Here is a 135484-nt window from a genome sequence, read left to right as displayed (position 1 = left end):
ACCAGGATTAACTGAACTAAAACCTATTCACTGAGCTAAAACCAGGGCTAATGGAGCAAAAAACAGGATTAACTGAGCTAAAATCAGGGCTAGTGGAGCAAAAACCAAGATTCACTGAGCTAAAACCAGGGCTAATGGAGCTAAAACCTGGATTAACAAAGCTGAAACCAGGGTTTTCTGAGCTAATACCAGGGCTAATCGAGCAAAAACCAGGATTAATTGAGCCAAAACCGGGGCTAACTGAGCTGAAACCAGGTGAATTACAACCTGCCAATTAGCCAAAACCAGGGCTAATGGAGCAAAAACCACGATTAACTGAGCTAAAACCAGGGCTAATGGAGTTGAAACCAGGATTAGCAGATCTGAAACCAGGTATTAACGGAGCTAAAACCAGGGTTAACGGAGCTGAAACCAGGATTAACAGATCTGAAACTGGGGGTTTCTGAGCTAAAAACAGGGCTAACGGAGCTAAAAATAGGGCTAACGGAGCTAAAACCAGGGCTAACTGATCTGAAACTGAGGCCTTCTGAGCTAAAACTGGGCTAATGGAGCTAAAACCTGGATTCACTGAAATAAAACCAGGACTAATGGAGCAAAAACCAGGATTAACAGATCTGAAACCAGGATTAACAGAGCTAAAACCTGGATTCACTGAGCTAAAACCAGTGCTAACAGAGCTAAAACCAGGATTAGCGGAGTTGAAACCAGGATTAGTGGCCCATTGGTGGGTTACAACATAAACTTTCGTATGATATTTTGCCTCCCTGTGGTCAGAAGTGTATTGATAGATTGATTAAACTGGTTCCAGTGGCAGTGTGAGATACAAACATGACACAGTAACTCATGGCTCTTTTCCATATAATTTAATTTCAAAAATAAATCTTTGTAATATATCATCATCCATTAAAAACTACAGAAACATTACTGGATCTTCTATAAACAAACTTAAATACAATCTATCATTTGTTCTATAATCTCTGTAATAAAGTAAAAAAAAACCATCAACAAAAAAAAACAGTAAAATATCTCTGTGGACTTTTCTAAAGAACTAAATCCTTAACTTTTCCCTTAAATCTCCAACAGGTCTCTTCCAATAATAGTTCAAATGACTGATTTCTACAAAAGTCAATTGGGGATATATGCAGAAAATATTGTATTTATGGCTTAATTATCACAATTTTTCTTGCATTTTCAGGTTCAGTATTTTTGCTATAAATCATTGTCGGGGAAAAAAAAGGAAAGAAATAAAAACCATATGATGTTTTATGTTCATTATAAAAGGTATTTATATCCCTAAAATTTGTTTTAAGTCATGGAAAGTCAATTAAAAGCAACGCTGCAGAACTTTTATTCAACATCCTCCATTGAGTCATAGTCATAAATGCTGCTAACGGTGCTAGCATTGTGGCAACCGCATGCTAACAGATAACAGGCAAAAGTAAAAAAATGTCCTGAGTGACATCTTCCACTGAATTTTGTATTTCCTGTCAGCGATAGTGTCTCAAACAAATTTTTAGCTTAAGTTAAGTGAGCCAAGCTGAAGTAGCTAGCTGCATGAGCTGATCTCGCTGCTCTAAAGTTCAGTGTTCGAGATTATCACCCATTAAACTAACTACAGTTTAACGGGAGTCATAGTTAATAAGATGTCCAGGTCAATTACCACAATTTTGGTGTTTTTAAGGGACTAAAGAAAAGTATCCCCTTTAGTTAAGACCATAAAATGTCTTAATTACCAACAAAGGGTCAAACTTTTCATCTAAAATCCATTTAATTCATAAATCCAAACCCGTCAGTTACTGTACAACAAAACAAAAATAATCTGATAAATAACATCAGAAATATATTAATGTGATATAAAATAAAGGTGCCACTCTTCAAACAACTTAAATTAATAGATACGGTACATATGGGACAGAAAACATGTTGAAATCTGCTTCATCGGTTGATTCCTGGCTTCTGAAATCTGCAGTGATTTCAGGGTGAAAGGAGGCGGTTTCACCAGACGGGGATGTGGATCTGTGGACCGTTGGTTCTTCCTCGGCGGGAACTCATCCGTCCCCGGTTCCTGTTCCCAGTCCCTGTTTCTGGTTCCCAGTTCCCTGTTCCTGGTCCGTGTTCCCAGTTGCTGTTTCTGGACCCCAGTTCCCGATCCCCCGTTCCCCGTCTCAATTCCCAGTTCCCTGTTCCCGGTCCCTTTTTCTGGTTCCCAGTCTCCGGTTCCTGTTCCCCAATTCCCAGTCCATGTTCCCAGTCCCCTGTTCCCAGTTCCTAATTCCCAGTCCCCTGTTCCTAGTTCCCCAATTCCCGGTCCGTGTTCCCAGTTGCTGTTTTTGGACCCCCATTCCCAGTCCCAACGATAAGAATTTGTCATCTCGCGGTAAAAACGATAAATTCCCGTTGATGACGTTTTTGCTGATTTATGGTTCTAAGTTAAATCGACGCAAGGAAGGATGGATGGATGGATATGAGCCTGAAAGAAAGAAAGAAAGAAAGAAAGAAAGAAAGAAAGAAAGAAAGAAAGAAAGAAAGAAAGAAAGAAAGAAAGAAAGAAAGAAAGAAAGAAAGATAAATTCCCATTGATGACGTGTTTGTGTAACAAACATGGCGGATCTGAGTCATTACAGTTTAACAGTACAGGTGTAACTAATTTAATTGGTTTTTATTAATTCAATTTAATTGGTGTAGTTTAGTAGTATTTAGTATTCTTTTAGAGCAGTGTTTTGGCTCCAGAGACTGAATGTGGTGATAGATTTATAGTTACAAAGGTGGAGTTGAATTGGTATTTTTTTAAATAATTTTTATCGTTATCGGGATAAATGCCAGAAATTATCGTGATACATTTTCTAGTCCATATCGCCCATCACTAGTTCCCGGTCCCTGTTTCTGGTTCCCAGTCCCCTGTTGCTGGTTCCCCGTTCCAGTTCCCTGTTCCCGGTCCGTTTTCCCAGTTGCTGTTTCTGGACCCTAATTCCTGGTCCCCTGTTCCCAGTCCCTGGTCCCTCAGTCCATGTTTCTGGTTCCTGGTCCCCCGGTCTGTTCAGGTCCCCTGGTGTAGTTCCTGGGGGTGTGGTTTTGGGGGTTCAGGTGTAGTTCTGGGGGTTCAGGTGTGGTTCTGGGGGTCCCGGCCCCCCCTCATGTGTGGCCCTGGGCCACCCCCAGTGGGTGCAGGGTTCCCGGGTCCAGCAGCTTCCCCCCCAGCCAGTACAGCAGCCGTGAGTACCAGTGCATCCCCCCCCGGGGCCCCCGGGGCCCCCCGGTGCCGCCGGCCCAGCGGTGCAGCAGCCTGAGGGGGGCGAAGGCCCGGTGGGCCAGCCGGTGCTGCGGCACCACGCCGTAGCAGGACGCCAGCACGCCGTCCACCACCACCGTCCCCTCCAGGGTGAGCGGCGCGAACACGCCCCTCCCCACCCGGACCCCGACCCGGCTGATCCGGGACAGGCGGGGCCCCCCCCGGCCCCCCGCCAGCAGCAGGCACTGCCCCGGCCGGGCCTGGCTGGCGAACACGGCCCTGAGGGCGCCGCGGCCCGGCGCCGCCCCTTCGGAGCAGTTCCCCGCCACGAAGACCAGGTGGGCGGCGGTGAGGGAGAGCCGCCCCCCCGCCTCGGTCTGCAGGGAGTAGAAGAGAGCCGGCAGGGCCGGGTCCCGGTCCAGGAAGGTCAGGACTTCGCTGAACACCAGGTCCCCTTCGCCGCCGCCGCCGTGGCCCGACGAGGCCAGGACCCGCTCGCCGGGCTGCAGGTCGCTCAGGGGCCTGCGGGCCCCGCCCTCCAGCATCACCCAGGCGTCGCCGGGGAAACAGCCTCCGGACTTCGCTGCCACCGAGTGATCTGAGGACGAGCAGACGGGCGGAGACGGTGAGGGGGGAAGAGCAGCAGCAAAGAGCAGCAAAATCTGGAGTAATAAAGCCTGGATTTAGACAAAACCTGGATTTAGACAAAGCCTAGATTTAACAAAATCTGGATTAATAAAGCCTGGATTAAGACAGTCTGGATTAATAAAGTCTGGATTAAGACCGTCTGGATTAATAAAGTCTGGATTTAGACAAAGCCTGGATTTAGACAAAGCCTGGATTTAACAAAGTCTGGATTAATAAAGCCTGAATTTAGACAAAACCTGGATTTAACAAAGCAGCAATTTAAACAAAATCTGGATTTAACAAAGTCTGGATTAATAAAGCCTGGATTAAGACAAAACCTGGATTTAACAAAACCTGGATTAATAAAGCCTGGATTAAGACAAAACCTGGATTTAACAAAGTCTGGATTAATAAAGCCTGAATTTAGACAAAACCTGGATTTAACAAAGTCTGGATTAATAAAGCCTGGATTAAAACAGTCTGGATTAATAAAGCCTGGATTAAGACAGTCTGGATTAATAAAGCCTGAATTTAGACAAAGTCTGGATTAATAAAGCCTGGATTTAGACAAAACTTGGATTTAACAAAGCAGCAATTTAAACAAAACCTGGATTTAACAAAGTCTGGATTAGTAAAGCCTGGATTAGAACAGTCTGGATTAATAAAGTCTGGATTAAGACAGTCTGGATTAACAAAACCTGGATTAAAACAGTCTGGATTAATAAAGTCTGGATTAAGACAGTCTGGATTAACAAAACCTGGATTAAAACAGTCTGGATTAATAAAGCCTGAATTTAGACAAAGTCTGGATTAATAAAGCCTGGATTTAGACAAAACCTGGATTTAACAAAGCAGCAATTTAAACAAATTCTGGATTGAACAAAGTCTGGATTAATAAAGCCTGGATTAAGACAGTCTGGATTAACAAAACCTGGATTAGGCAGTCTGGATAAATAAAGCATTGATTTAGAAAAAGTCTGGATTAACAAAGCCTGGATTTAGACAAAACTTGGATTAAGACAAAGCAGCAATTTAAATAAAACCTGCATTAATAAAGCAGCAATTTAAATAAAGTCCGGATTTAGACAAAACCTGGATTAATAAAGCAGTGATTTAAATAAAACCTGCATTAATAAAGCAGCAATTTAAATAAAGTCCGGATTTAGACAAAACCTGGATTAATAAAGCAGTGATTTAAACAAAACCTGGATTTAACAAAGTCTGGATTAATAAAGCCTGGATTTAGACAAAACCTGGATTTAACAAAGCAGCAATTAAAACAAAGTCTGGATTTAACAAAGTCTTAATTAATAAAGCCTGGATTTAACCATTTAACAAAGCAGCAATTTAAACAAAACCTGGATTAATAAAGCAGCGATTTAAACAAAACCTGGATTTAACAAAGCAGCAATTTAAACAAAACCCAGATTTAGACAAAACCTGAATTAATAAAGCAGCAATTTAAACAAAATCTGGATTCAACAAAGCAGCGATTTATACAAAGTCTGGATTAATAAAGCAGCAATTTAAGTAAGGTCTGGATTTAACGAAGCCTGGATTTAGACAAAGCAGCAGTTTAAATAAAACCTGGATTAATAAAGCAGCAATTTAAAAAAGCCTGGATTTGAACAAAGCAGCAATTTAAATAAAGTCTGGATTTAATAAAACAGCGATTTAAATAAAGTCTGGACTTTACGAAGCCTGGATTTAGACAAAGCAGCAATTAAAACAAAACCTAGATTTAGACAATGTCTGGATTTAGACAAAGCAGCGATTTATTAAAAGTCTGGATTAATAAAGCAGCAATTTAAATAAAGTCTGGATTTAATAAAGCAGCAACTTAAACAAAACCTGGATTTAACGAAGCAGCAATTTAAATAAAGTCTGGATTTAGACAAAATGTGGAACTAACAAAACATGGATGGATTCAGTAGAGCCTGGATCTGAACTAAACCTCATTTTACACTAAATCCCATTTCAAAGCCTGGATTTAACCCAAAGTTTCAAAGGAAAGTGTGCAGAATCTCGGCTCCAGGTCCTGGACTGTGGCCGGGTTTACTTTCAAACGTTTCCTTGGAGAAATGTCCAAGAACAAAGAGTCTAAACATTTATCAGGAAACCTCCCCCCGAAGGGAAGTTAAATAATTACAAAAAACAGAAAAAGAAAGAACACGAGTTGCTCTGGGAATGAAATACCAGCAATTCAAACCCGACAAGAGCATAAAAGCCGACTACGGCATCGATGTCATAGAAGCACTACTGCTCCGAACCAGGCGGACCCGGGACCAGAACCTGCAGGGGGCGGTCCGGGGACCCAAGACCGGTGCCGACCCCGGCACAAAGCAGAAACTGAAAAACTATGAAACTGACTTTGATTTCATAGGAAGTCAAATTAATGTTATTTGCCATCCCATAATTCCAGCCTCATTGCAAAGTCATCAAACAAAAACCTCTATAAAAGTTTGTTTCTTCCCCAGCCAGCGGGAGGTCAGAGGTGATGGTCTCCTAGGTCCCGGTGCACCGTCGCCCCCCGGTGGCCAACCCCCCTCACTACACCCAGCTCCCCTCAGTTGGTCACAACTGTTGCTCAGCTGCCAATAAGCAAAGAACAAAACAAAAAAAAAACAAGAAGAAAACAAAAATACCAACTTGATTGGTTGCCCGTCTGATCAAGTCAAGGACTGGGCCCTCGCAACCCGATCTGGGAGGGAAGAAGACAGGGGGAGGAGGAGAGAAAAGAGGACGGGAAGAGGGAGAGGAAGCAAGAAAAAGAGACAGAAAAGGGAGATCTCAGTTACCACCATTAAAAAAAAACGTGTCAGGACTGTTTTAGTAATATTTCAGCTCCCAGGTCCGTTTGTCTGTTCCCCTTCACAACGGCTGAAGACTAAAGCCTGAATTATAGTTCTGCGTTAAACCTACGCCGTAGGGTACGCGGCTACGCAGGAGTCTCTCCGTAGCCTGACGTGCACCTCCCAAAAAATTTAACTACACGTCGAGGCGATGCGGACCCAACACAGACCGTGAGGGCTGTGATTGGTTCGCTTGGTAGCAACGCATTTCCGGTTCCGGTTCGTGAAGCAGTCGTGAACTTTCAACACTCTTTTCTTCGTGTGTGTGATTTTTTTGGGTTGTTTTGTTTTTTTGCACAATAGTTGTGCTTATCTCTTTGATTCACTGTGACCGGAAAAACCGCAAGCTAAACAAAAGTATCAACTAGCGCTCTAGGGGGTACTGCACCGCGGAGAAATGGAGAGACGAAGAAGTACGAAGGGTTCACGACGGCGTTACGGCAACGGCGTAGGCTCTGCGTTGGTTTAACGCGGAACCATAAATCAGGCTTAAGAGACTAAAGCCTGGGATATACTTGCAGTTCAGACCGCGTACGCATCATGGCCGCCACGCGTATCCTGCGTTCATTTGACGCGTCGACCTGCACGTTCTCAAAAAGACACTCGGTCTGATACCAGCTGGTCACAAGTGACGGACGCGGAAGTCGCCGTTTCCTTTGCCGAGATTGCAACCAAAGCAATGTTATAATCTCCTACATCATCCAATGGTGTCATGTTAACTTGTTCGTTGTTCTAATCTGCTACTACCGCTGCTACTATCTACTACTAAATATTTAATCACTTTTCCAACTGTTGCTCTGATTACTGCCCCCTATCGGCCACCGCCGGTACGACGCACTCTCCCCGCATACTACGCAAGCGATGTTGCAGTTGGTGGTGCACGAGAACGGACGCAAGCACCAACAGCAAGTATATCTAGGGCTTAAAGACTAAAAAAACTATTCCTACTTTCACATAAAGACACAGGCCAGGATTCCAGCTATTAAATACAGATAATAACATCCGGAGAAAAGGACGATGGAACAAACCAAACCCCAGAACGACCCCCGCCACAGAAAAGAGCTCATATCTGTTTGGATTCACGTATTTAAAACCTGGACACTCTACAGATCCATCGTACTACATCTCACCATCAGCTCCACCAAGACGGAGAGTTTTTAGAGGTTTTTGAAGACAAATGTTTCGACTTTTGCTACAATTATTCAAAACTAAACTATAAAACTGCTTTTATTTGATATAAATGTAACCAGATGTATTAAACCCTTTCAACTGGAACAGTTCTGGGTTGGTTTGGGAACTCCTCAGGGTGTCCTGGCGCCTCCATGTGGAGTTTTGTGCGAGGACGTAGCTCAGGAAGGATGATTGACAGCTCGCTGGAATCTTCACAGTGGACGGTTTGTAAATCTGGAGTCTGATTTATGATGGTGAAACACCAAAGCTGAGAGCTGGACGACAGGAAGTGGAGTTGTTGTTGTTGTGCTGTCCTCCGTCCGCTAGCTCAGTGGGTCGTGGTCCCGGTTCTGGAGGTGCTAATTAGCGACAGGCTAACACTGCTGAGCTTGGGCCAACCTAAACGTGAGGTTTCCACGGCTGCAGCTCCCGTGGAAGATCACTGAAGTCCAGAGTTGGAGGTTTCCAGACCACTTTCTTGTGGTCTAGGTCTTGTCTCGGTCTCTTCATGTCTCGGACTCGGATCATTGAGATGCCGTTGCACCAAAGTGACAGAATCTGGTGATCAGCAGTTCTTCCTCTTGTTAATGTACAGTTTTGTAAACTATTTGTATTTTGCATCTGATTTAATGTTTTGGTGCATCTGCATGTGTCTGTATTTAATTACAGTTTTGTATTTATAACGGCTTTGTTTGAATAAATATATGAATTTGCATATCGTTGTGATTGATTAAGCATCAGGTCCATTTCAATGATGCTGATATACGGTGTAATCTGATTACTATAATGGTAAACAATGTAATTTCAATCTTTAATATTTAAAATTCAGGTTTCTTCTCCAAATTAAGTCCAATTTAAATCAGTAACATTTCCTATTCAGTACTTTTCTGAGGTGGAGGGGGGTGCTGGAGCTGGTTATTCTGCTAGAGGACTTTGGGACTAGTTAGTAGTCGTGTCAATCCTTAAAAGCACTGGAGTCAATCCTCCAATAGTGTAGAAATAGCGGTAGTGCAGTCGCCACACAGATCTGATCTCAGCTGATGGATGGAAACATTTATAGTGAGTTCAACATCATCATCCACTTCTCTGTGTTATTGAGCTGCAGTTGAAAACAAGCTCATATGGAAACTAGCTGAACCAGGATGATGTTATACAATCACGCAGGATCAGGAAATAACTAGATTTACTTTAGGTCTTGAGCTGAACTAGTCTTGGTCTTGATTCTCTCTGTTCTTTAGACGGTCTTGTCTACTGAAGTCCTGGAAACGAGGGCCGACTTCTTCAAATGCTTCTTCGTCCCAAAGTCAGATTTCTGCAACGTAGACGGACGTAAAGCAGCTACCAGGGGATCCCTGGGAGCCTCCAGAAGAAACCGCCTCGATGAAACCCAAAAGTGGTTTCAAACCGTGAAGGCAGTATTTCTGCAGCCTGATCCGTGACGTTACCTCAGACATCAGCTCTGTGGAGTACCGATGAGGTTATCTCTGCAAGGAAACCCCAAACAACGGGCTGGGCCGACAGGAAGTGGCTAATGTGAGGGGAGAGGAACAGCTGAGCATCTACATGCAAACAGGGAGAGCTTTGACGAGCGGGAAAGAAACAGGCAAAAGATGCAGCAGGTTGTGAATCTTTAATAAAAACTGGTTCCTCCAACAGAATACAATAGAAAGAGCAGCATCTACTGACATCTAGTGGTCAGATTGGAGATGGCAACCGCCTCAAACGTCACGGATCATTCATTAAAAGCTGCTTCAAGAGACACAAAAGTCTTGTAATTCAGCAAAAGTTCATGAGTAGCTCCAGATGAATCAGCTTCAGCACCATAAACCGATAATATCCTGCATTTGAAGTCCGTTGTGTTTGAAAGTGTCTTGTTTCCTGAACGTCCAACATCACCATCGCCTCCTCCTTCTCCAGATTTCCTAGCAGAGATCCTGGTTTGATGTCCTAGATTAGCTCCGATTTCTCCTCGTCTGAAGTTTTATCTCGTTTCTTACCGAGCAAAGCATCGATTGTGGTTGTCATAGTTTTTTTTTTTTTTTAATAAAAGCCAAAGTCCATTTGGTTTTGTCTCGTTTTATAAATATTGCGCCACTTTTGTCCCAAAGATATTCTCCTTTAGTTGCTTGTGTAGGTAGATGCTTCCATTAGATCAGGGATCGGCAACCCGCGGCTCTAGAGCCGCATGCGGCTCTTTAGCGCCGCCCTAGTGGCTCCTGGAGCTTTTTCAAAAATGTTTCACCTTTTTTTTCCTTTTCTTTTTTTCTCTTTCTTCCCTTTTCCTTTCCTTTTTAATCTCGACATTTCCTTTTTTTTCCCCTTTTTCTCTTCCTTTTTTTCTCTTTCTTTTCTCTTTTTTTCCCTTTTTTTCTCTTTCTTTGTCTTTATTTTCTCTTTTTTCTCTTTTCTTCCTTTTTTTCTCTTTCTTTTCTCTTTTTTTCTCTTTATTTCTTCCTTTTTTCTCTTTCTTTGTCTTTATTTTCTCTTTTTTTCTCTTTTTTCTCTTTTTTTCCTTTTTTTCTTTCTTTTCTTGTTTTTTTTTCTTTTTTCTTCTTTCTTTCCTTTTTTTCCTCTTTTTTTTCTTCCTTTTTCCTTTCCTTTTTAATCTCGACATTTCGACTTTTTTCTCAACATTTCGACTTTTTTCTCAACATTTCGACTTTTTCTCAACATTTGAACTTTTTTCTCGAGATTGTAGTTCAACATTAATCTCAAAATTTTGACTTTTTTCTCTAAATTTTGACTTTTTTCTCCACATTTTGACTTTTTTTCCGACATTTCTCCTTTCACCATTTGTCTTCATTCTAAGGTTTATACAAGACCTTTCATTTTTTGCGGCTCCAGACATATTTGTTTTTTGTGTTTTTGGTCCAATATGGCTCTTTCAACATTTTGGGTTGCCGACCCCTGCATTAGATGGTTCCTTCAGCAGGAACTCTCAGTAGATGTTTCCTGTCTGACTTCTGGAGGAGTTCTGGTCCGTTCTTCTGTCCACCGTAGCTTCAGGTCATTGAGGTTTCTACACGTCTCCTCAGTTCTCTTAAAGTCCACCACAACATCTCGACCGGGTTCAGGTCTGGACTCTGACCAGGTCGTTCCAGAACCTGGATTCGTCTCCTGGGGTTCGGGTCTGGTTTTAAGGTTCAGTCTTCTTCTGATGGACTTCAACACCTGACATGTTCGGTGATGTCCTAGATTTGAGATGGAGCTCTTGGGTTTTTAGTTTCCCAGGGTCTGATCTTGGACTGGATCTCCTCAGACTCAGATTCAAAGTCTAAAAATGGTTTTATAACCTTTCCAGATCGATGTGCAGCAACAGTGACTGCGTTTCCATGCATCAATAACCCTTTTAAAACCCGAATATTGGCAATAACCCAAATTTGCACAGCCATGTAAACACCAATAACCCTTTCGAATAACCTGAATTTGCTCATATTCCTGTTTTTAAAAACCCAAATATTACCCCTGGGTTACTCCTTTTAAAACCTGAATATTCGGTCATATAAACGGAATATCCCCATCAAACGGAACAGGAATGTGTTTTCTACGCAGGCTCTGTTTGCAAGGAATCCTGGTCTTTTGAGTCCAGGAAGTTCTTATAAACACGGAGAAACAAGACCAGGAGGAGACTAATCACTTCATAAATGTAATGAAGGATATGAACATTTCTGCATTTGTAGACGGTAGAAAGTACCAGGATAGTGAGATTTACAAAAAGGTGAGCGAAAAGTTGCGCGAAGCAGCATTTATTTGAATTTGGATACAGGAAGAAGAAGCAGAAATGACGCTAATTGCGTCATGACGTTCTCCGCGCGTCGCTGGTTTGATCCAGATATCCCGAATGATTAATTACCATGTAAACGGGGATAACCCTGTTTGCTCACGCATGGAAACGGAATATTCCGAATGTTTCAGTAACCGGAATATTAGCAATAACCCGAATTTTGACTGCATGTAAACGTAGTCCGTAACTCTTCTCTAAGACCATTGCTGATGTCTTCCCCTCTTGGTGTGGGGTTACCACGCACCTGAAGGCTCCAGACCAGAATGTTTTACTTTTTTTATTTTTATTAAGATATGGCACTTTTGGGAAAAAAGTTGCCTGTTCCTCGTCTGAGGTGGATTACGTCTAAACCCGAGACCTTGATGCTGCTTATGTTCCTACTTTTCTGTTTTATTTTGATTTCTGTAAGAGCTGAAACCTTCGATGCTGCGATCGTTCGGACTTCACCCGCAGCTGTCGGCCGCGCCGCTCACCTGACTTGACGCTGCAGTGGATGTGGGCCTTGGACTCGTAGTAGACCCAGTCGAACCCGGCCTCCACGGCCAGCCGGGCCAGCATGGCGTACTTATTCCGGTCGCGGTCGGACGTGGTGATGTCCACGGCGCGGCCCTCGTAGTGCAGCGACTCCTCCGAGTGGTGGCCGTCCTCGTCCCAGCCCTCGGTGACCCGCAGCCGGACCCCGGGCCACACGTTCCTCACCGAGATGGCCAGAGAGTTCAGCTTGTCTTTGCAGCGCTGCAGCAGAGGAGAAACCACAAGAGCTGCAAGATCCACAAACCAATATCCATCTGGACCCAAAAACCGGGTCGGTTAGTCCTGAAAACCAGGATTAAAGGTTGTGTTTTATGCAGTTTTAGTGCCAGATCAGTGGAATCATACTTTTAACGGCCTGGTTCTGCTGTTTTCTGTGGGATGCTGTGAACTAGGAATGGGTGATATATTTTACCGTTCACGATATACCGTCAAAAAAATTCCCCACGGTAAAAATTTGTCATCTCGCGGTAAAAATGATAAATTCCCGTTGATGTCGTTTTGGTGTAAAGCGGATTTATAATTCTGCGTTAAATCGACGCACAACGTACGTGTGCAGGAAGAAAGGAAGGAAGGAAGGAAGGAAGGAAGGAAGGAAGGAAGGAAGGAAGGAAGGAAGGAAGGAAGGAAGGAAGGAAGGAAGGAAGGAAGGAAGGAAGGAAGGAAGGAAGGAAGGGAGGAAGGGAGAAAACAAGGAAAGGAGGAAGGGAAGAAGGAAGGAGAGAGCAGGAGGAAAGAAGGAAGGAAGGGAAAAAAGAAGGAAGGAAGGAAGGAAGGAAGGAAGGAAGGAAGGAAGGAAGGAAGGAAGGAAGGGGGAGAAGGAAGGGAGAAAACAAGGAAAGGAGGAAGGGAAGAAGGAAGGAGAGAGCAGGAGGAAAGAAGGAAGGAAGGAAGGAAGGAAGGAAATGAGTCTGGAAGGAAGGAAGGAAGGAAGGAAATGAGTGTTGAAGGAAGGAAGGAAGGAAGGAAGGAAGGAAGGAAATGAGTCTGGAAGGAAGGAAGGAAGGAAGGAAGGAAGGAAGGAAGGAAGGAAGGAAGGAAGGAAGGAAGGAAGGAAGGAAGGAAGGAAGGAAGGGAGAAAACAAGGAAAGGAGGAAGGAAGGAAATGAGCAAGAAAGAAAGAAAGAAAGAAAGAAAGAAAGAAAGAAAGAAAAATTCCCGTTGATAACGTTTTTGTATTGGTATTTTTTTTATCGTTATCGGGATAAATGCCAGAAATTATCGTGATACATTTTTTAGTCCATACCGCCCATCCCTACTGTGAACACCGTGTTTCCCCCTGAACCAATCACACACTCAGTGCCAGTCACGTGACCCCGGGGACAGAGACAATTGACCCTTTGTCAAGCCCCGCCCCCGTTGCTAGGCCGTTACTATCGCTCCCGTCCACTTCCATTGTAAAAACGGGGTTTTACATCACTTTATTTCTAATTATTGGACCAAAGAAAATCAACAGCAACTACATATGAATAAAAAAACTTGATCTACGGTGTAGTAAGTTGAAAAAAACTCACTACACCGTAGTTTTCGGCAAAAACAAGATCTTTTGATGAGTTTTTTTTTTTCAATTTATTTATTTTTTTTCCTTTTTTCCCTTATAAATATCAACAGTGACGTTCCATTACAGACCTAAATGTGTACTAGTCTGTGCATATCAATAAATATATGTGCAATGATGTGCGTGTCGTATGTTGTTCAATACAACTGATCAGACCAAGCGCAGACACAAGCTGCTCTGATCCAGACGGGTGGAGTTGGAAAAAACTGTCACACAATGTCGAGAGAACGAGACAGATTCAGGACATTTCCATCAGAAAAAAGAAAAAAACTAAAGAAAATGGAAGAGTTTAATGATTCTCTGAAAGGCTTGTTGATAAATTTGTTACAAAAATCACCGATCCGACCGGGTCTCAAGCAGCCGCGGGGCCCCGCGTCGAGGCAAGAGATGATGATGAGGCAGGGGAAGGTATCCAGTATTTTGCTAATTGGAGAGTTAAAATTGCGCATATAGACACCCGATCTGACCCGAAAAACCCAAAAATTTTGCGCGTGCTCGCTACGCTCACGCGTGAGGGTCAAAGGGTCAATTGGAGGATGTTACTTTTGCTAATCTGTGGGCGGAGTTTAGAGGACCTGACTGGTCTTCATTAATCATTCCTGCATCTCTACACTGGTGACCTGACAGTTTAAACCAGTTTTAACCCTTAAAAAGTGGCAGAATGTGAGGTTCAGATCTGCCCGTGTTACAGAGCAGCCGTTCCTCTTTACCGCCTCCTCCTCCGCGCTGCGGCTTCTGTACGTTCATTATTTATGCTTCCAAACTACTTCCTCAATACTTTCTTCTCTGAACCTCTTGAACTCGACCGCTGCTGGTTTTAAACCTTCATGAATTAAATGATCACGTGGTTAAAGGCCGTCGTCTTCTTCTGCTGCACAACTTTAAGCCCATTCAGGATGCGGCGGGCTCCTCACAGAGAGCCATTCTACCGGCGCCGGCGGGTCCCGTCACCCGGGTCGCCCGCCCCTTTGCTGCGGCTCCAGTCTTCCCACAATGCACCCCCGCCGCCGCGGTGTTTGCTCTCTGTGGCGGAGGGGAAGAAGGGGGACTGTGACAGGAACGGGACCTCGCGGCCCTCCAGACCTGGACTCTGGTCAGGGGGAGCAAACAGAAGGTGAGAGGGCCCATTCAGGGCCCGGCTCAACTCCCAGGGGCCCCGGCCGCCCCGGTAGCTCATCAGGCAGCATTGTTGGGGCGGCGGCTCCGAGTCTCTGTCCTGGGTGACCTGTCAGGTGACCCATCGGGCAACCTGTGGGGCGACCTGGGGGGTGACCTCCCAGGTACGCAGTAGTGTTGTTTTTGTCAGTCTGTTTCAGTTTTATTTTTAATTTAGTCTTTGGGTCAAGCTATCATTTTAGTTTTTATTAGTTTTAGTCACGTTCATTCTCCTTTTAGTCGTTTCAAGTTTCAGTCGACTAAAAGTCTGAGCATTTTATTCTTATTTTAGTCAGAATTGTCCAGGACTATTTTAGTCTAGTTTTAGTCAAAGATTGTATTTAGCCAAACCCATTTTACAATTCAAACAAGGTTATCTTATTATTATATTATTGTTACCTTATAGACTCAAGAATACATTCATTCCAGATACAGAAGACTCTAATTTGAGTTTACAACATATTTATTTTTCCGCGTTTCTCCCCATCTTTTTCTTTTTCGACGACACATCGGGTTTTCTTTTCCACGTCTATGTAGGAAAGTGTATCCAAAGATGGATCTTCTTCTTCTCCAGCCCCAGAGCAGATCCCCGTGTTTCTCTATGTAACTTTGTTTTTAATGGACGTTAACTAGAGCTCTGCGTTAACGGCATCATCCTCTAACTCTGCAGCTGCATCTTCTGGATCTGATCCCTGCTGCAGCGACTGGGATTGAGGACTAACGTCACCCAGCAGAACTAAACCAGAGAAACTACTGAAAACATGGACATTAAACCAGAGAAACTACTGAAAACATGGACATTAAACCAGAGAAACTACTGAAAACATGGACATTAAACCAGAGAAACTACTGAAAACATGGACATTAAACCAGAGAAACTACTGAAAACATGGACATTAAACCAGAGAAACTACTGAAAACATGGACATTAAACCAGAGAAACTACTGAAAACATGGACATTAAACCAGAGAAACTACTGAAAACATGGACATTAAACCAGAGAAACTACTGAAAACATGGACATTAAACCAGAGAAACTACTGAAAACATGGACATTAAGGATCTTTGGTAGAACATTTTGTTTCGTTTTGGTCAACAGAAATGAAGACACATTTTAGCAGAGTTTTTATTTTGTAATCTACATTTTAGTCTCGTTTTTATTCCTCTACGATATTGCATTACATATTTAATCATCGTTATCGTCACATGACCTGCATTTTCGTTGCGTCTCGTCTCGTTTTCCTCAGGTGATAAAGGTTCGTTGATGACGATATTTAGTTAGAATTTTCGTTGACGAAAGCAACTTTAGTACGCAGGCTGTTGTTGCGTTATCTTGTGTTCATCTCAGGTCTGTTTTAAAGGTATTGTGACATGAAAAACACATTTTTCTTGATTTTTTGTGTTTTGTTGGGTGTCTTGACATGAATTACACCCAAAAAACAACAAACTTTTAACATTCAGTGTATTGTGTGCTTTCTGGGATTTTCCGCATAACTGTGCAAAAACGGCGCATGTGGTTTGCTGGCGGGCCGTTACGTCAAGGCCCGCTAAATCACCGCCCCCTCCACCCAGCTCCCTGTCTCCTCTCCTCTCCAGTGCACCATAAAGGCTGATTTATGATTCCGCGTTACACCGACGCAGAGCCTACGGCGTAAGGTTACGCGGCGACGCGCACCGTACGCTGAACCCTACGGCGTAGGCTCTGCGTCGATTTAACGCGGAACCATAAATCAGGCTTAACACGGAGCTGTTTAGAGCCTCTTTTGTTCTAATCACCGGAGGAGAACTGCTAAAAAGACCCGCGGCCACTGACTGGACTTAAGATAAGGGGACAGTGCTGCTTGCATGCCTTTATTTTTATGATTGTTTGCTGTGGTTCGCCCTGCTGCTTTTCCGTGCATGCTTCGCCTGTCGCTCCCGGCTCTCTCCGACACCGCTGTGAGCGTATGGCTGGAGGAGGAGGAGGTTTGGAGGAGGAGCGGAGCAATGATTGACAGGAAAGGGGGGAAAGGAAGCATTTTTCACGGGGCAAAAAAACACTGTAATAAAAAGCCAGGAAAAGAGTACTAGAGTGAAGTTTTTCTTGTTACACTCTTTTAGACACATTTGAGGGATGTTGGCCAAGACTTTTAATAGTGTTAAAAGCATGTTAAAAATTATGTCACAATACCTTTAAAGCCCGTCGACGCACCACTGTTGCCTAGAAACGTCTGGTTTCTCCCTGATTTGTCACGTTTGGTTGAGGAAGAACTTTGTTGGTACAGAAATACTCTTAATGCTGGTAACCATGGCGATGGAGTAGGAAATCAGCTTGAACGGCATCCGACCTCTGAACGGTGCTCTTTATCTTTACAGAGATGACGGCGCTGATTATGGACACTGTTTTACTCCTACGGCACTAATATTTGTTTTTGAAATATTAAATGAGAGAGACTTGCAGAGGCCCTAAATATGCGATTATTTCAGGACTTAAAACACAAATTGTAATTTAACTGCGTTGTTTAAATCAGAGCAGATTAAGGCTTCAGATATCCCCACAGTTGATAAATCTGTTAAAAGGAAAGTGGCCACTAACACGCATTGGCCACACGAGGGTGCCGTTTCTCCTACTTTCTTTCCCCATCAAACCTGTTAAACGCATAAGAAGTTGCTGATAAAATGTATTGAAAAATGTAACACATATAAGTTCAGATAAACATAATTAAGAGAGAAGTAAATGTCTTTCTGACAGCAGCTGTTGGATGATTGGATGTTATTGAACCCACTGGTCAGCTGTATCAGTTGTTTGGTTGAAAATAGAACAACGTTTGAGAAAGTAATTTATGTCAAGATCGTAAAGAACAACTAGACACGCCCACTGTGACGTCATTTACTGGTTTCTGCAGAGATGAAGTTTTTCCTCCCAGGTCCCCTGACGTATTTGTGACTGTATAATTATGTAGTTTATGTTGTATACACAAATGTCTGATGTTGCTCTCAATTCTGTATATACCTATGTCTTTTGCTTCAATAAAGTTGAGAAAAAAAAAATAAATACGTTTTTCCTCCTACGAGGCAGCTGGCTGGCCACGCCCCCTTCACGTCAATCACAGTTAACAGTTTTTATCCCGGCTGGCTGATCAATCTCACTTTCTGAACATCTGAAACTTCTGGGGTGTTAAAAAAGAAACAAAACAAACCCGGAGTCGTCTTTGGAGGAATAAAGCGATTATGAGTCCGTACAACTGTAAGTAGATAAAACAAAGAAAAAGAAAATAAATCAAATCAAACAATGTTGTCATTTAAAAAGAAATCACCAGAACTCCGTTTGGCTTGAATGGATTAAGTTTTGATTGTGAAATATTGTAAATGACTATATTTGAAAGTGAGAATTTTCCCCTAAAACGTCTCAGGTTTGAAATGTTCTGTGATAATTTCTAAAACAATGACCTCCTTGTTTAAAATCAGAGAAGTGTTCTGGACCTAAACTTGGGATAAACTTGATATATTGTAATGTAAGTTTTCTTGGGAACCCCTTGAAAATGAGATGGCACATCTCAAGGGGCTATCCTTTAATACATTCTGAAATCACGGCTAAATTCTGACAATAATCCGATCAAAGTCTGATTTGATTCTATTCCGACTTGGATTTATTTAAGACGGAGATGTGAATGCGCGTCCCCGCGGGCTCGTTAAAGCGTTAACCCCCCCTGCCCCCCCCAGGCCTCTCAAAGCCCCCACTGATGCGGCTGCTCATGAATCCGGGCCCATTAAGGCTGCAGACTGGGATTAAACCCTATAAACGTCTTTTTCCATGTTGGCTGTGATAAGAATAGCTCGCGGCGCGGCGGCCACAGATGCCTTTTCACGGCGCTCGGACTGGATGTGGAGCGGCGGCTGTTTTCTCTCTGCGGTCGCGGCAACGAGCTGGACTCCATAAATCAGACCAATCCATTTAGTTGCTTTTCCTTTCAAGGTATCCAGGTCGACGGGGGTTTCTGGGGGAGCGGCTCAAGCCCCAAACCGCTGGCTGCACAAACAGCGGACGCGCGGGCGCCGGAGCGCCTGCATGTGCATGTGCGCACCTTGGAGTTTTCACTAAAAGAAGGAAAAACCTGCGCAGTCTCGATGTGTTATATATAATCCTCCAGCTACGGCTCCTTTTGCACGCAAAAAGAGCGGCCAGTTGCACGAAATGCGAAGTAAAGGTGACAGTGTAACTTCTTGCAGCGTTTTCATGCACAGTGCGTCTGTGCGGCAGGAGCGCCCAGGAAAAGCGCATAAAACTCGAGTGACGACGGTGGGAAAAGGGAAAAGTCCGTATAATTAAGGCCCACGCAGCTTCACGGCAAAAACACAGGTTTTATCCGACTGACGCGCATTTCTGAGCAGGACCCGGTGTTGTGCCAAAAAGAGATTGACTGCCAGAATCAAATTTCTCTCCTGAAAATCGGTCTTTTTACCTGCCAAAAATTGATTGAAGGCCAAATACAGTTAATGAAAGGTTGTTTCTACCTAAATATGATTTGATCTCATTATTGAGCTTCATAATATAGGCTAAACACTAGAGCTCACAGGATTGCTTTTAACTCTTTTAAAGGACCATTACAACACAGAATAGGCATTTTCACCTGCATGTGCGCACCTTGGCGCTGCAGAAAGCGTCGCCGGACGAGTTTTCACTAAAAGAAGAAAAGACCTGCGCAGTCTCGATGTGTTATAATCCTCAGTTACGGCTCCGTTTTTACGCGAAAAAGAGTCGCCAGTTGCACATGCGAAGTAAAGGTGACAGTGTAACTTCTTGCAGCGTTTTACATGAACGGGAGCGTCTGTGCGGCGCAGGAGCGCCCAGGAAGAGCGCATAAAACTGGAGTGACGACGGGGGGAAAAGGGAAAGGTCCGTATAATTAAGGCTTCAGCAGGAGTGAAGAGGGCTATTTTTACACGGCGCTGCGAAAACAAACAGAAAAGTAACAGGGAATAGTAAAAGACAAGAGGGAGGCTGTCTGCCGAGGCTCGGGGCTCATAAATTGTGAGCTGCAGCGGGGACGCGCGGCGCGCTCACGGCGCGCTGCAAGAAATGTCAGGCTGCCATAAAGATGCTCTGCTCTTCATCTACCTCACAAAAACAAACACAGTTTTAAAGTTTACACCCACAAACTATATGTCCAAGACAGAAATAATAATAATTTATCAGGAAATCGTGTTTTTGATGAAGGTGAAGATCCGATCATATTTACCGCAGATGCAGAACATCGGTTAATTAACTTTTGTGCTGCGTTATTTTAATACAAATTCAGCATTTCAGTTTGTTTCATAACATTACAAAGTGAGGCTTGTGCGCAAGTTCTGTTTTCAGTCTCTCAGGTCGACATCAGGCATCGGCCGACGCGTAAAAGTTGGGCGTGTTGGAACGGAAACCAAATCCACTGCGTTTCGTATTACTTAAGTTTAAGTTAATATTTCTGAAAGTTCTCCCAGATATTGATTCTTTTTTTTAAGTCTAGGACCGTCTTGTTTATAGTTTAGCAGATATGTCAGGAATCACCCAACTCCGCTAATAAATCGATGTTTAATCCAATATCCGCTGTTTATGTACAGCTTTATTTACACAACACTTCCAGCTGAGGTGATAACAACGAGCCGTCAATCACGGGGCGTGACGGGTCTGACCTCCATCACGTGACCCGGTCTCGTGCCAAAAAGTGATTGCCTGCTAGAATCTGATTTCTCCCCTGAAAATGGGTCTTTTTACCTGCCAAAAATTGATTGAAGGCCAAATACAGTTAATGAAAAGTTGTTTCTGCCTAAATATGACTTGATCTCATTCTTGAGCTTCATAATCTGAAAATCTGACGTTTTAGCGCTGTCACTCAACGGGCTGCTGTGCGCGCTCCCGCGGCCAGAAATGAGAAGAAATCAGATTCTGGCAGGCAATCACTTTTTGGCACGACACCGGATCCTGCAGAAACGCGCGTCAGTCGGATCAAACCCGTGTTTTTGCTGCGTGGGGTGAAAGAGCGACAAGTGGGCTGATGGTGGAGCCTCCAACCCTCTGAGATCGAGTTTACTCGAGGTTTGAAGGGACATTTCTTGCAGCGTGCACGCAGCCAGGTGACAGCCCGCGGGAGCGCGCCTCCTCACTCCCCACGTGGGTGTGTGGACACGGACTCACCCGCGGGGAGGAAGCCCGCGGTTTCCAGGCCTGGATATAAATACTTTATTCCTGGGGAAATAAGGGAGTCAAATAAATTCCACGGCGGCCACATCAACGAGCACGGACGGGAGCGGGAACGCGCCCGGCGGCGCTGAAAGCGGCTGAACTTGAGCCGAACCCCCGAAACCAAAACACGACGGCTCGGGACGTTTTTCCACCCCAAAAACACGACGGAACACAGAGGACGCAGTGTGTCGGACTGACCGCGACGCTTTTCGTTCACGCGTGAAGCCGTCACCTCCACGCACGGCCCTGCGCGCCCCCGCGGGTCTGGGGAGAATGCGCGCTTCTGTCATCCGCAGGAATAAAAAACTCCACGCACGAAACTCGAGCCGTGGCGTCAGCTAAAGTTTGAGAACTAAAGGTTTGAGGAGGCTGAGTGTGTCCACGCGTGTCGGTAGGATTGCCACCTTTCAGAAGCAGAAATAAGGGACGCCCCGATTTCAGCAGCGCAGGCGCCGAAAAAAAGGGATATCCCGAAAACTTCTAAACATAGAAATGTTTTTATTTTATATGAAAAAACTAAATGCATTGATTTAAAGTTTAAAGTGCTTTAATAGCATTGAACTTGCATGACTGTATAGACAACCATAACTGAAATGCCATGTTTCCACATCAGCCCAGATGTAGAATATGCAGGCGAATGTTTTTTTTGGCAAATGTAAATCAAGTTAGCAAGTTTTAAAGGATGAAATTATTTGTTTTGTTGTTGTTTTTTTTTAACTTCTCATGAAGTGTTATTTCTTTTTTTTTTTTTTATATGTAGCCTACACAAATAAAATAAATCAAATCAAAAGGTCGGGAAATTAGAATATGGTGTAAAAGTTCATTTATTTCAATAATACAGCTTAAAAGGCGAAACTGATTACATCGTCTCATTGCATGCAAAGCAAGATGTTAAACCTTTGTTATAATTTTGATAATTGAATTGTTTAGAGATTTTTTATTTGGGGTTTTCATAAGCTGTGAGCCATAATCACCAAAATTATAACAAATAATGAAATTGATTATTTTCTGTATAAAAATTGAATTTGCTTGAAATATCTAACTTTTCATAGTGGGAAATAATATATTTGTTTCACCTTTAGTTGAATTTACTGAAACACATGAAGTTTTGCAATATATTCAAATGTTCCGACCTTCACCTGAATATTATGACATCAATAAATAACAGCATATGTCCGTATTGGTTCAATACGGAACGCAACTTTTAATTCCCATAACAATTCCGTGTTTTAAGGGCCATGGCAACCCCGGGTTACCTGCGTCATCATGCGGTCTGCACCTGTGTTCTCCTCATCCTTGAAGATGATGTCGGGGTTGTAGTTGGCTGTCAGCTCCTTGAAGCGCTCGGAGCTGCGGGTGATCTTGCCCTCGTACCTCCCACTGGCTCCCAGCGTCTTCTCGGCCACGTTGGGGCTGAACTGCTTGTAGGCGAGCGGCGCCAGCTTGCGCGGTGCGCGGCGCCGGCCGTGTCCGCGGCCCGGCCCGCAGCCCTGCAGCCCCGGCGGCAGCAGCAGCAGCAGGCAGCCGGCCAGCAGCGCCGCCAGCCCGGGGAGCCGCATTCACCTGGCGTCGGTTCCCCCCGGTGGGTTGACTCAGGCTGGGGCAGCAGCAGGACTCGCCATTCCCGGCGCGTAAAAGCGGCCAACCCGTCCTCTGCGAGCGCACGCCGGCGCACTGGCATAAATAGGCATGCGGGGTTTGTCTTGGCTGGGGGGTTCAAAGCCCCTCCGGGTGGGAGCCGCGGGACGACGCGCTGCGTGGGCCGGTCGGAGGGAATGTCACCGACCCGAGCAGATGAGGCGCAAGCCGCGCCCCGCCGGCCCCGCCGGCCCCGCCGGCCGCGCCCCTCCCACCGCATCTGTTTGCTGTCTGCCTCGGGGACGCGCGCTGCTGCGGTCCTGTCGGACCCGGAGCAGGTGCGCGCCTCGGAGACCAGGGGGGGACATCCGGGTACCACAGCTGAGGAGAGGTGCAGTTCCCGGGACGGTCGCTAGGGGGCGGGGCGTGGCCCCCAAACCCTACATATGATTAAAGGGGCTTTAATATCCGTAACTCTGCAGAGTTACGGAGTCCCCAGAAACATCTGGGTCGAAGGACGAAACCCGGAAACATCTGGATCGAAGGAGGAAACGCAGAAACATCTGGGTCGAAGGAGGAAACGCAGAAACATCTGGGTCGAAGGAGGAAGGAGGAAACCCAGAAACATCTGGGTCGAAGGAGGAAGGAGGAAACCCAGAAACATCTGGGTCGAAGGAGGAAACCCGGAAACATCTGGGTCGAAGGAGGAAACCCGGAAACATCTGGATCGAAGGAGGAAACCCGGAAACATCTGGGTCAAAGGACGAAACCCAGAAACATCTGGGTCGATGGAGGAAACCCGGAAACATCTGGGTCGAAACCCAGAAACTTCTGGGTCAAAAGAGGAAACCCAAAAAACATCTGGGTCGAAGGAGGAAACCCAGAAACTTCTGGGTCAAAAGACGAAACCCAGAAACATCTGGGTCGATGGAGGAAACTCAAACATCTGGGTCGAAGGAGGAAATCCAGAAACATCTGGGTCGATGGAAGAATCTCAGAAACATCTGGGACGAAGGAAGAAACCCAGAAACATCTGGATCAAAAGAGGAAACCCAGAAACATCTGGGTCAAAGGAGGAAACCCGGAAACATCTGGATCAAAGGAGGAAACCCAGAAACATCTGGGTCGAAGGAGGAAACCCGGAAACATCTGGGTCGAAGGAGGAAACCCAGAAACACCTGGGTCAAAAGAGAAAATGCAGAAACATCTGGGTCGAAGGAGAAAACCCAGACACATCTGGGTCGAAGGAGGAAACCCGGAAACATCTGGGTCAAAGGAGGAAACTCAGAAACATCTGGGTCAAAGGAGGAAACCCAGAAACATCTGGGTCGAAGGAAGAAACCCGGAAACATCTGGGTCAAAAGAGGAAATCTGGAAACATCTGGATGGAAGGAGGAAACCCAGAAACTTCTGGGTCGAAGGAGGGAACCCAGAAAGATCTGGGTCGAAGGAGAAAAACCCAGAAACATCTGGGTCGAAGGAGGAAACGCAGAAACATCTGGGTTAAAGGACGAAACCCAGAAACATCTGGGTCGGAGAGAAAACCCAAAAACATCTGGGTCGAAGGAGAAAACCCAGAAACATCTGCATCGAAGGACGAAACCCAGACACATCTGGGTCGAAGGAGGAAACGCAGAAACATCTGGGTCGAAGGAGGAAACGCAGAAACATCTGGGTCAGAAAGAAAACAAAAAAAAAAACATCTGGGTCGAAACCCAGAAACTTCTGGGTCAAAAGAGAAAAACCCAGAAACATCTGGGTCGAAGGAGGAAACCCGGAAACATCTGGATCGAAGGAGGAAACCCGGAAACATCTGGATCGAAGGAGGAAACCCAGAAACATCTGGGTCAAAAGAGGAAACCCAGAAACATCTGGGTCGAAGGAGAAAACAGGAACTTCTGAGTCGAAGAACGAAAACCCAGAAACATCTGGGTGGAAGGAGGAAACCCAGAAACATCTGGGTCGAAGGACAAAAACCCAGAAACATCTGGGTCAAAGGAGGAAACCCAGAAACATCTGGGTCAAAGGACGATACCCACAAACATCTGGGTCGAAACCCAGAAACATCTGGGTCAATGGAGGAAACCCAGAAACATCTGGGTCGAAGAAGGAAACCCAGAAGCGATTCTGACGTGACCGGAACGGTTCTGAGGAGACCCGGTCGGCATGTTCGTCTCTGGTCCGCTGACGTTTGACCCGCTGAGGGAATGAGGAGCAGAAACAGCCCATGAAAGGATATTTAATCTTTATCTTTAATTCAAAGTTTAAAACAAAAAAACACCTCCATGATTTCCCTGATCAGCCACTAAAACACGTTTATAGTTTCGTTAAAAAGACACGTGTAAAAACATCTCAAATCAACAGTTGAATGAAACCGTCCAGTAAAATCAGCCCTTCAAAATAAAAGCTGAAAGTCCAGTAAAATCAGCACTTCAGAATAAAAGCGGAAAGTCCAGTAAAATCAGCACTTCACAATAAAAGCTGAAAGTCCAGTCAAATCAACCCTTCAGAATAAAAGCTTTGGTTTAAAACGGGGAGTTCTGTTGGACCGGATCATCTGAAAAGTCCCACTTTCTTCTTCTTGGGTTTGGAGGCGGGTCTCTGCGGCGAGGGGGGCGGGGCCGGCGTGACGGACGGGCGCTGCGGAGGACAGACACGCCTGATCAAACCAACAAAGCTTCAGTTGGACCTCAACAACAAGTGAGACGGGATTCTGGTACCTGCTGTGTCGCGGGTCCGTCCCGGGTTTCCGGGCCGTTGGGGGTCGGGTCTCCGTCCTGATCCGCTGGCTCGCTCTCAGATCGGTCATCTGGCGGCAGAGAGACTGGGTCAGATCTCCGGGACGGGGACGGTTGTGGACGCTGTCACAAACCCCCAGGATCTGTAGCGGAGCCAGAGGGGGCGGGCGCCCCGGGGCCCACAAGCTCATAGGGCCCAATGATAAGGCCCCGTTTTGTGTGATACGTTCATATATACCGTATTGTCCCGAATATAAGACGACCCCGATTATAAGACAACCCCCTCTTTTTCAAGACTCAAGTTTGAAGAAAGACTTTTTGAACACCAAATTCAATTTTTATACAGAAAATAATTACAGTACATCTGAAACAATATATTCGAGAGAAAAAGCATGTTATTTTGACTATTTGAAATCTTGAAGTTTGCATCATAACTTCTCCTCAGCTGCCGGTTAACCTGCCGAACTTCCACCCTCTTTTCTCCAGATTGTCGCTACGTTTCTCCATTTTCTGTTATCTCTTCTCTTATTTTCTTTTCTTTTCTTTCTTATACTATTTTTTATTTTTCTTCTTCGTGACAGGTTCGCTTTGGCCTGGGGAGTTTAGTTCCGCATTCGCTTTAAAGATATTTGGCACCATCTAGCGGTGTAAATGGGTATAACGTCTAGACCCCGAATGTAAGACGACCCCCACTTTTTTAGTCTTATTTCGATGCAAAAAACACCGTCTTATAGTCAGGCCAATACGGTAATTGTAAATTGTAGGCTATAATTACGATAAAATGTGTAATTTTAGACCAGTTATGTTGTTTTTTTGTATTTAAGCTGTATCAAAGATGGAACTGAGTCAGTCCGTGACTATCTGAGTTTTCAGGGCCATGTGATTGACAGCTGTCAGGCCTGTGTGTGTGTGTGTGTGTGTGTGTGTGTGTGTGTGTGTGTGTGTGTGTGTGTGTGTGTGTTCTTCTGAACAAGTTTGTGACTCTACTCTGCTTTCTGCAGCATAGTCCTATAGGCTTGGCTCAATAAAAGTGAGAATAAATGTAGTTTGATGGGTAGGATGAGGTGTTGTTGAACGTTAAAATGACTATCATAAGGGCCCATGGAGAATGCTCCGCCCCCTCTGTACTGAGACCCGCGCTCCGCCACTGCCCAGGACCCACCAGGTCCAGATCCAGACCCTAGTGGTCCATAGAGGACCTGCAGGTCTGGGATCGGACCAGGACCGAGCTCACCTGTGGCTGCGGTGTCGTCTGGTTCTGCGACCCGCTGCTCCTCCTCCCGTCTGCGTTTCCGGGGGGCAACGACGGCGGCGTACAGCTGCTGCAGCGGAGCATCAAAGCCCAGCGCGTCGCAGCGTTCCGGCTGCAGCCCGGGCAAAGCCTGATGGGAAAAAACCTGCAGGTCAGGTTTACACAGTCTCAATGGCTGCGTCTGAAATCCCATCCTTCCACCCTAATGAGTTTGCAAAAACAGTATGTGAGATTTTTTAGTGCATCCGAAACATTAGTACGTACTCAATAGTATGCGCCATCCATATTAATTCCGGTGAAATTTATTAGTGTGGATTGATGGACACTAGCTAAGCAGAAACTTCCCACAATGCAATGCAGCGGTGTTTGGTTGTGCTACGCAGATACGTATATGTCATTTAGGGCTGCAGCTATCGAATATTTTAGTAATCGAGTATTCTACTGAAAATTCCATCGATTAATCGAGTAATCGATATTATATAATACATTAGGTTCATGGCTGTGCATTTAAAAACCCTGAACTTACACCAGTCGACCAAATTCACTGCCTTCACTCAAAAAACTAAGGATCTTACCAAGAAATGTTCTTATTTCTAACCTAAAAATGCCATTACACCTGATAACACACATCACTTAAAAGGTTAGGTGTTTTTCCCACTTTCATTTGTGTCAAATTTTAAGTTCTAGTTAAGTTTTAAGTTAAAGTATAAGATTTTGAGTTTTGGCAGTGTTAAAAATAAAATTATTAGACCTGCTGTATTGGAGCACATTAGGCTTCAGTGCTGCTTGTTTTATCCATGAATGACTACAGAGCTAAAATTGAAAACTACCCAGTTAGCTTTATTACGTTTTTATTTTTCTGACATTTTCTGCCTTTTCTTTTAGTTAAAACTGTATCGGGAACAGATGTTTAGAGGAACCTATGTATGTACCGGGTTAGAGGGGGAACATACAGGAGAACGGACCAGAAGAATATAGCGTGGATTAAAAATAAAAGTTAAGCACTGAGCTACATGTGCCTGAGCACGGCATGTTACTAAAACCAAACATATCCGCTGACTCTTTCTTCTTCCTTTACGTGCGCGGCACAGTGCGCTGTACTGCATTAAATGTAGTCCGGGCGAAACACCTGCTTTGAGCTGCAAAACTAAATGATTCCTTGAGGCAGAGAAAAATCCTCAATCATTTTTTGTAATCGAATTATTCGAGGAATCGTTTCAGCCCTAATGTCATTAGTATAATATTAAAGGGGACCTATTATGGCATCTAATACCTATTTTAAACAGGCCTTGAATGTCTTAAAAACAGGCTTTTGATTGTTTTTGCTAAATAAATTAGAAATTCAGCCTCTGAGCCATGTCTTTATCTTCCCATTCTCTAACCTCATTATCTATGCAGGATTCTGAGTGGGCGGGGCTATGATAATGAGGCTCTGTGCTGATTGGCTGCCTGAATGACGCGATACACCGCTACGAAGAAATGGCGGAAGCTCCGGCCAGCGGAGTTAGTTGTGGGCGTGGTTTCACGCATCGGAGGCCAACCTATGTGTGGCAGGGTGGAGTAGCTGCAGCCAATCAGGCTGACGGGACACAGGTGTGTCCCGTCAGCCTCTCCACCCTGCCAGCCTTGATAAGGACTGGGAGACTGCAGCTGTGAAAGAGGTTCAGACTGAAGCTGAAGCTGCTGGCGTGAGGTGCTTGTACACTGTGTGTTGGTGAAACTGGGCTAATAAAAGGGTTCTTCACAAAGCTCCGTGTCTCTCCATCCTGTCGGTCGGGCCCTGTGGCACTCACCGTGCTACACTGGCGCCCAACGTGGGGCCCGATAGGATGGGGAAGGGGGGCACGGAGTGGGCCCTGGAGGCGCTCGCCCAGGCCATGGCGGACCTGACCGCCGTGTTCCGCGACCAGGGTGAGCGGCAGCTCGCCGCGATGGAGGCGCTCGTGGCCGCGGGGCGACCCACCCCTGCACCACGCCGGAGGGTCGCTGCAGTAGCGCAGGAGGGGCTGGAGGCGCCGCAGCTGAGAGGCCGGGAGGCAGAAGCTGCGGGCCGCCAAGCGACGGCTCCCGAGGAGGTGGAACCCGCGGAGCTGCCCACCCGTGCTCCACGCCTGAGGTTCACCGCGGCAGCGCTGGCGGCGCTGCAGCCGACCGGCCGTGAGGCAGTGGCTGCAGGTCGCCAGGCGACGGCTCCTGGGACGGAGTCGGAGGCAGCTGCGGAGGTGGAGTCAGAGGTGGAGTCAGAGGCGGAGTTGGCTGTGGAGGCGGAGTCGGAGGCGGCTGTGGAGGTGGAGTCAGAGGCGGAGTCAGAGGCGGACCAGCAGGGCTGCGCCGTGGAGGAGGCGGTCCCGGAGGCGGACCGGCAGCTGGCGCGGGGCCGCGGCACGGAGGAGGGGGTGGTCCTGGATGCACCGTTTGGCCCGAGGCCACAATGGGCCCGGCCCCGAGAGCGGCTTCCACGCAGGTCAGGCCGACGGCGGGGACGACCCCCCGACCAGGAAAGCCCGGGGGGTTCCGGGCTTCCTCTCCCGCTCCGAGGGGAGGGGGGAGGCTCGGCCGGACGGACCCCGACTCGAGGTTGGCGTTGGGGGTGTGTGGCAGGGTGGGGTAGCTGCAGCCACTCAGGCTGACGGGACACAGGTGTGTCCCATCAGCCTCTCCACCCTGCCAGCCTTGATAAGAAGGACGGAAGCAGACCAGAGGGGACGAGCAGCTCGGCTGACGAGGCCTCTGAGTGTGTGTGCACGTGCAAAGAACAATAAAGTCTTGCAACGATCCCGGTGTCCGCTGTCTCTGTGACCCCCGTAGCACACGCAGTGTTACACTATGTAAATCACATTTTGGTTATGTAACGACGGGAGCAGAATCTTATTGGCTCGTAGATCCACATCACACTGGATGGCTCATCCGGGCGGCTGTACAGACTCTGCAGAATTTGGTTGCTTTCCTCCTTCTCTGAGTTGGCAGGCTGAGGGGAAACCACTTTATATATGTTAAAGCAAGAAAAAACCTGTTTTTCATAATAGGTCCCCTTTAAGTATAATAATATTATTATATGATATTAATATTATTAATTATTATTATTATGAATTAATAATATTATATTATTCGTATATAATAATAATATATAATGTCATCTTGTTTCGGCCAAGATAAACGTGAAAGAGCGGTGCTGCTACTGCTGCTGTGACAGGAGTGGTTACCATGGTAACAACTCCCCCTCCCAACGGCAGGAAGTGCCGTGTGGCTCTGAGTAGTACGTCTACTGATATTTACTCAAAAGTGTGCCGAACTAAAGTATACTTTTTGAGTATATACTGTTTAGTATGGCATTTCGGACGCACCGAATGTGACGGATCTGTCCAGGTGTTTGGGGGCGGGGCCAGTGCAGGGGGCGGGGCCAGGGGCGGGGCCAGTGCAGGGGGCGGGGCCACCCGCAGATAAGAGGCGGCAGAAAAACAGCCGCCGGCCACTGAACCTCTTTTATTTCTTCCTCCGACGCAGGACAAACTCTCCGAATTAGCTCCTCAAATATTGACGGGGGGGTCGGCGGTCTCGGGGGGGGCCGGGGGTCCGGGGGGGGGGCCCTGAACACACTCTGGTCAGCCTCCAGCTGCCGCATTGATTTATTTCTGTTTTCTGTTTGTTTAAATCTGGTAAAAATAAATGTGAGGCTTGGCTCTGCTTCGGGGACAGAGGGACCAATGTGGGGGAGAGACGCCTGCCTCTCTCTCTCCCCCTCTTCCTCCTGCTCCCCCTTTTCCTCCTCTTGCTGCTCCCCCTCTTCCTCCTCTTCTCCTGCCTCCCCCTCCTCCTCTTGCTGCTCCCCCTCTTCATCCTCTTCCTCCTGCTGCTCCCCGTCTTCATCCTGCTGCTCCCCCTCTTCATCCTCTTCCTCCTGCTGCTCCCCGTCTTCATCCTCTTCCTCCTCCTGCTCCCCCTCTTCATCCTCTTCCTCCTCCTGCTCCCCCTCTTCATCCTCTTCCTCCTCCTGCTCCCCCTCTTCATCCTCTTCCTCCTCCCCCTCTTCCTCCTTTTCATCCTCCTGCTCCCCCTCTTCCTCCTGCTGCTCCCCCTCTTCATCCTCTTCCTCCTCCTGCTCCCCCTCTTCATCCTCTTCCTCCTCCTGCTCCCCCTCTTCATCCTCTTCCTCCTGCTGCTCCCCCTCTTCATCCTCTTCCTCCTGCTGCTCCCCCTCTTCATCCTCTTCCTCCTGCTGCTCCCCCTCTTCATCCTCTTCCTCCTCCTGCTCCCCCTCTTCATCCTCTTCCTCCTGCTGCTCCCCCTCTTCCTCCTCCTGCTCCCCCTCTTCCCCCTTTTCTTCCTCCTGCTCCCCCTCTTCCTCCTCTTGCTGCTCCCCCTCTTCCCCCTTTTCTTCCTCCTGCTCCCCCTCTTCCTCCTCTTGCTGCTCCCCCTCTTCCCCCTTTTCTTCCTCCTGCTCCCCCTCTTCCTCCTCTTGCTGCTCCCCCTCTTCCCCCTTTTCTTCCTCCTGCTCCCCCTCCTCCTCCTCCTGCTCCCCCTTTTCCTCCTACCGCTGCTCCTCTTCCTCTTCCTGCTCCCCCTCTTCTTCCCGGCACCCTGTTTCTCCTCCTCCACCTGATTCTCTTCCTCCTCATCTTCCTCCCCCTCCTCTCTTCCTCTTCATCCTTTTATTCATCCTCCTCCTCCTCCTCTTTTTCACCATCCTCCTCCCCCTCTTCCTTTTCCTACTAATCTTCCTCCTTCTTTTCCTCCTCCTGATTCTCCTCCTCCTCCTCTTTTTCTTCATCCTCCTTCTTCTCCTCCCATCTTAGTCCTTCTTCTCCACTTCCTTCTCCTCTTCCTCCTTCTGTTCTTCTTCCTCCTCCTTCTACCCCTCTTCCTCCCCTCCTCTTCTTCATCCTTCACCCCTCTTCCTCCCCTCCTCTTCTTCATCCTTCTCTGTATCCTTCTCCTCCTTCTCTCACCCTCTTCCACCTCTTCATCCTCCTCCTCCTCCTCCTCACCTCTTCATCCTCCTTCTCCTTCTCATCTTTTTCCTCCTCCTCCTCCTCCTCCTCTTCCTCTTCCTCCTCCTCCTCCTCCTCCTCCTCCTCCTCCTCCTCCTCCTCCTCCTCCTCCGTACATGTGATACCGCAGATCTCCACTAGGGGGCAGGATTCACAAGAACCCGTCCGGCGACATGACGTCGGTCGTTTCCTCCAGTTTTAACCAAACTCCACAAGCGGGTCGTTTGGTGCCCTGATGCCGTTTTCCGTTGCCGTGGCAACAGACCTCGGAGGAAACGCTTTACTTGGACGAGTCTGACGCCAACGAGGCGCCAGCCTGAACATCCGAGGTTCTGGGGGAGGAAGACGTTTCCACATGTCCAGAGGCATGCTGGGAAAGCCTCGTAGGGTGGCTCTTGAATCTGAAACTCAGTGCCGGTTTCTGTAGTTGCCACGGCTACCGGCACTGGCCTTGGACGCAGGGCTGAAGCACAGCAGAGAGGGAGGGGGCGGAGCCTGCAGCTTTTTTCTTTCAGGACCAGAAGGAAAGAGGCCTCAGGTGTGAACGCGGTGGCGAGACGCTCGTGAGCTGCTGCTGACGGGGAATGAAACGCCACACGGGGAGTAAAGCGGTGATGACCGCAGGTCGTGACCTCCAGCTAGGGATGGGCGGTATGGACTAAAAAATGTATCATGATAATTTCTGGCATTTATCCCGATAACGATAAAAATGACGATAAAAAAAATACCAATTCAACTCCACCTTTGTAACTATAAATCTATCACCACATTCAGTCTTTGGAGCCAAAACACTGCTCTAAAAGATACTAAATACTAATAAACTACAACAATTAAATTGAATTAATAAAAACCAATTAAATGATTATACCTGTACTGCAAAACTGGAATGACTCAGATCCGCCATGTTTGTTACACAAACACGTATCAACGGGAATTGATCTTTCTTTCTCTTTCTTTCTTGCTCATATCCTTCCTTCCGTCCGTCCGTCCGTCCGTCCGTCCTTCCTTCCTTCCTTCCTTCCTTCCTTCCTTCCTTCCTTCCTTCCTTCCTTCCTTCCTTCCTTCCTTCCTTCCTTCCTTCCTTCCTTCCTTCCTTCCTTCCTTCCTTCCTTCCTTCCTTCCTTCCTTCCTTTCTCATATCCTTCCTTCCTTCCTTCCTCATATCTTTCCTTCCTTCCTTTCTCATATCCTTCCGTCCGTCCGTCCGTCCGTCCGTCCGTCCGTCCGTCCGTCCGTCCGTCCGTCCGTCCGTCCGTCCGTCCGTCCGTCCGTCCGTCCGTCCGTCCGTCCGTCCGTCCGTCCGTCCGTCCGTCCGTCCGTCCGTCCGTCCGTCCGTCCGTCCGTCCGTCCGTCCGTCCGTCCGTCCGTCCGTCCGTCCGTCCGTCCGTCCGTCCGTCCGTCCGTCCGTCCGTCCGTCCGTCCGTCCGTCCTTCCTTCCTTCCTTCCTTCCTTCCTTCCTTCCTTCCTTCCTTCCTTCCTTCCTTCCTTCCTTCCTTCCTTCCTTCCTTCCTTCCTTCCTTCCTTCCTTCCTTCCTTCCTTCCTTCCTTCCTTCCTTCCTTCCTTCCTTCCTTCCTTCCTTCCTTCCTTCCTTCCTTCCTTCCTTCCTTCCTTCCTTCCTTCCTTCCTTCCTTCCTTCCTTCCTTCCTTCCTTCCTTCCTTCCTTCCTTCCTTCCTTCCTTCCTTCCTTCCTTCCTTCCTTCCTTCCTTCCTTCCTTCCTTCCTTCCTTCCTTCCTTTCTCATATCCTTCCTTCCTTCCTTCCTTCCTTTCTCATATCCTTCCTTCCTTCCTTCCTTCCTTCCTTCCTTCCTTCCTTCCTTCCTCATATCTTTCCTTCCTTCCTTTCTCATATCCTTCCTTCCTTCCTTCCTTCCTTCCTTCCTTCCTTCCTTCCTTCCTTCCTTCCTTCCTTCCTTCCTTCCTTCCTTCCTTCCTTCCTTCCTTCCTTCCTTCCTTCCTTCCTTCCTTCCTTCCTCATATCTTTCCTTCCTTCCTTCCTTCCTCATATCTTTCCTTCCTTCCTCATATCTTTCCTTCCTTCCTTCCTTCCTTCCTTCCTTCCTTCCTTCCTTCCTTCCTTTCTCATATCCTTCCTTCCTTCCTTCCTCATATCTTTCCTTCCTTCCTTTCTCATATCCTTCCTTCCTTCCTTCCTTCCTTCCTTCCTTCCTTCCTTCCTGGCTCATATCCTTCCTTCCTTCCTTCCTTCCTTTCTCATATATTTCCTTCCCTTCTCATATCTTTCCTTCCTTCCTTCCTTCCTTCCTTCCTTCCTTCCTTCCTTCCTTCCTTCCTTCCTTCCTTCCTTCCTTCCTTCCTTCCTTCCTTCCTTCCTCATATCTTTCCTTCCTTCCTTCCTTCCTTCCTTCCTTCTTTCCTTCCCTTCTCATATCCTTCCTTCCTTCCTTCCTTCCTTCCTTCCTTCCTTCCTTCCTTCCTTCCTTCCTTCCTTCCTTCCTTCCTTCCTTCCTTCCTTCCTTCCTTCCTTCCTTCCTTCCTTCCTTCCTTCCTTCCTTCCTTCCTTCCTTCCTTCCTTCCTTCCTTCCTTCCTTCCCGTACGTTGTGCGTTGATTTAACGCTGTCTTCGCTTTACACAAAAACATCATCAACGGGAATTATCGTTTTTACCGCGAGATGACAAATTCTTACCATGGGGAATTTTTTTGACGGTTTATCGTGAACGATAAAATATCGCCCATTCCTACCTCCAGCCCATTTTCTGAGCTGATCAAAACACCGGAAAGTTTCTCTCTGCTTCTATATCAGAACTAGAGGAGGAGGAGCCTCACCTGGTGGCCCCGCCCCCAACCCCTCCCCCCAGACCGCTGTAACTCATCACATGTGGTGAGAGGATGGTGAGAGGATGGGGAGCGGCGTCGGGGGCTAATATTAGCAGCTAAACAGCTCTGGGGGGGTCTGGTGCCAGGGAGTCTCATCCTCCTCTTCATCACTTCTGCCCTCATGTTTGCTCTCCTTCATTCCTTTAACTTCTCTCTTTGTGACCTCAACTTCCTGTGAGGAACGGAGAGTCGCCGCTTACGTTTCAACCCCCGTGGAGTCGCGGCGGCGTCCTCGCACGTGGTGGCAAACAGGAAACGGCCGTGACGAAGGAGCAGCGGCTCATGTCGTCCACAACCACCTCTTCCTGCACTGATGCCGCTACGAATGCTGATCCTGGGTCATCCTTTTTACGGGTTTCCATGGTTACTGAAGACCATTTACAACCATTTCCTCGCAGTCAATGGCTTTTATAGGCAGGAGATAACCAAAACAATCGTTCATTTTGTGATACAAGCATGAAATTTGGTACACACATAGCCAAAGGTTTCCCCAAAAGATATGGACATGGAGCCATCGTGAATTTTCAACATGGCACCCATGGCAGCCATTTTTCATAATGGATGCCAGAAACAAGTGTTTTCTAATGAGTGATTAGTTGAAAAAGAAAGAGGAAAAAAGAGAAGATGAAAAAAGAGAAAAAAGAGGAAAAAAAGAAAGAGGAAAAAAAGAGGAAAAAAGACAAAAAGAGGAAAAAACAGGAAAAAAAGAGAAGATGAAAAAAAGAGGGAAAAAAAGATAAAGGGTAAGAGGAAAAAAGAGGAAAAAAAGAAAAAAAAAATAAGAAAAAAGAGAAGATGAAAAAAGGGAAAAAAGAGGAAAAAGGAAAAAAAAGATGAAAAAAAGAGAAAAAAAGAGGAAGAGGAAGAGGAAAAAAAGAGAAAAAAGAGAGAAAAAGAGGAAAAAAAGAGGAAAAAAGGAGGAGAAAAAGATAAGATGAAAAAGAGAAAAAAATAGGAAAAAGAGAGAAAAAAAGAACCAGGGCAAACTGGCAACTCATTTTAACTAATCACTCATTAGAAAACACTTGTTTCTGGCATCCATTTTGAAAAATGGCTACCATGGTTGCCATGTTGAAAATTCACGATGGCTCCACGTCCATATCTTTTGGGGAAACCTTTGGCTATTTGTGTACCAAATTTCATGCTTGTATCACAAACTGAACGATTCCTATACATTTTATAGCTAAACAGCTGGACTAAGAGATTTATTAAAAGATTGCCCATTTACAGTTTTGCCACTTCTTGAAACGTGCTTTTCAAGGTTGACGACCATTTTCGTGGGATTAAAGCACTTTATACTAACTTTATGTCATATGAAACAGTATTGTCAGAGATCGGACCTCAGACAATACTGAGTATCCCAAGAGGCCTCAGTTTCCAGATGCTGCTGACCATCATCCTGCAGGTGTATGTTAAAACCATACCAAGACATGGGCAGTTATCCAAGAGAAGCAACTGATGCATCAGTCTGGAAAGAACATTTCTGAACAACCAGGAGGTCACTGTTCTACGGTGAGAAGTACTGACATGTGGAGAACATTCGAGACCGGCGACCTTCAGAGATTTGAGGAGACGTGGACGTCCACAAACCTCAAAGAACTGAAGTAACGTTGGAAAGAAGAACGGACCAGAACTGAGAGTTACTGCTGAAGGAAACATCTATTCAAATGTCAAAAATCGATTCGATTCCGATTCTTAAGATTCAGAATCGATTATCAAGATTTGATTCGATTCCGATTCTTAAGATTCAGAATCGATTATCAAGATTTGATTCGATTCGATTCCGATATTGATTTGGGTTAGTGTTATTAAAACTGTTTTTTGAGCTGTTGCATGAATTATATGACTATGTAGTTATGCAAAATATTACTACTAGCATTATATTGAGATTCAACAGCAAGTATTGGCAGCTAATGATGCTGTAAGGACCAATCAGCTCCCAGAATGCTGATAGAACTGCTTTCAGAAACATCATGTGGGTCAGAATTACCAAACAGATCCAGGGAGGAAACAGAGACGGATGAAATCAGTTTTATTTTTTCCCACATTCCGTTTTTATTTGTTCCATTTTCGGTCTATTTTGGTTTTTAATTTTTTGAGCATTTGGTTTTTAGCATGTTTTGCAAATATAACCCCAAGACAGTATATAAAGTAATGAAATATAGACAATTTATGCAATTATAACCTAACACTTTAATGTTTTCATACCTTTAAACATATTTAAAGGCAAAAACATGGCACCAGTTATTCTCGTGTCCAACAAAATATTCCTTTTTTTGGGGATAAACAAAAAAATAACCAAAAGTTGTAATGTAATGATGAAAAAAAATACATAAACAAATAAAATAAAAAAAATAAATAAATAAATAACCCCCCCCAAAAAAAATAAAAAATAAAAAAAATCGATAGAAATATGAATCGATTTTTAGGAATTAATATGAGAATCGATTTAGAATTGGGAAATCGATTTTTTCAACACAGGCCTAGTTCGAGCACAAATAATGTCAAAGTGAAAGGTTCTACCTTTGTAATTTCACTACGACTACGAGAGGATGATTTTTAAACCAGGAACCGGACCACCGAGGGGTTCAGACGTTCCTACGTCCCGGTGAAGGACGAGCAGCTCAGAGGAGACAGCTGGACCTCAGACGGAGATGCAGGATCACTGACCTCAGGCCGCAGTGACGACAGTGATTTAACGCCACGTTGGGAGACGCATGTGCGGCATGCAGTAAAACTGCCACCGGCGAGGGGGGGGCGTCGGTATATTATGGCTTTAAATAAATCCCAGGATCCTCTCTGCTCTGGCGTCATCCGCACCTCCTCTTCATTTACCTTTCACCTGCCGGCGGCTGTCGTCACGTCTGACCAGCCGATGATTGACGCGGAGCCCGGTGGCCTTTAACCGCCACCACCGCTTGTTCTGAGGTCCGGCTGCAACGGCCCGGGAGGCTGGTACCCAGTACTCGAGTTGTATAAAAAAATCAGGGGGGATGTTGGATTTTATCATATGGGGACAGATAATTTGTGCTGATTACAAATAATATAATATATTACAAATAATAGCAGTGACCAAAACACCTGCAGAAATACTGCAGGAATGACATAGCAGCAGTTAAATGCAGCCTTCTGTAAGCTTTAAATATCCACTGGGCTTACATCAAATACATCAAAACACAACAATAAAAAACACTTTTCTGAACTTATCAATATGACTCTGTCCTTCACAGGATAAGTAACATGGATCACTGCAAAAACTCAAAATCTTAACAAGAATATTGTATATAATAATGTATAATAATGTCTTATTTCTTGTTAAAATGTCTCATTTTAGTAAAAAAATCATCACTGGAAAAAAACAACAATTTTCACCTGTTTCAAGTAGATTTTCACTTGAAATAAGTAGAAAAATCCGCCAGTAGAACAATATTTTTTTGCTTGTCATGAGAAGATAAATCTCTGATTTTTCTACTTATTTCAAGTGAAAATTTACTTGAAACAGGTGAAAATTGTCAAATAAGTTATTTTTCTGGTGTTATTTTTCTGGTGATGACTCTAAATGTTGAAATAGCAGTAAAACCACATTCATTGATGAAATGACATAAGGGATGGAAAGGAGGGATGGCAGTTTTACAGGGGGGATGATTTGGACCGTTTTTATTTCAGGGGGGGATGCCATCCCCCCTTATCCCCCCTCAACTCCAGTACTGCTGGTACCGGGCCCGCCAGGCCACCGAGGGCCTGATTACAGACCGGCAGCCGCAGGACAGCTTTGTTTTGATTCTGTCTTTTACAAACGATAAAGGAACTGCGGCTTGAATCACCATAATTTCATCCTCCAAATGTTAAAAAGCACCGAAGAGGCCGAAACGCCACAAACCCAGAAAGGAGGTGACGTGAGACATGCCTGGGGTTTAAGCCGGAGTGATCATTCAACACCTGCAGGTGTGGACACGCGGATCTCTGCAGCCGGCCGGGTTCTGCGCGGACTTACTGGACGCACCTCTGGGATTTATGGAGTGCTAAATTTGGGGAGGTGGGGATTTAAATGCATCATGCAGAGTGATTTACTGAGATTTATGGCCTCGTTATTTACAACTGTGGAAATCTTGTGTTTTGTGAGTCCAGCTGTTAATTCACCTGGAGCGTCGGAGGAAAATTATGACTAAATATCGTCGTCAACGAACCTTTATCACCTGAGGAAAATGAGATGCAACGAAAATGCTGGTCATGCGACGATAACGATAATTAAATATATAATGCAATATCGTAGCCGAATAAAAACAAGACTAAAATGTAGATTACAAAATAAAAACTCTGCTAAGATGCTTCTTCATTTTCGTTGACCAAAACGAGACCAGCTGATGCCGTTAACCCAGAGCTCTAGTTAACGTCAATTAAAAACAAAGTTCCATAGAGAAACGCGGGGATCTGCTCTGGACCTGGGAGGAGAAGAAGAAGATCCATCTTTGGAAACACTTTCCTACATAGACGTGGAAAAGAAAACCCAATGTGTCGTCGAAAAAGAAAAAGACGGGGAGAAATGCGGAAAAATAAATATGTTGTAAACTCAAATTAGAGTCTTCTGTATCTGGAATGAATGTATTCTTGAGTCTATAAGGTAACAATAATATAATAATTAAAATAACCATGTTTGAATTGTAAAATGGGTTTGGATAAATACAATCTTTTGAATGGTTTGGACAATTCTGACTAAAATAAGACTAAAATGCTCAGACTTTTAGTCGACTGAAACTTGACACGACTAAAAGGACATGAATGTGTCTAAAACTAATAAAAACTAAAATGATAGCTTGACCCAAAGACTAGACTAAAACTAAAATTGAAACAGGCTGACAGAAACAACTCTAGTCGGAGGAAAGCCTGGCAGCAGCAGGTTGGTGTCGAGTCATGTGACCTTTCCGTTTACAGACGAGGGCATAATGAACTTAGCTGGTCCCAAACCTGCAACCTCCGAGGAGCAAGACATGTCACACCATCTCACTACTTACTCAACAAAAACCTAAACATACTCCAGGATTCAGCCGTTTCAGGAGGTCGGCCACTCGGCCCGGGTCCTCGTTTTGGTAATGTGTGAGTGACGTCCTCAGGAACCTGGCTTTCTTCAGGCCGCCTCAGGAGTTCCCCAAGGATCCGTTCTGGGACCTGTCAGGTATCTCATGTGTGGATAGACTTTATCAAAGGTTTTCACTTTGATCAAGTCTTCCATTTTGATGCTGATGATGCTGTGATTTACAACGTCCAAAGGTCTTAGGCTTCCCAAGTCGCGGTGTTTTACGAAAACTTTTTAAAGTATCCCTGGAGGCCAGAGTACTTTTACACGTTACACATCCAGCCTCCCAGGTCGTACTCCAGACCCCACTGATGGAAACGCAGCTCAAGGCAACGCTAAGGACGAAGGAAAACTGTTTTTCTTGACCTCAGGAGTTCCCCAAGGATCTGCTCTGGGGCCTCTTTTATTCACATGTTCTTTACACGTTAAAGCTGAATAAACGCCACAAAACTGCCAAAAAGTATTGTTTTCTTTTTCATAATATCCACTATTACCGTATTGACCCGAATATAAGACGACCCTGATTGTAAGACGACCCCCTCTTTTTCAAGACTCAAATTTGAAAAAATACTTTTTTAACACCAAATTAAATTTTTATACAGAAAATAATTACAGTACATCTGAAACAAATGATTATAACAATATATTTGAGAGAAAAAGCATGTTATTTTGCCTCATTCAAATCATGATCTTGAAGTTTGCATCATAACTTCTTCGACCCACTTTTCTCCAGATTGTCACTACGTTTCACCATTTTCTGTTATCTCTTCTGTTATTTCCTTGTCTTTTCTTTCTTACCGCTATTTTTTATTTTTCTTCTTCGTGCTACTGCTATTTTTATTTTTCTTCTTCCTGACAGGGGTTTGCTTTGGCCTCGGAAGTTTAGTTCAGCATTCGCTTTAAAGATATCTGGCGCCATCTAGCGTTGTGAATGAGTATAACGTCTAGACCCCGAATGTAAGACGACGCCCACTTTTTCAGTCTTATTTCAATGCAAAAAACCCCGTCTTATATTCGGGCCAATACGGTATTTGATTCCTCAGCTGGATGGAAATGGAAAATAAACTCCTGAGAGACAAAAGTATCATCTCAAGTAGGTTTAGAGTGAAGAAACCTGGAGAGGTTTGGAAACTTGACTAAAGTCTTAATCTTAGAGACCTGTGATTGTCTGACTTGAGCATGTGGACACGTAAATCAGAGACAATGATTTGGTAAAACGTAACATCTGCATTGTTTGTCATGAATCTTGAGCAGAAGCTCACTCCTGTAGGCCTCAGCTCAGGTCAGACATGTTTAGGAGACACTGAAGGCACCAGCCGAGGACGTCTTCACCAGTGTCGGATTTGTTTTTCCGATGTAGTCGTGAAAAGTAATAAATGTTCCTTCTATCGATGAATAATAATAAAGCCATCAGGTAACCGGAGAAGAAGTGAATCATGAATCAACCCGTGACTCTAAACCCTCATTCTCCGCCGCCGCCGTCGATGTCACCCACAATTACATCAGAGAAAATAAATCTTGTTGGATTCTGCTGCTTGAAACACTCAGCTAGTCTGGTAAACAGCAGCCTGTGTGCAGGACGACACGCATCATTGCCGTCTGGCTCGCCATCCTGGAAAGCACAAAAGCAACTGGAAAGAGACATAAACGGCTAGAAGGACCAAACGGGAAATGGTGAGTGGATCCTTTGGGATCAGACGTGGTCTGATCCTTAAATCCCAGATAAGCACGAGCCGATAACACCCTAACTATTATGTTTTCCAGAAACATTGGTGACGGGACAACAAAGTGCAGCCTGGGAGCTTCAGCTGGGAGAGCCTCGTGGCTCAGCGACGAGGACTTCCCGTCCCTCCCCGTCTCCAGAAGGCGGACTCAAATTGACCGTCTGTTGTGAGTGTTTTTCTTCCAGACTACTGGACGGGGTGATGCATCAGCAGAACCTGACACAACAACCGTGGAGGGTCCAAAGATGGTTCGGCTCGGCAGAACGGCCCCAAATAATCAGATCTGTCCAACAGTTCAGACGTCACAACATCTGAAACTAGTGATGCTGAAGCTGAGATGAGGACTTGAGGAGCTACAATGGACCCCCAACAAGCCCGCCAGAAGAACCCCAGGTCCGGATCTAGACCCTAGTGGTCAGTAGAGGAAGTGCAGATCTGGATCTAGACCAGGGGTGTCAAACTCATTTTGCTTGGCGGGCCGTATTTGACCAATTTTTTTCTCGCGGGCCGCACGCTCAAAATAACAAAAATGGTGCGAAATGTTTTTTTTCCTAATTTTTTTTTTTTTTTTTTTTTTTTATTGTTATCTAATCCAATATCAGTTTAGTTAATTTTAAAGGAAATATGCACTTTGTTTACACTCTAATTATCTAGAATATATTTCTTCAGGATCTTTTCTTGAAATTTCTCGTTTTTTTTTCAAAATATGTAAGATACTTTTAATATAATTTTACAAAGATAAGCAGAAAAAAGTATGTTTTTTTTATATTTCGCTTTTTTATAGGAAATTTAATTAAAAGCAAAATCTTTCTTATTACATCCGAGAGCGTTTCTTTGTGATTTAGAGATTTTTCCAGTACAATTAAGTGTATTTATTTTTAAAAACTGGCGCGGATATTTACGCCAGTGTGCCGAAAAAGTCAGCACTTCTTTTTTAACTGTTTTACTTTGTCACTATCCTCGTATTCAAAACTGAAATTCTCTGAATAAATATCTTCTATCATCTTTTTTAGCAGTGATATTTTTCCTGCAAAAATATATAATAGTAGTCAGTTAATAAAAATAAACGACCGTCTAAAAAGAAATAAAATCGGCAAATGCATTCTAGAAAACTAAAAAAATGTCAAAAACTGCTCTATTTGTGGAATAACGATGGATTTGTAGAAGAAATATATTATCGGATATGCTGCGATTCATGGCAATTATTTATGCCTTCCTTTTTAGTAAATTAACATTTCGGTTTTTTGTGTTGGAAACCTCTCTCGGGCCGCATGCGGGCCACGGGCCGCACATTTGACACCCCTGATCTGGACCCTAGTGGTCTGTAAAGGAACTGCAGGTCTGGATCTAAGCTAAAATAACCGCTTGCTTGGATCAGAACAGCAGACGTGTCTTTACCTCGTTAAAGTATCTCTTAGTGAATCATTTAGTGAAGTTCCGGGGGAACGTCTCATGGGTTTGTTCAACGAGGACGAGACAAATAACAGTCTGTGTGACGTGGACGAAGATTAGGCCGGATTTTATGACAAAGCAGCAAACCAGCCACCGTTCAGGGGTTCACATAGTTTCCTACCTCTGTAAATAGAAGATGTTTTTCTTGACAGTTTTTTTTTCCCATGGTTCCATGGGGGCCAGAGTAAATCCAGAAATTTCAGCACCTTGTCAGGCTGCTGGAGGTCGGCGAGACTCCCGGCTGCCACATTAACAACCTGCGGCGGGACATTTTGGTCGTCGTCTCGCTGCAGTTTCACTGACAGGACGATTGATGAGGGTTTAACCCCCCAGCTGCCGCGCTGCTGCCGCTGCAGGCCTCAAAGTCACGGCACTGCCACCAGACAGGGATGCAGGCCCGTCTCCCCGACCCTCCGGTACCAGACGGGCCTGAATGTTGTAGCCAGCGTGCTAAATGTCTTCATGGCTTGATGGTTGTGCCGCCCGTTTGTAGCCTCGCCCACTTGCCACCTCGCCGCCGAATTCCTCGGGTGGGTGGGAAAGGAGCGGCTGGCCGCCGTTTCTCAGAGCGGCCGTCAGCAGCGACCGGCTCCATCTTACAGCACCAGGAAACCTGGTGCTGTTCTGGTCTCTGGGATGGATCCGAGATCCGAATACGTCACCCGAAGGTTTTCTGGAGGGCCGGTTGTCGATAGGCGACTCCGCCCATTCCCAGTTAACCTAAATGAAGCAAAATGAGTTTTCCTTCGTCTTTAGCGTTGCCTTGAGCTGCGTTTCCATCAGTGGGGTCTGGAGTACGACCTGGGAGGCTGGATATGTAACGTGTAAAAGTACTCGGCTGTTTTCGTAAAACACCACGACTTGGGAAGCCTAAGGACAGTTTGGACAGTTGTGTAAATCACAGCATCATCAGCATAAAAATGGAAGATTTGATCAAAGTGAAAATCTTTGATTAGTGCAGGAGATAACCAAAACAATCGTTTAGTTTGTGATACAAGCATGAAATTTGGTACACACATTAGCCAAAGGTTTCCCCCAAAGATATGGACGTGGAGCCATCGTGAATTTTCAACATGGCACCCATGGCAGCCATTTTTCAAAATGGATGCCAGAAAGAAGTGTTTTCTAATGAGTGATTAGTTGAAAAAGAAAGAGGAAAAAAAGAGAAGATGAAAAAAGAGAAAAAAGAGGAAAAAAAAGAGGAAGAGGAAAAAAGACAAAAAGAGGAAAAAGAGGAAAAAAGAGGAAAAAAAGAGAAAAAATAGGAAAAAACGAAGATAAAAAAGATAAAAAATAGGAAAAAAGAGGAAAAAGAGAAAAAAAGATGAAAAAGAGAAAAAAAGAGGAAGAGTAAGAGGAAAAAGAGAGGAAAAAAGAGAAAATAGAGAGAAAAAGAGGAAAAAAAAGAGGAAAAAAGAGAAAAAATAAGAAAAAATAAGAAAAAAGAGAAGATGAAAAAAAAGGAAAAAAGAGGAAAAGAGAAAAAAAAGATGAAAAAAGAGAAAAAAAGAGGAAAAAGAAGAGGAAAAAATAGGAAAAAAAAGAGAAAAAAAGAACCAGGGCAAACTGGCAACTCATTTCAACTAATCACTCATTAGAACACACTTGTTTCTGGCAGCCATTTTGAAAAATGGCTGCCATGGTTGCCATGTTGAAAATTCACGATGGCTCCACGTCCATATCTTTTGGGGAAACCTTTGGCTATTTGTGTACCAAATTTCATGCTTGTATCACAAACTGAACGATTCCTATACATTTTATAGCTAAACAGCTGGACTATAAAGTCTATCCACACATGAGACACCTGAGAGTTCCCAGAACGGATCCTTGGGGAACTCCTGAGGCGGCCTGAAGAAAGCCAGGTTCCTGAGGACGTCACTCAAACGTTACCAAAACGAAGACCCGGGCAGAGTGGCCGACCTCCTGAAACGGTTGAATCCTGGAGTATGTTTAGGTTTTTGTTGAGTAAGTAGTGAGATGGTGTGACATGTCTTGCTCCTCGGAGGTTGCAGGTTTGGGACCAGCTGAGTTCATTATGCCCTCGTCTGTAAACGGAAAGGTCACATGACTCGACACCAACCTGCTGCTGCCAGGCTTTCCTCCAACTAGAGTTGTTTTATCAGCCTGTTTCAATTTTAGTTTTAGTCATCTTTGGGTCAAGGTATCATTTTAGTTTTTATTAGTTTTAGTCACGTTCATTCTCCTTTTAGTCGTGTCAAGTTTCAGTCGACTAAAAGTTGGAGCATTTTAGTCTTATTTTAGTCAGAATTGTCCATTTTAGTCTAGTTTTAGTCAAAGATTGTATTTATCCAAACCCATTTTACAATTCAAACAAGGTTATCGTATTATTATATTATTGTTACCTTATAGACTCAAGAATACATTCATTCCAGATACAGAAGACTCTAATTTGAGTTTACAATATATTTATTTTTCCGCATTTCTCCCCGTCTTTTTCTTTTTCAACGACACATTGGGTTTTCTTTTCCACGTCTATGTAGGAAAGTGTATCCAAAGATGGTTCTTCTTCTTCTCCCCCCCAGAGCAGATCCCCGCGTTTCTCTAACTTTGTTTTTAGTTGACATGAACCTAGAGCTCTGCGTTAACGGCATCAGCTGGTCTCGTTTTGGTCAACGAAAATGAAGACGAGTTTTTATTTTGTAATCTACATTTTAGTCTCGTTTTTATTCGTCTACGATATTGCATTATATATTTAATTATCGTTATCGTCGCATGACAAGCATTTTCGTTGAGTCTCGTTTTCCTCAGGTGATAAAGGTTCGTTGACGACGATATTTAGTCAGAATTTTCGTTGATGAAAGCAACTTTAGAATGATGTTCCAGGCTTTGCCTGCAGACACGACTCGGGGTGGAAAACAACCTGGAGCTCAACTGCTTGTTTAAAACCTCCAAAGTCCTTTCAGACTAGGGCCACGTTTACACATAGCCGGGTATTTACAAAAACGGATATTTCCCCCTCTACGTTTTGAAAAATATCCTCGTTTACAGGAACCCACATAAATATGCTGTTAAGGTGCTATGAGCAGCCAAACCTGCAGGGGGCAGTGTAACGAGAAGATAAAATCATGCTAGCCAATCAGAATCCTGGAAAAAAACGTCAACAAATGACACGTGTGAAGCCTGAATAATATGGTTCTGCGTTAAATCGACGGCGTAGCCTACGTACGGTGCGCATCGCCGCGTACCCTACGCCGTAGGCTCTGCGTTGGTGTAACGCGGAACCATAAATCAGCCTGGACTGCCAGTTACTTCCAAGATGAACGAGAGTCTTTTGTTTGGAGTGACAGAGAAGTGGAGTTACTTTTAAGTGTGACTTTAGAATATAAAACAGGTAAAATACAAGAAAATATTGACGGTGGCCAAACAAATTGTAAACACAGGTCACACACATGATGCTGGTGACGTTTCTGTTGCATAATGTGACGTTCTGAAGCCGAAATCTCCGTTTCCCTCCGTTTACAAGCAAACGTGAAGACAGAGTTTTTGAAAATCTCCACTTTGGCCGGAGTTTTCAGAAATGATCGTTTTTGGTGACTTTGAGCTTCGTTTTCATGTAAACAAACGGCCAAAACGCATGAAAACACCACCGTTTTTGCTCCGTGTAAACAGGGCCTAAATGTCAAAGCTTTTCTCTAATGTTTAGCGTCCATGCGCTCGGTCTGACCTGCTTCCACTAGAGTGGAGGAAGAAACGAGGAGACTTTCTTTTACACGAGGGAGTTTTTTTTTTGAGCGTTTCCTTCCCTGGCAGACACTAAACCATCCGTATCTGCTCGTCCTCAGCCGTGCCGCCGCGCTGGGCTGCATCCATCAGCGGCTGTGGTCACAGGATTCAAACATTTCCTGCCCTGCTCTTAACTTAGAGCCTCCAGCTGAGGCAGTCAGATATTAGGATGCGTCTCCTCCCGGTATGCCAGCGCAGCGCTTCACAGGCAGCGCTACGTAGCAGTTAAGGATCATTTTTCCACCCGCTTGAGCACGTATTCATTACCGTGCTTTTATTGGAGGCGGATAACTGCACATCTCCGCTCTGTGAAGGAGAGGGAAACGGTTCCTCGTTGATTGTGTCGAGGCGCCCTCACCAGAAAAATGCTAACTTTGGAGTAACTTGGGCCATTTTTAGACGTCGCAGCGCTTCAGCCCGATTACGTGCCTCTGTGAAGCGCGGCTGAGGGCTTCTGGGCAGATGTGGCCACTAATTGTCAGATGCTGTTGTACTGCAGCGCGATGGCTCTGGAGCTGTGAAGCCGCCGTCTAATGAAACAGGAAGTGGGCGGCGTTCCCGGACTGTGACGCTCCAGCTCGGGGCTGTGATGACGCTGCCGGAACGTGCGTCACCGTGACACAAGCAGCACGTGAGCGTGAGGTCAAGAACCCGCCTCGGTGACACACGGAAACCAGACGCGGGCGTCGCGGCGGCTCAGCCGGGCCGCGGCTCGCCGCCACCGCATGACGACGGTCCACCGAAGGACTCCGACCAGAACAAACCGTGACGCCGGAGCGGCTCAGCCTCCAACTAACCGTCATCGATGTAACACCTTAATCCGTCAGTTATAGTCCGGGGGAAAACTCCCCGACACCTGATTCAGAACCAGTACTGAACCCCTCAAATACTTGACTGAAAGCTAATAATAATGATAATAATAATAATGGATTCTATTTGTAAGGCACTCTTCATCCAAGAATCTCAGAGTGCCACAGTAGCCACAGAGAGCCAGTACATAGTTAAAACTAACAATAGTAAGTCATAAAACTCAACTCAAAAACACCTTCCTGAATAAAAAGGTTTTTAGGACAGTCTTAAAAGAGTCCAGTGTCTGTGCCGCCCTCAGACTGTCAGGGAGACGGTTCCATAAAGCCTGATTTATGGTCCTGCGTTAAGCCAACGCAGAGCCTACGCCGTGACACCGTCGTGAACCCTTCGGACTTCTCCGTCTCTCCATTTTGCCGCGGTGCAAACCCCCCAGAGTGCTAGGGGGTTGCGATCTTCTCCGGAGAAAAGAAAAGGCGATTCATGCTCGAAAACCTTCCAATGTGGCTGAATTACAACAATTTTATTGTTATCGTCGTCTCTAGTTAATTCTTTGTTTAGCTTCTGGCTTTTCCGGTCACAGTGAACAATGGCAACCGAGAGAGAACCGGAACCGGAAATGCGTTGCTACCAAGAAAACCAATCACAGCCCTCTCAGTCTGCGTCGCCTCGACGCGTAGTTAAATCTTTTGGGAGGTGCACGTCAGGCTACGGCGTAGCTACGGAGATAATTACATTACAACTTTTGGTTATTTTTTTGTTTATCCCCAAAAAAGGAATGTTTTGTTGGACACGCGAATAACTGGTGCCATGTTTTTGTTTAAAGGTATGAAAACATTAAAGTGTTAGGCTATAATTGCATAAATTGTCTATATTTCATTACTTTATATACTGTCTTGGGGTTACATTTGCAAAAAATGCTAAAAACCAAATGCTCAAAAATTAAAAACCAAAATAGACCAAAAATGGAACAAATAAAAACGGAATGTGGGAAAAAATAAAACCGATTTCATCCGTCTCTGTTTCCTCCCTGGATCTGTTTGGTAATTCTGACCCACATGATGTTTCTGAAAGCAGTTCTATCAGCATTCTGGGAGCTGATTGGTCCTTACAGCATCATTAGCTGCAATACTTGCTGTTGAATCTTACTATAATAGTAGTAGTAATATTTTGCATAACTACAGTCATATAATTCATGCAACAGCTCAAAAAACAGTTTTAATAACACTAACCCAAATCAATATACGAATCGAATTGGATCGAATCAAATCTTGATAATCGATTCTGAATCTCAAGAATCGGAATCGAATCGATTCTTGACATTTGAATCGATCCCCAGCCTTATTAGGCTCTGCGTTGATTTAACGCAGAACCATAATTCAGTCTTAAGCGGGGCGCTACTGAGCAAAAGACACAGATTTGGGAAAGCTTTCCCAAAGCGAAGGCTGGTCCTCACCCCGGATCTGAAACTCTGCGTGGTATTCATCAGTGGACATCAACATGCATTTAAACTTTATTCTGGCCTGTCCTATGTCCATGGTACTGTCAAAGCTGAGGGCCTCGCAACAACACACGCACGAGAGAACGAACACTAGGGATGGGCGGTATGGACTAAAAAATGTATCACGATAATTTCTGGCATTTATCCCGATAATGATAAAAATGAAGATAAAAAAAATACCAATTCAACTATAAATCTATCTCACTCTCAGATCCCCCATGTTTGTTACACAAAAACGTCATCAACGGGAATTTATCCTTTTTTCTGGCTCATTTCTTTCTTTCTTTCTTTCTTTCTTTCTTTCTTTCTTTCTTTCTTTCTTTCTTTCTTTCTTTCTTTCTTTCTTTCTTTCTGGCTCATTTCCTTCCTTCCTTCCTTCCTTCCTTCCTTCCTTCCTTCCTTCCTTCCTTCCTTCCTTCCTTCCTTCCTTCCTTCCTTCCTTCCTTCCTTCCTTCCTTCCTTCCTTTTTCCCTTCCTTCTTTCTTTGCTCCCTTCCTTCCTTCCTTCCTTCCTTCCTTCCTTCCTTCCTTCCTTCCTTCCTACCCTTTTCCCTTCCTTCCTTCCTTCCTTCCTTCCTTCCTTCCTTCCTTCCTTCCTTCCTTCCTTCCTTCCTTCCTTCCTTCCTTCCTTCCTTCCTTCCTTCCTTCCTTCCTTCCTTCCTTCCTTCCTTCCTTCTTTCCTTTTTCCCTTCCTTTTTCCCTTCCTTTTTCCCTTCCTTCCTTCTTTGCTCCCTTCCTTCCTTCCTTCCTTCCTTCCTTCCTTCCTTCCTTCTTTCCTTCTTTCCTTCCTTCCTTCCTTCTTTCCTTGTTTTCTCCCTTCCTTCCTTCCTTCCTTCCTTCCTTCCTTCCTTGTTTTCTCCCTTCCTTCCTTCCTTCCTTCCTTCCTTCTTTCCTTGTTTTCTCCCTTCCTTCCTTCCTTCCTTCTTTCCTTGTTTTCTCCCTTCCTTCCTTCCTTCCTTCCTTCCTTCCTTCCTTCCTTCCTTCCTTCCTTCCTTCCTTCCTTCCTTCCTTCCTTCCTTCCTTCCTTCCTTCCTTCCTTCCTTCCTTCCTTCCTTCCTTCCTTCCTGCACACGTACGTTGTGCGTGGATTTAACGCAGAACCATAAATCAGCTTTACACAAAAACATCATCAACGGGAATTTATCATTTTTTACCGCGAGATGACAAATTCTTACCATGGGGAATTTTTATGACGGTTTATCGTGAACGGTAAAATATCTCCCATTCCTAACGCACGCACGCACGCACGCACACCAAATTTAGGTCCAAAAGAGAAGCTGAGAGAAGATTTATACTTTTTTTTTTTCATCTTTGAGCTCCATGACCAGGTTTAGCCTGTGTGTGTGTGTGTGTGTGTGTGTGTGTGTGTGTGTGTGTGTGTTGGTGGGAAGCGCAGACTAATTCCACCCATGTAAATGTTGACCTGAGCTGGGCGGGGTGTTTGTGTGGTGACCCGGTGGGGAGGGGCTCCTCACGGAAAGCTAAAAGCTGCTGCTCCTGTCATCATCGTCCCTCGGCCCTTCGCTCTGCTCGCGGCGGCAAAGCCCAGGCCACAAATGGCACCCGCTGGTGGAAACGGTCAGAGAGGGGGGTGATTAGGCGGAGGATTCTTGAAGAAGATATTTGTCTGCTCGGCTCTCTGCTGGCACCGAAATAAATGTCAGAGAAGTTCAAGTTTGAGGAATAAAAAGAGTTTGGTGGCTTGTACGGAACGGCGACGCGTTTACGCGTGACGCTGAAATGGAGGTCAAAGTGTGTCCGACCTCTGAGTCAGACGAGAGCAGAAAACATCGGCACCCGTTTCTACGCTGGTTTTTTCTCTTGGGCCGTGTGGGCGGGGTAAGGGCGGAGTCTGGGCGGGGTTAGGGGCGGGGTTAGTCCGTCGTCACCTCCATCCACGGTTCTCCTGAAATGTTTATAGTGCAGGAGATAACCAAAACAATCGTTCAGTTTGTGATACAAGCATGACATTTGGTACACACATAGCCAAAGGTTTCCCCAAAAGATATGGACATGGAGCCATCGTGAATTTTCAACATGGCGCCCATGGCAGCCATTTTTCATAATGGATGCCAGAAACAAGTGTTTTCTAATGAGTGATTAGTTGAAAAAGAAATAGGAAAAAAGAGAAGATGAAAAAAGAGAAAAGAGGAAAAAAAGAGAAAAAAAGAGGAAAAAAAGAGGAAAAAGAGGAAAAAAGAGAAGGTGAAAAAAAGAGAAAAAAATAGGAAAAAGAGGAAAAAAGAGAAAAAAAGAGGGGAAAAAGAGGAAAAAAGAGAAGGTGAAAAAAAGAGAAAAAAATAGGAAAAAGAGGAAAAAAGAGAAAAAGATAAAAAAAAGAGAAGATGAAAAAAGAGAAAAAATAAGAAAAAAGAGAAGATGAAAAAAAGGGAAAAAAGAGGAAAAGAGAAAAAAAGATGAAAAAAGAGGAAAAAGAAGAGGAAAAAAAAGGAAAAAATAGGAAAAAAGGAGAAAAAGATGAAAAAAGAGAAAAAAAGAGGAAGAGTAAGAGGAAAAAAGAGGAAAAAAGAGAAAAAAGAGAGAAGATGAAAAAAGAGAAAAGAGGAAAAAGAGAAAAAAAGAAAAGAGGAAGAGGAAAAAAGAGAAAAAAGAGGAAAGAGGAAAAAACAGAAAGTGAAAAAAGAGAAAAAAATAGGAAAAAGAGGAAAAAAGAGAAAAAAAAGATGAAAAAAGAGAAAGAGTAAGAGGAAAAAAAGAGGAAACGAGAAAAAAGAAAAGATGAAAAAAGAGAAAAAATAAGAAAAAAGAGAAGATAAAAAAAGGGAAAAAAGAGGAAAAGAGAAAAAAAGATGAAAAAAGAGAAGGGAGAGGAAGAGGAAAAAAGAGAGAAAAAGAGGAAAAAGAAGAGGAAAAAAAAGAGGAAAAAATAGGAGAAAAAGATGAAAAAAAGAGGAGAAAAAGAAAGATGAAAAAAAGAGAAAAAATATGAAAAAGAGAGAAAAAAAGAACCAGGGCAAACTGGCAACTCATTTCAACTAATCACTCATTAGAAAACACTTGTTTCTGGTGGCCATTTTTAAAAATGGCTGCCATGGGCGCCATGTTGAAAATTCATGATGTCTCCATGTCCATATCTTTTGGGGAAACCTTTGGCTATTTGTACCAAATTTCATGCTTGTATCACAAACTGAACGATTCCTATACATTTTATAGCTACACAGCTGGACTATTAGGCAAAAATGCAAAATGCACCTTTACTCAGGTGCGTTTTCATCGGGGTTCTGGGAGCGTTGCCATGGAGACGGCCACAAGCGGAGATGCAAACACGAAGCCGGTGAACACGCCGGGTCTCAGGCACGCAGATAAATACAGCACGCACGTGCTAAACGCCACACACACACACACACACACACACACACACACACACACACACACACACACACACACACACACACACACACACACACACACACACACACACACACACACACACACACACACACACACACACAGTGATCTGGTGTCTGATGTGGTGAAGTCCTTCCCAGACGGTTCTCTCTGGTCTGCAGCCTTTCATCCTCTGTGGCGAGACTTCTTCTTCTTCTTTTTCTGCTGTTTCTGACCCCCAACCCCCCCCCAGAAACAGAGGCGTCCCTGTGGCCGGCTGTAACTTTCCGTGACTCCTCGTACCTGAGCTGGAGCTAAAAACGGGATTCTTTCCCGGTCGGTCGGTTTCAGAGCACCGGCGCCGACAGACGGACTTCTTGGAGCCGCTCACCTGGATATAGGGCTGGGGATCGATTCAAATGTCAAGAATCGATTCGATTCAGATTCTTAAAGGGATTGTGACATGAAAAACTAATTTTTCTTGATTTTTTGTGTTTAGTTGGGTGTCTTGACATCAATTACACCCAAAATCGGGGGAATCGATTATCAAGATTTGATTAGATTCGATTCCGATATTGATTTGGGTTAGTGTTATTAAAACAGTTTTTTGAGCTGTTGCATGAATTATATGACTGTAGTTCTGCAAAATATTACTACTAGTATTATATTGAGATTAAACAGCAAGTATTGCAGCTAATGATGCTGTAAGGACCAATCAGCTCCCAGAATGCTGATAGAACTGCTTTCAGAAACATCATGTGGGTCAGAATTACCAAACAGATCCAGGGAGGAAACAGAGACGGATGAACCGACCAAACCGACCAAACTGTCGTTTACCGGCAACAAAACAAGAACCAGAACCAGAACCAGAACTGTCGTGTCAACGGAGAAGCTGAACGACGGAGAACTGGACCTTTACAGGTTTTCAGCTGCTGCACCGACCTCCAAACACACGAGGAGGAAGTGACACATTCAACACACACTTCTGAAACCTCTCACACGCACACACACACTCAGACATGACAAATTCTACACCTGAACACCAACAACACACCCTGAGTGGCACATGAAAGAGCCTCGTGGTGGTCTGTGTGTGTGTGTGTGTGTGTGTGTGTGTGTGTGTGTGTGTGTGTGTGTGTGTGTGTGTGGCTCCCACCTTTGCCATGAAGTCCTCCCTGTACGTCTTCTCCAGGAAAACATCCGTCTTCAGGCGTTCTGAGTGCAAACACACGGTTCCACGTTAGCTTCAAACTTCAGGGTTCTGTTGGGTCTGATTCTGGGTTTTATGGGTCTAATATCCAGTATTGATTGGACACCAGCGAGAGGAGGAATGACATCATCCTCAGGACGCTCTTATCTGAAGTTGTTTCCTCCATTTTATTAGTTTGATCATGTCACGACCATGTCCATGACCCTGTCACGAGGGCAACTGTAAGAGGAGACTGCATGATCCCACACAGACGCACATCATGTGGACAGGCAGTACTCTCATGCGGGGGTAGCCGCATATGGAACAGTCTACCAACTACCATAAGAGAATGTGACACATATGCAACATTCAAAGTTAACTTGAAAAAATGGTTGCTAAACAGACAAACTTGTGACCATGTTTGATGTAACCGCTGTTATCATGTAGCGCGTTCATACCATTATTACTACTACCTCTCTTTTATTTTTGATTATTTATTTATTCAAGTCTTTATTCTTGTTATTTCTTCTTACTACTACTATTACAATTATCGTTGTTGTTTTAATTCCTTTGCCTGCTTCTCTACCTCACCCCCCCCGCCCCCCAATTTTTTTCTCTTTTTTCTTTGCCCCATTCCCACAGTTCAATGACTTCAAACTAACATCAATCCTTTAACACCACATCTAAATCAATAAAGTGACCCTTTTCTCAAGTCCGCAGTCCCATACACCACGCACTTTATACCTCTACTCTGCACCTTATAACTGTGACACCAGCACTTTACATTAGACACTTGCACTTTACTTTAATCTGCTGCTACGACTATAACTTATGAATGTAAAATACTGTGAAATGTGTTATGTGGTTGGTTGTATTATTGTTGTAAAGGTTATATTATTGTACTATTGTATTTCATAACTGAACACTGTATTTTATATCCTCTTTATGCCTGTATATCCCTGTTTTTATATCCTAGCGGGGGGGACTGCCAATGGGAATTAGCCAATAGGCTACAGTTGGGTGCATCTGCCTTTATTTTTAAACGCGTAATGATGTGCACTGTCCATCCTCATCAAATAAATAAATTGATTTGAAATTGAATTGAATTTATATTTTCATTTAAGGGATTTTATTAGATTTTACTAATTTAATAATATTTAATCACAGATGTTTTATTGTTTTATTCTTAGTGGAATTTTGGATTAAATGTGCGACCGCCGTGACCTCAGTGACCCCAGCGAGAGTCGTTTGATATTTTATGTACAGGACTGTCTCAGAAAATTAGAATATTGTGATTTTCTGTAATGCAAATACAAAAACAAAAATGTCATACATTCTGGATTCATTACAAATCAACTGAAATATTGCAAGCCTTTTATTATTTTAATATTACAGGACACGCTGGAGAGACTATCTCTCTCGGCCTGGGAACGTCTCTGGGAATCTTAATCTTAAACTGTAAGCCATAATCAGCAATATTAAAATAATAAAAGGCTTGCAATATTTCAGTTGATTTGTAATGAATCCAGAATGTATGACATTTTTGTTTTTTTAAATTGCATTACAGAAAATAAAGAACTTTATCACAATATTCTAATTTTCTGAGACAGTCCTGTATATCGTTTACAGTAGGGCTGGGTATCGATTCAAATGTCAAGAATCGATTCGATTCCGATTCTTAATATTCAGAATCGATTATCATGATTCGATCCGATTCGATATTGATTTGGCTTAGTGTTATTTAAAATGTTTTTTGAGCTGTTGCCTGAATTATATGACTGTAAAATAACTAGTGAAATAATAATTTCACAATAATTATTGTGAAATAACTAAGAAATAAATAACTCAAACAGGCCTTTCAATATCCATTTAAAGTGCAAAAAAGAAAGAAATTGCAACAGTTCATGCAGTAAACAAATCATTTTAGCTTATCTAATTTATTCTGTCACCACGCACACATATTGCCATGAAGCACCTGGCATTTTTCAGAAGTGTCATGACAAACTGTGTGTCCGACTACTGGGATTAAAGTTCCCCTGGCAGAAAATGATTTAAAAAAAAAAAAAAAAAAAAAAAATTTGATCTTTAGACATAAGAATCGATTTTTAGGAATTAATATGAGAATCGATTTAGAATCGGAAAATCGATTTCTTCAACACAGGCCTAGTTTAAATATGTCGCTGCTGGTGCTGCAGCTGTTGCATCATGGGAGTCATGTTTTCCTGTGAGGTTAGGGTCAGGTGAGTGCGGTCACCTCGGGTCAGCGAGGCTCCGTTCTCGCGGTAGTCCTGGATCTCGGCGTCCTTCCTGGCCAGCATCCCCCCCAGCTGCTCCAGCTGCTGCTGCAGCAGGCGGCTCATGGCCAGCAGGGGGCGCACCAGCTGCTCGCAGGCCTGTGGAAACACACACAGATGACCCCGCTGCTCGACCCCTCCACCCCCCCGGGGCTCCAGGGTTACCGCGTGTTACCGTGGCGACGGGGGCGGGGCTCAGCCGGAACTCCCAGTGGAAGGGCAGCCCGCCCAGCTCGCTCTTCAGCCTCACGGCCAGGCGGCCGTCGTCCCGCCGCGTCAGAGAGACCTGCGCCTCCCCGCCGCCGCCCGACAGGCAGGGCCGCGCCGCCTCACGCAGGTGGGAGAAGAACGCCTCGGCCGACGCTCGCAGGCGCCGGTTCAGCTCCTGGGGGGGGCGGGGGGGGACGCACAGTTAGGTCATCAGTTAAATCAATAAGGTCACATGACTAGGCCTGTGTTGAAAAAAATCGATTTCCCAATTCTAAATCGATTCTCATATTAATTCCTAAAATCGAGTCATATGTCCAAAGATCGATTTTTTTTTTCTTTTTTTTTCTTCTTATATTTATGTATTTTTTTTTTTTTTTTTCATCATTACATTACAACTTTTGGTTATTTTTTTGTTTATCCCCAAAAAAGGAATGTTTTGTTGGACACGAGAATAACTGGTGCCATGTTTTTGCCTTTAAATATGTTTAAAGGTATGAAAACATTAAAGTGTTAGGTTATAATTGCATAAATTGTCTATATTTCATTACTTTATATACTGTCTTGGGGTTACATTTGCATAAAATGCTAAAAACCAAATGCTCAAAAATTAAAAACCAAAATAGACCGAAAATGGAACAAATAAAAACGGAATGTGGGAAAAAATAAAACCGATTTCATATGTCTCTGTTTCCTCCCTGGATCTGTTTGGTAATTCTGACCCACGATGTTTCTGAAAGCAGTTCTATCAGCATTCTGGGAGCTGATTGGTCCTTACAGCATCATTAGCTGCCAATACTTGCTGTTGAATCTCAATATAATACTAGTAGTAATATTTTGCATATTTTGCAAGTTCTCCCACTTAAAAAGCTGAGAGAGGCCTGTGATTTCCATCATAGGTAACTTCAACTATGAGAGACAGAAAGGGGTGAAAGAATCCAGGAAATCCAAATCACTGCTCTAGAAGAGGAATGGGCCAAAATACCAGCAACAGTGTGTGAAAACCTTGTGAAGACTTACAAAACGTTTGACCTCTGTCATTGCCAACAAAGGTTATATAAGAAAGTATTGAGATTAACTTTTGTTATTGACCAAATACTTATTTTACAGAGGAATTTACCAATTAATTAATTAAAAATCCTACATTTCCTGGATTCTTTCCCCCCATTCTGTCTCTCTTATGGCACTTTTACACTAGTACCTACTCAGCCCGACTCGACTCGCCCTCGTTTCTTTTCAACACCCAGATGAGAAGTAGGAGGTTGGAGTGAAGCTGCTGTGACGTATTTGATTGTGTGATCTAAAGGAAGAAGACAACAACACTAAAGATGTAGAACCTGGAGGAGATGATAGATGTGCTGCTGGGTCTGTGGTTTGTGTTTGATACCAAGTTAAAAAATGAGAGTGAGAGAAGCTTCAAACGGCGACGCCGTTTGTTTGTCTCGGTGCTGCTGAAAAGTCAGCTGGAGCCGTGAGCAGCTATGAAGTGACAGAGTTCCTGGTAGATCTGGTCGTTCCTTATCGCCCATCTAGATCCCTTTTTAATTCTCTCCTCAGACACCAGGTTTATGAACATCTGCACCTCAGTGTTGGATCACCAAACAGACTTTTGCTGGTGGAATAAAATGAACAAGAAGCCGTCAGAGTCGCTCTTTCGCTGATTTCCGCCTCCTGACTCAAACGTCTGACTCCAACTCCCCGACCAATCGGTGGCCTGTAGTGTGATGACATCACAGCCTGACTCAGCTGCTTAGAATCTCGGCAGAATAGTTACAGAAAAAGTATCAACTCGGCACGCCTCCACCAGCCTCCACCCCTAGTGGAGAAGCGCAAAACCGAGGCGGGTCGAGTCGAGTCGTGCTGAGTAGGTACTAATGGAAAAGCGCCAACAGTTGAAGTGAACCTATGATGAAAATTACAGGCCTCTCTCATTTTTTAAGTGGGAGAACTTGCACAATCGGTGGCTGACTAAATACTTTTTTTCCCCACTGTCTGTCAGCAGCCTGAGACACCTCATGGCCCCGCCCACCTGCGCCCGGCTCTGGACGTCCGCCGCGTCCATCCTCTCCTCCCACACGCAGTGCAGGTCGGTCAGCAGGACGCGGTACGCCGTCTCACCGAACCAGCTCTTGGCCAGGAGCCGGCACCCGCCGAGGCTGATGGGAAGCCAGGGGCTCCGCAGGAGGACGTCCTCGGGGGAGGAGACGTCGACGTCCATGACGGCGTGCAGCAGGAGGAGAGCTCCGTCACCTGAGGACATCAGAGGTGACGGAGAGACTGGTGAGAGGGACATAGAAACCTCCCCTGGTGACGCCCTCGGAGGACGTACTCAGAACCGCCCTTGTGGTTTAATAAAGTTATAAATATACGCATGCGCACACGCACACGCACACACACACACACACACACACACACACAATTGAATTTTCTAATTATTTTTGTCCAACAAAAACATTTTAGGTTTTTTAACCTGAAATGTTTCAGCTATTCCTTCGATGGATGGATGGATGGATGGAATTATGGTTGGATGATGGATGGATGGATGGATGGATGGATGGATGGATGGATGGATGGATGGATGGATGGATGGATGGATGGATGGATGGATGGATGGATGGATGGATGGATTTTTTAATTACCGACATGTTTCGGTGATTCCTTCCACCTTCATCAGTTGATGATGGTGTTTGTGACTGTCATTTATCAGCTGATGTCAAAAGGATTTGACAGGTGAGTCCCGCCTTCTTCTAACATCAGCTGATAAATGATGTCACACACACCATCACGTGACTCTGATGAAGGCGGAAGGAATCACCGAAACATGTCAGGTAATTAAAAAACATCTGACAAAAAGAATTAGAAACTTAAATTGTAAATCCATACAAAATGAACTTCTTTAAATCATACACACACATATATATATACACACACACACACAGGACTGTCTCAGAAAATTAGAATATTGTGATAAAGTTCTTTATTTTCTGTAATGCAATTACAAAAACAAAAATGTCATACATCCTGGATTCATTACAAATCAACTGAAATATTGCAAACCTTTTATTATTTTAATATTGCTGATCATGGTTTACAGTTTAAGATTAAGATTCCCAGAATATTCAAATTTTTTGAGATAGGATATTTGAGTTTTCTTAAACTGTAAGCCATGATCAGCAATATTAAAATAATAAAAGGCTTGCAATTTTTCAGTTGATTTGTAATGAATCCAGAATGTATGACATTTTTGCATTACAGAAAATAAAGGACTTTATCACAATATTCTAATTTTCTGAGACAGTCCTGTAATAAATGAGCTGATTAGCCCCGCGGTGTAAACACAACCCACCAGACTTCCTGTCAGAAACAACACACTTTTACTATCTCCTCATTTTCACTAACTACAGACGAGAAGTAGATTAAAATTGACATTAAATTACATTTTCAAGGCTTAATTTTCAATTCGGCGTCAATCTAACTCACACTCAATGAATAATTATTGATAAAAATCACCTTTTTAGTTCAAGATTAAGGTTCTCATCTTCAAGCATCGACGAGCTTTAGTTCATTTTACCTTTTCTTTTGTTAGTCAAATTAATTTAACCCATTATTCTATCGTAACTGGTCACAGAGCATCTAGAAAAATGGAAGAAAAGAAAAGAAAAGAATAATAATATCGTAAAAGTACCCAAGTTCTCAGAAGGAAGCGCCGCCGGTTGTTGTTTACAGCTAAAAATTCCGACTCCGGTGTGAAACAAGTGTTCGTTACCAAGGTTCCGCCTGTCAACAAAAAGAGAAAAAAACACACGTGTATTCTGGTCTATGTCGCCATCTCTTTTTCACTTCAAGCATGTCCTTCTCAAGAATGAAAAGAGATACATTATATCGTTTTTCTCTCAAAGGTTAACAGTTTCCTGAGGTCGTAGATTCTCGACACCCAACAACAACATATAGGAAGTAGAGAAAATATGATACGGCAGGAAATCTGTATTTTATTTTTTATTTTTTAAGGTGGTAACGGTTGTGACAGTATCTGGTTGTCTCTATTCTGGCTGCTTGTCTGCTCCAGCAGGTTGATGGGAGAATCAGAATCATGTTTATTTGGCCAAGTCAGGTCAAACAAGACATTTGACTCTTAGACAAATGACTCTTATTAACATATATACAATTTTAAAAAAAAGTGAAAGGTGCAGCAGTATGAGGTAGACATGATTAAATAAATGAAATGAAATAAATTAAATGAATACTAAATATAGTAATAATGCACATATATATATGCCTTAGGTTTTCACCGGCCTGTTATCAACCATTAATATGTGTGCAGACAAAAAAAAAAAAAAATAATAATTTTTTTTTTTTTTTTTTTTTTTGTCCCTCTGTCTGGGCCCCCCTGTCAATCGGGCCCTAGGCACGTGCCTAGTTTGCCTTTGCGTTAATCCGGCTCTGGCCCCAACACAGTATACAGTAGTTCACATGTGCAGTTTGCTTTTATATTGTTAATCTGCTTTTATTTTGTTATTTCTTTTTAACTGGAACGTGCTCTTATTTTGAAAAGAGAAGAAAAACGGAAATGGACGAAAAGGGGTAAACAGTGCAGCAGCAAGAGCTCAGTAAGATAAACGAGATAAAAGAAGGATGAAAGGGGAAAGAAAAGCAGGAGTTATAGATCCAGTCAACAGGGCAACAAGGTTTTTTTATTTATTTGCCTCAAAAAATGTATTTGAGTTGTATTTCCAACTTTTGGTGCTAACAGATTTTAAGTATTTAAGTATTGTTTTGCCTTCTGTTTGCTTGATTTTGATTTATCTCTTATGTTGGTCTATGAAGTTAAGAAAAGGCTCAATAAACGACTTAAGACCATCAGTCCAGACTTGGTTTTATCTCGACTGGGACGCTTTATTAAGATTTATTCAGGTTTTCCATGTGGAATGTGTTTCCCCTCCTTTCCGTTTGTTGTTGCAGTTCCGCTGTTCGTCCAGCAGATGGCGACATTTCACCAGATCGGCCGCCACGGAGAGGAATTGAACAAATCAATTAACACACACACACACACACACACACACACACACACACACACACACACACACACACACACACACACACACACAAAGAGACGAATTATCAAATTTTTTCCTCAAAGTTGAACAGTTTCCTGAGGTCGTAGATTCTTGACACCCAACAACAATCCTCAATCCTCAAAAAAACTACTTAAGTAGTGTAACTAAGTACATCTACGTCGTTACTATACACCTCTGCGAGCTGGTGAAACTTTCACTGTGACATCAGGGTTTATGATGGGATCCTTTCACAACTCAAGCTTTTAATTTGGAGGTTTTTTTACAACCTGAGGTCATGTGACTTACAGGAAGTAAGCTGAGGCGTGTCACGCGACTGAGTCAGATCAACCCTGCGGCGTGAACGGCTCAGACATGGACGAGCTTCTTTCAGACTTTCCTCGATTGGACATGGAAGACGGAGAGGCGGAGAGCTCCAGACCGACTGGGGGGGCCGGAGCTCCAGAAATCAGGTGAGTGGGGCCCCTCCGGGCCTCATCAGGGCCACGTCTGACCCAGGCTCCAGCCACACCTCCTTACTAGGGCTGGGGATCGATTCAAATGTCAAGAATCGATTCGATTCGGATTCTTAAGATTCAGAATCGATTATCAAGATTTGGTTCAATCCGATTTGATTCGATTCCGATATTGATTTGGGTTAGTGTTATTAAAACTGTTTTTTGAGCTGTTGCATGAATCATATGACTGTAGTTATGCAACATATTACTACTAGTATTATATTGAGATTCAACAGCAAGTATTGGCAGCTAATGATGCTGTAAGGACCAATCAGCTCCCAGAATGCTGATAGAACTGCTTTCAGAAACATCATGTGGGTCAGAATTACCAAACAGATCCAGGGAGGAAACAGAGACGGATGAAATCAGTTTTATTTTTTCCCACATTCCATGTTTATTTGTTCCATTTTCGGTCTATTTTGGTTTTTAATTTTTGAGCATTTGGTTTTTAGCATTTTTTGCAAATGTAACCACAAGACAGTATATAAAGTAATGAAATATAGACAATTTATGCAATTATAACCTAACACTTTAATGTTTTCATACCTTTAAACATATTTAAAGGCAAAAACATGGCACCTGTTATTCTCGTGTCCAACAAAACATTCCTTTTTTGGGGATAAAAAAAAAACAAAACAAAAGTTGTAATGTAATGATGAAAAAAAAAACCATAAATAAATAAAAGAGAAAAAAATAAATAAAAATCGATCCTTAGACATATGAATCGATTTTTAGGAATTAATATGAGAATCGATTTAGAATTGGGAAATCGATTTTTTCAACACAGGCCTACTCCTTACGACGGTTCTGCTCCCTGCAGAGACGAGCCAGCAGGACCCGCAGCAGACGGACTGACGCTGATCAGCTGGAACGTGGACGGGCTTGATGGAGAAGAGCAGCCGGCGCGGGCCAGAGGCCTCTGCTCGTATCTGAGCTCGTGAGTCAGCCCCTCCCAGCCGCTTTGCAGGCTCCGTCCTCTAAAGTTAAAGGCATTTTGTCTGCCCCCCCCCCAGATACTCCCCAGACGTGGTGCTGCTTCAGGAGGTCGTCCAGCCGTACTTCCGCTTCATACACAAGCGCCTGGCAGACACCTACACCTTCATCAAGGGTCAGAGACTCGGTTAAAGCTCCTTTTCTGCGTTGAGACGGCAGTTTGAAGCTTCATCTCCGATGCCGACAGGTGGGGAGACGGGCTACTTCACCGCCATGCTGCTGAGGACGTCTGGACTCACGCTGCTGGACACCCAGATCATCCCCTTCCCCAACACTCGCATGATGAGGAACCTGCTCGTCGCTCAGGTTCCAGCTTCCACTATAGAGGGAATGTGCATGACGTCACAGATGTGACTTCACGGCAGGTTACGCCCACTGAGTGGCAGAAAGACTGAGTGGCAGAAAGACTGAGGCCCTGTTTACACGTAGCAAAAACGGAGGCGTTTTCATGCGTTTTGGCCGTTCGTTTACACGAAAACGAAGCTCAAAGTCACCAAAAACGATCATTTCTGAAAACTCCGGCCAAAGTGGAGATTTTCAAAAACTCCGTCTTCACGTTTGCTTGTAAACGGAGGGAAACGGAGATTTAGGCTTCAGAACATCACATTACGCAACAGAAACGTGACCAGCGTCATTTGTGCGACCTGTGCTTACAATTTGTTTGGCCACCGTCAATATTTTCATGTATTTTACCTGTTTTATATTCTAAAGTCACACTTAAAAGTAACTCCACTTCTCTGTCACTCCAAACGAAAGACTCTCGTTCCGTCTTGGAAGTAACTTTTTGGTTCCGCGTTACACCAACGCAGAGCTACGGCGTAGGGTACGCTGCGACGCGCACCGTACGTAGGCTACGCCGTCGATTTAACGCGGAACCATATTATTCAGGCTTCACACGTGTCATTTGTTGACGTTTTTTTCCAGGATTCTGATTGGCTAGCATGACTTTATGCTTCTCGTTACACTGCCCCCTGCAAGTTTGGATGCTCATAGCACCTTAACAGCGTATTCATGCGGGTTCGTGTAAACGAGGATATTTTTCAAAACGTAGAGGGGGAAATATCCGTTTTTGTAAATACCCGGCTATGTGGAAACGTGGCCTGAGTGGCAGCGTAAACTTTCAGTTTGAGCAACTGGAAAACATCTAAAATGGGAAAGAGCTGTTGTGCGATCGACTGTACTCATAGATTTAGCAAGAAATCAGAGTTATCGTTTTACAGACTGCAGAAAAATAAGCTCAAGAGAGACAAATGGATCGCTGCAATTCACAGAAACAACTTGATTCCAGGCACCGAAACGTGGATTTGCGGTTCCCATTTTGTATCAGGTAATGTTGGATTTTTGGGTAGCTAACGTTAAACGGTCAAATCATAAAGTTCGGTGTCCTCATCACTTTAATTTCACCAACAAATCCTGCCTTGAAGTCGGACCAAGCGTCAAGACTTTTGTAAGCCTTCAAGCTTTGCTTTGTGTATTTCCCCGGCGTAGAAATTAAGTTCATATAAATATCAGGAAACTGGATTCGTGGCCAAATATTAATGTACATGGACCACTGGTTCTTGGTAACTGTACCAAATATTAATGTCCATGGACCACTGGTTCTTGGTAACTGTACCAAATATTAATGTCCATGGACCACTGGTTCTTGGTAACTGTACCAAATATTAATGTCCATGGACCACTGGTTCTTGGTAACTGTACCAAATATTAATGTCCATGGACCACTGGTTCTTGGGGTAACTGTACGGGTCACTGTCAAGTCCAACTGACTTTAATATAAGCCGATAATCGGCTGTTATCCCGTCTTCTCCACTAGTTGCAGCTGTTTTTGCCACTCAGTGCGAGTAAGGGGGCTGGTCCAGTGGGAAAGTGACGTCAATGCATACCCTCTATATGGAGCTTCATCCTTGTCCCACGCATACAGGGATTTCTTCAGATTGTTCTCTTTGTGCTATTGTGAATAAAAAAGGGTGAGATTTGAGAGGGCATTGTTGACGGGTCGTTCTCCTCCCTAGGTGTTGTTCAGAGGGCAGAAACTCTGCCTGATGACGTCCCACTTGGAGAGCTGCAAGGCCAGCGCCGGCGAGCGGATGAGGCAGCTGCGACTGGTGATGAGGAGGATGAGCGAGGCCCCTGGGGACGTGACGGTGCTGTTCGGAGGAGACACCAACCTGAGGGACCCCGAGGTCGGACTCTGACGGCATCAACTCTGGAACATGTTTCATTCATATCTGAGTTTGAGGCCCTGTCCCAATACTATCACTACTCCTAGTTTTCATCCCTAACCCTAAATTATGCGCGTTCCCGTGAGGGTAGTGGTGTCCCAATTCCTCTTTTCACCTAGGGCAAGGGTCGGCAACCCAAAATGTTGAAAGAGCCATATTGGACCAAAAACACAAAAAACAAATATGTCTGGAGCCGCAAAAAATTAAAAGTCTTAGAATGAAGGCAACACATGCTGCATGTTTCTATATTAGTTAGAACTGGGGGAAGATTTTTTTTTTCATTATGCACTTCGAGAAAAAAGTCGAAATGTCGAGAAAAAAATCAAAATGTCAAGATTAATGTTGAAGTACAATCTTGAGAAAAGAGTCAAAATGTCGAGAAAAAGTCGAAATGTTGAGAAAAAAGTCAAAATTTCTAGAAAAAAGTTGAAATGTTGAGAAAAAAGTTGAAATGTCGAGAAAAAGTCGAAATGTTGAGAAAAAAGTCAAAATTTCTAGAAAAAAGTCGAAATGTTGAGAAAAAAGTTGAAATGTCGAGGAAATAGTCAAAATTTAGAGAAAAAAGTCGAAATGTCGAGATTATTGTTGAAGTACAATCTCGAGAAAAAAGTCGAAATGTTGAGAAAAAAGTCGAAATGTTGAGAAAAAAGTCGAAATGTCAAGATTAAAAAGGAAAGGAAAAAGTAAGAAAAAAAGAGAAAAAAAGGAAAAAAGAAGAGAAAAAAAGAAGAAAAAAAAGAAAGAAAAAAGGTCAAACATTTTTGAAAAAGCTCCAGGAGCCACTAGGGCGGCGCTAAAGAGCTGCATGCGGCTCTGGAGCCGCAGGTTGCCGACCCCCGACCTAGGGGGAGTGGAGAAAACGAGGGTAGTGGCTATGAATCTGTCCCTACGGATCAAGGGTTTTCAGATGCTGACTAGCTGACCTAGGGCCAGAAAAATTTCCCAGAATGCTTTTCGTCGTCATTTGCGTACTGAATCAAAAAAAAAAAAACATGGCGGAGATTTCTTATTTTTTAGTGAATAAAATCAATATTTTGAGTTAGTTTCTGCATAAAAAAGCATTTTGATTACATTTCTAGCGAGAAATATATATTTTACTTTCGTAATATTCACTCAGTGAATGTACATAATCACTCGTCACTCGTTTTGCTCTCAGCTTCCTGATTTTAGGGGTGGTGCTGAAAGTAGGAGTAGTGGGAGTATTGGGACAGGCCCCTGGGAAGATTCAAGTGCCCTAAAATCTGTGGCTTCTTTTTTAGGGGTAGTGGTAGTGAGGGAGGGCTAGTGGTAGAAAGTAGGGGGTGTATTGGGATTGGCCCTGGAACTGCGGTCAGCCGGTAACCTCCACCTGTGTTTGTGCTCCAGGTGATCAAAGTGGGGATTCCCAGCGGGGTCTGCGACGTGTGGGAGGTGCTGGGAGAACCCGAGAGCTGCCGCCACACCTGGGACACCTGGGCCAACACCAACAAGGACATGCGCTTCAAGAGTCGCTTCCGCTTCGACCGGTTGTACCTGCGGCGGGCGGCCGAGGCCGAGGCCCCGCCGCTGGAGCCCCGCAGCATGGCTCTGGAGCCCCGCAGCATGGCTCTGGTCGGCCTGGAGAAGCTGCAGTGTGGCCGCTACACCAGCGACCACTGGGGGATCCACTGCTCCTTCACCGCGTAGAAACCAGAACCACGAGAAGTGTCCTTGTAAATGACCATGTGCAGAATGTTTCTATAAATGTGTTTTTATGTTTACTCACTTACTTACACTTACTTGTTAACGTTCTTTAAAGCCAGGCTTTTATTTTATTTGTTATATATTAATGACTTATGGTGGACTGGTTTAAAGGTTTATGATGGACTGGTTTCATGACTTATAGTGGACTGGTTTGCAGATTTGCGAGGCCCTGTGCGAAATGGCTAGCGGGGGGGGGGGTTTCGGGTCGGATCGGGTGTCTAAATGCGCAATTTTAACTCTCCAATTAGCAAAATACTGGATACCTTCCCCTGCCTCATCATCATCTGGGCTTGCCTCGACGCAGGGCCCCACGGCTGCTTGAGACCCGGTCGGATCAGTGATTTTTGTAACAAATTTATCAACGAGCCTTTCAGAGAGGCATTAAACTCTTCCATTTTCTTTAGTTTATTTTCTTTTTTCATCCCCTGATGGAAATTTCCTGAATCTTTCTCGTTCTCTCGACATTGTGTGACAGTTTGTTCCAACTCCACCCGTCTGGATCAGAGCAGCTTGTGTCTGCGCTTGGTCTGACGCAGTTGTATTGAACAACAGACACGCGCATCATTGCACATATATTTATTGATATGCACAGACTAGTACATATTTAGGTCTGTAATGGAACGTGACTGTTGATATTTATAAGGGAAAAAACGAAAAAAAAAAAAAATTGAAAAAAAAATAAAATAAAAAAAAAACGGCCCCTTGGGGCGCGATGCCGCGTGCGGTCGCATGGTCTGCACGGTTCGCACTCTCCTTTCGGTGGCCCTGGCTGGAGGACTGGTTTATGGTGGACTGGTTTAATGGTTTATGGTGGACTGGTTTAATGACTGATGATTGGCTGGTTTGCTAGTTAGTGATGAACTGGTTCAATGGTTTATGGGGGACTGTTTAGTGACTGATGATGGACTGGTTTAATGGTTTATGATGGACTGGTTTGATGGTTTATGGTGGACTGGTTTAATGGTTTATGGTGAACTGGTTTAAAGGAGCTTGAGGCTCCTTTTAAGAAATGAGACTCTCTAGCGCCACCCTTCACCACGACGGCTGTTGGGGGTACTGCAGCCAACAGTGAAGCCGGCACGGGAGAACGGGGAGAACGTGCATGCAGCGTCATGTGACGTCACATCCGCAGCCCAGCGCGGGAAATTCGGGACCGAATTGCAGCACATTTTGCAGCACACAGCCTGTTCAAGGCAAAGGAGAGATACACTAGAGGGCTCATTCTTTTGGGTTTGGAACGCTTCATCTGACATTATTACTAGAAAACTTAAAATGTATACGGATTTTTTTCATAAATCTTGCCACAATCCGGCCTCAAGCTCCTTTAATGACTAATGGACTGGTTTAATTGTTTATGGAGGACATTTTCCAGACTGGTTCTTGACTGGTGTTTTGAGTTTAGTTTCTACTGGTTTTATCTCGATCCTGCAATGGTTTTGGATCAGTGCTTGACTATTTAATGATCCTCCGCTTGGCTCTGAAGTAAAACCAGCTCTTCCTCGTGTTTGATCGCCTTCACTGCCGTCCGCTCCTGTATGTACATGATTCTGTCGTCAGTTCTCCTTCTTGTCCTCTTTTATCTGCTGCCGTCTTTCCTCATTGATCTCTTCGGTAGATGGAGACAGATATTTAGTAGTTTTATCTTGAAGGCGTCTCGCCGAGACCTCGTAAACATCCAGCGCTTCGGACTTTAGCAGTAAAAGTTTACCGGCAGCAGCAAAGTTTATCTGCAAGACTAAAAGAGTGTCGGGAGTATTAAAGTGAGCTTAACTGACACAAAAGCACCTGGCTGATAAGAGGCACAAGGTTTGTTTGGTTTGCAAATTTTATAACGTATTTATGTCCAGCTTGACTTTGGTTGCCATGGATACTCTCAGTATTGTGGTTAACGGTAGCTGTTATTACCGACCGAGCGAGCAACTGTGTCGGTCTGTATTTAAGTTAAATGAAACTTATATGAATGTAGTAAGACTAACTCTATTTTATTTTATTTTATTCCTTTATAGCTCTTACGGTGTGTTTGCAGTGTGTTTACAGCCAAGGAATAAAAACATTGTGAACCATCAGTTTGAGAGTCATCCATCATTCCTGTCCGTCCCGCCTCGCCGCACTTCACACATGACGAGCTCAGGATTGACCGGTGGTTATGGGAGGTCTGATGTTTGGAAAAGTTCATGGCATCTATCTTTTTTCTGATTTTGTAGCTTGAAAGCAGTCATGTTATTCCCACTTCCAATCTCTGAAATAAATGAAATGTAGTTTTAGATGATTAAGCTAAGCGTTTGTTGCTTTCTGTTATTATAACAATGATCTCTTTAGTATAACATTTACAATCTCAAAATTCATAATAATGCTCTAATGCTCAAAACGGAAGTTGATGTTGCAGAAATCATGAGCATCAAACCACAAATCACTGATATTTACCAGCATAATAAATGTTAGCTATAAGAAACACAGGTGACTCCCTACCTTTGAGCGGCCACACAGCCCAATATGTGTCCATTCCTAGTTATTTATGTTCCAGTTGTCTGCAAGCATCCACTGATCAAAAGCATCAACATGGGTTTTCAAAAATGATTCCAGCTTATGAATATCGTTCTGTAAAGTCCATTTGTTTACCAACTTTATTCGTCAAATAAAATACAGACTTCCTGCCGGATCGATATTTTCTCTAGCACTAAAGGGCTGAGTATACTTCTGCGTCACACACACGCAGAGCACACGGCGCACCCGTGGTGCCGTCACGAATCGTTCAGAGTTCTCCGTCTCTCCATTTGGTCGCGGTGCAGTACCCCCCGCGGCCACTAGTTAGCGATCTTTTTCTGAATGGTTTATCCGACTTTTTCCGGTCACAGTAAATCAAAGAAATAAGGACAACTATTGTGCAAAAAACAAAAACAAAAAAAATCACATATAAACGAAGAAAAAAGCCCTGGAAGTTAACTACTGATTCAAACCGGAAACCGGAAATGCTTCGCTTTCAAACGAACCAATCACAGCCCTCTCGGTCTGCGTGTGGACGGCGTCTCCTCGACGCGTAGTTACAATTTTCGGGAGGTGCACGTCACTGACGGCGCATGTGACGGCGTGTCCTCTGCGTGTCCAAAAACCACACGCCGTAGACACGGCGTCGTTTTGACGCAGAAGTATAATTCAGCCTTAACAAACAGCATAACGTTTACACAGATAGAACACCAACAGGACCATGTCTGATAATTGTGAATAAATTAAAACAGAAGTGTTATAAATTGTTAAACTAGTGTTTAACAATTTAAAGAGTGTTTACCTTATTGAAATAAATAGCAGCTGTGTTGGATTATGAACTTTCTTTCTGGACTTTCCAATTTGAAATTCCACTTCAGGAAGTTTTCCGTTTTCATAAATTCCGACTTTTGATTTCCAGGCACAAAAATAACGTCCTTTAAACGTATAAAATAGCATAAAGTGGATTACTGCATTTAAAATTTTGTTCAATTAAAATAAAGTACTACCGTGTGGTTTAAAAATGAATAGAAATATCTAAACTTTAAACTGGTGTACATGGTGTTGAAAATCAGGCGCTGGCCCTTTAAGCGTCACGTGACCAGTCTGGTAGCCTGGGAGACGCTTTGTTTACTTCCGGGTTGAAGACAAGCGGGGCGCCGAGTCGCACACGACACCGAGCAAAGCGGATTAAAGCAGCGATGGCCGGGGAGGCAGAGGACGAGATCCCGGGTAAAGAACCGCAAACAGGACCGGGTTTTCCTGCCGAAACATTTAAACACCTTATCCGGCTGAACCGCCCTCACATGTGGTGTTTGTGCTGATTTAATCCCAGAACTGCTGCAGCCTCTTCCTCCATCTGCACACATTCATGTCCGCTTTCCCTCAATGTGGAGGGATGTAAAGTTATTAGATATGGGGTTTATAATCTAATTTCTGTTTGTTAGCTCTCCCAAACTAATGTCAGCGTTTCATATTTATTATTACCTGAAGTTTGTGATTTTAAATATATTATAGAAGTTTTGACAGTAGGGACTAAAGCATCATAAAAACACTTTTTTCTTTGAAATGTTTAGTCTTTAAGCCTAAAAATGTTGTTTTGTTTACCGATACCTTTGCTCTTCGATTTGTTATTCAGATTAAAATTTAAAATACTTTATTAATTCCAGAAGGGACATTAATTACAGTTTATTTAAATTAAATTTGTTTGTAAATTTAAAAGATTGAGCTTGTTCTTGTATGTATATATATATATATATATATATATATATATATAAATTGTGTCCATAGTTACCAACAGATGTGGACAAATGTTATTGAACAGAAATGAAGCTAAAACAACATCTGGGCGATAATAAATATTGGATTTAAGAGTGTAAATTGGAGCTAAGTGCTGATAATTAAACTGATCATCATCATTGATGAGCTGATCATCAAGACAGCAGCAGACTTCCTGTCCTCTGGACACATGAAGACCAACGTGGACACGTTTGGTCTTCATGTCCAGAACCATGTTTGAAAAATAATAACAAGAAACAACAGTATTTCAGCAGAACCACCTCAGACCCAGTGTAAAGCACGGTGGTGGAGGGATGATGGTCTGGACCCGGACCAGGAATCCTCTAAGATCGATGGAAAATAAAAGAATGAAGGTTTTGGGAAGATCTGCGGTGCGTCCGAAATGCCATACTAAAAAGTATACTTAAAGGAGCTTGAGGTGGGATTTATGAAAAAAATTCGTATACGTTTTAAGTTTTCTTGCAATTCTGGGCCCGAATTTCCCGTGCTGGGCTGCGGATGTGACGTCAAATGACGCTGCATGCGCGTTCTCCCCGTTCTCCCGTGCCGGCTTCACTGTTGGCTGCAGTACCCCCAACGGCCGTCGTGGCGAAGGTGGTGCTAGAGAGTCTCATTTCTTAAAAGGAGCCTCATGCTCCTTTAAATTCTGCACACTTTTGAGTAAATATCAGTAGTGTGCATTAATTCGGACGTACTATTAAGAGCGCACACGGCACTTCCTGCCGTACGGAGGGGGGGGGGTTGTTACCATGGTAACCTGTCACAGCAGCAGTAGCAGCGCTCCGCTCCGTTCTTTCCCGTTTATTCTGGCCGAAACAAAATGACATTATATCATATTATTAAATACGAATATTATTATATTAATATTATATAATAATATTATACTTATGACATATACGTATCACTTAGCAACCACTGGGGGGACTCCTCACATATTTACTGCTACGTTTTTTTTGGCTTCATTATGTTAAATAAATAATTGGTGAGTGTAAAAGTTTCCTGAGATCCAAAGCAGCACTATGTAACTTTTCCACCTTAATCTAATATTTCATCATCATCATTGTGATGGTACATCAACTTCCAACAGGTTTAATGAACCTCTGTCATGGTCTGAGGGGTCTGTATCACCTTCACTGGCACTATGTAACTTTGAGGAGCATGGTAGGAACCCTTCCAAACTAAAAAACTACACATTTTTACGGCTTTGACTGCTTTACGGTATACGTCACTTCCCCCTCCTTCCCGATTCGTAGTGGAGACGAAAGCTGGGCGGGACGTGGAGCGAGAGCTCAGCAGAAGCTGGTGTCATGGCCGAAGCAGGGAAAAAAACGAAGAAAATAAAAGTTTTATCACAGGAGGCGAAAAAAGAAAGTGGGAGAGTAACAAGCTAAATGCCCGGACAAGAATAAACATTGGCCCGGCGTTCACTCGCTGGCGTTAGCTGAAAGACGAGGAGGGATGTACAATACAATTGAATAGAATTACAGCACTAGAGGAAAGAATGCAATGCAAAGAAAATGTATAAAACATTTCTAGTATTTTTCCTGAGAACTGTAAAATTGTGCAGGGCTGATGTGCAAAATATAAGAAATGGGCATTCAGTTATTCACAGGTTATAAAGTATTTTTTTATTTTGTCACTAAGTATGTTGGACTACTAATTTATGACAAAGTCCCTCTAAAGTCCCTTCACTAATAAAACCAAGTTGAACTTAGTGATTTTCAACATCGTCATATTATATTGTTTAGCCAAAAATAGATACATTACCTCTTCATTATCCATCCTGCAAACGACCGCTGAAAACAGAAAAGTAGTTTTGAAAGTCTGTCCCGTCTTCTCTCATCAAAACAACGAAGGGGACAGGAGTTTTCCAGCAGTACACGCTGGTGCTCATGGGAAATGTAGTGTTCTTTCTGGTAAAACACTACCACTTTTGTCCAAAGGAGTCGCCAAACTCAACAAAAGCTGAAAGTTACATTGTGCTGCTTTAAAACAAAAAAGGGAATAATGGGGAGGAGACTTGTAAGAGTTTTTATTGACGTTTGTCAGAGGAATCGAGCTGCTTCTTTATCCCGGGAACTGATTCCTGGGAACTAAAGTTTTCCTAAAGTGAGTGTGTTTGTTGTGCTTCCATGAGGAACTGATGAAGAACCTTTCTCATCGGTTCCTTGTGAGAAAAGAGAACGTTTCTGTATATCTTCCAGCGGTGCTTCGTGTTTGAGTTCAGGTTCCAGGTGTTGGCGTGGAAGTTCCCGCTCAGACGGTGACGTATAAACTGACCTCTCAAGAAAAACATGAATTTCAAATGTCCGTTTCTCGCAGGATCGGGGGCTGTTTTCACTTTCGGGAAGAGCAAGTTTGCCGACAACATTCCCAGTAAGTTCTGGCTGAAAAACGACGTTCCTCAGGAGATCGCGTGCGGAGACGAACACACGGCGTTGATAACAGGTAACCTGGTCCAAGCATCTGTTTGGTGTTTATCTTTTATTGCTTTGTTTTATGTTGATTTGAAAATGTTGAAAACAGGCTCTTTAGTCCCAGGAACTGTTTTCTGGGAACTAAAACATGTCATGAGTGTGTGCTTGTTGGACCTCGACAGAGGTGTCTTCAGTATTCACATTCATTACTCAGGTAGAAGTATAGATACTAGAGTTTAAAATACTCCTGTAGAAGTTGAAGTATCAACTTAAGTTTTTTACTCAAGTAAAAGTATAAAAGTACTGGTTTCTGAGTAGGTATTAGTGGAAAAGCACCACTAGAGTCTGGTTCCTGATGTGAGGTCGTCTGGGTTTTTGTCTCTGCAGAAAACGGGAAACTCTTCATGTTCGGCAGCAACAACTGGGGCCAGCTGGGTCTGGGCTCCAAGCTGACCGTCCACAAGCCCACCTGCGTCAAAGGTGAGGGGGGTCCGGTCCTATTCTCTCCATCCACCGTTTTCTCCTGATCAATCGTTTTCTCTCGATCCATCGATCGATCGGTCATTTTCTCCTGATTGATTGTTCTCTCCTGATTGATCGTTTTCTCCTGTTTGATCGTTTTCTCCCTCTCGATCGTTTTCTCTCAATAGGTTGTTTTTTTCTCCAGATTGATTGTTTTCTCTCGATCGATTGTTTTCTCTCGATCGATTGTTTTCTCATGATTGATCGTTTTCTGCTCATCGATCGATTTCTTCCGATAGGTTCTTTTCTCCTGATCGATCATTTTCTCTCGATCCATCGTTTTCTCCTGATCAATCATTTTCTCTTGATCGATCGATAGATCGTTTTCTCCTGATTGATCGTTTCCTCTCGTTCGATTGTTTTCTAATGATTGATCATTTTCTGCTCATCGATCGATTTCTTCCGATAGGTTCTTTTCTCCTGATCGATCATTTTCTCTCGATCCATCGTTTTCTCCTGATCAATCATTTTCTCTTGATCGATCGATTGATCGTTTTCTCCTGATCGATCATTTTCTCTCGATTGATCGTTTTCTCCTGATTTACTTTTTTCTACTGATCGATTGTTTTCTCTCGATAGGTCGTTTTCTCTCGATCGATTGTTTTCTCATGATTGATCGTTTTCTCCTGATTGATCGTATTCTCTCGATCCATCGTTTTCTCCCTATCAATCATTTTCTCTTGATCGATCGATTGATCGTTTTCTCCTGATCGGTTGTTTTCTCCCGGTCGGTCGTATTCTCTCGATAGGTGTTTTTTTTCTCCTGATTGATTGTTTTTTCCAACGGCAGTCCGATAAACTGTGTTTGTGTCGTTTCAGCTCTGAAGTCGGAGAAGGTCCGGCTGGTCGCCTGCGGACGGAACCACACGCTGGTCTGCACAGGTGGGTACCGGGTCGGTACCGGGTCCGGGTGGGTGCCGGGTCCTTCCGTTCAGGGCGAACGCTGAACTCCTGCGTTGGTGTGTTCGCAGCGCGGGGCCGGGTGTACGCCTGCGGCGGGAACAGCGAGGGCCAGCTGGGGCTCGGCCACTGCGAGGAGAAGACCAGCTTCCACAGGGTCGACTTCTTCGACGCGCACGGACAGATCAGGATGCTCGCTGCCGGATCCAACACGTCCGCCGCCCTCACAGGTGAGGGTGGTTGTTTCCTCCTGAGACCCGGGCTTTTGTTTGATGTGCATTTTTTATGTCTCCTTACTATTTGCGATCTGTAGGACCTAATTTTTGTTGAAATTACATTTTTGCTTTCTATGTGCTGTTGAACTATGTCAAATCCAATGGCCTCACATGAGGACAATGGGTTTATTTTTGCATATACATTTTTTCCTTGCTATTTGGGATCAGGAGGACCCAAATAACCTAAAAATGAAATTTTAGCTTTCTACAATAAGTAGTTATCTCAAAAACCACCACAACTGTATTTCCCTTTCTTGGTCCTGCCCTGCGTCCGTGCACATCCTGGTCAGGTTCTAATGATAAAAATATGATACATTTTATTTGCAATATACTCAGCATTTTGAATGAAATAAAGTGCTACAGAGTAAAAACATGGATATTAGGTTATATCTCTATATCATTAATGTTTATATATCATTTTCAATTGTTTATTTCCTATTACAAGGAAATAAAAACTTGCTCCACTGGCAGATTATTCTACTTATTTCTAGTGAAAATGTGCTTTAAACAAATAGAAATCTAAAAACAAGTTTTTTAAGTGTAATGAGACTTATTTTGACTAGAAATTGGACATTTGGGCAAGAAATAAAGACAAATGTTCTTGGAAAGAATTTACGTGTTTGCAGTGAAGATAGACCTGATGTCCTCAAACGAGTACTTCATGTTTACAGACGTTGTAGCTTGCTAATATTACTCAAATATATCAAAAAAGCATGCCATGTGAAGCTGCAGACGTTATTGTGCATAAATATACTAGTATCAATCAAAAAATGAGGTTAGGATTTTTACCTTGTCCATATTTCTATCGGGAGCTGCCATAGAAGACTTTCATTGAGATCCCAGCCATCTTGTTTTTTCCCAAATTAGTGTAATTTCATTATGAGACCACTAGATGGTGCAGGCGGGGGTCCCGGATGAGGACAATGGGTCAATGTTCGTGCAAATGAAGTATCATGGCGCAGAACAGCAGAAATGTAATGTCCTTGTATGAGGACGCAGGGTCTCAGGAGGTTAACGCCGGGTCTCCCGGCTGTCTGAACCTGACCTTCATGTCTGCCGCCTCCTGCAGCCGGCGGGAAGCTGTACATGTGGGGCGACAACACGGAGGGCCAGATCGGCCTGGGGAAGGAGAGCCAGGCCTCGTCGCCGCAGGAGGTCAGCATGCGGCGGCCCGTCAGCTGGGTGTCCTGTGGATACTACCACTCCGCTCTGGTGACAGGTGAAGCCGCCGCCGCAGAACAATCATCGTTTTCCACAATGCTGGTCTCTTTCCCCGTTGGCGTTGTGCTAACTACCTGAATTCTTCAGACCGCAAACTGCTAAACGTCTACTTTTAAAGATCAAAAGCTGCCGGCCGTCTTCGGTCCGACGGAGGCGGTAAAGGGACTTTCTGTTGTTTGGAGGTTTCTGCTTCATCTTTATTGAGGGATGGGGTTGTCATGGAGACGGCTCAGCAGGGAGGAAGAAGGCTGTACAACAGCTTTATGGGCCTCAGGATAGAGGCCGAAGCCTGGTTGAACCTTTCTCTCGATACGTTGTTTTCTCTCGATTGATCGTTTTCTCTCAATCTGTGGTTTTATCCCGATCGTTTCCCACAGTTTTTCTCTCAATCAATCTTTTTTTTTCTAGATCGGTCGTTTTCTGCAGGTCGGTTATTTTCTCTCGATCAATTGTTTTCTTTCGATCAATCATTTTCTCCCGGTCAGCCTTTTTTTTCTCGATCAATCGTTTTCTCTTGATCGGTCATTTTCTCTCAATCAGTTGTTTTCTCCCGATTGGTATTTTTTCTCTCAATAAATCTTTTTTTGTCTAGATCGGTCGTTTTCTCCCGGTCGGTCATTTTCTCTGGATTGATCGTTTTCCTCCTGTCTACGTTTTCTCTCGATCAGTCACTATCTCTCGGTAGCCCGTTTTCTCTGAATTGATCGTTTGCTCTCGATTGATCGTTTTCCTCCTGTCGGCCATTTTCTCTCGATCAGTTGTTTTCTGGTCGGTTTTTCTCTCAATCAATCTTTTTTTGTCTAGATCGTTTTTGTCTGGTCGTTTTTTCCCGGTCAGCCGTTTTCTCTCGATTGGTCGTTTTCTCTCGATTGATCGTTTTTTTCTCGATCAATCTTTTTTTTGTCTAGATTGGTCTTTTTCTCTCGATCAATCGTTTTCTCCCGGTTGGTCATTTCTCTCAATACGTTGTTTTCTCTCGATTGATCGTTTTCTCCCGGTCTGCCGTTTTTTCTAGATAGGTCGTTTTTCTCTCACTCAATCTTTTTTTTTTTCTCGATCAATCGTTTTCTCCCGGTTGGCCATTTTCTCTCAATTGATCGTTTTCCCCTTGTCTACGTTTTCTCTCAATCAGTCATTTTCTCTTGATCGCCCGTTATCTCTGGATTTATCGTTTTCTCTGGATTGGTCGTTTTTCTCTCAATCAATCTTTTTTTGTCTAGATCGGTCGTTTTCTCCCGGTCATCCGTTTTCTCTCGATTGATCGTTTCCTCTGATCGTTTTCTCTTGGTCAGTGTGTTTCTCCTGATGTGTGATTTCCTGCTCCGTCTCAGTGGACGGGGTTCTGTACACGTTTGGCGAGCGGGACAGCGGGAAGTTGGGTCTGGGCACCGAGCAGCTGTCCGGACACCGAGTTCCTCAGCGGGTGAAGAGCATCACGGAGCCGGTGAGGCAGGTGGCGTGTGGCGGCGGACACACGGTGGCGCTGACAGGTGAACCGCCAACCTTCTACTTAGTTAAAAGCAGACGTATCTCAGGATCACGTGCTGGGATGTATCAGATCAAGGATGACATGACCGTCTCTCCCCAGACGACCACGTCTTCACCTTCGGCCTCGGCCAGTTCGGCCAGCTCGGCCACGGCACCTTCATCTTCGAGGCCCGGCTGCCGCGGGCGGTGGATCACTTCCGGACGGGCCGGGTGAACCGGGTGTCCTGCGGGGAGAACCACACGGCCGTCATCACGGGTGAGTCCCGCTCTAAGGGTGCTTTCACCTCTGTCCCGTTTGGACCAGTTGTTCCGAAACAGGGAGCGTTTCCCCCTAAAGATCGGTTCGTTTGGTATATGTGAACACAGCAATCGCGCTCGGATGCGGCACAAAACAAGCGAGCCGAGATCTCCTAGGAGAGGTTAGGGTTAGGTTCTCTGCTCGTTTCCATTCCAGACCTGGAGCGGGTCGTTTGCAGTGAGAACATAATCGACACAGCAACCGACACAACTCCATTCATTGTGTTTGTGCGACCGCGGCACAAGGAGAAGAGTCGGTGCAGAGACTCCACCACCTTCTCTTCTATGGACGTGCCGAGAAGTCGTCCCAGCGTGGCATGGTGAAATCAAAAAATGTTCAATTCGGGCAGGCAGGCACGGCGCAAATGAGCAGAGCGTGTTGTGCCGTGGTATCACATACACATTAAATGGGATCGCCGGTGACGGTCTGCACTTTGCGCTCTCTCTGTGAAAGGAGTTATAACCATTGTTGTTTTTCCCGTGTTCAGTTCTGACCAATGAGAGAACAGTTGGTTCACGCATGGCATTTGTTAACAGCTTTGAACCGCTACAGACGGTCGCCTTGTGAACACAAACACCCCAAATCAACGCACTTTAAAATACAGAGGACCGTTGCTATGGAACAATTTACCTACATCACTAAAATCAATATCTTCACTGGCTTTGTTAAAAAAAAACACTTGAAAAAATCATTTTTTAGTTAAGAAAAATCAGAAACACATCTGGAGTTGTTAAATTGTACTTTTTTTCATGCAATTATCCTACATTTTCTTCATTTTTTTCACCTTTCAATAATTCAGTAGTGTTTTTCTTTTTCATGTTAAATTGTCTTTTTCTGTCTTATATTATCTATTTCTATATTGTGTTTTTGCTTTTGCTGTTTTTTCTGTTGTTTATGTTTGTTTTATAAAGGGGAGGCATTTTCATAAGCCTTTTTGGCTTCCACCTCTCCTGCACAATGCTTCATTTGACCTTTGTTTTTTACTGTTATGTTTTATGTGCAAAATAAACTAAACTAAGCTAAAACAAGAAACAAAACAACTGTATCGATTTAACCCCTGAATTGGAACAAAACAAACGGGCCACAGGTCTGAAAGCACCATAACACTCACATGATCCCCTGCTGCTCAACGATGACTGGCGTCTGCCTCTTTGCAGACGATGGCGTGCTCTACACGTTCGGCGACGGCAGACACGGGAAGCTGGGCCTGGGGGAGGAGAACTTCACCAACCAGTTCCAGCCCACGCTGTGCCGGCGGTTCCTCGGCTGCCACGTCCAGGCCGTCGGTGCTCCTCTAACGTTCTCCCTCTAAATGTGGTCACATGTGGTTCTGATTGACTTGCTCCCTCCAGGTGATGTGCGGCGGCTGCCACATGGTGGTGCTGGCCCGTCCGCGGGACCCGGGCGGCGCCGACGTGACCCTGGAGGAGGACGACGTGACGCAGGACTTCCTGCTGGGGGAGTCGGACGGCGGCTCCGCCCTGCGGAGGAGCCTGTCCGCCCGGGTCCGCCGGAGGGAGAGGGTGGGTGCTGCTCGCCACGCCGCCGGTTCTGCCCTCGCGGCCAGTACTGGAGTTGAGGGGGGATGAGGGGGGATGGCATCCCCCCTGAAATAAAAACGGTCACAATCATCCCCCCCTGTAAAACTGCCATCCCCCCTTTCCATCCATTATGTCATTTCATCAATGAATGTGGTTTTACTGCTATTTCAACATTTAGAGTCATCACCAGAAAAATAACTTATTTGACAATTTTCACCTGTTTCAAGTGAATTTCCACTTGAAATAAGTAGGAAAATCTGCCAGTGGGAAAAGATTTATCTTCTTATTACAAGCAAAAAAATCTTGTTCCACTGGCAGATTTTTCTACTTATTTCAAGTGAAAATCTACTTGAAACAGGTGAAAATTGTTGTTTTTTCCAGTGATGAGTCTTGTTTTAAGTGTAGTGAGATTTTTCTACTAAAATGAGACATTTTAACTAGAAATAAGACAAATATTCTTGTTAAGATTTTGAGTTTTTGCAGTGATCCATTTTACTTATCCTGTGAAGGACAGAGTCATATTGATAAGTTCAGAAAACTGTTTTTTATTGTTGTGTTTTGATGTATTTGATGTAAGCCCAGGGGATATTTAAAGCTTACAGAAGGCTGCATTTAACTGCTGCTATGTCATTCCTGCAGTATTTCTGCAGGTGTTTTGGTCACTGCTATTATTTGTAATATATTATATTATTTGAAATCAGCACAAATTATCTGTCCTCATATGATAAAATCCACCATCCCCCCTGATTTCTTTTTACAACTCGAGTACTGCTCGCGGCCCGGCACCGGTGAATAAAACCCGCTCCGTCCTCCGCAGGAACGATCTCCGGACCAGTTTGGTGCCATGTTCTGCACGCTGCCCAGTGGGCCGTCCGGCCCGGTCCTGGCGCCGCTGCCCGTCCTCGACCAGACGGTCCCGGCCCGACCCGCCAGGAAGCTGCTGAACGGAGCCCGGCGGCCGGGCAGCACCGGGTCGACCCAACGGGGTAAATACCTCACCACCACCGGAGAAGGTTGCAGACTTCGGGGACCTATTATGAAAAACATAATGCTTTAACATATATAAAGTGGTCTCCCCTCAGCCTGCCAACTCGGAGAAGGAGGAAAGCAACCAAATTCTGCAGTGTCTGTACAGCTGCCCGGATGAGTTGCCAATGTGATGTGGATCTACGAGCCGTTCAGATTCTGCTCCCGTTGTTACGTAAAATGCGATTTACATCGGTTGGCCTCCGATGCGTGAAACCACGCCCACAACTAACTCCGCCGGCCGGAGCTTCCACCATTTTTTCGTAGCGGTGTATCGCGTCATTCAGGCAGCCAATCAGCACAGAGCCTCATTATCATAGCCCCGCCCACTCAGAATCCTGCATAGATAATGAGGTTAGAGAATGGGAAGATAAAGACATGGTTTAGAGGCTGAATTTCTAATTTATTTAGAAAAAACATTTAAAAACTTGTTTTTAAGACATTCAAGGCCTGTTTAAAATAGGTATTAGATGCAATAATAGGTCCCTGTTGGGTCCCAAATCAAAATTACATAAATTCATAACGAGGAAAGACACAGAGACTACATTGGAATGGTTTAATGCCCTTCTGCAGAAGGGGGAAGAGCAGAGGGGCTGCAGGGCAACGTGGCCCTCATTCGAGAACTCCTGAGCTCCTCCCAAAGATCTTCCTCCTGCATGAGCTTTTTATTAAGAAACTTCGACAGGAAATGACCATATACGGTAGACAATGAACAATTGGAAGAAAACAGGAAATATACGGAGGTAACAGACATCGGGGTTAAAAGGTCACACATGTGAGATTTCAGTTAAAGAGGAACTAATCTGGTATGCAGAAAAGCTTAAAGTTTTTAAAAGCAATGGGTCAAATGGGTCAAATGCTTTCCGGACAAAACGGGAAGTTTGAACAGATGCGTCCAGCTAACCTTTAAAGACAATGGGACAGCTGTTAACAAAGCATGTGATGGTTTCATAAGGATAAACTAGTTCAAAAGTTTGATTAACCTCACAGTCCCCTTTAAGGGTGAATTATGGTTCCGCGTTAAACCTACGCCGTAGGGTACGCGGCTACGCGGGAGTCTCTCCGTAGCCTACGCCATAGCCTGACGTGCACCAACGCGTTGAGGCAACGCAGACCCAACGCAGACCGAGAGGGCTGTGATTGGTTTTCTTGGTAGCAACACATTTCCGGTTCCGGTTCGTGAAGCAGTCGTGAACTTTCAGCGCTCTTTTCTTTTTTTTTTTTTTGGGGTTGTTTTGGTTTTTTGCACAATAGTTCTCCTTATCTCTTTGATTCAATGTGACCGGAAAAACAGGTAGCTAAACAAAAGTATCAACTAGCTGCAGGAGTGACGGAGAAGTCTGAAGGGTTCACGATGGCGTCACGGCAACGGCGTAGGCTCTGCATTGGTTTAACGCAGAACCTTAAATCAGGCTTTATTTTCTTTAAATTCATGTAAACTATGATTTTATCTCATTAATTAGTTTCCATCGTTTAATTAAATTAAATTCAAGTTTTACTTTTTTATATTTAAAAAAAATATTTTTATCTTTTTCTCTGAAGTTAAATTACTTTATATTTATCCGATATATTTTATTTTTTTATCTAAAATAATTTTCCAGTTTTGGGTTAATTTAATTTTATTGTCGCAGATATTCTTTGAGGCATTTTATTTTTTTTCCTTTCTTTCCCGTCACCGGTGTCGGTCCAAGGGGTTCTGGAGGCGCCAGGCGTCTGTAGATGACCCGATTACCCCAGCAGAGGCTGGAGGATGGAGTTATAACGGTGTTCTGCCAATTTCTGCTCCCTGCCGAGAAATGCTACTTTGTGGTTCTGCGCATGCGCACAGTCGATTTTCAAAGTTTGCATAATTTCTTGCACGATGTAAAATTGATAATATGGGATGTTGAGTATTTGATCTTTCAAAATACACGACCCATGACATGAATTACATTACACTTTGTGAACATTATACGATAAAGAGAAAAAACAACAATTCTATCGCTTTATTAGATATTCATTCAGTCATTGGCCTTTATTTAACCAGGCAGGTCATTAAGAACATATTCTTATTTACAATGACGGCCTGGCAAGCGACAAGGACCACTTGGGGGAAAAGGAAGTGGTTTAGGGAGTAAAACACAGTAAAATTGTAGCTCTACAAAGGTAGAAAACCATTAGGGAGCATTTTTTGGCAAAGGAGCAGAAATTGGCAGAACACCGGCACCAGTCCGACCCGACGGCTGAGCGGGTCGGACTCATGCCGGTCTGTGTTTCAGAGCAGACCCGGTTCCAGGCTGACAGCGCCGAGGACGGTCTGACTGACGCCGACAGCGTTGGAGGGCTCGGAGAAACCACAGACTTCCTGAACATGGTGGGTCCGCCGGGTCGGTCCCGGGTCCATCCCGGGTCCATCCCTGGTCCATCCCGGGCATCCCTGCTGGTACAGGTTGAATCGGACCTTCATGAAGTCTCTGTTTCCCTCCGACAGACTCACGTGATGAAGATGGAGCCCGGCGAGAAAACTCTGGCCCTGTCTCCACTTCAGAAGGTAAACGTTTCCCTTCTCAACCTGCTTGAACCGTCTGATCTTAAAACGCTGCTAACGACCCGGAGATGAACAACAACCAGAGCTAGGTAGAGGAGCCAAGAATTGTAGACGCAGAATTGGGGCCCTTAGGCTGCAGCCTAGGGAAGCCTGTGCATTAATCCGCGCATGCACACGTGACGTTTCGAGTGCATTTTGCTCTTCTTCAGACTGAAGAAGCAGGAACTCTGCGAGGAACCTGTAACACCTGACCTCTTATGGCACTTTTCCACAAGCACCTACTCTGCACGCCTCCACCCGCATCGGCCCATAGTGGAGAAGCACAAAACGGGGGCGTGGCGAGTAGAGGCGAGCAGAGTAGGTACTAGTGGAAAAGTGCCATTAATTCCTGTGGAGGAGTGACGGGGTACTTACTGTATTGGCCTGAATATAAGACAGAGTTTTTTGCATTGAAATAAGACTGAAAGATTGGGCGTCGTCTTACATTCGGGGTCTAGACGTTATACCCATTTACACCGCTAGATGGCGCCAGATATCTTTAAAGGGAATGCTGAACTGAACTCCCCAGGCCAAAGAGAACCCCTGTCACGAAGAAGAAAAATAAAAATAGTGTTTGCACGAAGAAGAAAAATAAAAATAGTGTTTGCACGAAGAAGAAAAATAAAAATAGTGTTTGCACGAAGAAGAAAAATAAAAAATAGCCGTAAGAAAGAAAAGAGAAGAAAATAAGAGAAGAGACAGAAAATTGAGAAACGTAGCGACAATCTGGAGAAAAGTGGAAGATCAGCAGGTTAAGGAAGTTATGATGCAAACTTCAAGATGATGATTTGAATGAGGCAAAATAACATGCTTTTTCTCTCGGATATATTGTTATAATCATTTGTTTCAGATGTACTGTAATTATTTTCTGTATAAAAATTGAATTTGGTGTTCAAAAAGTCTTTCTTCAAACTTGAGTCTTGAAAAAGAGGGGGGCGTCTTATGATCAGGGTCGTTTTATATTCGGGCCAATACGGTAGTTCTCTTAATTGTTGTAACATAAATAATTGCACCTAAAAAGCCTCCGTGTTGTTGTTCGTCGGAGGTTGTATTTGTCTCTGATCAGATGATTCTTTTTCGTTTTTATTATAATTTTACAGAAACTAAACTTAAAGGGGGGGTGTTTCTTTTTCACCTCCATCACGAGTCGAGGAAGCGGCTGGCGCAGCGTCCATGTTCTTCATCTTTCTCTTTTTCTTTTCCATGTCTGTCTTCCTCTCTCTTGCATGCGTCTCTCCCTTGCTGCTTGTTTCTGCTGCCGGACCAGCGGAGGGCGGTGCGAGCTAAACCCGAGACCCAGCAGAGACTCTCCCAGCGGGCCGGCTCCCCGCCCAGGGCCTCTCCTCGCCGGGCGCTGCCCACCGAGCTCCTGGCCGGCGCCGCCGCTCGCTCCCTGAGACGGAGGAGCGGGAACAAGGAGAACCTGCTGGCGGCGGCGCAGCGGCTGGGCGGGAGGCCCGGCAAGGACAGAACCCCCCGGTCCCGGCCCAGGAGTCCAGAGCCCGGGACCGACTCCAGCGTGGCCGAGGTCAGGCAGGTCAGGGTGAGGAGCAAACCTGAGCCCGGGAGAGTCAGCTCCTCGGAGGAGCAGAGCTCCAGAACCGGCAGGTCCAAACCCAGTTTGACCAAAACATCCAAGGACGCGAGGAACCGAAAGGATCAGGGCAAAGATCCAAACAAGTCCGGCCTCCGTCTGCTCGCCGGAGCCGCCGCACTCGCCGCCGGAGCCGGGCTGACGGCGGCCGGGCTGACGGCGGCCAGCCTGCGCTCTGGCTCTGCCTCCCCGTCGCAGAGCAGCGCCGGGAACCGGAGCGGAGCCGGGAACCGGGGCGGTGCCGGGAATCGGGGCGGAGCCGGAAACCGGGGCGGCGCCGGGAACCGGGGCGGAGCCGGAAACCGGGGCGGCGCCGGAAACCGGAGCAGCGGCGAGTCGGAGTCACGCAACCGATCCACCGTCAGCATCAACATCATCCCTGCAGACGACGACCAGAGGACGAGTCTGGACGAAGACGAGGAGCAGACGGACTCTGCTGCAGCCGAGGAAGAGGAGGAGGAGGAAGAAGAAGAAGAAGAGGAAGAGGAAGAGGAGGAGGAGGAGGAAGAGGAGGAAGAAGAAGAGGAGGAGGGAGAGGAAGAGGAAGATGGGGAAGATGGAGAAGAAGAAAGCCAGAGAACAATTTCAGACCAGGAAGAGGAGGAAGAAGAAAATGAGGAGGAGGAGGGGGAAGAAGATGGGGAGGAAGAGGAGGAAGATGCCAGTCAAAGCTCCCAGAAAGGCACTGATGGTGAAGGAGAGGAAGATGGGCAAGAGGAGGAGGAGGAGGAGGAGGAGGAAGATGAGGAGGAAGAAGAGGAGGAAGATGCCACTCAAAGCTCCCAGAAAGCCACTGACGGTGAAGGAGAGGAAGATGGAGAGAGCAGCTCTCTTTGCCCAGAAGATCGGTCTCAAACTGATGAAGATGAGGAAGATGAGGAAGAGGAGGAGGAGGAGGAAGAGGTGGAGGGTAGTGGTGAGGAGGAAGAGGCTGACACCAGTCACGGTACGGAGAAGGCAACAGAAGACGACGAGGATGATGAAGATAGTGACACTCTTCAACCGGAAGACCAGTCTCAAACTGATGAAGATGAGGAGGAGGAGGAGGAGGAGGAGGAGGAGGAGGAGGGAACGAGTGGAGCGACAGAGAGTGAAGAAAAAGAAGGGAAGAACAAAGATGTAGATGAGGAGGATGAAGAATGGTCGAGTCTCGCGACTGAGAACAAAGAAGAAGAGAGCGAAAACGAAGAGGAAGAGGAGGAAGAAACGGGAGGTGAGGAGGAGGAGGAGGAGGAAGAAGAGGATGAAAGTGAGACTTTGAAATCTTCAGAGAGAGGGACAGAAGAAGAGGGGGAAGAGGGAGAGAGTAGTGAGGAAGAGGAGGGGGAAGAAGGGACTGAGGATGGAGCAGAGGAAGAGGAAGAAGAGCAAGAAAGTGAAGAAGGTGAGGAAGAGGGTGAGAGTCAGGAAGAGGAGGAGGAGGAGGAAGAAGAAGGTGAGGAGGAAGAAGGAAGTGAAAATGAAGAAGAGGATGGAGATGAGGAGGAAGAAGAGGAAGATGAAGAAGGAAGCGAAGAAGAGGAAGAGAGTGAAGAGGAGGAGGAGGAAGAGGAGGAGGCTTTGAAAAAGAAAAAATCTTCTGAAGTAAAAAGTAAAAGTTTAAAATCTTCATCTGGAAGGAACCGAAAGTGAGCAGGCGAGGAAGATCTGATCGATCTGATCGATCAGTCCAGTTATCGACTGCGCTGAGACGATCTGACGATAAAACATTTAAAACTTTCAGGACGGTTTTCTGGCTCTTCAGCGATGGAGAGACGTCGTCCTGCTGCTTTTTACTTTTCATTTTCAGACAAATCAACGATGAGTCAAAGATTTTAAAAACTTTTCAAGATTTTTGCACAAATATGCAGTTTAGTCTGTTTATCGCTTGTTTTATTCTAAAGCTTTAGTTGCATCAGCTGATTTTCAGGCTTTTCAGCAAAAATGTCCATAATTTCATGCAAGAATCGAGTTTCTTCGTCCAGATTTCTGAGCAACAGCTTCTTTTCCTTTTTTGTGCCTTTTTTTGTTAATTTTCTTCGCTCTGTCTTGTTTTTGTCTTGTTTTACTTACGTCTGCTTTTATCTTCACGGCTTCAACGTCTTCAGTTTGACGCTCTTTGCCCTCTTTTCTCATCTGCTGATTGTTTTTCATTTTTCCTATTTTTTTAAATGTTTATTTGAAATAAAAAAAATCTGTCAATTTAATCATTTTTTTAGCCTTAATCTCTTTCAACTCTTTGATCTCTTACAACTTTCTTTGTTGTAAGTTTGATTTCTGCTTTGATTGAATAATTGTGATTTAGGAAGTTGATTTTTTTTATTTTTTATTTTGTGTTTAAAGTTTTATTTGTTTAAATTTCTTTGAATGATCAGATGGGATTTACCTTGAAAATGATTTTAAAGCTTATTTTTCTTTCGCTGGACTTCATCAGATGATTTTGTTGTCCCAGAGTTTACGTATTACGTCCTAAAGTATTTTTAAACATCAATTTAACTTGTTTAACCGGCAGCCTCGGAGAAGGTTTCTGGTGTCGCCTGTTTTAAATGTTAAATATTGAAACTCGGCATTTCCTGATGAACACACACCCGGGTAGTTTTGATCACAATTACAGTTATGTTTGTTATTTCAGGGAGAATTCTTGTTTCTTGCTGGTCAATCTCTGGCAGGAAACATTTAAGTGCTTATTTCATTCTTCATTTTTCTACAAAAATGTAAACATTGTTGTCAAAACACTCCATACCTGATACTTTTCCAAAAATGTATTTCAAAACTTAAAAAATGGTGACTTGATTACTCCGACATGAAAACATCACAACCTGCTGCAGGAAACGTATCCGTTATCAATGATCGTAGCACACAGGTGCCGGAATCAATAATCGTATCAATGATCGTAGCACACAGGTGCCGGAATCAATAATCGTACCAATGATCGTAGCACACAGGTGCCAAAATCAATAATCGTACCAATGATCGTAGCACACAGGTGCCAGAATCAATAATCGTACCAATGATCGTAGCACACAGGTGCCAGAATCAATAATCGTACCAATGATCGTAGCACACAGGTGCCGGAATCAATAATCGTACCAATGATCGTAGCACACAGGTGCCAGAATCAATAATCGTACCAATGATCGTAGCACACAGGTGCCAGAATCAATAATCGTACCAATGATCGTAGCACACAGGTGCCAGAATCAATAATCGTACCAATGATCGTAGCACACAGGTGCCGGAATCAATAATCGTACCAATGATCGTAGCACACAGGTGCCAGAATCAATAATCGTACCAATGATCGTAGCACACAGGTGCCGGAATCAATAATCGTACCAATGATCGTAGCACACAGGTGCCAAAATCAATAATCGTACCAATGATTGTAGCACACAGGTGCCAAAATCAATAATCGTACCAATGATCGTAGCACACAGGTGCCGGAATCAATAATCGTACCAATGATCGTAGCACACAGGTGCCACAATCAATAATCGTACCAATGATCGTAGCACACAGGTGCGAAAATCAATAATCGTACCAATGATCGTAGCACACAGGTGCCGGAATCAATAATCGTACCAATGATCGTAGCACACAGGTGCCGGAATCAATAATCGTACCAATGATCGTAGCACACAGGTGCCGGAATCAATAATCGTACCAATGATCGTAGCACACAGGTGCCGGAATCAATAATCGTACCAATGATCGTAGCACACAGGTGCCGGAATCAATAATCGTACCAATGATCGTAGCACATAGGTGCCAGAATCAATAATCGTACCAATGATCGTAGCACACAGGTGCTACAATCAATAATCGTACCAATGATGGTAGCACACAGGTGCCACAATCAATAATCGTACCAATGATCGTAGCACACAGGTGCTACAATCAATAATCGTACCAATGATCGTAGCACACAGGTGCTACAATCAATAATCGTACCAATGATCGTAGCACACAGGTGCCAGAATCAATAATCGTACCAATGATCGTAGCACACAGGTGCCAGAATCAATAATCGTACCAATGATCGTAGCACACAGGTGCTACAATCAATAATCGTACCAATGATGGTAGCACACAGGTGCCACAATCAATAATCGTACCAATGATCGTAGCACACAGGTGCCACAATCAATAATCGTACCAATGATCGTAGCACACAGGTGCCACAATCAATAATCGTACCAATGATCGTAGCACACAGGTGCCAAAATCAATAATCGTACCAATAATTGTAGCACACAGGTGCCGGAATCAATAATCGTACCAATGATTGTAGCACACAGGTGCCAGAATCAATAATCGTACCAATGATCGTAGCACACAGGTGCCGGAATCAATAATCGTACCAATGATCGTAGCACACAGGTGCCAGAATCAATAATTGTACCAATGATCGTAGCACACAGGTGCCAAAATCAATAATCGTACCAATAATTGTAGCACACAGGTGCCGGAATCAATAATCGTACCAATGATTGTAGCACACAGGTGCCGGAATCAATAATCGTACCAATGATCGTAGCACACAGGTGCCGGAATCAATAATCGTACCAATGATCGTAGCACACAGGTGCCAGAATCAATAATTGTACCAATGATCGTAGCACACAGGTGCCAAAATCAATAATCGTACCAATAATTGTAGCACACAGGTGCCGGAATCAATAATCGTACCAATGATTGTAGCACACAGCTGCCAAAATCAATAATCGTATCAATAACTGTATCACACGGCTCCGTTATCAATAATCGGATCTTCCGTGTTTTACCAAAACGTTCCTGTTCCTTGATGATGTCACTTGAGTTTTCCGTCTTTCCTGATCTTCTTAATTTTCCTGAACTTCGTCTCAAATCCACCACGAACTCGGACCTGGAGCACGTTTGGTGAATAAAGAGTCGCGTCATCTGCAAACAAAAGTAGGAACCTCTGTGGTCCCAGACGGGCTCCCTGGGGTTCTCCCTCACGGAGGCAGAGGTGTCAAAAGTATTCACAATCATTACTCAGGTAGAAGTATAGATACTACAGTTTAAAAATACTCCTGTAGAAGTTGAAGTATCAACTCAAGTTTTTTACTCAAGTAAAAGTATAAAAGTACTGGTTTCAAAACTACTTAAAGTATAAAAGTAAAAGTAATGTAAGGGGGAAAAAAGCCATTAAGGACAAAAGCCATTGAAAATGAATGCATCTTAGTATAATGCAAATATATTAAAGAACCATATATGTGTACTATTGAGCATTAACATGTGTTTCAGAGAGCAGGAGATATGATGACTAGTTGCCTATAAGTATTGTAATGGTGCAAAAAGTCAAACTTCAGAGGCATGTTATCATTTATCCTAACCTTTATTGGAATGAACATCCAAGTTTAGTTGCAGGAATCTGAGGGAACGGATGTAAGAACAAAACTGGACAAGAACATCTGAAACAACCACAACCAAACTCACTCTATCCGGATGGAGCAATTTAACTGGATAGTTTTTATTAAAGACCGAAATGAAATAGAGTAACGAGGCTGTTTTTAAAATGTAAGGAGTAAAAAGTACAGATAATTGCGTGAAAATGTAAGGAGTAAAAGTAAAAAGTCGTCTGAAAAATATTTACTCCAGTGAAGTATAGATAACCAAAATTTCTACTTAAGTAAGGTAACAAAGTATTTGTACTTCGTTACTTGACACCTCTGCACGGAGGACATGCTGAAACCAGTTTCACCAAAAATAAATCAAATCCTGGGTGAAGAATGAACCAGTTTCCGTAAAAAGCAGTTCAGTTCTTCCCGCTGATATGGAGGACAGGACGTGTCCACCGGGACTCACGGAGGATTTCATCAGGTTTGTTTACGTTGTCGTCTTGGCGCTTGTTGTCCCAGTTGACGTCCTCTTTCCCAGCATTCCCTGCTGCAGTCCCTTAGTGCTCAGCACCGATCCTCTCTTTCCCATTTTAGTATAATTTATAGTGACTCTTGCGGTTCCTAGTTTTTGTTTTCCTCCTCCTCCTACTGAAGTCCCTTTAGTCCACGTGACCCCGTGACCTCCTAAAGCTTTGTCAAGTAGCCGAGTCGGAATAGTTCAAGAAACGTGTGGTTTTTTCTCCCTGTGCCGATATTTCTTTAACAAAAAAAAACTCCCAACTGTCCAGAAATGCTTTTATAACCTCCTCAGATCAATATTTGCGCCTCTAGTCCAGCTGTGTAGCTATACAATGTATAGGAATCGTTCAGTTTGTGATACAAGCATGAAATTTGGTACACAAATAATACATTTGGTAGACAAATAGCCAAAGGTTTCCCCAAAAGATATGGACGTGGAGCCATCGTGAATTTTCAACATGGCGCCCATGGCAGCCATTTTTAAAAATGGCTGTCAGAAACAAGTGTTTTCATATGAGTGATTAGTTGAAATGAGTTGCCAGTTTGCCCTGGTTCTTTTTTTCTCTCTTTTTCCTATTTTTTCTCTTTTTTTCATCTTCTCTTTTTTTCCTATTTTCTCCTCTTTTTTCCTATTTTTTTCCTCTTCTTTTCCTCTTTTTTTCCTCTTCTTTTTCCTCTTTTTCCCTCTTTTTTCTCTTTTTTCCTCTTCCTCTTCTTTCTCTTTTTCTTCTCTTTTTTCCCTTTTTTCATCTTCCCTTTTTTCTTATTTTTTCACTTTTTTTCATCTTCTCTTTTTTTCCTCTTTTTCCTTTTTTCCCTCTTTTTTTTCTCTTTTTTCCTCTTTTTTTCCTCTTCCTCTTTTTTTCTCTTATTTCCTCTTTTTTTCCTATTTTTTTCTCTTTTTTTCATCTTCTGTTTTTTCCTCTTTTTTCCCTCTTTTTTCCTCTTTTTTTCCTCTTCCTCTTTTTCTCTTTTTTCTCTTTTTTCATCTTCTCTTTTTTTCCTCTTTCTTTTTCAACTAATCACTCATTAGAAAACACTTGTTTCTGGCATCCATTTTGAAAAATGGCTGCCATGGGCGCCATGTTGAAAATTCACGATGGCTCCACGTCCATATCTTTTGGGGAAACCTTTGGCTATGTGTGTACCAAATTTCATGCTTGTATCACAAACTGAACGATTGTTTTGGTTATCTCCTGCACTACTCTAACGCTGAGATAAAGTCCCGTTTATACTGAGACCTTCCACCGGCTGACTTGGGTTCGGGTGTTGTTTCTGGAGTTCAGGATGTGGCGGAGATGAGGAGGAGAGATGATGATGGCGAGGAGGAGGAGGAAGAGGAAGAGGAAGAGGAGGAGGAGCACGAGGAGGAAGAGGAGGAGGAGGAGGAAGAGGAAACCGCCCCGTCGGCGCCGCCACCAGAAGGACCCGTGCAGGAGGCCCACAACCCCGTAAGTACTCCAGCCAAACAGAGCAGGATGTGCTGGTGTGAGTGCGGGCGCTGACCTTTGACCTGTGGTCTCCTCTGAAGCCGGCGGAGCCGGACGCCCCCCCCGAACCCACAGCTGAGGGCAGAGAAGACAAGACGGACGGCAGCTCCGGCAGCCAATCAGGCTCCAGCAGGAAGGTACGTGACCTCAGACTCCTGAAAGGCCACAAATAATCAAATTAATCCTAAATCAAACTGATATTCTGTCCAATCAGCTTTCAAGGATCTGCCCCGCCCCCTTTTCCAAATATGGTCATTCCTGTTTCCATTAAAGCTTAAGGGCCAATCCCAATCCCCCCCTACTTTCTACCACTAGCCCTAAAAATGAGTAGGGCCCTTGTAATGTTCCCTAGGGATTGGGACACCACTTGCTACGTCACTGCGTGGTTTACGTTCGGGTACGTAAGCGACTGTGTAGTTACGTTTGCACATACGTCACACCATATCAGGAAGCCCAGAGATAAAAGCTGTTTTAATTTCAGCTGTAGCGCTTTTAATATGCCACTTTATTAAGTTTTAATATTTTTTCAGGCGTAAAAGTAACCGTTAAGATCCCCAACCTGGGCTCAGTTTATCCAAATAACGCCGGTTAACAAATTTGCTCCGACGTTTTTGGGATGAGAACTCGGGAGCTGATTTATGGTTCCGCGTTAAATCGATGCAGAGCCTACGGCGTAGGGTGCGGCGTACGGCACGCGTCGCCGCGTAACCTACGCCGTAGGCTCTGCGTTGGTGTAACGCAGAGCCATAAATCAGCATTTATTCTGGCGAGATCTGAAAAACGGGCAAGCGAGTGATTATGTACATTCACTGAGTGAATATTATGAAAGTAAAATATATATTTCTCGCTAGAAATGTAATCAAAATGCATTTTTATGCAGAAACTAACTAAAAATATAGATTTTTTTTCACTAAAAATTAGAAATGTCCGCCATGTTTTTTTGTTTGATTCAGTCTGCAAATGATGACGTAAAGCATTCTGGGAAATTTTTCTGGCCCTCGGTCAGCGAGTCAGCATCTGAAATCCCTCGCTCTGTAGGGTTAGATTCATACACCCTAACCCTCGACATGTGCACTCCCCCTAGATGCAAAGAGGAATTGGGACACCACTACCCTCACGGGAACGCGCAAAATTTAGGGATAGGGATGAAAAGTAGGAGTAGGGGGGGGGATTGGGACAGGGCCTATGTATGTTCACGGATCTGCCCCGCCCCCTTTTTCCAAATATGGTCATTCTTGTTTCCATTAAAGCTTGAATGTGTTTCTGTATGTTTTGACCTTAAAGGTCTCAAGTCCTCGTGAACTACTGCCGGGATTTTATTTATTAGTCGGCTTTTAACGTCTAAAAAGATTAAAGTACTTTTTTTTTCAGTCCGTGTTTATTTAACGATAACTAAGCTAAACAGACGGCCTTGTGGGTAATCCTGAGTACGTCCAAGTTCCAGCTCATATTTGATAGCGAGCCTCACTGGTGGTGTTTTTATGTTTCTACACATGTAGGATTTTCATGTGATTCGTAGATGAATAAAGATAAAGTGAATAATAAAAGTTAATATTGACCAACAGGAAGTTGTGTTCTGTCCTCAGCCGTCCCTCTTCAGACGCCTGTCCTCCTCCAGGTCCAAGCAGACGGGCGGCTCCCCGCTCGAGGGCCCCGCCGGTGGGGGCGGAGCTGTGCAGGCCCCGCCCCCGGCTGCCGGGACCCTGCAGGGGCCCCGGGGCCCCCGCTCCGGGGCCTGCAGCATGCTGTAACCACGGTAACAACAGGAAGTCGTTCGCCGTGATGTCACAGCAGGGGGTGTGGCCTCTTTTAAGGGAATATTCCAGTGAACGTCACCAGAAACCCTGATCACGTTTGTTTCTCACTGGTGTCAACGTGGACGGATGCAGCCCCGTCCCGGACGAGACAGGATCAGTTCTGCGACACGAATAACTGAACTGCTGCGTTTTCAAAACCACAGACGTTCCCTGATCCGGTGAACCACATTAAAGGTATAGTCTGTGATCGTATTCAAAAACGTTTATTGTTATACTGGGTGAAATGGTCCTTCCATCCCGACAGTAGCCAGTGAATAATGTGTTCAGAAAAAGGCAAAAAAACATCCGACCTCTCTGACAGCTTTAATCCTGTAAAAACTCCGACCAATCTGTTTTTAGCGGACCGAATGGCACGGATTGGTCAGAGGACCAGAGGATTGGCAGGGGGGAAAGAACCAATCAGATGCCTTCATTTTAAGCCCCGCCCACGCCCCCCTCCGTCCCATGCGCGCACTCGTCTCTCTGCATCCAGCCCCCGTGTCCGCTTCCCACGGGTCGTCCTCGGCTCAGAGTGTCCCAGTGTACCCCCCCGAAAAAAATAAAATTTGCACTTAACTCAATCGAAAATGTAATAGAACCCAATAATGTAATATCTTCACCAATAATGTAATAAAATATCCTGACGGATATTGTAATAACATTTTTACCGATAATGTAATACCTTATTACGTTATGGAGAATTTATTACATGCTACTCAAAGTCTGCAATTTAACCCAATAGTCTTTCTGGTGTTTCAAATCCAGCGTATATAACATTCTTAGATACTTAAAACACAAAATGTAGAACTATGGACTGAAAATGAACATATAAATTACATTATTTGTCAAGTATCAGTTTTGGAAGAAAAAAAAAAGACCCACCTTAAAATGTAATAAATTCCCAATAATGTAATAAGGTATTACATTATTGGTAAAAATTTTATTACAATATCAGTCAGGATATTTTATTACATTATTGGTGAAGTTATTACATTATTGGATTTTATTACATTTTCGAATGAGTTAAGTGCAAATTTTATTTTGATGTAATTTTTTATTACATTTTCAGGAAATTATTACATTATAGGGTGCTACACGGCGTACCCTATGCCGTAGTCTCTGCGTTGGTGTAACGCGGAAGCATAAATCAGCCTTCAGTGTGTCTCTGTGTGCTGTTCTGAACTTCTCTGTTGTCTCATTTTGCTGGGACGACGGGTCCCTCCGCCGAGACACAACTTTTGCGGTATGCGTTCATTGTTGTGTCAAAAATGATGAAATCAGAAACGGTACAGATATTCTGTGATATTTTTTTATATTTATAAAAAAATAAAATTATAAAACATAAAGGATCCCCATAACTTTGATTGGGTGGGCAGGATGCACGTTTGGGTGGACACAGCCCACCCCTGCCCCCCCCCCTAAAACCAGCCTCGCTTACAGGTGAATGAGACATGGGGTAGTTTTGTTGAAAATGTGCTGTCCAAAATGTCCTGGAAAACTCGACTCCTGCAAATGCGCGTTCCCCAAAGTTTGTGGGGGCGGGGCTTTGGACGGAGCGCTGACGGGAGGGGGCGGGGCTTAGAGGAGGGGGCGGGGCTTAGAGGAGGTGCCACTTTCAAATCTTGCTAGCTCTCCAACATTACAGACTATACCTTTAATCAATGAAGGAACCTGAACTTGAGCGGCTTCGTGCTGGTTCCGGTTCCCGCCAGCAGGCGTTTCATCAAACACTGGAGGACTTCTGGCCCGGTCGTCTCCAGGCTGCATCTCTTCTTCAGCGGCGACCTCTGACCTCAGGCTGTAAATCATGTGGAATATTCCTTTAAGCTGCCGCTTTTTTCTAATCCTCCTCCACCAGAACCACCAGCTTTACTTGACTTTTGACTTCAAATGTTGGCACATCTTCCTCTCCAGCCACTGAGCCTCTGTCTGTGTGTGTGTGTGTGTGTGTGTGTGTGTGTGTGTGTGTGTGTGTGTGTGTGTGTGTGTGTGTGTGTGTGTGTGTGTGTGTGTGTGTGTGTGTGTGTGTGTGTCAGAGTCATCAGTTACTCTCAGTTACGAGCAGCCCCCGGGTCTGGCAGTCAGAAGGCGCGCCGATTTTTTCCAGTGGCCAACCGCGGTACTGCAACCAAAAATCCCATGCGGCCCAGAAAGCTTTTTTCCCATAGACCGCAATAGTAAAAGAGAAGCCTCTAAAACTGTTCACAGGACACCTCCAGCTGTAATCACCGGCTATTACTAATCTTTGTATTCTATATTTTTAAGTCATGGACTTTATATCCGTCAAAAATGTTTTATAACGGCCAGAAAAGTAAAAGAAAAGTCTCTTTCTGGGCGTGACGTCACGGCTGACGTCACAGCCGTGTCCGTGCATTCCACGGATGTTTTATATTAATATATATTATATAATTATATTATATTAATACATTAATAATATATGTAATGCTATACATGTAATAATATACATTAATTAATATATTATATTAATACATATTATATTAATATTCGCGTCATTGCCCCGGGGCATGATGGGAGGCCCCAGAGCATCATGGGAGGTGACTCAACTGCGCATGCTCTATGGGCCGCTGTATGCGGAAGTAAACCCGGAAGTCAGAGATTTTTTCGGCGGATGCGCTGGCTGAGCAGAATGCATTGAAATGAATGGGCGGCCATTTTTGACGTCCGATCCAGTTATTATTATAGATCCATGGTTACGAGTCAACGACTCCTGAAACACACAACTCTGGACACTGGAGAGGCTAATTGCACTAATTAACCACACAGTGTGTGTGTGTGTGTGTGTGTGTGTGTGTGTGTGTGTGTGTGTGATTATTGATTATTTATTATCAGATGTTTCTGGAGCACATTTGCACTTTTGATCGGTCCATGTTTCTCAGAACAACTGTTTTATACTCTTAACATCATAATCTAATGTAAACGTGTGTTTTTTATCATTTTTGTGAGATCAATAAAGAGTTTTGATACAATGTTGAAACACGAGTGTTTGGTTTTGAACCGCAGAACGACTTTAAACTGGTTTTTAGGTCAAAACTGATGAGAAAAACATTCAAAAACACTAAAGAACGAAGCAGAAATGTCTATTTTAGAGAAAAGTTCAATGACACTTTTCCTCAAAATAGCAAACAGTTAATGTTTCTCTATTAGATTAAATTAGATAAGTATGATTTAATCTTTTTGCTGGTATAACTGCGGGTTTAGATTTATTTCATGCTTGTAGCTGGGTTTTTATTACATTAATAATATTATATATATATATTTTTTTTTTAATATGGGTTTTATCATATTTTGTATTTTATTTAATTGTGCTGTAGTTTTGTTTTATTTTAATTCATCACTTATTTTACTCCATTTTACTTAATTGTATTTGTATTTTTATTTTGTTTAATGTTTTTTATAAAATATATTTTAATTGACTCATGTTTTTTTAATGTTTTGTTTATTCATTTTTTATTCTGATTTGTATCTACTTTTCCTTCCAGTGTCATCAGATGACTGGATGTGAGAGGACTATTTTTTATTCATTTTTCCATTTTTCCATTTTTCCAGATAAATTAGTAAGAAATTAAAGCTGTAAAGAGATTTATAAAAACAATGCCACATAAATGACGCTCAAACTTCTAAAACATATACAAACTTTTTTTTAATATAAAAAGCAACAAAGAAACATGGAAAAGAGACCACTTTTATAAATGATGGGCGACAATAAATAAACGGATAAATCTAAATTAATAATGTCTTGACTTGATTTGACCCAAACAAACAAGAAAAAACCTCCAAGTCACTGAGGGCGCTGATTTACGGTTAACAGGTGACGCGTCTCCTGTGAATGATTGTCCATAAACATCCTCTGTGATGCTCAAAGAAGGTATTTATTTGTTCACACAAGCCCCTTTCTGTACAGCAAACTACATGCACTTATAAAGCTATAACTTGCATGAAACCAGTAAAGCTGCAAGACCAAAACTGCAACAATGTGACACCAAAGTTAAGACGGTCAAGAAACTGTGTGCTCACCTGCACCCAGCACACCTGCCACCTACCGAGAATAAAGTCGAAATTTCGAGAAAAAAGTCGAAATGTCGAGAATAATGTTGAAATACAATTTCGAGAAAAAAGTCGAAATGTCGACATTAATGTTGAAATACAATTTCAGTAATAAAGTCGAAATTTCGTGTATAAAGTCGACATTTCGTGAATAAAGTTAGAATTTTGAGAATAAAGTTGAAATACATTTCGACTTTTTTCTCGAAATTGTACTTCAACATTAATCTCAACATTTCGACATTATTCTCAACATTTCGACTTCTTTCCCGAAATTGTACTCAACATTAATCTCAACATTTCGACTTTTTTCTCGAGATTTCGACTTTTTTCTCGACATTTTGACTTCTTTCTTGACATTTCTACTTTTTTTACCGAAGTGCATAATAAAAAGAAATCTTCCTCCTCTAAAATATTATTTTTATTTTTCTCCTGCCTGGCCTAAATACTCTTCCGTACGACGGAGTATTAGGGCCAAACTAAGAAAAAAAAAATTGGAAATTACGAGAATAAAGTCATAATATAATGAGAATAAAGTCATAATATAATGAGAATAAAGTCGTAAAATTACGAGAATAAAGTCATAATGTTGCGAGAATAAAGTCGTAATAGAATAAAGTCGTATTATGAGAATAAAGTCGTAATATGAGAATAGAGTCGTAATATTTTGAGAATAAAGTCGTAATATTACGAGAATAAAGTCGTAATATTACGAGAATAAAGTCGTAATATTTTGAGAATAAAGTCGTAATATTACGAGCATAAAGTCGTAACATTACGAGAATAAAGTCATAACATTATGAGAATAAAGTCGTAATATTATGAGAATATAATTTATGAGAACTCTTTTCCCTGTGTAAAAATGAGGAATATTGAGCATCTTGTGAATTTATAATTATATATTTATAATATATTTAATATTACGACTTTATTCTCGCAATATTACGACTTTATTCTCAAAATATTACGACTTTATTCTCGTAATTTTACGACTTTATTCTCGTAATTTCTTTTTTTTTGTTTGTTTTAGTAGTTGTATTGTGTTCAATAAAGAAGAAAGAAACATGCATCATTTATTGTTCCTGTTAGTTTCTCTGGTGGACCAGCAGGCTGCAGCAGCGGCCCCGGCCCCGGCCCCGGCCCCGGCTCTTCCTCCGGGTGTCGTTGACTGTTGACAGCTCGCAGGAAGCTCCGGCCGGTGACCCGCCCTGAGGTTTGATTTCTGCCCTTTTTCCTCGAAACAAACGGGTTAAAGCTGCTGGTTCGGTCCCGTGAAGGAGGAAGATCCGCGGCTGCAGCTCCACCAAGGACCGGGATGGAGGACTTCCACAGTGGCGCCGAGGTGCGGGAATAAAGGCTGATTTAACAGCCAGTCAGCTGGCTCCGCACCGCGTTACAGCCTGATTTAAGTCTTGTTTTCTGTCTGAAATGATCAGAAACCGGACCTGTAATCACCCAGGCTTCTATAACCTCCAAGTGTCAGTAGTCTTATAATAAAACTGCTGTGTTTTCTCCCTGTAATTTTCACTTTCAGGGCTCGTTCAACTCGGAAGAAGCTGAAAGCATCGTTAAAGAGGTAACTATTTTAATCTTTAAACCTCTCTTTTTCATCAGTCTGAACTGACTTGAACAATGTAAAGCTGTTTGTAACCTGATGAGTTCAAAAAGGTGCTTTAGAAAAAAAAATCTGGATTTAACCTCAAAAAAATGAGGAAGAATAGCTTAGAAAAAGACGGAATTATTAATTTAGAAAAATAAAAATTGACTTAAATCAGACAAAATGTTAAACATGTATTCTAAGAAAGCTATCAGTGTCATTAATAAAAAAAAAAGGAGGAAAGAGTGAAAATGTTTTTCAGCCACTCCGTCGCAGTACCACGTCTGACCACACGGGGGCGCAGACCTGCTGTGGTACCGGGTTTGTGTGCGTGGGATCGATTAAAGCATAAAAAGATAAAGCATCGCATGTAGTGTGTGCAAACCTCATAGCACAGTAAGAACACGCAAATAAATGTACAAGGCCTACAAGGAGGACTGTCTTTCAAATATGCAAAATAGCCCTTATCAGTTAATACGTTTGTCTCAAGTAATATGCAAGATATGACATTTACACACTATTTTGTACAATACTGGAGGGAAGAAAATGTAAATAGATTAAAACAGCATAGCCTACGCGCTGTGATTATCAAACTTGGAGATTACTTCTGTTTTTAATAAGTTTCAATCGAAGGTACAAAGTTAAAGGAATCAACATTTATTAAAAAAGGAATGGAATCAAAAAACATATTATTACTCAACGAAATACTCAAGCTCAATTGTGTTAAACCCCGAAAAATCATGGATGGATTAAAAAAAAAAAGAATTATTCCAAATTAAATAATTCCGAATTAAACTACTTTCCTTCGAGTTTACATGGAAATAGTAATTCTGAATTGAGGTTTATATGGAAAACACATTTGATCGGCTTTCTCCAATTCCTCTTAAGTGCTGGGGATTGGGAAGGTTCTGATTGGATAGGGAGGCGGACCGGAAGTTACGTCTACCGGAATAAAAACTAATTTAGCCGCTACAACTTTGAAAAGCTCACAATTTTTATGTTTCCTGTTTCCATCTGTTCTTTTAAATATTTCCAGGTCCTCCAAGCTATTTATTAAATAAATGTTCTCTGCTCTTGACCAGCGTTTACTGCGTGCTGCATCTTGAAACTTTGTTTGGAAAACAAGCCCAGCGCGGAATATAAGCGTCATGGAGACAGACGGGCGATGGAACGAGCAGAAAGAAAGACCGGAATTAATTTAAAGTGGAATGAGTGTAAACATGATCGCTGAATTATTCTATTCAGATTTAAAATCTGAATAAACCAGCCACTTACTTTGGAATTAAGTTTAATTTGGAATGGCCATTTTCATTGGGAATTAGGTGTTTACATGGTCATTTTTACTCATTTTAAATCGGATTTAATTTTAATTCTGAATTAAAGAGGAATTAAGCTTCCCATGTAAACGCACTCAATGTGTTTGAGTGCGCCATGTATTGGGGAAACTTGGGCATTGCAGGGAAATGAACGAGGTTGTTACTTTAATTTGGATGGATTAAAAAAACCTACACTTTGTGTCCCAGTGCATCGAGGGCGTGGTCGGCACCGACGACTACAGCCAGAACCTGGTGAACAAGTGGACCGCCGGCATCGTGGAGCGCTGCCTCACCCAGCTGGTGAAGCAGGGGAAGCCCTACAAGTTCATCGGTGAGAACCCGTTTCCACGGAAACGAGCCTCCGGGGGGTTGTGAGAACCGTGTAACCAAGTTTTGTCTGAACAGTGACGTGTGCGGTGATGCAGAAGACGGGCGCCGGCCTCCACACGGCTAACTCCTCCTACTGGGACACGACCTCGGACGGTAGGTGGCCAAGGGTTGGGGGGGGCATAGACATATGTACATGGACGCCTCATCGACCGCCGCTGCCTATCGGTGCTGACGAGCCGTGGGGACATCTTGGTCCGGTCACCCGCTCCACTCAGTGTCTTCTGTCTGGCTGGCGCATTTAATCAGTCATAACTCGCAGAATACAAAACTGATAATACACATACATGTAAAAATATGATAGGGAAGCAGAAGCAGATTGTGTAAAACTCAGCTATTTTAATAACATGAAGAAACAATAATAAACATATATCTATGTATATCCATAAACATCTCCAAATATCTAAATCTATAAACATATACACATATACATCTCTTTCTCTCTCTCGCATGCCGTTCAGTAAATTAATCTTTGAATATATGGAATGAAAGAACAAGATTAATTGAAAAAAAGATTAATTTCCTGAACGGCATGCCATAACACACACACATACATACATACATACATTAGGGGTGTAACGGTACACAAAAATCTTGGTTCGGTACGTACCTCGGTTTGGAGGTCACGGTTCGGTTCATTTTCGGTACAGTAAGAAAACAAAATGCAAAATATAAACGTGCTAGTTGTTTATTACACACACACACAAAATAACATTGGCTCAGACTTAAAAAAAAATATCTCCCTGATGTGCAAAATTGAACAGTTGCAACACTGAACAGTTTAAAGTTGTTGCTCAGATTAAATAACATTTATAAGGCTCAGACTTATAAACAACAAAATCTTAAAAACAAATCTTTTCTACATCAAATGTGCAAAATTGAACAAATGCAACACTAAACAGATTAAAGTTGTTGCTCAGATTAAATAACATTTATAACCCTGCGTTCACACTGAAAGCGTCACGGGCGTCCCAACGCCAGCATCTCGCCGCTTGGTGCATTCACACTGAAAGCATCAGTGCCTGCAGCGGGGCGGAGGTGGGCGGGGTTTCAAGCTGCGCTGCAGAACTGAAGGGAACAGTGGGAACAGCCTACACATATAGCTTACACATCTTAATTTTCCTATTTCACCATAGATCACACTTTGGGACGCCTTCTTTATATTTTAGCTTTATTTCCGCGTAGATAAGAGTGAGTTTGATGCTCCTTAACAAGTTTGGTCCGCGGATCAACATCAACCCAGCGAGCCTTTGCTCCAGGTGGCTGATTTATGGTTCCGCGTCACACAACGCAGAACCGACAGCGTAGGGTACGCGGCGACGCACACCGCACCGCGACCCTACGCCGTCGATTTAACGCGGAACCATAATTCAGGCGAAGCTGCAGTCTGTCTGCGCTGATGCTGATACACCGGGTCGGAGCGGATTTGGTCATGATGTTTAACCTGTGTTTTGTGATTAATAAGCACGGGTTATTGCCAATACTAGCGGCATTAGCCATGACGTCGGCTACAACTGTTGCTTGTTGTTTCTCGGTGTGAGCGCAACTGCCTGCTGCAGCTGCAGCAGCACTCTGCTCCACAACGTGCGGTCCTCTATTTAATATGTCCGTGTGGAAACTCGTTCGGTACGCCTCCGTTCCGAACCGAACACGCTATACCGAACGGTTCAATACAAATACATGTACCGTTACACCCCTAACATACATACATACATACATACATACATACATACATACATACATACATACATACATACATACATACATACATACATACATACATACATACATACATACATACATACATACATACATACATACATACATACATACATACATACATACATACATACATACATACATACATACATACATACATACATACATACATACATACATACAGAGCTTCTTTCTCATGCTCCCTTTCTGCAGGTCAAGAGAGGTGAGTTTGGGAATGTGGTGTAGCCTTATCTTTACAAAACACTGACACAACCAATGACAACAAGATGGAAAAGTGGTTGTCGATGCCAAACTTTGTTCCTTCAATGTATTCCCCAAACTGGAAAACAGAAAACGAACATAAATATATTCTATTCACAAAATACAACCAATAATAATGTAGAATCTTACTTAAAAAAGTAATCCCAGGATCCCTGGTCCCAATTGTTCGTTGATTTGTACAGGAGTACTCGGCCCAGTGTTCTGGCATCTACTGTTCTGTCTTATGCTGTCGTATGGGTAGGATGACCGGTCCAAGATGGCGGCCGTATTTCTCACGCCCCAGCGGTCGCTGAGGCGTCTGTGTACGGGAGTCCCTTTACTACAGGTGTTTCAGTCAGAGGGCGGAGTTACGTCCCACGTCACACACTGTCTGATGCGCGTTCTCGTTGTTAGCCGTGAAGCGTCAGCAACATGCTAGCGAGTCCCTAACATGAAAAGTTGTTTTATTTATAAAAGGTTTTCTTAACACAAAGGTTAAACCTGCGGTAGACACCATACTACGTTGTAGTGTCACCCAAACTAATTGTTTGATAGTCATTGTAATTCATAATTTACGTTAATTTCATCTCTATAGCTGGTATTTAAACTTTAAATGGGCATATTGGTGCAACAAACAAAACAAAAAAAACTCATCAAATACATCAATGCATGTACTATAATTGTAGTATGGTTACATTATAGTATATATTTCGCCCAATATTATAAAATGTATTAGAGTAAGACTTAATAATAATAATAATGTACAGCAATGACAACTGTAGGTTACTGCATGTATTAATTGGGCAAACGGATGCATAATAATAATAATAATAATAATAATAATAATAATAATAGTACATGCAGACTAAAATTAGACTATAATGATCAGCTGTGTTCTCTTTCTCAAATGTGTCCCCTCCACCTATCATATTGTATGCATTTTAATAGAAAGAAGTTTGTGCAATAATTACACAAACGACTCCCATCAGGATATATTAATAATTCACCTTAAGTTAGCAGAGGAAAGACAGTTTCAAATCCTTTATATAGGCATATAGCCACATATGAAAAGCGCGTGTCAAGCGCTTGCTGAAGCGTGCACTGCTGCGTACAGTCAAACCACGCCCATATGACTGAAACCAAAGATACTCTATACCAGTGGTTCTTAACCTGGGTTCGATCGAACCCTAGGGGTTCGGTGAGTCGGTCTCAGGGGTTCGGTGGAGCCTCCGCCCCAGAGGTCCACCCCTCAGTCTAGTCTGCAGTAAGTGGGCACAGTCATTGAAAGCGTCCTGCTCTGGGATTTCCTACCGGTCCCCTTTGAGGTTGCTGGTTTATGCAGCAGAGTGAGACCTCCCTCTCAGACCGCTTAGAGAGGGCTGTATATGTGTCTGAGTGAGACTCCCTACCGGTCCGCTTTGAGAGCGCTGGATAAGCAGCAGAGTGAGACCTCCTTCTCAGTCGGGACCACACACCGGAACGGTGTGATGTTGGGTTACGGTTAGTGACGCCGACCCCACGTCCACCTCCAACCGCCACAACGTGTGACTGTCGGGTTGTCGTGTGATTTCTTACGGAATATTTTAATCCATGCTAACTATGTCGGGCAAAAAAAGAAAGTGGTCGGACGAATATATAAAACATGGATTTACATGTATCACGGAACGTGACAGGAGTCAGCGTCCCATCTGCATGATTTGCAATGCCAAGTTGAGCAACTCTAGTCTTGCACCTTCAAAACTGAAGGAACACTTCAAAAACTGCATGGAGATGGGGAATACAAGAACACAACGCTTGCTGAATTCAAGGTGAAGAGAGCCAGATTCGACGAAAAGGCCACTCTGCCCGCTCTTGGATTCGTACCCATCAACAAACCGATCCTCACAGCATTGTAGGAAGTTGCTTATCTGATCTGATTTGTTATTTGAACAAGGTGATGTTAATGCACAATTCATTTCGTGCACCAGTAAAAAAAAATCATATTTTATTTTTTACTAAAGAAGGGTTCGGTGAATGAGCATATGAAACTGGTGGGGTTCGGTGCCTCCAACAAGGTTAAGAACCACTGCTCTATACAGAAGATAGTGCATTACCGTTTCTGCCAATGGTTTGAAATGGTATACACTTCCTGTCTCCTAAGTGGGCGTGGTCGCCCCTCACCACATCGTTTTGGAACATAAAACCCTAGATACAGTACAACTTTCTTCCAAAAAGACTTAAATAATAAAAATAACAGTATTATTAAGCAAAGAAGCAAGTTTTATTTTAGTTACAAACTTTGTCTCAAACAAAGTTCATTTTCTCCTAATCTGTCGGTCTGAAAATTTCCATTTTGGTGTCAGAATGTTCAGAAGGTTTGTGGCTTTTGAAAAATGGGTCCCATATTTACTTAGGCTACTATGGGGCGAAGGAATTGGTAATAATCTGTGCTCACGTTCACTTTTCCCATAGGACTCAATAGACTCAGGACCTGCTGTTAGTCTCCTAAAGGGGAGGGGCAGTCACGTGACACAGATACAGGAAACACAACCGTAGTGGGCTGTCTCGTTTATTGAACGTCTCTGCTGAAACACCTGTAGTAAAGGGACTCCCGTCTGTGTACGTGTCTACGGCGCTGGTTCTTCTTCTTCTTCTTCTTCTTCTGGTAGTTCATGTTCCGTCTGCTCCGTCTGCAGGAAGCTGCACCGTCAGGTGGGAGAACCGGACCATGTACTGCGTGGTCAGCGTGTTCGCCGTGGCCGTGTAGCCCCGCCCCCAACACACACACACACACACACACACACACACACACACACACACACACACACACACACACACACACACACACACACACCGGCCAGCAGGGGGCGTCCACGCACCGCTCGGCGCAGCAGCAGCAGTTTCCAGTAACTCCTTCCTCCTTGATGTTGGTCCGGTCGTCATGGCAACGCCCCAGCCCCCCCCTCCTCCCCCCATTGACAATAAACTCTCAGGTGTTGTTGCTTTTCCTGTTTCACCTGTCCTTCCTCCAGCCATGACCTGATCATTATTATTGATGACCCCATCATTATGCTATATAAATAAAATGTAATTGAATTATTGATGACCTGATCATTATTATTGATGACCCCATCATTATGCTATATAAATAAAATTTAATTGAATTATTGATGACCCTGTTCATTATTATTGATGACCCTGTTCATTATTATTGATGACCCTGTTCATTATTATTGATGACCCTGATCATTATTATTGATGACCCTGATCATTATGCTATATAAATAAAATGTAATTGAATTATTGATGACCCTGTTCATTATTATTGATGACCCTGTTCATTATTATTGATGACCCTGTTCATTATTATTGATGACCCTGATCATTATTATTGATGACCCTGATCATTATTATTGATGACCCTGATCATTATGCTATATAAATAAAATTTAATTGAATTATTGATGACCCTGATCATTATTATTGATGACCCTCATCATTATTATTGATGACCCTCATCATTATTATTGATTACCCTCATCATTATTATTGATGACCGTGATCATTATTATTGATGACCCCATCATTATTATTGATGACCCTGATCATTATTATTGATGACCCTCATCATTATTATTGATGACCCTGATCATTATTATTGATGACCCTGATCATTATTATTGATGACCCTGATCATTATTATTGATGACCCTGATCATTATTATTGATGACCCTGATCATTATTATTGATGACCCTCATCATTATTATTGATGACCCTCATCATTATTATTGATGACCCTGATCATTATTATTGATGACCCTGATCATTATTATTGATGACCCTGATCATTATTATTGATGATCATTATTATTGACCCTATCATTATTATTGGTGACCCTGATCATTATTATTGATGACGCCATCATTATTATTGATGACCCGATCACCACCATTGACGACCCGATCACCACCATTGATGACCTGATCACCACTATTGATCACCTGATGACCCGATCACCACCATTGATCACCTTATGAGCCGATCACCTGATGACCTGATCCCCATCACTACTGCAGGAGGAAACATCCACTGATGTTGGATCATGGCGGTACTTAGTGTTGCCCCCTTTATTGTATTTATTGATCATTTTGGCTTCTTCCATTCAGTAAGTAAGTAATTTTGCCTCAGTGTTAAACGTAGCTGCTCCAGATGAGACCAGGACTGAGAGGAGCCGTCACGTGCTGCTCGGGTGTAAATGCAGCTTCTGGTTAATAGTTTTTTCATTTCATGGTTGTGCTGCGCAGCGTGACGCGTGGGAGCGTCGTCCGCTCTTTGTGAGCTTGTGAAAGCTCGACCTTGGAGCTGGAGATGTTTTCAGCTGCGTCCGTGAACGAGAGGAAAGGGAGGGCAGCGTCCTCTCCCGCTCCGTTAGTCACAGACTCACCAGCATTACTTCTTTATCTCTCCTCAGAACAAACTGATTTAAATGTCCATTATGAAATAATTAAACTGGGTCACACGAGCAAAAAGAACCACTGAAAGAAGTTACATCTGGGTCAATGACGTGACGCCTATATGTTCTGAAAAACAGATTTTTTTTCAATTCAAAAAAGGTTTAAATGGATAAAAAAAATACCATATATATATATGCAGGGGTGAAAATCCCGTTTCATAGTTGGGGGGGACAATAAACAGTAACATTTTAGAGAATAAATCCAGTGGGGGACAAGGAATAAAAGTTTTAGCCTTCCTTTAATACAGCATTTTGACATTTTCAACTCTATCTCGCAAACAGGCAGAAGACCTTTCTTAGAGCAATACAAAACAATGGTATTAGGTGGAAGGTGGCAATAATACAGCACATCTGACATAATACACTGCAAAAACCCAAAATCTTAACAAGAATATTTGTCTTATTTCTAGTTAAAATGTCTCATTTTTAGTTAAAAATAATCTCATTACACTTAAAACAAGACTCATCACTGGAAAAAAACAACAATTTTCACCTGTTTCAAGTACATTTTCACTTGAAATAAGTAGAAAAATCTGCCAGTGGAACAAGATTGTTTTGCTTATAAGATAAATCTTGTCGCACTGGCAGATTTTTCTAATTATTTCAAGTGAAAATTTACTTGAAACAGGTGAAAATTGTCAAATAAGTTATTTTTCTGGTGATGACTCTTGTTTTAAGTGTAATGGGATTTTACTGTTTATTATTAATTTCGGTTTTGGCCACAAATTTTCATTTTGGTGCATCACTACTAAATACTACTGCATTGTTCCCAAATTATTAATTCTGTCTCAAATTATTCTAGGGGGGGACAGCTTTACTAATGGGGGGGACTTGTCCCCCCTGTCCCCCCCGGGATTTTCGCCCCTGTATATATGACCTACCTGTCCCACATATGGACTCACTTGAATTTTACAAAAAATACTAGTTATTTGGGATTTTGTTGTTGTTTTAAGCATCAAAATGTCATGTGGTGTGTCCTTTCCGACCATGACTCTTGTTTTGAAAACCTTTTTTGAAATGACTAAATGTATTTAAATCAATCTTCTTCTATCTGGCATGATTTCCAAAGTATCTTGTAGTCCTGTATAAGATTCCAACACATTTGTATTTATATTTCCATCATAATATACAAACAAAGTTTGACTGATGACGTCCATTTTATGAAATATCATGTGGCGTGACCATTAAAAAAACAACCATTTTTGTATAATACTGAAAACTTGTCAAAAAAGATGTGAAGATGTTAAGGAAATTAATTTTAATATGAATCATGGTTGCACCACATGACTTTTTTTAAGGCTAGTGCCAATTCATCTCGACAAAAAACACTGAAATCACTTAATTTAGAAATTTTTATATGAATTTATGTGTACACAACATTCTTAATGTTTGAACTACTGCAATAGATATTCTTCTTTTATTATTTTAAAATTGACCTGTTGAAAATCCTTATTCGTCATTGACCCTAGGGTTGCCACCCGTCCCGTAAAATACGGAATTGTCCTTTATTTGAGAAAAAAATGTTGCGTCCCGTATTGAACTAATACGGGCCGCAATTTGTCCCGTATTTTCATTAACGCCCCATACACACGTCTGTCACACACACATCAACACTAAATTTAACAATAATGAACAAAATAAAACACAGGAAACATTAAGGCCAGCAAAGTCTTTGATTGTGTAAATGAACTTTTACACCATATTCTAGTTGAATTATTGAAATAAATTAACCTTTACACCATATTCTAGTTGAATTATTGAAATAAATGAACTTTTACACCATATTCTAGTTGAATTATTGAAATAAATGAACTTTGACACCATATTCTAGTTGAATTATTGAAATAAATTAACCTTTACACCATATTCTAGTTGAATTATTGAAATAAATGAACTTTTACACCATGTTGTAGTTGAATTATTGAAATAAATGAACTTTTACACCATTTTCTAGTTGAATTATTGAAATAAATGAACTTTGACACCATATTCTAGTTGAATTATTGAAATAAATTAACCTTTACACCATTTTCTAGTTGAATTATTGAAATAAATGAACTTTTACACCATTTTCTAGTTGAATTATTGAAATAAATGAACTTTTACACCATTTTCTAGTTGAATTATTGAAATAAATTAACTTTTACACCATATTCTAGTTGAATTATTGAAATAAATGAACTTTTACACCATGTTCTAGTTGAATTATTGAACTAAATTAACGTATACACCACTTTTACACCAAATTAACTTTTACACCATATTCTTCACCTGTAGCTATATTCTACATCTGGGCTGATGTGGACATACGTAGTAAAAGAGGCTATTTCAGTTGCTAGTATGGTTGGCTGTCTATACAGTCATGCAAGTTCAGTGCTATTAAAGCACTTTAAACTTTAAATCAAAGCGTTTTGTTTTTTTCATATAAAATAAACAGATTTTTATGCAGTTTAAAAGTTTTGGGGCTTTTTTTGGCGCCTGTGCTGCTGAAATCGGGGCGTCCTTTATTTCTATTTCTGAAAGGTGGCAACCCTAATTGACCCATATATAACCCATGAAACTGGTGTTATGAATCACGGCGGGGGCCGCCGGGCTCTGGGACCCTCGCTGTGATCAGTGGGGGGTTTAATTGATCATTCTGAGGAATAACGGAGAGAAGGCTGCACATCGCCCGCCGGCCCGTCGTCATGGAGATGATGGAGGCGGAGAAAAGCCAGAAGATGCGTGCTGTTTTTATTTCCTTTAATGACTGAAGTGCAACAGCAGAAGCGCGTCTACGAACACGAACACGGAGGAAAACCATCAGAACTAAAAAATGTGAAGCAGAGGAAACAGGAAGTTCTGAAACCACCTGTTGGGACACAGCGAGCCTTTGAGCAACGGACTCAGGTTATGCAACGTTTGTGGTGAGAAGTTGAGAGATGGTGGTGCCCGAACCCATAGACATTTATACGTAGACGCCGCATCGAGTGTTCTTTCCCGCTGCTGCGATACGTCAACGTCGCCGCTATATTGGATGTTCAAGACTGCGCTGTAAACTAATACAAGTAAATGGACTTATTTTCATAAAGCGCCTTTCTACAAAGAAATGTACGTTTTACGTCTTATTTATTCATTCACACACGCACTAATATACTTGGGAAATAGTTAGGCACCGAATATAATATATTTAATTTTCTCAGAAGGCAAAAATAAGAACTTTATTGATCCCACATAGGAGTAATTCATGTTATATCAGCTATAGAGAACAAGGTAGTGCCGAAAAACAATATATATCCCCCCTCAAAAAAATAGAGAAACATATTTTCTCATCAACAAAACAAATTTTAATTTAACATATTTGAACCATAAAATAACATTTGAACAATTTTTCAAATATGTTAAATAAAAATGTGTTTTGTTGATGAGAAAATATGTTTCTCTATTTTTCTTATTTTTGTGAGGGGGGATATATATTGTTTTTCGGCAAAAAAAAAAAAAAAAAAAAGCTATAGAGAACAAGCTAGTGCCGAAAAACAATATATATCCCTCTTCACAAAAATAAGAAAAATAGAGAAACATATTTTCTCATCAACAAAACATATTTTACATAAACATATTTTAAAATAACATATTTGAACCTTTTTAAAGATTTTTTTCAGTTATTTTATTGTCTGAAAAATGGTTCAAATGTTATTTTATGGTTCAAATATGTTAAATTAAAATTTGTTTTGTTGATGAGAAAATATGTTTCTCTATGTTTCTTATTTTTGTGAGGGGGGATATATATTGTTTTTCGGCACTAGCTTGTTCTCTATAGCTGATATAACATGAATTACTCCTATGTGGGATCAATAAAGTTCTTATTTTTGCCATCTGAGAAAATTAAATATATTATATTTGGTGCCGAACTGTTTCCCAAGTATATTAGTGCGTGTATGAATGAATAAATGAGACCTAAAACGTAAATTTCTTTGTAGAAAGTCGCTTTATGAAAAGTCCATTTACCGGTACTTGTATTGGTTTACAGCGCAGTGTCATTACCCGATGTGAGTCACACATGCGCAGTCGCTTGGACAAACTACAGTTACGTCGCCAGACTTGATAGACAAGATCTAAACACACACTTGTTTTGATATACACTAAGTTAGGGATATTATTATTTACATGATTGCTTTTCCTATTTGGTCTGAATTTTAATGAAATAAGTAAAAGTTCCCTTTGATATTACTACTGATGAATGAGAAGAAACACAATTTTCATTAGTTTAATATTACCCCAAAAATTTTGACAATAAAAATAATATATAGAGATTGAGAGAGATGCATAGATATTTTCATATTTTTTCAGTTGGGAATGGTATAAACTAACACATTTTTAACATTACATTACAATCATTTTACATTCATAATGCAACTGCGCATGTGTGACTCAAATCGGGTAATGAGACGCAGTCTTGCCACATCCAGTATGGCGGCGACGTTGACGTATCGCAGCAGCTCCATGGGGCGTCTACCTATATATATATATATATATATATATATATATATATATATATATATATATATATATATATATATATGCCCGAACCCCCCCAACGCGGCGGCGGTGGGAGCCTCTCAGAAGTTCTCCTTGTTGAAGATGAACTTGACGTCGCCCTCGGAGTGGGACAGGGACTGCTTCTCCAGGGACTTCCCCAGCTGGGGGGGGCCGCACAGGAACACGCCCACCTTGGTCCTGGGGGGACAAACACAGCGTCACCGGGGACGGTACCGGGTACCGGGGACCGCTAGAAGAACTGGACAAGCACCCTGTGATGTCACCCACACGCAGTACTCGAGATGAGAGGGGATGGCATCCCCCCCTGAAATAAAAACGGTCAAAATCATTCCCCCTGTAAAACTGCCATCCCCCCTTTCCATCCCTTATGTCATTTCATCAATGAATGTGGTTTTACTGCTATTTCAACATTTAGAGTCATCACCAGAAAAATAGTTTATTGGACAATTTTCACCTGTTTCAAGTCAATTTTCACTTGAAATAAGTAGAAAAATCTGCCAGTGGGACAAGATTTATCTTCTTATTACAAGCAAAAAAAATCTTGTTCCAAATGATCTGTCCCCGTATGATAAAATCCACCATCCCCCCTGATGTTTTTTTGACAACTCGAGTACTGCCCACATGTTTCTGGTTCCTGGCAGGTTGACCTGGAAGCTGACTGTGACACGCCCACTTTATGTCAGTCAAAGTTAGCTATTTTAGCTCTGCTGACTTAGCCTATGCTAAGCTATGATGCTAATTGGCGTTTATTTTGATCAAATGTAAAATATGAGCGATTAGAGTCACAGCTCAGAGGTGTCAGAGGTTAAAGTGATGACACCTGCTGATTGGCTGTGTTGGCTGCCAATCAAAAGGCCACGCCCTTTATTACACATAAATGTGATGCTACATGTATCGATGCTAAAACTGCTTTTTTGTGCCAGAAATGATGTATTTCTGCTGTAAAGTTGAATATTTTAACCTGGAGGTCATAGAGACCCGATCTAGACCCTGGTCTGGGACGGCAGGTCTGGATCTGGACCCTAGTGGTCTGTAGAGGACCTGCAGGTCTGGATCTGGACCCTAGTGGTCTGTAGAGGACCTGCAGGTCTGGATCTGGACCCTGCTAGTGCTGCTAGTGCTATTAACAAGTAAGGGAACTGCAACATAATCTTGTATTTATGTTTTGTATTGTTTCCTTTAACTTGTTTTTATGAAAAGGCACATTTTTTATCCTTTGGCTTGGTTTGAATATTTTAGTGTTTTTTATCTACTGATGTTTTAACTTATATTGATTCTTATCTTGGGGCCGTCCTTCTTGTTCTTTGTTCTTTTGGCCAAAGCACTGTCGTCACTTTATCTTATCCTGTGTTGTTGAGTGTATGGTTTTAGATTGTATGAGGAAGCACTCACTGTAAACCAAATTTACCAAGGGTACAATAAATAAATCTATCTATCTATCTATATAACACAGTGAGGTGGGTCTTCCTCGGGTCTGTGGTTCTGCCTGGTTCTTCCTGTAGTCCAGCTGTGTAGCTATAAAATGTATAGGAATCGTTCAGTTTGTGATACAAGCATGAAATTTGGTAGACAAATAGCCAAAGGTTTCCCCAAAGATATGGAAGTGGAGCCCTCGTGAATTTTCAACATGGCGCCCATGGCAGCCATTTTTCAAAATGGCCGCCAGAAACAAGTGTTTTCTAATGAGTGATTAGTTGAAATGAGTTGCCAGTTTGCCCTGGTTCTTTTTTCCTCTCTTTTTCATATTTTTTCATCTTTTTCTCCTCTTTTTTTTCCTATTCTTTCCTCTTCTTTTTCCTCTTTTTTTTCTCTTTTTTCATCTTTTTTTTCTCTTTTCCTCTTTTTTCCCTTTTTTCATCTTCTCTTTTTTTCTTATTTTTTCTTTTTTTCATCTTCTCTTTTTTCATATTTTTTTCTCTTTTTTCCTCTTTTTTCCTCTTACTCTTCATCTTTTTTTCTCTTTTCATCTTTTTTTTCTCTTTTTTCATCTTTTTTGTCTTTTTTTCATCTTCTGTTTTTTCCTCTTTTTTCTCTTTTTTCCCTCTTCCTCTTTTTTTCTTTTTTTCTCTTTTTTCTCTTTTTTCATCTTCTCTTTTTTTCCTCTTTCTTTTTCAACTAATCACTCATTTAAAAAACACTTGTTTCTGGCATCCATTTTGAAAAATGGCTGCCATGGGTGCCATGTTGAAAGTTCATGCTTGTATCACAAACTGAACGACTGTTTTGGTTATCTCCTGCACTACTGGTCCTCCCTGGTCCTCCCTGGTTCTCCCTGGTTTTCCCTGGTTTTCCCTGGTTCTGCCCGGTTCTCCAGGGTTCTCCCTGGTTCTGCCCGGTTCTGCCTCTCACCCGGGGTGCCTGGACGCGATGCTGGAGAACTCGTTGTCCCAGTTGGGTTTCCCGTACAGAGTCTTCTGCTTGAGTCCGGTGATGGGGTCGTTCTCGGCCTCGTGGTGGACGCGGAAGTGGGCCGCCTGTGACACAGGAGTGACGTTAGAGAGGAGCCATATCCTACAGCGCGTGGTTCTGCTCGGGCCCGGGAGCCCGGGCGGCTCGGTACCTCGGCCTCCTTCCAGCGGGTCAGGTAGATGTTGTAGCTGAGGAAGTCGGCCATGTCCTTGTCGGCCATCTGGCGCTCCAGCGACTGCAGCAGGTCAGCGAACCACTCGAAGGCCTCCGTCTCGGGACACAGCCAGTAGAAGTAGATCTGGGACGGGGCCGGTGTTGGGTTAGTTAAAAAAAAAAGTAATCCATTACATCAGGGGTGTCAAACTCATTTTGCTTGGCGGGCCGGATTTGACCAATTTTTTTCTCGCGGGACGCACGATCAAAATAACAAAAACTGTGTGATTTTTTTTTTTCTAATTCTTTTTTTTTACTATTGTTATCTAATCCAATATCAGTTTAGTTAATCTTAAAGGAAATATGCACTTTGTTTACACTCTAATTATGTAAAATATATTTCTTCAGGATCTTTTCTTGAAATTTCTCGTTTTTTTTCAAATTATGTAAGATACTTTTAATATCATTTTACAAAGATAAACAGAAACAAGTATGTTTTTTTTATATTTCGCTTTTTTATAGGAAATTTAATTAAAACAAAATCTTTCTTATTACATCCGAGAGTGTTTCTTTGTGATTTAGAGATTTTTCCAGTACAATTAAGTGTATTTATTTTTTTTAAATTGGCGCGGATATTTACGCCAGTGTACCGAAAAAGTCAGCACTTCTTTTCTAACTGTTTACTTTGTCACTATCCTCGTATTCAAAACTGAAATTCTTCTATCATCTTTTTTAGCAGTGATATTTTTCCTGCGAAAATATATAATAGTAGTCAGTTAATAAAAATAAACGACCGTCTACAAAGAAATAAAATCGGCAAATGCATTCTAGAAAACTAAAAAAAATGTCGAAAACTGCTCTCTTTGTGGAATAACGATGGATTTGTAGAAGAAATATATTATCGGATATGCTGCGATTCATGGCAATTATTTATGCCTTCCTTTATAGTAAATTAACATTTCGTTTTTTTGCGTTGGAAACTTCTCACGGGCCGCATGAAAATCTCTCTCGGGCCGCACATTTGACACCCCTGCATTAAATATTACTAGTTACTTTTTTAAAAAGTTATCCCTTACACTACTTAGTTACTGGTTGCTGAAAGTAACTAGTTACATTATTAGTTACATTACTTTTGGATTACTCCGCAATATCACCTGAGCTGCACCATAACTCGATAACTCGCCAATGAACAACATATACAGGACTGTCTCAGAAAATTAGAATATTGTGATTTTTCTGTAATGAAATTATAAAAACAAAAATGTCATACATTCTGGATTCATTACAAATCAACTGAAATATTGCAAGCCTTTTATTATTTTAATATTGCTGATCATGGCTTACAGTTTAAGAAAACTCAAATATCCTATCTCAAAAAATTAGAATATTCTGGGAATCTTAATCTTAAACTGTAAACCATAATCAGCAATATTAAAATAATAAAAGGCTTGCAATATTTCAGTTGATTTGTAATGAATCCAGAATGTATGACATTTTTGTTTTTTTAATTGCATTACAGAAAATAAAGAACTTTATCACAATATTCAAATTTTCTGACACAGTCCTGTAGTTGGAACCTTATTACTGCAGTTCCCAGATCAGTCCTGTAAAATCCCGTAAGATCACGTAAAATCCCGTAAAATCACGTTAAGTTAGACAAGTGTTGCGCAACGCGTGAAGACGCATGAAAGGCAAGTATGATTTTCTTTTCTTTTCTCCCGTTCTACATGTAGCTGAAAAGCTTAAAGTAACTAAAGTAGCGTAATGTTTTTTGTCTTAGAGTAACTATAATGTGATTACCCAAATTACAACTGTAACGCGGTACATTACTGCGTTACTGACGGGTTCTGCCGGGCCGCGGCGCCGCTCACCTTCTTGGTGAAGACGTCCTGGTTGTTCTGGATGTGTTTGTACCACACGGACTTGAGGATGGAGGCGAAGGGCGTCACGCCGATGCCGGCGCCCACCAGCATCACCACCTCGTAGCGGAACACGTCCTCGCTGGCCGTGCCGAACGGCCCGTCGATGGCCACCCTGCGGGGAGACACGGGTCAGAGGTGTCTTCAGTATTCACATTCATTACTCAGGTAGAAGTATAGATACTAGAGTTTAAAAATACTCCTGTAGAAGTTGAAGTATCAACTCAAGTTTTTTACTCAAGTAAAAGTATAAAAGTACTGGTTTCAAAAATACGTAAAGTATAAAAGTAAAAGTAATTTAAGGGGGAAAAAAGCCCTTAAGGAAAAAAGCCATTGAAAATGAATGTATCTTAATATAATGTAGATATATTAAAGAAGCATATATGTGTACTATTGAGCATTAACATGTGTTTCAGAGAGCAGGAGATATGATGACTAGTTGCCTATAAGTATTGTATTTAGGAATGGACGATATTTTACCGTTCACGATAAACCGTCAAAAAAATTCCCCACGGTAAGAATTTGTCATCTCGCGTTAAAAACGAGAAATTCCCGTTAATGACGTTTTTGTGTAAAACTGATTTATGGTTCTGTGTTAAATCCACGCACAACGTACGTGAAGGAAGGAAGGAAGGAAGGAAGGAAGGAAGGAAGGAAGGAAGGAAGGAAGGAAGGAAGGAAGGAAGGAAGGAAGGAAGGAAGGAAGGAAGGAAGGAAGGAAGGAAGGAAGGAAGGAAGGAAGGAAAATTCCCATTGATGAGGTTTTTGTTTAACAAACATGGTGGATCTGAGTCATTCCAGTTTTGCAGTACAGGTGTAACTCATTTAATTGGTTTTTATCAATTCAATTTAATTGGTGTAGTTTAGTAGTATTTAGTATCTTTTAGAGCAGTGATTTGGCTCCAAAGACTGAATGTGGTGATAGATTTATAGTTACAAAGGTGGAGTTGAATTGGTATTTCTTTTATCGTCATTTTTATCGTTATCAGGATAAATGCCAGAAATTATCGTGATACATTTTTTAGTCCATACCGCCCATCCCTAGTTGTAATGGTGCAAAAAGTCAAACTTCAGAGGCAAGTTATCATTTATCCTAACCAGGATTTTGAGGGCCGATCACCGATCTCCAAAACCAGTATCTGCTGATCCCGATGTTGCCGATCACAGCGTGAAATCCATATATTTGTCAATATTGTGGTCTCATGTACATGACACTGACATTGTATTATTAGGTATAAAAATTAGGAGATGAGAAAGTATCATGAATTGACTGTTTTATTGCAGGCTGAGGCAAAGTGCAATATTTCACCCTGTAGAGATTCTTAGAGACGGTTTAGAATCGCTTACAAAGAGTAAGTGTAGCTAACTATTTGATTGTTATGTTGTTTGATTGACATACCCATAAACGGCGGACATTTTATTTTATTTTAGTTTTTTATTCACTTAGTTGTTGTTTTTTTTAATTTATGTTATTTGTGAATTTATTTCTTGGAAAAAGGGGCAGATTAGATAAGATTCTTATTCTTTCTGCTCCCTTTTCATTCACAATTTATGAATTTCCGTATTTGTATTGAATTGTTTGTTTTATTTTTTGAATGAAATAAAGAATAAAATGAAAAAAAAAATTAAATGAAAACTAGCTTCAGCTTCCTGTGGTAATAATTATGTACAACATGTGCCTCAACACAGACAACAGCAGACATGTCACTCTCTAAAAGTTGATACAAGTTGTAACCTTAGTTTTCCTGTGGAAAGAGGAATTAAATCTTAAAATAAAAATGAATTATGAATTATTAAGCTTTTTGAAAACTTTAGTGATAGCATCTGCCGCGTGTGAGGAAACTCTTTCGAGTGAAACTCTTCACACTAGAACTCCAAATGTCACTCCTGAAGCGACTGACACGACTGTCGTCCTGCATGAGGCTTTGGATGTAAATATTCTGGTATAACTATGGCGGACATTCATCAGGGAAATATTAACGACTCTGCAGCGCGTAAACCCGATGTCTTTTAAAACAGAAAGCGGCTGATAGCAAAGCATATGAGTCCATTAGGCTACCTTACGATGTGGTTCTTTTTTTTTTTTTATCCGGGTTTTTTCCCCCCATTTTATCACCCAGTGCTCCTACCTAAGTGCCCCCACGATGTGGTTCTTTATTTTTCTTGCTGTCGTTTATATGTCTCTGCTACGTTCAACAGAGTTAGCGGCCTGGCTGCACCTCCTGTTCTTTCTCTGCCTTAGCTGCAGCCAACTTTGGAAACTCAATATACTCCTTTGTGTGAAAAACTTTCAAATGTCTTATCAGTTTCGTTGTGTTGAAATTATTTTCTAACATTCCTCCTGGGGGTGTTTCCTTTTGGACCTTGCAAACTGCAAATTTGTTGTCCTTTTCAGACATTGTAAAACTCCCTCAGGACACCTGGGTATGAAGTGTGGAAACACACGCGCGGTTTGTTGTTGTAAACGTGATCAGATCGGCCCGCTCTGAATTATTATTTTCCGATCTCCAATCAAAACCGTTAGGGGCATTATCGGGCCGATACCGATCGATTGGCAATCAATCGGTGCATCTCTAAATGGAGGGAGAGAAGGAAAGAGAGAGACAGAGAGGGAGGAATGGAGGGAGAGAGCAGACAGATACAACAACTCCCCCACGGCTTCTCTCCAGCCTTGTAAAGAGCCCCGTGGGGTCCAGGCTGCCGGGTCGTACTTGGGCAGCTGCCAGGCCTCCCGCTGCTCGGGCGCGTCCCCCCCACAGGCCTGGTACACGGCCTCGGTCCAGTCCCCCACGATGCGGATGTGGGCGCTGAAGTGGTCCTCCTCCGGGGCCGAGGTGAGCGTGAACGGGTGCCACTCCAGCCGCGACACGGACGGCACCTGGATGAACACGTACTGGCCCACCGCCATGCCGAAGCCCTTCCTCTTCATCTGCAGCTCCAGCGTCTTGGAGGGGTGCATCACCACCTGGGGGGACGGGGGGGACAGGGGGGTCAGCGGGGCGGTTCCTGCAGGGGGGGGACCTCTAAACCTGCAGGCCGGCCCACCTTGGTCACCACCACCTTCTGGTGGGAGCGGTAGAACCGCACCAGCCGCTCGCACACGTACAGGAACATCGGCGCCACCACCCACTTCCACGTCTGCGGGAGAGAAGGATCAATAATCAATAATAATCACACATCAGTACCGGTTACGCCCCCCACCCCGATTGGAAAATCGATTTTCCAATTCCAAATCGATTCTCATACTAATTCCTAAAAATCGATTCGTATGTCTAAAGATCGATTTTTTTTTTTTTTTTCATCATTTCATTACAACTTTTGATATTTTTTTTGTTTATGCCCAAAAATGGAATGTTTTTGTTGGACACGAGAATAACTAGTGCCATGTTTTTGCCTTTAAATATGTTTAAAGGCATGAAAACATTAACATTTTAAGTTATAATTTCATAAATTGTCTATATTTTATTACTTTATATACTGTCTTGGGGTTACATTTGCATAAATGCTAAAAACCAAATCCTCAAAAATTAAAAAGCCGAAGAGCGAATGTGGGAAAAAATAAAAGCGCTTTCATACGTCTTCTGTTTAAGTCGAAATGTCGAGAAAAAAGTCGAAATGTGAAGAAAAAAGTGAAAATATCGAGATTAATGTTGAAGTACAATTTCGAGAAAAAAGTCGAAATGTTGAGAAAAAAGTCAAAATGTTGAGAATAAAGTCAAAATGTCGAGATTAATGTTGAGTGTTGAGAAAAAAGTCAAAAAGTGTTGAGAAAAAAGTCAAAATTTCGTGAATAAAGTTGAAATGTTGAGAAAAAAGGCGAAATTTTGACTTTATTCTTGAAATTGTATTTCAACATTAATCTCATTAATTTTTTCGACTTTTTTCTCGAAAGGCACAATAAAAAAAAATCTGCCCCACGATGTTTCTGAAAGCAGTTCTATCAGCATTCTGGGAGGTGATTGGTCGTACAGCATCATTAGCTGCAATACTTGCTGTTGAATCTCAATATAATACCAGTATTAATATGTTGCAGAACTACAGTCATATAATTCAGGCAACAGCTCAAAAAACTGTTTTAATAAGACTAAACCAAATCAATATCGGAATCAAATCAAATCGTGATAATCGATTCTGAATCTTAAGAATGGGAATCAAATCGATTCTTGACATTTGAATGGATCTGCCCACCATGGGAGGGTTCCCGGCGAACTCGGGCACGGCGCAGTCCGACCCGTTGTTCCCCCAGTCCTGGAAGCGGTCGGCGCAGACGAGCGGCCGGTTGGTCTCCAGGCTGAGCGGCGTCTGTCCTCGGACGATGCGCCTGCCAGAGACATGAGAGACATGCGTGAGTCCCGGGGGGCGGGTTTGGACCCAGAGGTGTCTTCAGTATTCACATTCATTACTCAGGTAGAAGTATAGATACTAGAGTTTAAAAATACTCCTGTAGAAGTTGAAGTATCAACTCAAGTTTTTTACTCAAGTAAAAGTATAAAAGTACTGGTTTCAAAACTACTTAAAGTATAAAAGTAAAAGTAATGTAAGGGGGAAAAGCCATTGGAAATGAATGCATCTTAAATATATTAAAGAAGCATATATGTGTACTATTGAGCATTAACATGTGTTTCAGAGAACAGCAGATATGATGACTAGTTGCCTATAAGTATTGTAATGGTGCAAAAAGTCAAACTTCAGAGGCATGTTATCATTTATCCTAACCTTTATTGGAATGTACATCCAAGTTTAGTTGCAGGAATCTGAGGGAACGGATGTAAGAACAAAACTGGACAAGAACATCTGAAACAACCACAACCAAATTCACTCTATCCGGATGGAGCAATTTAACTGGATAGTTTTTATTAAAGGCCGAAATGAAATAGAGTAACGAGGCTGTTTTTAAAATGTAAGGAGTAAAAAGTACAGATAATTGCGTGAAAATGTAAGGAGTAAAAGTAAAAAGTCGTCTGAAAATTTCTACTTACAGGGCTCCAGACTGCGACCAAATGCTCGCATTTTGCGACCAAAATTTGAGTATGTGCGACTGAATTTCATGTCCACTCGCACACGTGCGACCAGTAAATTTGCCAGTGTTTTTTTTTTTTTTTTTTTACACGTTAAACGTGGAAGGAGTGCCTCAATGAACCCCCATATTTGCAGGCCAATGAGTGTGAAAGGGAATGAGTTGGGGGATCTATTTATTTATTTATTTTATTATTATTTTTTTTTCACCAGCTCAAAGCAGGTATTACGCCCGGACGACATTTAATGCGACACAACTCGCTGCCGCCGCGGCGCGCACATAAAGTTAGAAGAAAGAGGCGGCGGGTATGTTTGGTTTTAGTAACATCTTGCTCAGGCAATGAGTCTGCAATGGCCCAGACGGGAGACACATGTAGTTCAGTGCTTAACTTTTATTTTTAATCCACTCTATATTCTTCTGGTTGTTCTCCGATATGTCCCCCCTCTAAAGCCTGATTTATGGTTCCGCCTTAAATCGACGCAGAGCTCTGCGTTGTTGTAACGCGGAACCATAAATCAGCCTTCACCCGGTACATACATAGGTTTCTCTAAACATCTGTCCCCGCTACAGTTTTAACTAAAAGAAAATGTGCTCCAATACAGCAGGTCTCATAATTTTATTTTGAACACTGCTTAAAATTTGCTTGACACAAATGAAAGTAAAATTTTAACACGTGGGAAAAACACCTAACCTTTTAAGTGATGTGTGTTGTCAGGTGTAATGGCATTTTTAGGTTAGAAATAAGAATATTTCTTGGTAAGATCCTTAGTTATTTGAGTGAAGGCAGTGAATTTGGTCGACTGGTGTAGGTTCAGGGTTTTAGTAAAGACACAAGTAGGGAATTGTTATTGGCCAGTACCCCCAATATTTGTACATTTGTTAAGTACTGTGTTTAACAGTTACATTCATGGCTGAAAGGTTACTAAGCACTTTGTTACCAAGCACTTTTTTTATCATGTGAATGTATGTTTTTTTTATATATAATGACAGCAATGGTGCCGTCAGTTTACTTTATGTTGCGGCATCTTTAAAAATGCACAATAAAATGTAACACTGCATTTGAAACAGCACATTGTGGTAATTCATTAATCTATTATGAAATACGTATTACTAATACACTGAAATGTAGTAGAAATGTAAACATTTGGTTAGTGTGTCGATAAACGATGTGCGCTCCTAAAATTTCTGATTGTGCCCCTAAAAATTTTCAGTTAGGGGCTACTGTGCTCCTAGTGAAAAAAGTTAGTCTGGAGCCCTGACTTAAGTAAGGTAACAAAGTATTTGTACTTTGTTACTTGACACCTCTGCTCGGACCCGGACCTGCTCTTACCCGAAGCCGTGGAACACCAGGCCGATGAAGAAGATGACGAAGAGGTGGTGGGTGTACCAGAACACCTCGAAGTAGGAGCGGCGGATCACCTCCATGGAGGACGTGATGATGAGGATGAGCGCCAGCGTGATGGCCACGCCCGTCAGCCCGGCGATGGTGGTGAACATGACCACGGTCGGGTTCTGGGGCCACACAGACGGGACAGCAGCAGTGTTGGGGTAGTTACTCAAAAAAAGTAATCCATTACATATTACTAGTTACTTTAAAAAAGTAATCCATTACACTACTTAGTTACTGGTTGCTGAAAGTAACTAGTTACATTACTAGTTACATTACTTTTGGATTACTCCACAATATCACCTGAGCTGCACCATAACTCGATTGCCAATGAACAACATGTACAGGACTGTCTCAGAAAATTAGAATACTGTGATTTTCTGTAATGCAATTACAAAAACAAAATTGTCATACATTCTGGATTCATTACAAATCAACTGAAATATTGCAAGCCTTTTATTATTTTAATATTGCTGATCATGGTTTACAGCTTAAGAATACTCAAATATCCTATCTCAAAAAATTTGAATATTCTGGGAATCTTAATCTTAAACTGTAAGCCATAATGTTCATATTATCATCATATTAATTCCTACAAATCGATTCGTATGTCTAAAGATCGATTTATTTATTTTTTCATCATCATAAATTGTCTATATTTCATTACTTTATATACTGTCTTGGGGATACATTTGCATAAAATGCTAAAAACCAAACTCTCAAAAATTAAAAACCCGAAAAAGACCGAAAATGCAGTTCTATCAGCATTCTGGGAGGTGATTGGTCCTTACAGCATCATTAGCTGCCAATACTTGCTGTTGAATCTCAATATAATGTTAGTATAATATGTTGCAGAACTACAGTCATATAATTCATGCAACAGCTGAAAAAACATTTTTGATAACACTAAACCAAATCAATATCAGCCACACAGACGGGACAGGAGGCGTGAGGTTCCACGTGTTGACCAACACCCCCCATGTACCAAACCCTTTCATCACGCCGTAGTTCCCCTCGTTGCATCACCGACGGTTCCTGCTTTCAGAACATTTTCAGAGAATCGGGAAGTCTTCTCTAAGACAACTGCTGATGTCTTTCCCTCAGAGCATTGTGTTAACACACCTGGGTGCTTCATTTGTGCTGCATAAACGAAGGCAGCCTGGGGAAAAAGGTTGTGTTTGTCCGACACAGAGATGTGCTACTATCGGATAGTTTTTGATAAAAACAACAACTTAGATTAAGAAAGTTCTCAGATGTCACATAGTGTTGTTTCTGTTTCAATTTTAGTTTTAGTCTAGTCTTTCGGTCAAGCTATCATTTTAGTTTTTATTAGTTTTAGTCACGTTCATTCTCCTTTTAGTCGTGTCAAGTTTCAGTCGACTAAAAGTCTGTTTTAGTCTTATTTTAGTCAGAATTGTCCAGGACCATTTTAGTCAAAGATTGTATTTAGCCAAACCCATTTCACAATTCACACAAGTTTATCTTATTATTATATTATTGTTACCTTATAGACTCAAAAATACATTCATTCCAGATACAGAAGACTCTAATTTGAGTTTACAAAATATTTATTTTTCCGCATTTCTCCCCGTCTTTTTCTTTTCCGACGACACATTGGGTTTTCTTTTCCACGTCTATGTAGGAAAGTGTATCCAAAGATGGATCTTCTTCTTCTTCTCCAGCCCCAGAGCAGATCCCCGCGTTTCTCTATGTAACTTTGTTTTTAATAGACGTTAACTAGAGCTCTGCGTTAACGGCATCAGCCTCTAACTCTGCAGCTGCATCTTCTGGATCTGATTCCTGCTGCAGCGACTGGGATTGAGGACTAACGTCACCCAGCAGAACTAAACCAGAGAAACTACTGGAAACATGGACATTAAACCAGAGAAACTACTGAAAACATGGACATTAAACCAGAGAAACTACTGAAAACATGGACATTAAACCAGAGAAACTAGTGAAAACATGGACATTAAACCAGAGAAACTACTGAAAACATGGACATTAAACCAGAGAAACTACTGAAAACATGGACATTAAACCAGAGAAACTACTGAAAACATGGACATTAAACCAGAGAAACTACTGAAAACATGGACATTAAACCAGAGAAACTACTGAAAACATGGACATTAAACCAGAGAAACTACTGAAAACATGGACATTAAACCAGAGAAACTACTGAAAACATGGACATTAAACCAGAGAAACTACTGAAAACATGGACATTAAACCAGAGAAACTACTGAAAACATGGACATTAAGGATCTTTGTTGGAACATTTCATCTCGTTTTGGTCAACAAAAATGAAGACACATTTTAGCAGAGTTTTTATCTTGTAATCTACATCTTAGTCCCTTTTTTATTCCTCTACGATATTGCATTATATATTTAATTATCATCACATGACCAGCATTTTTGTTGCGTCTCGTCTCGTTTTCCTCAGGTGAGGAAGGTTCGTTGTAGGCATGGGACGATATGAAAATTTCATATCACGATATTAGTGGACAAAAATATCACGATTACGATATTATCACGATATTAGCGCGTCACTTATAAAATTCTTAAAATGCAAGGAAAAACACTAACCGTGGATCCACTGGTTCCTTCAGAACATTTATTCTCAAATCATTCTCAACACAGTGACACTTGAGGTAGAGAACAAATAGTGTACTGTAAATGTTATGCATTACAAAGTGTAAACTATAGTACCGGTACTTATTTGAACTTTCTTTTTTTGTAAGAAAATACTTCCCTGAGAGTCGAAAGAAATAAGTGACAAATAGAAATAAAGTGACAAAGTAGAGCCAAATGCACACTGATTGTATTACTCTCTGAAACTTTAACAGTGGCTGGCTGCCTGCTACTTAGTACGGCTCTCTGGAAAAATAATAAAATAAAGGCACTGCTCTGTAGTATACAAAACAAAAGCTGCATGGCCAACACAAAGATTGAGTGAAAATAAAGTGCCACAGTAGTCAAATGCACACGGATTGTACTACTCTCTGAAAAAATATTAAATAAATAATAATAATAAATAATATTAATAAAATACATGAAAAAAAATAACACTGGCTTCTACCTGGCTGGTAGCCTTGTGTGACCAAAAAAAAAAAAAATTGGCGATAATTACAGTACCCCACGATAACGTTATCGCGGCCGTTTTTTATTGCGATATACGATAATATCGTATATCGCCCCATGCCTAGTTCGTTGACGAAGATATTTAGTCAGAATTTTCGTTGACGAAAGCAACTTTAATGTCACGTGACTTCAGGTGAAAAACCTTCAGCAGCAGCTGACCGTGAAAAACCTTTTGACGGGTTTAAAGGTGTAAAGACTTTATAACACGTCAGAGTTTTAAACTGAAAGCAGGTTCAGGTTCAGCTCAGGACGTTTAATGACCGGGGGGGGGGACTTTCACGTGTAGCTGCTTTTGAAGAAATAAAAGAGGGAAACTCCATCCTGCGTTCACAAAGAGGAAGTTTCTCAAATGACCAAATACCCCGAAACAGGAAGTGCTGCTCCAGATTACTTCTCAAAGTAATCCGACACCAGATTTAGACATTTACAGCCGGGGTTTCACAAAGTTCAGCAGCAAACCAAACCAGAGCAAACCTGCCATGTGTTTCTGAGATGGCAGGAGGAAGTGACTGAGCAGCTACCGACCGTCTCGTTGGTCCTGATGGGGTTGAGGAAGGAGGCGTTGTCGTCGGTGCCGATCTCCGACAGGATGAAGGGCAGCAGGCTGCTGTTGCGGTCCAACTGTGCGTCCATGAAGTACTCAAAGTTGAACAAGTGTGCGACGATGTGCACGGCTGCAAGACAGAGCGGACGGGGCGTTATGTATTCATACATGTATGTGTTGGTGGAGCTGTTTGACGAGGAAATGTGCTGAACATCTGCACGTTGCACATGTGCTGCTATCAGCAGGAAGCTGTTCCAGGCCGTTTGAGGTCAGGCCAGTGTTGCCACCTGCAGAGCACCACCTTTATTTGAGGAAGTTCGGCCGTTCAGGAAAACACAATCAACTTTGAGTTCCAGGGTCGGACGCAAGAGAAAGTGGAAGCCATGAAACCTTGATCTTACTTTGAAGCAAGACGGAGTACTCGTAGTACTTCCTGTGATGTTGTTGATGTGCAGTATGTTAGAGTAGAATAGAGCTTTATTCTCATCGTACTTGTACAATGAAAGTTTTAGTGATATTTTTTTATAATAACGCTGAAAATGTCAAACAAAATGTCTGAAATGTATTGGAGTATTGGAGTACCACAGGGCTTTATCAGAGGACTTGTTTTTATTCAGGACGGATCAATCATGGTCTTTTTCTCTCCCAGCATGTGACTGTATTCCAAAAAGAAAGGCTTTTTTTATATTGATTACATATTAATATATGTATATATGTGTACACACACCCATATATATATATATATATATATATATATATATATATATATATATATATATATATATATATATATATATATATATATATATATATATATATATATATATATACACATATATATATATATATATATATATATATTCCCTGTATAACTATAGTGATGGGAAAAGCAGAGGACAAATTTGAGTGTGTTTCTTGACATATATACTAACAAATATTATTATTATGAACTTTATTTGAACAGCAACTTTATAAATGTAAATACCGTATTTTCTGGACTATAAACCACTACTTTTTTCATTGGTTTTCAACCATGCGGCTTATACAAAGGTGCGGCTCTAACCGGAATTAGAATCAAAACTAAGACAAAATAAATGCAAAGAAGAATACGCTACTTCTTCTTTAGCAGATAGAAGTAGGTAGAAGCAGATTTCAAACAGATAAATAGATAAATAAATACCGGTTATTTTCTCTTGGTTCTGTCCCGTTTTAATCAGCAAAGTTGCTGCCGTGTTAAAAGGATCTATTTAGGTACAAACATGTACATCATTTACAGTTCAAAATCGTTCTGTACATGTATTAAAAATCTAATCTAACAACATAAATATATGCAGCTTGCATATCTTTTTTTTTAAATAGAGTGGATGCGGCTTATATTCAGGTGCGGCTTATAGTCCAGAAAATACGGTACTTGATTAGTGCTGCTTGTGGACTATGGAGTTCCCCATGGCTCTAGTTTAGGTCCTTTTCCATTTTATCAGTGCTTCCTCTGTGGAAAAATAATATAAAACCATGAAATGTATGTTCACAGTACAAGAAGTGAGACGCTGGCACCAAAATTAATGTGAACCAACATAAAATACTGTGATTGCCTTCGAAGTGATACAGAATAATATGTTACATCTGATCAATACCCTCCGTTACCTGTGTGGAAGGCGATCATGTACGCCACCAGTTTGTGGAAGGTGATGTTTCGATCGATCTGGCGAGCCGCCGTCCGGCTGCAGCACTGAATACAGAAAAGAACGACGGTGATGAAATGATGAGGAGGGACTTGAGTGAGTAAACTTCAGCAACGGCAGATCCATTCTGTCGTCAGATATTCATGTAACCAGAACGTTGCCACCACGTTGACGGGCAGGTTGCCATGGATACCTGGATTGAGCCGCGGAGGAAGGACAGCAGGTTTCGGCACACCGGCAGCAGGATGAGCATGCAGTTGAAGTTGAGGCAGGCGGCCGGAGCTCGGGCCCAGGACAAGGCATGCTGGGAAATAACACAGCGGACCAGTGGTCAGATTAGCAGTCGGCAGAGTTTGGTCGGGAACATCAGCCGTTTTTAACATATTCAGACCTTTAAGATGAGGCTAGCTGAGTTACCATGGCAACAGAGTCATTACTCGGGTCTAAGTCTACCAAGTCTGTGCAGCTGGAACATCTGTGTGCTGGATGACATCACAACTCAGCCAGTGGGCTAACACTCGTTCAAAAACATCCACTGGAAGGTTGTGGGCGGATCTCGAGGGTGGTGGGCGTGTCAGGAATGTTGTGGGTGTGTCTAGAAGGATGTGGGTGTATGGGCTAAAATTAAAGCCATGAATATTTTGTATCTGTAAATAAACTTTGTACTTGTAGAAATATTTTGTGCGTGTGCAAAAAATATTTGTACTTGTAGAAATATTTTGTGCATGTGTAAAACATTTTTGTAGCTGTGGAATTAATTCGTCTGTGTGCAACATTGGATATACAAAGCTACAAACCTTTTTTTACAAAAGCTACAAACTTTTTTTACAACTACGAATTATGGCGAGTTATGGCACTGTTTTGACGTTCCAATAATAAGAGCCAATCAGAGATCTTTGGCCCGGGTTTTAAAGCGTTTCTGGAGAGCCAATCAGCACATTGCATCGCCTACTGACTGATGTGGCAAGACTGCGCTGCAAACTAATACAAGTAAATGGACTTATTTTCATAAAGCACCTTTCTACAAAGAAATGTACGTTTTACGTCTCATTTATTCATTCACACACGCACTAATATACTTGGGAAACAGTTAGGCACCAAATATAATATATTTAATTTTCTCAGATGGCAAAAATAAGAACTTTATTGATCCCACATAGGAGTAATTCATGTTATATCAGCTATAGAGAACTAATAGAGAATTAATCCCACAGTTACAAAAATGTTTTACACATGCACAAAATATTTCAAATATTACAAATATTTTTTGCAAGTACAAATATTTTTTGCACACGCACAAAATATTTCTACAAGTACAAAGTTTATTTACAGATACAAAATATTTATGGCTTTAATTTGAGCCCATATGGGTGTGTCAGGAATGTTGTTAGTTAGAGAAATAACAGGAATAATCGTTCAGTTGCGGCTACAAGCACCAGCAAAAAAAAAAAAAAGATGGCAGCCTTTTTTCAAGATGGCCGCCATCGAATATACAGTAATATTGCATTTCGCAATAAAATCCAATAGAGTTGTCCTATTGGAATGATCTTGGTGTCAAATCATAACCTTTTCACTATGTAGAATCTAAATTTGGACCCATGGACTTACTCATTGGCTTCCTTGTACCATATATCAGTCCCAGAATCCTAATATTCTGCAAAATTTGAGTTTTTTTTGTTATGTTTGACACTGGTAAAATGGATGGCAGTGTATACTTTAGTATTGTTAGAGGTTTTGTGTGTTTTTTTCTGGCACAATGGTTTTATGAAAATAGCAACCCCTAAGAGTATGTGTGCCAATTTTGGTGCTGAACAATTCACCTGTTTTCTGCCGGTTATTTCTCTAACTATTGTGGGCGGGTCTGGATGGGTCCAAGGCTGAAGCTCGGCTCAGAGCCATCCGGATTAACTGGTGGAGGTGTTGATGAAAGGATCTGCTTTTCACCTGAGCAGAAACACACCTCCCTATATGTGACCCGACATACTGATCTGTGATCATCCATCCACGCTTACGGATGTTAAAACAGCTGCTTATTTACATCTGCTGAGTTCCTGCTGCTGAGGTACAGCAACAACATGTCGGGGGGGTACTTAGGGTTTCCCACGTGATCTTTATTCTATTTCTTTTCTTTTCGGCATCATTTTAGTTAAATAATTAATGACACTGTGAAAAACATATTTGTCTAATACAAAAACTTGCTCGCTAAAACTTCACAGACGGTACTAACTTTGACTAAAATAAAATCCTTAATTTCTTCAATTTTGAAGAAAACTGAAACGTTCCCACAGTTGATTCTGTTGAAAAACGGCTTCAAAACAGCAGATTTCTCCCGTTCAGCAACAGAAAAACGCACAGAAACACTTCACATTGTTGATAACGCTGCCGTGCAGCCGGGTTAAAGAGGAAGACGCTGCAGGAGCTGATTTCATGCAGCTGCAGCGTTTTGAGGAAACGAAAAACCCGTATTTTCCTACGACCTGCAAGCCGGCGTCCTCGTCGGGCCTTTGTGACGGTCTGAAGCAGAAGTGAAGCAGAAGTGAAGCTGCAGCACCACTCACCCCCAGCAGCACCCGGGTGTAGAACCAGCGCTCCACCAGGAAGGCCATGTAGAAATGCACGAACAGGAAGGCGTTGATGCCCAGCCAGACCAGCTGCAAACACACCAACGTCAGTTCATCGCACTTCCAAACGCACAACACAATTAACAACAGACTCAAAACTCATTCCTCCCTGGACTTTTACACACTTACATCACCTGAAATTTGCTAAACAAATTGCATTTGGTGTCTTTAATGGTAGATTTTAGCGCATATTTATAGCATTCAGTTTTTAAAGTTAAAAATACATTGTAAAAATACAGTTTTAGTAATTGATCCATGTCTGTCTGGAAAGTGAAAAAAAAAATAATTTTGTGTTTAGGACTGGAGGTAGGATTCTTGTTCTTCTGACATTATTTAAGTTGATTTGTTAATTATCTTTAAATACTGTAGATGGAAACTTCAAGACAAGAAGTGCAGATCTTCACAAATCTGTTTTAATTTGTTTTATTTTATTTTGTAGGGTACAGTTTCCAGATGCCTGTTTGTCCCACGTTCATCAGAATCAGAATCACATTTATTGGCCAAATTTGAGCATGCCCGACAATAATAATAATAATAATAATAATAATAAATTTAATTTATAATGCACTTTCCATTCGGAGAATCTCAAAGTGCTACAAGAGAGAGAAAAAAAAAGAAAAAAAAGGAATTTGACTCCGGTTATTTCACTCACTGTAGCCAGATTTAAAAAATAGCAAACAGTAAATAAACATGTACAGAAAATAAACAAATGTGGCACTTATTAACATATATACAATTAAAAAAAACTGAAAGGTGCAGCAGTATAAGGTAGAAATGATTATTGTTGGAAGGTGCATTGTTACAGCATGTGATAGTGTTATTATAATTACTGTTATCATTGTTATTCTTTTTTTTTTAATATCTTTTTATTTCACAATAATTTTCACAATTCACATTTTCACATGCATGATTTCTATTATACCCACATTCCTACCCTCCCCATAATTAAAAAAAAAAAAAAAAAAAAAACATACATTAAGGGAGAACAAAATTAAATAAATATTAAATAAAAAATAAATAAATAAATAAAAAAATATATAATGGCAGCAACAGCGATATCAAACTATATATATATATATATATATATATCCATACATACATACAAACATGCATACATATAAGGCACAAGTTCGAAAATAAAGATACTCATTAGTCCGCTTTGGAAAAATTATCCAGTTTTGAGAATAATGGAAACCAAAATTCTTGAAAAATATGAGCACGGTTGTATTTTTCTAAAGTAAATTTTTCCAATGGTAAAAAAACTGAAATTTGATTAAAAAAAAACTTGAAAGTTGGAGGGGAATCATCTTTCCAAAGTAAAAGTATGCATTTCTTAGCGAAGTATGTGATCATAATTAATTAATATAATATTGTTATTCTAATCAAACAATAGGACATCGTAGCGTAGGAAGAAGGCGGCTCAGGGATGAGCTTTGGTGCAAAACCTGCTAAATATACTCGGGTGTCTGAAACCAGGAGCAGCCGCTGCTCCAAAACCAGCAGAAAAATGTCAGATTACAGTTTACAGCTGCTCATAAATACAAGCTCAGAAATCCCAAGGAGGAAACAGAAAAACTCACAATCACGAAGATGGAGAGTCCCTCGTTGGCGACGAAGTTCCCCATGATGAAGAGCTGCTGACGGAGGAGAGGCAGACGAGCAGGAGGACGGTGAGGACAGACTCTTTTTATACCCGGTTAAAGAGGAAGTGGTGAGGTGTCGTCTCTCGGGAGGAAGGACGACGGTTTCTCTTCTGCTGTAGACAGGTGGAGCCTGGAGGTCCTGGAGGTCCTGGAGGTCCTGGAGGTCCTGGTGGTCCTGGAGACTCCTGGAGGTCCTGGAGGTCCTGGTGGTCCTGGTGGTCCTGGAGACTCCTGGAGGTCCTGGAGACTCCTGGAGGTCCTGGAGGTCCTGGTGGTCCTGGAGGTCCTGGAGGTTTTTGAGAAAAAAGTCAAAATGTCAAGAAAAAAGTCGAAATGTCGAGAAAAAAGTCAAAATTTTGTGAAAAAAGTCGAAATGTCGAGAAAAAACTCGAAATTTTGTGAAAAAAGTCGAAATGTCGAGAAAAAAGTCGAAATGTCGAGAAAAAAGTCGAAATTTTGTGAAAAAAGTCACAATTTTGAGAAAAAAGTCGAAATGTCGAGAAAAAAGTCGAAATGTCGAGAAAAAAGTCGAAATTTTGTGAAAAAAGTCAAAATTTTGAGAAAAAAGTCGAAATTTTGTGAAAAAAGTCGAAATTTTGTGAAGAAAGTCGAAATGTCGAGGTCCTGGAGACTCATGGAGGTCCTGGAGGTCCTGGAGACTCCTGGAGGTCCTGGAGACTCATGGAGGTCCTGGAGACTCCTGGAGGTCCTGGAGGTCCTGGAGACTCATGGAGGTCCTGGAGACTCCTGGAGGTCCTGGAGGTCCTGGAGACTCATGGAGGTCCTGGAGACTCCTGGAGACTCCTGGAGGTCCTGGAGGTCCTGGAGGTCCTGGAGACTCCTGGAGGTCCTGGAGGAACCTGAACCAGAACCTGAACCTGAACCTGAACCAGAACCAGAACCAGAACCAGAACCTGAACCAGAACCAGAACCAGAACCAGAACCTGAACCAGAACCTGAACCTGAACCAGAACCTGAACCCTCTGTAAAGGACCTGCAGGTCTGGATCTGGACCCTAGTGGTCTGTAGAGGACCTGCAGGTCTGGATCTGGACTCTAGTGGTCTGTAGAGGACCTGCAGGTCTGGATCTGGACTCTAGTGGTCTGTAGAGGACCTGCAGGTTTCCCAGGTGTCTATGTCTTATGTTGTCAGTATGAATGGGAGGATGTTGGACCGTTTTCCCCTCCGTCTGGGGGCTCCGGCGGCGCCGGGGGCGCCCGTGGAGGTATGGTGGGGCCCTGGCCCGGCTCGGAGGGCCGGCCCCCATCTACTGGATGGCCGGTGGGGGGGCGCGGGTGTCTTATCAGGGCCGGCTTTGCTGGTCCTGCTTCGCTTCCCCCTACACGATTCATACGCACATAGGCGAGGGGCGGGGGGTCCGGGTCGTGGGGGGCATTGTCCCGCGTGGCCCCGCAAGTTTCACAGAAAGGAAAGAGAAAAATAAAAAAAACATTATGCCACAATAATTGTATTTTAGGACACGTCCAAAAGATATGAGAATGATTGGCTACTACATGATCACACCCTCGCCAACAATTCTGTTGTGTTTGTTTAGTCTTTGTTTAGTCTGGAGTGATAAAAAAGCGAGAGATTTTTCCATCCGAATTCTCGCCATCTTCTCGAACTAGTTTAAGATTGCTGCGTGTTGCACATGGAAAGCCAATAACTCTCTGACAATACAACATTGAATTATTGTTCCCATTTTAATTTGATATCTGAATTTCAGTTATTTTATTTATTTATTTAAAGGTTTAGATAACAGGGACAATGCACATTAATAACACATTTAAACAAATGGAAAATGTGCCGGAATTAGCCAAAAAGGCTATTTTGCATCCGCTGTCCCTGGACTGATGTAAAGATAGTCAACCTAAAAGAAAAAATTATTAGATACAATCAATAAAACATTTCAGAATAAAAAGGCTATATCAGAATAGAGATTAAGAGGTAAAAAACTAAGCTAAAATACGTACACACACAGGTTAACATAAGCTCAACAACAGGCAATTGCTACACACGAAAACAGAAACAACATGAAGCAGCAACAGTAACATCAGCATTAATAACACAAGACACAATAACACACTAACAGGCCAAAAACAAACAAGACAAAAGCACTAAACACAGAATAAAAAGCCTCTCTCTTTAACATTTGCAGGAATCAAATGTAAATAACTGTAAATCTGAAATGCATATTTCTGCGAGTCGTGCGTGAAAGAGGCCTTTTCATCTCTGGTCGGCCTTCGTGGAAAATGAGGTTTTCAAGGACGACGAAGCCATTTCTGAAAAATAATCTCCACTAATTCACAGAAGGCATTAAAGCAGAATAAAAGGCAGGATGTTTAAAACATGAGTTTTTATCCGAGTTTAAGAAGGTCCTTGGGCGCCGCAGCTTTCCCTCGGCAGAATCCGGATTATTGACCATCAGATCACGGCTGATTGTCCCGGGGCTTAGCGGCGTGATTACATCACGCCAGCGGCGGCCACGCTACGCTGGCACGGGGGAAACCTGGATGAACTAGCAGACTCTGGACCACCGTCCTCTGGACACGAGAGACCAGCAGGGGACGTCTGATGGATGAAGATCCCATGTCTTCATCACATCTTCATCATGTCTTCATCACATCTTCATGTCTTCATCACATCTTCATCATGTGTTCATCACAGCTTCATCACATCTTCATCATGACTTCATCACATGTTCATCACATCTTCATCACATCTTCATCATGTGTTCATCACATCTTCATCAAATCTTCATATCTTCATGTGTTCATCACATCTTCATCATGTGTTCATCACATCTTCATCACATCTTCATCATGTCTTCATCACGTCTTCATCACATCTTCATCATGTGTTCATCAGATCTTCATCACATCTTCATCGTGTCTTCAAAAAGTCTTCATCACATTTTCATCACATCTTCATCATGTTTTCATCACATCTTCATCATGTCT

At 42.7% G+C, this 135484-nt stretch overlaps 6 protein-coding genes across 6 annotated transcripts; 3 read left to right on the top strand and 3 right to left on the bottom strand.

Annotated features, from left to right (window-relative positions):
- Positions 1–3132: 3132 nt before the first annotated feature.
- On the bottom strand, positions 3133–22827 carry LOC133425420 (indian hedgehog B protein-like). The gene is made up of 3 exons (XM_061716270.1): positions 22366–22827; positions 12136–12397; positions 3133–3827 (listed from the first exon to the last, which is right to left on the bottom strand). Exons 1-3 carry the CDS (start codon positions 22666–22668, stop codon positions 3133–3135), a joined length of 1260 nt encoding a protein of 419 aa, XP_061572254.1. The 5' UTR covers positions 22669–22827.
- A 2333-nt stretch (positions 22828–25160) lies between these two features.
- nhej1 (nonhomologous end-joining factor 1) lies at positions 25161–58161 on the bottom strand. The gene is made up of 6 exons (XM_061716273.1): positions 57874–58161; positions 55813–56022; positions 55598–55736; positions 53311–53369; positions 26660–26807; positions 25161–25496 (listed from the first exon to the last, which is right to left on the bottom strand). Exons 1-6 carry the CDS (start codon positions 58135–58137, stop codon positions 25378–25380), a joined length of 939 nt encoding a protein of 312 aa, XP_061572257.1. The 5' UTR covers positions 58138–58161; the 3' UTR covers positions 25161–25377.
- Positions 58162–61270: 3109 nt separating this feature from the next.
- Positions 61271–66477, top strand: LOC133424845 (tyrosyl-DNA phosphodiesterase 2-like). The gene is made up of 6 exons (XM_061715379.1): positions 61271–61368; positions 62234–62350; positions 62427–62521; positions 62594–62712; positions 64422–64592; positions 65997–66477. Exons 1-6 carry the CDS (start codon positions 61271–61273, stop codon positions 66294–66296), a joined length of 900 nt encoding a protein of 299 aa, XP_061571363.1. The 3' UTR covers positions 66297–66477.
- Positions 66478–69990: 3513 nt separating this feature from the next.
- rpgrb (retinitis pigmentosa GTPase regulator b) lies at positions 69991–91848 on the top strand. The gene is made up of 15 exons (XM_061715378.1): positions 69991–70067; positions 72957–73082; positions 73439–73531; positions 74393–74455; positions 74545–74703; positions 75818–75967; positions 77301–77459; positions 77558–77713; positions 78913–79037; positions 79108–79278; positions 80114–80282; positions 82581–82675; positions 82793–82852; positions 91630–91709; positions 91800–91848. The coding sequence occupies exons 1-15, from the start codon at positions 70037–70039 to the stop codon at positions 91846–91848; spliced, it is 1686 nt and encodes a 561-aa protein (XP_061571362.1). The 5' UTR covers positions 69991–70036.
- Positions 91849–98860: 7012 nt separating this feature from the next.
- On the top strand, positions 98861–105822 carry LOC133425026 (dynein light chain Tctex-type 3-like). The gene is made up of 5 exons (XM_061715675.1): positions 98861–99033; positions 99226–99267; positions 100812–100935; positions 101010–101087; positions 105647–105822. Exons 1-5 carry the CDS (start codon positions 99007–99009, stop codon positions 105715–105717), a joined length of 342 nt encoding a protein of 113 aa, XP_061571659.1. The 5' UTR covers positions 98861–99006; the 3' UTR covers positions 105718–105822.
- Positions 105823–112000: 6178 nt separating this feature from the next.
- On the bottom strand, positions 112001–132529 carry LOC133424888 (cytochrome b-245 heavy chain). Its single transcript, XM_061715458.1, is given in 13 exon segments — positions 112001–112182; positions 114355–114479; positions 114566–114712; positions 116439–116601; positions 119198–119526; positions 119529–119624; positions 120675–120807; positions 122834–123015; positions 126560–126708; positions 128223–128307; positions 128454–128564; positions 130819–130911; positions 132462–132529. Coding segments are annotated over 13 exon segments (1776 nt in total). The 5' UTR covers positions 132507–132529; the 3' UTR covers positions 112001–112064.
- Between the last annotated feature and the right edge of the window lie 2955 nt (positions 132530–135484).

Source organism: Cololabis saira, chromosome 24 (assembly GCF_033807715.1).
Source record: "Cololabis saira isolate AMF1-May2022 chromosome 24, fColSai1.1, whole genome shotgun sequence".
Classification (NCBI taxonomy): Eukaryota; Metazoa; Chordata; class Actinopteri; order Beloniformes; family Belonidae; genus Cololabis; species Cololabis saira.
Note: the sequence above shows the minus strand (reverse complement) of the source record. Positions and strands in the feature narration are given on the sequence as shown.

Bases quoted from the DNA above. Each gene is read 5' to 3' on its own strand.
- LOC133425420 (XM_061716270.1), bottom strand. From the start codon at position 22,668: ATGCGGCTCCCCGGGCTGGCGGCGCTGCTGGCCGGCTGCCTGCTGCTG. The intron at 12,398-22,365 runs GTAACCCGGGGT...CCTCTGCTGCAG, and splicing joins CAGACCGCATGATGACGCAG to CGCTGCAAAGACAAGCTGAA. The intron at 3,828-12,135 runs GTGAGCGGCGCG...GCTCGTCCTCAG, and splicing joins CCACTGCAGCGTCAAGTCAG to ATCACTCGGTGGCAGCGAAG.
- nhej1 (XM_061716273.1), bottom strand. From the start codon at position 58,137: ATGTCCCTCTCACCAGTCTCTCCGTCACCTCTGATGTCCTCAGGTGAC. The intron at 55,737-55,812 runs GTAACACGCGGT...GTGTTTCCACAG, and splicing joins GCCCCGCCCCCGTCGCCACG to GCCTGCGAGCAGCTGGTGCG. The intron at 26,808-53,310 runs GTGGGAGCCACA...TTTTCCCATCAG, and splicing joins GGGAGGACTTCATGGCAAAG to GCTTTGCCCGGGCTGCAGCC.
- LOC133424845 (XM_061715379.1), top strand. From the start codon at position 61,271: ATGGACGAGCTTCTTTCAGACTTTCCTCGATTGGACATGGAAGACGGA. The intron at 61,369-62,233 runs GTGAGTGGGGCC...TGCTCCCTGCAG, and splicing joins GCCGGAGCTCCAGAAATCAG to AGACGAGCCAGCAGGACCCG. The intron at 62,522-62,593 runs GTCAGAGACTCG...CGATGCCGACAG, and splicing joins CACCTACACCTTCATCAAGG to GTGGGGAGACGGGCTACTTC.
- rpgrb (XM_061715378.1), top strand. From the start codon at position 70,037: ATGGCCGGGGAGGCAGAGGACGAGATCCCGG. The intron at 80,283-82,580 runs GTAAATACCTCA...TCTGTGTTTCAG, and splicing joins CACCGGGTCGACCCAACGGG to AGCAGACCCGGTTCCAGGCT. The intron at 82,676-82,792 runs GTGGGTCCGCCG...TCCCTCCGACAG, and splicing joins CCACAGACTTCCTGAACATG to ACTCACGTGATGAAGATGGA.
- LOC133425026 (XM_061715675.1), top strand. From the start codon at position 99,007: ATGGAGGACTTCCACAGTGGCGCCGAG. The intron at 99,034-99,225 runs GTGCGGGAATAA...TTTCACTTTCAG, and splicing joins ACTTCCACAGTGGCGCCGAG to GGCTCGTTCAACTCGGAAGA. The intron at 99,268-100,811 runs GTAACTATTTTA...TTTGTGTCCCAG, and splicing joins CTGAAAGCATCGTTAAAGAG to TGCATCGAGGGCGTGGTCGG.